At 32.1% G+C, this 116,445-nt stretch overlaps 6 protein-coding genes, 2 long non-coding RNA genes and 1 pseudogene across 13 annotated transcripts; 5 read left to right on the forward strand and 4 right to left on the reverse strand.

Moving 5' to 3' along the window:
• Positions 1–3,221: 3,221 nt before the first annotated feature.
• On the reverse strand, positions 3,222–4,232 carry LOC129902105 (probable inactive poly [ADP-ribose] polymerase SRO3; annotated as a pseudogene).
• A 9,660-nt stretch (positions 4,233–13,892) lies between these two features.
• LOC129904527 (uncharacterized) lies at positions 13,893–16,194 on the forward strand. Its single transcript, XR_008770444.1, has 2 exons — positions 13,893–14,482; positions 15,933–16,194. It is a non-coding gene; the product is annotated as an uncharacterized LOC129904527 (long non-coding RNA).
• A 6,316-nt stretch (positions 16,195–22,510) lies between these two features.
• Positions 22,511–24,812, forward strand: LOC129904528 (uncharacterized). Its single transcript, XR_008770445.1, has 2 exons — positions 22,511–23,100; positions 24,551–24,812. It is a non-coding gene; the product is annotated as an uncharacterized LOC129904528 (long non-coding RNA).
• A 12,115-nt stretch (positions 24,813–36,927) lies between these two features.
• On the forward strand, positions 36,928–42,572 carry LOC129902941 (RNA-binding KH domain-containing protein RCF3-like). 2 transcript variants are annotated; one of them, XM_055978387.1, is made up of 9 exons: positions 36,928–37,087; positions 38,136–38,830; positions 39,287–39,709; positions 39,875–40,129; positions 40,353–40,682; positions 40,934–41,010; positions 41,158–41,269; positions 41,912–42,069; positions 42,238–42,572. In XM_055978387.1, exons 2-8 carry the CDS (start codon positions 38,147–38,149, stop codon positions 42,053–42,055), a joined length of 2,025 nt encoding a protein of 674 aa, XP_055834362.1. In that variant the 5' UTR covers positions 36,928–37,087; positions 38,136–38,146; the 3' UTR covers positions 42,056–42,069; positions 42,238–42,572. The 2 variants fall into 2 exon arrangements, with proteins under 2 accessions (XP_055834362.1, XP_055834363.1); XM_055978388.1 differs by having other exon boundaries at positions 38,145–38,830.
• Positions 42,573–43,361: 789 nt separating this feature from the next.
• On the reverse strand, positions 43,362–48,675 carry LOC129902760 (amino acid permease 6). Its single transcript, XM_055978145.1, has 7 exons — positions 48,271–48,675; positions 47,941–48,174; positions 47,632–47,725; positions 47,223–47,437; positions 46,965–47,110; positions 44,129–44,356; positions 43,362–43,918 (listed from the first exon to the last, which is right to left on the reverse strand). Exons 1-7 carry the CDS (start codon positions 48,371–48,373, stop codon positions 43,493–43,495), a joined length of 1,446 nt encoding a protein of 481 aa, XP_055834120.1. The 5' UTR covers positions 48,374–48,675; the 3' UTR covers positions 43,362–43,492.
• Positions 48,676–68,011: 19,336 nt separating this feature from the next.
• On the forward strand, positions 68,012–72,920 carry LOC129903836 (xylulose kinase 2). The gene is made up of 11 exons (XM_055979349.1): positions 68,012–68,389; positions 68,619–69,276; positions 69,506–69,594; positions 70,175–70,239; positions 70,857–70,912; positions 71,378–71,498; positions 71,579–71,653; positions 71,733–71,786; positions 71,933–72,027; positions 72,149–72,323; positions 72,487–72,920. Exons 1-11 carry the CDS (start codon positions 68,331–68,333, stop codon positions 72,717–72,719), a joined length of 1,680 nt encoding a protein of 559 aa, XP_055835324.1. The 5' UTR covers positions 68,012–68,330; the 3' UTR covers positions 72,720–72,920.
• Positions 72,921–73,528: 608 nt separating this feature from the next.
• LOC129902093 (xylulose kinase 2-like) lies at positions 73,529–78,152 on the forward strand. Of its 5 annotated transcripts, none has more exons than XM_055977131.1 (12): positions 73,529–73,717; positions 73,959–74,613; positions 74,719–74,807; positions 75,219–75,283; positions 75,595–75,650; positions 76,014–76,134; positions 76,212–76,286; positions 76,360–76,413; positions 76,515–76,609; positions 76,707–76,881; positions 77,155–77,399; positions 77,734–78,152. In XM_055977131.1, exons 1-11 carry the CDS (start codon positions 73,659–73,661, stop codon positions 77,382–77,384), a joined length of 1,674 nt encoding a protein of 557 aa, XP_055833106.1. In that variant the 5' UTR covers positions 73,529–73,658; the 3' UTR covers positions 77,385–77,399; positions 77,734–78,152. The 5 variants fall into 5 exon arrangements, with proteins under 5 accessions (XP_055833106.1, XP_055833107.1, XP_055833108.1 ...); XM_055977132.1 differs by having other exon boundaries at positions 77,155–77,317; positions 77,722–78,152; XM_055977133.1 differs by having other exon boundaries at positions 77,155–77,317; positions 77,734–78,151.
• Positions 78,153–78,507: 355 nt separating this feature from the next.
• On the reverse strand, positions 78,508–81,520 carry LOC129902094 (tubulin alpha chain). Its single transcript, XM_055977135.1, has 4 exons — positions 81,219–81,520; positions 79,865–80,099; positions 79,406–79,776; positions 78,508–79,318 (listed from the first exon to the last, which is right to left on the reverse strand). Exons 1-4 carry the CDS (start codon positions 81,309–81,311, stop codon positions 78,665–78,667), a joined length of 1,353 nt encoding a protein of 450 aa, XP_055833110.1. The 5' UTR covers positions 81,312–81,520; the 3' UTR covers positions 78,508–78,664.
• Positions 81,521–107,080: 25,560 nt separating this feature from the next.
• Positions 107,081–110,806, reverse strand: LOC129902533 (receptor protein-tyrosine kinase CEPR1). The gene is made up of 2 exons (XM_055977829.1): positions 108,197–110,806; positions 107,081–107,730 (listed from the first exon to the last, which is right to left on the reverse strand). Exons 1-2 carry the CDS (start codon positions 110,790–110,792, stop codon positions 107,330–107,332), a joined length of 2,997 nt encoding a protein of 998 aa, XP_055833804.1. The 5' UTR covers positions 110,793–110,806; the 3' UTR covers positions 107,081–107,329.
• Positions 110,807–116,445: the final 5,639 nt, after the last annotated feature.

Consider the following 116,445-nt stretch of genomic DNA (forward strand, 5'->3'; position numbering starts at 1 on the left):
ACTAAAAAAAAATAAGACTATGAGTCAACTAAATATAAAACGTGAAACAATTAAGTAAAATAAAACTGAAAAAATATTTTACCTCTTTCCGGGCCAAGATTGAAAACGATGAGCGGAAGACAACTTCACCACCATCCAATAGCTTGATGGAACTCCAATCTACAAAACAAAAAAAAAAAGATTTTTAAAAAAAGTTTAGACTCGAACCTTCATGGGTTCTTAGCCTAAATTTCAACTTCAATCTCCTATTTTCCGTGAAAGAAAATATAGATTGAAAGCTAGAAATTTTCACAACTTTTAGGCTGGGGACAAAAGTCCAAAATCCTAGCCAAGTTAAGAAAATTTCTAACTTTGGGGTGGTTAAAAAACCTCCTCCTTCTTCCTCTTCTTAATGAAAATATGAGCCTTTATATAGGCTCCAAAAACCCCAAGTTTTCCATGTATTTTCGATGTGGGAGTTTGGGATTTTTTTTTTTTTTTTTTTTTTTTTTTTTTTTAGAAAAAAACTAAAATTTTCAAAAATGCAAACTATAATTAAACTAACCTAACTAACATTGTATTTAGTAAAAAAAAACAAATCTTTTAAGGTAATTTTTGAATAACCACATAAATATTAATCAAATATATAGTTATATAGAAATATGTATATTATACTAAAATTTATAAAAAGATAAAAATAGTTAAGAATAATATGAAAATATATATATTTTTTATAAAAGCTAATTGTTTCAAAATGTTCAAATTCAAAGAAACTCGATAACTAATTTGCGTTGTGGATGGCCAAAATTGGGTGTCAACAGTAGGAATTGGTTTTCCTCCTTTATACGATGTTGATTTTGTCAAGGTCAATTTATTCAAATTTTAGATTGGTCATGGATGCTAACAACTGATTTTTGTTGTCATTCAATACTGAAATAGTGTCTGTGAGAGTTAGAATTAGAGAAGATAGTTTTTTCTTTGAGAATAGTTTGAGTTTGTCTTTAAGGTCAAGAAAATTTACCTCATTTTCTTCAGAGTCTAATTCAGATTTAGGTTCTGAGTCCTCTATGGCCATAAGGGCGATGTCTTCTGCTTCTTCACCGGAGTAATCTGAACCTGTTCCCCAAGCAACATACATAGCCTTACCAATTTCCTTCTCTTTAATCTTTCTTTTGCTTGCTAGCTCTCTCTTTTCTTTTTCAGCTCTTTCTTTTCTCCACTCGATTTCCCACATAGGACAATCTTTAACTTGATGATCAATTTTTCCACATTTTTAGCATCCTCCATTTTGTCTCTTTTCTTCGTTATTTTCTTTATTTGGTGTAGGTTTCTTTTCATAGTTCATACCTTTCTTGAAGAGTTTCTTGAAGTTCCTACTAATCAAGGCTATGTCCTCATCATCTAGATCAGATTCACACTTTTAGTTGCCTTGAGGGCAAGGTTATTATCTTTGCTTCCTTCTCTCCTTTTAGGGTTATCAACATTTATCTCGTAAGTCTTTAGATTCCTTACAAGCTCATCCAGCATCATGTTTGTCAGATCCTTAGCTTCTCGGATTGTAGTTACTTTTCTCTTCTATGACCTAGGCAGAGTTCGGAGTACCTTGTCAACCTATTCCTCAATAGTGTATATTTTATCCAAAGATACCAGTTCATTTACCACTGTAGTAAATCTTGTGATCATATCCTGAAGTGATTTCCCATTCTTCATCTTGAAGGCTTCATATTCTGCATAGTCTGACAATTCTGAAATTTCTAACTTGAGTAGTTCCTTTATGCGCATTAACTAGCGTGTCCTGTATTTTCTTTGCAGTGGTACATTCAGAGATGTGATTGAACTCGTCAGGTCCGAGTCCACATACAAGAATGCACTTGGCTTTAGCATTCTTTCTGAGCATCCTATAATCGTCTTCTCTATATTGAGCCTTGGGCTTTGGGATGTCATTTCCTTCAGTGTCTTTCGTCATAGGAATCAAGAGGACCATCAGTAACTATGATCCATAATTCATAGTCTTGAGCTTGAAGAAAGTCTTCCATTCGTGCCTTCTATTATGAGTAGTATTGTCCATTAAATAGAGGTGGTCTGTTGTTGTGTTGTCCTTCACCGTGTCCGAGAGGAGGTGCAGAATTTATAGTGATCTTACCTTGAGTGGTCAGATTCTTGTTAAGATAACGTTCTCTGATACTAATTTTTGCAGTTCTTACCCCCAGATTTGTCTAAAAACAAGTATATTTTATTTGTTCCTTTGCGGATTATAAGAACTACGTTATGGAAAGCAAATAAAGTAGTAACACAGTACTTTATCATGGAAAACTCCGGCTCATAAAGGGTAAAAAAACCATGACCTACACCTCTGTAGGATTTAAATTCAACTTCACTAAATACTCTGAGCCTCAACAGTTTAAGATTACAAACCTATGTAATCTAAGGAATTATAAACTCTAATTCATATGAATCAATAATCTCCCGTGACTGTTGAATCAATTTCAAGTTATGGATTCAGATTACAACTTTTGTAATCCTAGAAACTAACTCTAATCCCTAAACTTAAACACAAACCTCCCAAAGTTTATGTTCCCAAGCCTTCAAGTTGCCCAACTCGAAAACTATATTTCTACTCCAGTTAATAACTTACTGGATCTAAAAAGCGTTTAAAATACAACTCGATAAAACGCAGTACAAGCAAACTTGACTTAAGAACTATAAAGCATAGGCCTATGGATCAGGTTCTTTAATGTTGTTTCCTTGCATTGGTTGCACTTGAATCTTCAATTAGAACTCTCTCAAATATGAACTCTCTCTTACTTGAATTTGTTTTGCTTGATGCTCTCTATGTAAGTGCGCCAGGTTCTTTGTGAAAACCTTCTTTATTATAGACGCAAGACTTCTCCTTTTTTGAGTCAATATCGGTGTCCTTTTACTGCTTCCCTTTCCTTGTAGAATTGCAAGACCTCTCCTTATCTGAGTTGGAGTCGTAGTCCTTTTACTGTCTCCCTTTCCTTGTAGGAATCCTCTTATGAAAGGAAACTTTATGCAACTGGACAGGTCATAAATGTTCTCCATCCACCGCCTTAGTACTTCTGCTTCGCATGGTTGACTTTCTCCTAATCCTAGTTGGATTCGGTCTGAAAGAAACATGTTATAGCTACCTGTTCCTTTCATCTATTCCTCCTTTTGTCAATCATTAAAATCTTTCTCAATCTAACAATGTGTTATCAGCATGAGCATCACCATTCAGCCGACATGTATTTGCACTTGAGTACTGTTTGATCCTTTCTCTCACAACATTCAAAAGTAATGAAACTAATGAATAACAAAAAGGAGTTAGCGATGCTTACCTGACATATGACGATTAGATTTAAGACTGACTATACATTGGGGTAGAATGTGGGTGTTCATATTGCCACACCACACCACATACAACTTTGGATTCATCAAGTCATCAACCCCAGTATCAAAATCTGCACTTGATCGAAAAAACTGCTCAGGTCCTAACTCAACCCTTTTTAGAATTTCTCGATATAACTCAACATAAAATAATATGTTTTTCACCATTTTTATCTTTCTCGGACATCGTTTCACTATACATACACAATTAATAACAAGTACCAAAAAAGAATTACTGAACATGTGGAATGATTAAGAAAACACCAAAAATGAATCAGTTCATCAAGAGCGTACCTTATTTGAGGATAGAATAAAGGGGACAAGTATATATACCAACACCATGAGAATGAGAACCGAGTACAATGCTATGCATTTCAAATCCACGACGCATAATGCTGTCCACATTCTTGGCTGATGTCCCGTACCAAGCATACTCAACTCTAGGGTTCCCTCTAGCTCTCGTTACGTTCTCCAAATTCTCTTGAAAAACCTCAAACCTCGCCTTTTCCATTGGACCGGTTCGCATCCACTGATGAATTGCAGTGACTGTAGCACCACCCCCCGAAAGAGCCAACAGTAAACGCTTTACCTTTTGATAGACGTACTCCTCTTCTCTCATTAACCTTGTCCTAGGTCACTTTGGTGGAAGAAATTTACGTAGGCTTAGCAACAACACACTGTGATGAACTGTCTACTTCGTTTTCCTCACTTCCCCTCTTCCTCTTTCCTCTTTCAATCTTACGATTCTCCGAGGAGAGATTTTCATCAACATTTCCCTGATTTTTATGGAGATTTTCTGACTCCTCATCGACAACATCCTTGCCATTTTCCCTGATCATCGGTGTTTTTGTCATCATGTACACTTAAAATCTGTGGTGATAGAAATGAGATTTAAATTTGTATAAAAATAAATATCTCTTGTAATAGAAGAAAGAACTTGTCCGTATTTATACAAGCTAAGTGTTGATTGGTAAAGACATTCAAAGGAAATGACCGCTATGAGAGTACGCAACGGTTTGTTTTACGGGAAAATGTTTCGGTACTATAAAAATCGGCTATTTCCACTTTTACCTATTTTTGCTTTTTTCTTTTTCTATATTTCCCTAACCCCTATTATTAATAAAATTAAATTTTAATTATGACCTGCATGCTCATAGAGGATTTTGACTACTTTTTCCCCCGTTCAGTTAATAGACTATCTGCTTTTTTACCTATTCGATATATTGCATACAAAAATAATAAAAAATATATTATAATAATGAAATTACAATATATGCTATTATATAGCTATTCAAATGAAAAATATGTGTTTTTTTAATTTTAGTATGAGTGTGTTATTGAAAGATGCAACATCAATCGATGAACTGAAACAAATTGTACGAAAGCTAGATGAATAAATTTTTGAAATTAGAAAACCTTTTATAGAAGCAGAATAGTCATAAACTAAAATGGATATAAATTAAGATTTTACCATATTTAGTTTTAAACCTCTCGACATATAATTAAGATTCATGTTCTTATAATTTTAGGATAAGTTAGCAGAGTTATCATAGGGGATATAAATTAATATTTTATCATATTTAGTTCTAAACCTCTCCGCATATAATTAAGATTCATGTTTTTTTGTTATTATTTTAGGATGCAGAGTTGTCATAGACTTACGCATAGGCTTACCTAACCACGATCAGACATAATAAGGATTCATACACTATAGGCACATATAATTAGGATTCTAGTTAATAGTTAAGATGAATATGAGCTTTTTAGGATTTTTACTATAGTTATAGACGAGTATGGATTAATAAAGGATTTTTATCATAGTTAATAGTTAATATCACAAAAAAATAATGAAAACACAATTTTATCTAAAAAGGAGTCTTTTAATGAAGACAAAAAGTTCAAACAATATTACTATCAAGGACCTTCATGCTTTTAATATAGTATAGATTTTGTGTTCATTTTTCTCTTTATAAGGAAATAGTTTTTTTTGAAGTATAGATTTTTATTTTTATATCATAATGTTTCACAAATTAAGTTTGATTAAGACTTCCGCTTTTAGAAAACTTCTTCTTCAGTAAATATAAATTTGATTGCTCAATAATCAATTCATTTGAAGAACATAAATTAAAAACTAATTCATTTAAAAATCAAATCATAAAATTTTAATATAGTTAATTGATTGCTTCAACCTAAGAAAAAGTGTGAGGTAAGAGACAATTCTGAAGCAATTAGGATTAGATTTTTCAAGTATTTTTCTTCTTTATTTACTTAATTTAAATTAAATATTGGTCGCAAAGATTTTGCACTTTTACCTAATTTGTGTTCTTTTTTGTCTTTTATAAGAAATATTTCTTCGGGTCCATATTAAATGAATTTGTAATGCAATGCACATCTATTAAGAAAAAAAAATTAGGGCGTAAATTAAACATCACCTTCCACTTATAGCTTTTTAGTTATTGTCAGATTATTTTTGAAAATAGAAATAATTCAAAGTAAAATCATAAATATGAGCAATTAACTCTTTTAAAATTATCACCTATAAAATGTAAATGAAGGGGAAAAATGAAGAAAAGTTCACACATTTATCTTGAACTTTAAACAATTCACTTATTTTGAACTCTGAAAAAAAATCAAAATTTCATTTTAATATGAAAAAGAGGGAGTATTTTTGTTTGGAGTATAAATTTTTATTTTTATATCATAATATTTTATAAATTATGTTGGATTTATGACTTCCGATTTTAGAAAACTTACACTTCGTTAAATATAAATTTGATTGATTAATAATCAATTCATTTGAATAAAATAAATAAAAAATTAAGTCATTTAAAAGGAAAATCATGAAATTTTGATATAGTTAATTGATTGCTTCAACTCCAAAAAAACTGTGAGGTAAGTGACAATTCTGAAGCAATTAAGGAGTTAGATTTTCAAGTGTGCTTCTTCTTTATTTATTTAAATTTAATTAAAATATTGCTTAGTAGATATGAGTTAACTATCAGAAAACTGCATTTTATATTCTAATTCTAGTCTTATTTTATATTTGACAACTTTTAGCATGATGATTTTATAATTTTAAAAGTCTTTGAGGACAAGCTTCACTAAAAAAAACTCGAAAGAATTGATTTTTTCATTTCTTTGCCGGTGAGTCAAAAGTTGTTATAAGATTTTGATTTATTTTTTTTACAAAGAAAATAACAAAATGATCATTTATGTACTATTCAATAGCGTAATAAATATGGGCTGATCACATACTTATTGTAGGTTTCGATGTTGATATTGTGTCTACTTTATTATCATTATCATGATTATAATTTTTTTTAATAGATCAAAATTTGATTTGGTTATCGAAATTATCAACATCGTTGAGAAATTCAGAGAAACAAATCATTTTAAGTTTCTACATTTTAAACTTAAAAGTCATATTTTATATAATTCAACTTTATTAAATAAGGTGATATATCCCCTTCTCTTTTTATTATTGAATCTGAGTTGCTCTCTATTCTAATGGATCAATTTAAGAATGAGAGTTTCATCTCCTACACTATCAACAGAGGTTGTCCTATTATTAATTACCTCAGTTTTGCAAATGATACTTTCCTATGTATTTCAGGTTACCCTCTCTCTATTATTGCTATGATGAACAAATTGAATAATTATGAAGAATGCTCTAGTCAATTGATTAACAAAGTAAATCGTATTTTCTCATGGGATCTAATGCTCCCCAATATATTATTAATGACATAAGACACCTGATTGACTTCAATCACTCTATTTGGGAGTTCCTATTTATATTGGAAAAAAGAAAGTTATTTATTTTGGAGAAATTACCTTTATGATAGCTCATAAAATGCAAGATTGGCAAGGAAAGATGCTCTCTCATAATGGAAGAGCTAATCTCATTAAAGTTGTCCTCCAATCTATCCCTTTTCATATTATGTCCATCATTCAGCTTTCTAAAACTACCATGAAATAGATTGAAATGCTCATGACCAATTTCGTTTGGAGTGATCTTGTTGGCAAGAAAAATATCCACTGAATAGCTTGAAAGAGGACTAGGCTTCAGATCAATACACGACATCTGTCAAGCTTTTGGTGTCAAGATGTGATGGAACTTCAGAACTAACAACAATATTTGAAGACAGTTTCTTGAAGCAAAATATTGCTCCAAAGCTCATCCTATCTATAAAAATGGGTACCTAGCCAATCTCATATATGAAAAAGGTTGTTGGATTCAAGACAAAATAGTGAGAAATATATTCAATAAAAAGTTGCAAAAGGTAATCTTTTTTTTTGGAATAACGAGATGGGCAATGGTCCTCGACCAGGGTATCTCCTTGTGGCTTATAGATCTAAGAAGGTCAAAGTCTCTGACTTTATTCTCTTTTTTTTTGGGTAATAATAGGACATATATCTATATATAATTAAAAGGAAGAAAGTCTAGCATAGAATTATGTCAAGGCAGCATAGGATTAAGTCATGTGTTAATTTTTGGACAAATTAGTTAAGCTAGGTAATACTTAACTAAATTTTAAATTTTCTTAAAAACTTATTGTAATTTAAACCAAAAGATAAGTTTTAATTAAATTAATGTACCTGAATTTAAGTTAAAATATTAACAAAGAGGCAGCATAGGATTAATGTTACTGTGGTTATTTTCAAACTGAATATTATTGTATGTCTTTAATTTTTACAGATTTTAAAAAATAATTCGCAATTTAATAGTTATTATAATTTTTAAAATGGAAATGGTGAAATTTAAAAATATTTTTAGTTTTAAAAGAAAAAAAAGAACGTGGATTGTTAGGTTTTTTGTTCTTTTTTAATTTGATTATTTTTTAAAAAGTTAATTTGAATGTAAGATAGGATAAGCTTTAATTTTATGTACAGTTAACCAAATATAAAAACCGTAAAATTCAAATTCATTAAAATAGTAAAAAAATTAATTGACTTAAATAACTCGAACCACGTTTGAGTAACTTCCCATTTCTCATTCTCCGCTATTACATGCACACAATTGCACACCACACAAATATATATTACACTTCCAAGAAATATATGAGCACAAATTTTATGTTAGGAAGAAAAATACTAAGAAGGACCTCAGGCTATATTATATCACTTGAAGTGGGATAATTTGTTTCTTATTTAATTTGAAATGATTGTAAATAATATTTTAATAGTTCCTCATAATCAACTACTTATTGGCTTCGTCCCTTTGCCTCTTTTTTGGTTATTTGATTATTTTGTTGTTGAGGCTTCTTAATGTCTAATTTTATTTGTATTATTGTAAGTATCTGAAAAGCAATTATATAAGATCAAAATGTTGTAAAATAATTGAAATAAGTGGATATCCCTTTCTACTTTGAACAAGTGGATGCCCCTTTTTATTTTTTCCCTAACTCATTGTCTTCCTGTCTTCCTAAATTGGCTATAAATAGCCAACGTATTTACACAATTCTGTACACAGATAATTACTATCTATCTTTCTCTTTGTCTTCCTTCTTGCTTTGAGAATTTAATTTATTTCTCAAATGATTGAAGGCTTCGGAAGAGCTACTATATTTCTGCCTAAGACAACAAAGATTGTTACAGAAGATGCACTGTTCTCTTCTAAATCCCCAAGAAACTTGTTAAGTTTTAAAGATATCCGCAGAAATGAATATCATGTTGAGACACTAAATGAAATGAATATTGAATACCTTAGTATAACCAAGATTGTCTCAGGCCAGAAATATATTTTGCAAAAATTACCAACTTTGTCGGCTGACCTATATTATGCAGAAATTAGTGCAATTGAAGCACATTTGATCATAAACCAGAAGTTTACTGTTCTCAATACATTTGTACTATGGCATGATCGAATAGGTCATCCTCGATTAATAATAATGAAACGAATTTTTGAAAATTCAACTGGACATCTGTTAAAGAACCTGGAGATTTTTACGAATGATGAATTTTCATGCACTTCTTGTTATCAAGGCAAATTAATTGTCAGACCATCAACCTTGAAGGTTGGCAAAAAATGTGTTGCCTTTTTAGAACATATACATGGGGATATGTGTGGACCTATTCATCCACCTGGTGGATTGTTTAGATATTTTATGATCCTAATAGATGCATCATCAAGATGGTCTCATGTGTGCCTCTTATCGTCTCGCAACCTAGTGTTTGCGAACTTATTAGCACAAATAATAAGAATAATGACGCAATTTCTAGATTATCCAATTAAAACTATTCGCATTGATAATGCTAGAGAATTTACATCCTAAGCTTTTGATAATTAATCCTTATCAATTGGAATACAAATTGAACATTCTATTGCTCATATTCATACTCAAAATGGCATTTCAAAGTCATTTATTAAGCGCCTACAATTGATAACAAGACCTCTACTTATGAAAACAAAATTGCTGATTACTGTTTTGCGTCATAATATCTTACATGCAGTAGCATTTGTACGTCTCAGATCGATAAATTATAATAAATACTCTCTGTCACAACTAATATTTGATCATGAGTCAAATATAGTCATCTACGAATTTTTAGTTGTGCGGCATACGTGCTTGTAGCACCACCACAACATACAAAGATGGACCCTCAATGAAAGTTGGGCATATATGTTGGGTTTGACATACCCTCTATAATTTGCTACCTTGAACCGTTGGCAGAAGACTTATTTACTGCTCAATTTGTAGATTGTCGATTTGATGAAACAACTTTTCCATAATTAGGGGAAGAGAAAAAGGAACTCAAAAGAAAAATTGCGTGAAAAATTTCATCACTATCTCATTTTGATCCACGTACCTGCGCATGTGAGTAGGAGGTTCAGAAGATCATCCACTTACAGAAAATAGCAAATCAAATGCCAGATGCATTTACTTATTTGAAATGGATAACTAAGTCACATATCCTTGCAGTGAATGTGCCTATCCGGATTGATGTCCCCAAAGAGCCATCTACTAGTATCATAACTTCTGAATCTCAAACACGCTTGAAGCGTGGTAGATTATTAGGTTCAAAGGATAAAAATTCTAGAAAGAGAAGCATGAGAAATAATAAAGATGATACGACAAAAGAACCTCCTGAAGAAGATCAAGATTTGAGTAATCTTGATATTCCTGAAGAAATCAATGAACCCGAGACTCAAGTGAATGAAGAACTTTTAAAAGTTCTACTGGTGATGAGATAAATTTAGATCAATCAAAAATTACGATGGATAATTTTTTTGCATATAATATTACACTTAACCTCATGCAAGATAGTGAAAGCCTTGAGCCTAAATCCGTCGAAGAATGTCGACGTAGACGTGATTGGGCAGAATGACAAAAGGCAATTCAATCAGAATTAGACTCATTGCTAAACGTGAGGTTTTTGAACTTGTAGTCCAAACTCCTGAAGGTATAAAATCAGTTGGCTATAAATAGGTTTTTATGCGAAAACAAAATGAGATAAATAAAATTGTAAGATACAAGGCACACCTTGTTGCACAAGGATTCTCTCAATGACTTGGGGTCAACTATGAAGAAACATATTCACCTGTTATGGATGGAATAACTTTTCGATATCTCATCAGTTTAACTGTACATAAAAATCTTGAAATACATCTAATGAATGTAGTTACAATTTGCCTTTATGCTTCACTTGATAATGATATTTATATGAAAATTCCAAAAGGATTAAAATTGCCTGAAGCATGTACTAAGTCACAGGAGATGTACTCAATCAAATTGCAAAGATCATTATATGGTCTGAAATAATCAGGGCGTATGTGGTATACTTGCCTTACTGAGTACTTGATAAATGAAGGTTATATAAATGATGTCATTTGTTCATGTGTTTTTATTAAGAAAATGGAATCAAAGTTTGTTATACTCGCCATTTATGTTGATGACATAAATCTCATTGGAACCCCTGAAGAGGTCCAAAAGACGATTGAATATCTAAAGAAAAATTTGAGATGAAAGATCTTGGAAAGACAAACTTTGTCTGGATCTGCAAATTGAATATTTAGCATATGAGATTTTTGTCCACCAATCTGCCTATATTGAGAAAATTTTAAAACGATTTTATATGGACAAAGCACATCCATTAAGTACTTCAATGATTGTTCGATCACTTGAAGTGGATAAAGATCTATTTCAACCTCTAGAAGAAAATGAAGAACTTCTTGGTGTTAAAGTACCATATCTCAGTGCTATTGGTGCACTTATGTATCTTGCTAACATAACCAGACCTGATATAATATTTTCTGTTAACTTGCTAGCAAGGTATAGTTTATCCCCAACGCGAAGACATTGGAACGATATCAAATATATTTTACGATACCTATAGGGTATCATTGATATGGGTTTGTTTTATACTAACGTAGGCTGTGCAGACCTTATTGGTTATGCAGATGCAGATTATTTATTAGACCAACATAAAGCTCGATCTCAAATAAGCTATCTATTTACATACTGAAGAACTGATATATCATGGTGATCTACAAAGCAGTCTATTGTTGCAATTCATGAGGCAAGTGGAGAATGTGTGTGGTTGAGATCAATGATACAGTTCATCAAAGAAAGATGCGGCCTCGAAAATGATGTTAAAGTACCCATAGTCATATTTGAAGACAATGCCGCGTGCATAGCTCAATTGAAAGATGGCTTCACAAAAGGAGATAAAATGAAACATATTTCACCAAAATTATTATTCACACCAGAAGAATGGTGATATTGATGTACAACAAGTTCGTTTGAGTGATGATCTTGCAGATTTATTCGCAAAGGCATTACCAACATCAACTTTTGAGAAGCTAATCTATCTCCTTTTATGAAGCCATCTTTCAATTGAGGTATGCACGCGGCATTGTCTTCGAATATGACTATGGGTACTTTAACATCATTTTTGAGGCTGCATCTTTCTTTGATAAACTGTATCATTGATCTCAACCACACACATTCTCTACTTGCCTCATGAATTGCAACAATAGACTGCTTTGTAATGTGTCATCTCCAAAATATCAAATGAAGTTTTCATCAGGGGGAGTAAAATACGCGCTGTACTCTTTTTTCCTTAACCAAGGTTTTGTCCGATTAGATTTTTCTGGTAAGGTTTTTAATGAGGCAGCACTCAAGGCGTATTACCAAATATGTGTACTCTTTTTCCTTCACTAGGCTTTTTTCACTGGGCTTTTCCTAATAAGGTTTTAATGAGGCACAATATCTATGGGTGTTCAGGATAACTATATATATTTGATTTTTCACTAGAATTTCTTTTTCTTTTTCATGGACATCCAAGGGGGAGTGTTGTAAAATAATTGAAACAAGTGGATGTCCCTTTCTACTTTTTCCCTAACCCATTGTCTTCCTGTCTTCCTAAATTGGCTATAAATAGCCAACGTATTTACACAATTCTGTACATAAATAATTATTATCCTTCTTTCTCTTTCTCTTCCTTCTTGCTTTGAGAATTTAATTTATTTCATTACACAAAACAAAATATTATGTTGAAAGAAAGAAAAAACCACACAAGGTACATGACATAAAAATCCTTTTAAGTTACTTTTCTCCATGATGTGTGGTTGGAAGATTAACAGGACGGCTGTTGACACCCAATTTTGACCGACCTATGATTTATTTTTTGAATCACTATCTTAATAGATAAACATTTTTTAAAATTATGTTCTTGTATTATATATATATATATATATATATATATATATATATATATAAAGTTAATTTTTTTAGTTTTTACCAAAATAATAATAATAATAATAATAAATCATATATTTTGGATTTTCATAGATTATAATATTTTTTTATTTGTTAATATTATTAACATCATTTCTTATCGTTTGTGAAAATAACAAGCTTTGTACATTCAAATATTTTTTCACATTATTTAGTATATATTATACGTGTGTGTGTGTTTTCTTTGTAATATATTACTTAACTAAGTATATTTTACCAATTTACTTATTCATATTAATTTGTGCATATTGCATACCTATTTTAATACGACTTATATGCACATCCATATAAAGTTGTTACTTAATTAAGTTTATTATGTATTTTAATTAATATATATGTCATACATCTATTTTAGTATGCATTATATACATATGTTGCATCACGTATATATATATATATATATATATATGTCACTTAACCGAGTCCTTTTTATAATTTTACTTATTCACATTGGTATATACGTATTGCATATCTATTTTAATATATTTTGTATGCGTATGTATATAAAAGGGGTTATTACTTAAGTTTATTATATATTTCTACTTGTTTATATATGTATGTATATATATAAATATTACACATCTATTTTTGGTATGTATTATATATGGGCGTTTATATGTATATATGTATATATACGCATATATTTATATTATATGTACATGCATATTTATTTTATATATAATATTAATACTTGATAAATTTAAAATTTTACTTATTCAACATGTATTTGACAATTAATTAGATGACATTTTTTACAACTATTTATAATTATGTCCTAATCAATTTTAATATAGTCTATTTTTATACTCAATTTTAATCTCAACCGTACATTACATTTTTTGATCCATGGCCATAATTAATTCTATCATTTTTTATTATTATTACCCAAATCCTAAACCTAAACTAATTTTTCCTTTTCATTTTAGATTTTTGGGTCATCTTCTCCAAAGGAGAAGAAAAAGAACCGCCGCACCTCCTCCATCCCCAGCGAGCTGCTGTCCAGCAGCACGCTGCAACCATAATGGACAGCTGCAACAACCAACAACGACCAGCGATCTCCACCGGAAAAGACCACCAGATCCAGCAGCTCCTCAACATCGCCCTTCTCTTCTCCGACGAGCCTGACGGGCAGCAGCTCCAGCAGCCCCCTCACGCTGCTTTTCCTTCGAACAGCAGCTACGATGAGCTGCTGTCCAGCAGTACGCTCAATCAACAACAACACAAGCAGCAGCAGCCATGATATGCAGCGACAGCAACATCAACGGTTGCTTCGATGCTCCAATCAGCTGACCGAAAACTCCGGCCAGTAACGCCACCATGGTTCAAGTCCAAATCGATCGGAGACTATTTGTCAAAGACGGATCTTAAGATTCGTCCGGGTATGTTCATTTCGATCTCAAAATCTATCACTTCAAATTTTGGTTTTCTGTTAATTGATTGTTAGATCTTGATGTTTGTTTGATTCTACTGAAGTTTTTGGGTTGATTTTATTCATAAATGTCCTTCTAAATTGTGTATTGTTCAACTCTATATTAAAGACACAAAATTGGTTTGTTCATTCCTCTTTCGTCTTAATATCGCAAATTATGTGTGTGGGTTGTTGGTTCTATTCAATGATTCTGAAATCGGAAGTTAGTTTGATGATAAGTTTTTTTTTTTACTATATTGTTGTGGATTCTGTTCAAAAGCATAAAACCTTTTGTATTTTTTTGGGTTTAAAACCTCCATTTGTTGTCTAAAATATTATCCTTGAATTTGCCTAATTATTTTTGTTCATTTTAGTATGTATGTCACTGATCTAGACATTATTGAAAATTGTTGGTATTCGAATTTAAATTTTTGATTATTCACTGATGTTGGTATACTCCATGCTGATTCTAGAATTGGTGTAATTACCTTAACTGTGATTTCATCTGATTTTGTTAAAATGGTCATCATCTTGATTCAATTTGTTAAGACTTGATGCGATAATTATTTCTAAGTTTGGTTGTCTATAGTTTGTTTATTGTTCTTAATTAGTCTGAAATGTTAGTTGTTTTAATCTGTTACACTGCATTATTTATGGTGAAAGAGTAAATTTTTCTACAAAACTGTTGTATAAATACATAAATGTTGGCATGATATTTGAGATTTTTTTTTCTTTTGCTCTTTCTGACTTTTTCACCAAAATTTTGAAATTAATTCTTGATTATATTTGACCAAATGTCATGATAATTGATTTGCTAACTGAAAATCCGGATTTAGTTGTTGAAAATCTTGACAGATTCGGTGGTTGAAACATTATTGACTTTGTTGTTGAAATTTGATATCCCTTTTTGAAATTTTAGCTCTTTTATTGACTTATGGAACAAATATTTGAAAAAGAAAGGTGAGGGTACTTTGGTTGATTTTTTCTTCCTTCTTGATGGTGGATGACTATAAAATAAAAAGGGGGAAGAACAAACAAGGAAGACAAAAAGGGACACAAACAGAGAGAAAGGGAACAACACAAAACAAAAAACACAAAGAGTAGAGAAAGGAAAAGAACAAAAAATATATTCTACTTTATATTTCTTACACACCAAAAACGAAAACAAAAGATAATAAGAAAAATTTCTTACATACTTTATTATTGTTTTGCTTGTTCTCAACATCACAAGTTAGACTCTATTTGCCTATTCTTCCTAACTAAAGTATCCAGGTTAGTTTCAATCTTTCTTTATATGTTAGTTTATTATTTTAAAAATGATCTTGCTTTGTTTGTTTACTTTATCGGAGTAAAATCATATGATCATGTTATACCTCTATATATATTTGTATATTGGTTGTGTTTTCTTTATGATTTTGCAGGGCTTGAACTTCAAAGTTCAAGACACGAGTAGTGCGAAAGTTTAAAATGTCATTATTTCGTTTACATTTTTTGTATTATTTATCCACTTACCTTTTATTTTAGTTTGTAATAATCTTGTAAATTCTACACTGTATAATAATATACATTTTGGGGACTGTCTAAAGGGGGAGGGGAAATCTACGTGATGCATGTTAATTAAATCATATGTCACGGTTTAAGCTTAATATTTTCAGCATATTAATTGAAACTATACTTACATGACTTTAGCATGTTGATTTTTATAGAAATCATGTTTAAGATTTAATAAGTTTAATAGGCTACTTTAATAGATACAATACCTATATATTTGCTAATAAATATTTTTATAATATTATGTCATATAGAACTATGTTTATAGAATTGAATAATATTGCAAGCATATAAAATCAAGATTTTCACCGTAAGAAATATACATAAATCACGTCTTTAGTACTTAATGAATATTTTTAGTATTTTATAAGAGTTAATTTACGCTTACAAGATTACAAATATTTTTATCATATTGACTCATATAGAAACTACATCTATAGAATTTAATTAATGTTCCTATACATACTTTATTTGGAAACGTTGGCCAATGAAAAGATCTCTCCGTCGGTTTTTGAGGCCTCCCTATTTAAAGACGGAAATTTTAGTTTAAGTTTACATTATGTATTATATTTTTACAAGTTAAAACGGTCGATGAAGAAATTACCGTCGATTTCCAAGGCCTTCCATGTTTATAAGACGAATGCTATTTTTAGTTATTATTATTATTATTATTATTATCATAATCATCATCATTATTAGTATTTATCCCTCACTAACGCTTTATCAAGTCTTTTACAGGTATTCAGAACTGCTTTCCGAGGAAGCTATTCGAATTAAGTTCGAATAATATTTTAAATTTATTATTGAGTATATTATTGACGTTAGACAAATATTAGGTCGTTCCTTATATTATTGCTTTAATTTACTCTTATGTATATTTCATTATATATTTGTGCAATATTTTTATCTCTTCAATTTAAAAAATGAGTTCAGTTGGGATTCACAGTTTGGATTTTTGAAGGACGCTAATACCTTCTCTTCGGAATAAATCCATTGGTTTTGCAGGCATTTTAAAATAATTAATTGGTTTTTTTAATTATCCTAAAATTATGGTGACTCATTAAATTAAACTATTTTTGAACAATCGAATTGATTTTTTACGAATCACCATGACATTGCTCCTTATTTGCAAAAAAAAAATATAGGGATGTAACACTTATTATAGTTACGCATCTGAACCCACCATATAATAGAATTCTATTTTTTATAGTGTATATAGAGACACATATATTTAAAAATTATTTTAATTATTCTCTACTAATATTTTGTCAAGCGTTTGTATTCAGAAATATTTTACAAAAAATAATATTCAATAGTGTTTTTCTTTTCATATGGTAAAAGAGTTTTTTTTTTTTTTTTTTTCTATACATTTATATTATTTTCTCATATTTTTATACATATAGTTGACAATAACATACATTATTTATTTGATTCATATTCTTTTTATACATATGTTTTATATAATTTTAATACATATTTTTTACATATATATGTGTTATACTTGCAAAAATAGTAATGTTATCCCTCCCTCATTGATAAATTAAGTCTAGCCGGGTACTACATTTTGTGGATTTCAAAGGATGCCTAACACCTTCCCTTTGGAATAATGTAAACCCTTACCTAGAATCTAAACTGGTTTTTCGTAGATCGAAACGTGAATCATACAGGTCATGCATCAAATAGGTTTTCCTTATTTTCCTTAATAAATTAGGTGGCGACTCTATACAATAATCAATCCTTTTAGAGTCAATATGTTGTGCTTTATCTAACCTCGGTTAAAAATAGGGCATAACAGTTTGGCGACTCCGCTGGGGAAAATTCAGGTTTCAACCATAATAGGCTCAATTTTTCAATTGAGGGAGGTATTGTTGTTCATATTTTTCACATGTTAATATATTTTTTTTTCTCTCTTTGTTTCTTTTCGCATCCTATGAATTGTGTATGTCGTACATAAATTCTTCATATTATTATCAATCTTTTATTTTAATATTTATTTATAGACCGTAGTTGTATATTTATTAACACTCTATTGGTTATTTTATTTCTATCGAGTCATAATTGTACACTATCACACACTGAGCATGCGATTGAAGTGTCTTGCGCTTCTTCGTAATCTTTTCAAAACTCTTTAATTTTAGAGACGGTGTGTTTAGATTACAATGCATCTTCTCGCATTGCCTTGTACATTCTAAAAATACATTGGTTCAAGAGGTGAGCTCTAACTCATAGCCTCACTTTTTTTGAAATACAATCATTAATTCATAATAGCCATAAAAATACATAGGTATGTTTATGTTGGAACTACGTTTGACCTGATTCCTGCTTCAACGGGATACGTAGGCGCCACCACAGCTCGGTCATGTTCCCCATGAGCTTTCTAATATTTTACAACGAAAACTGGGGCAAAATTTTTGAAAAGTTAAAAAAAATAAAATCACAAGAAGACATTTTCCACAAGATTGAATACCAGAGTTTGTTGAAGCTGGAACAGGGACAAAATTTTTGAGGAAAATCCTCAAAAATTTCAACTAAGGCTGCACTCAGACACCTGACTAGCAAGGCATCGCTCCGAGTTTGTCTATCTCTTCATATTAACTTTTGTATATAATGTTATGTTTTGTAAATATCTTTGATTTTCTTTTCTTACATTTTTTTTAAAAAAAAAAATTATTTGATATTTTTCAAAATTTGGGTAGTTTGCTCTTTAATGTGACTCATTTTAGTTTGGCTAGTCCGCCCTTTAATGACTCATTGGATTTTCATTTTTATTTATTATTCATTCAAAATGTATATTGTTGTTCAAAACATATGTCTTATACCATGTATGCCTGAACTACGCAGACCTGATTCTTGTTTTCTTCAAAATACGTAGGCAACCCTCATTTGGGTTTGGTCCCATTTTTTTTTCTTTCCAAAAAAAATAAAATGCAAAATGAATCAAAGTCTGAACTTGATTGGTACCAACATAGTTAGGAGTGTGCATAAGGAAGAAATATTTGTTGTGATGGAGAAGATCAACTTCATGGTAATTCATAGATTCTTTTGGTACCTCTTAATTGCACCTTAGTGACACTTGAGAAAATTCTCTTGCATACATATAATTCAAGAACGACATCTACCTCATTGTTTCATGTGCATTTGTGTGGTGAGCTTTAGATTAATTCATTGCATAGCAATATTGATCTAGAACTTGGCCTAATTGTTTATTGAGGCGAAATCATGAGTAATGTTTGATTTGAAAAATGATTGTAGGCCTTCTTTGACCCGTTTGTACCTTTCAAAGCCTACCAAATGATATTAATCCTTAGCATGCCCCACTTTGAGCCTAAGCATTTTCTTTGGACAACCACATTTAGCCTATATCCTTTCTGAGTGCTTATATGCACTATCTCTCTTGGCCTAACCTTTTTGAGCGCACTGAAGTTGTGTGAATTACAAAGGAATATTCAAGGTTCACAGTTGTCAAAAAAAAAAAAAAAAAAAAAAAAAAATCAAATAAATTGAGAAGTCCTTCAAAGTTTAGAATGCAAGAATGACTTCAAAAGAAAAGAAAGTTGAAGATTTCTCAAAAAGTCCAGAGAAGCAAAATTGCAACAAAAGAAGAAAAATACTCCAAACAAATAGGAGAAACTTCAAAAGATGATAAAAAAAAAAAAAAAAGCTCAGAAAAGTTAATCTTCAAAAGAAGTCCAAAAGCAAACTGGAAAGGTACAATAATGAGGATTAAGCGGTAAAAGCATGACAAAACGTTGAAAACACAAATTCAGTGCAATGCTCAAGAAGGAATTAAGTCACTTTTATCCCAAATGACTATCCTACCCGTCCTTAAGCCTACATTACAAGCCAATAACAAGTCCTACATGATTTTATTTCAAATATTCTCACATTAGTGGAGATTTACATGAAGGCCAAGCCTATGGTATCACAATTGCATGCATGAATATCATTTCGAGCGAGAGCGTACTTCCCAAAATGTCCTAAATTATAATATTCAAATATGTGAAAATTAGGACTTTTTTTGTGGTAAGAGCACTTGAAACATGAGGGACAGATATAGTTCGAAACTTTGATTGGAAACAAGACGAACAAATTGTGTTTACACTTAGGTAATATTTGAGGTACTACTTGAAACTATAGGAATTACTTTGATGTTGATCTCGGTTAGCTGAGTAAAGACGATGAAATTCTTATGCACAATACTAATTGTTGGTCTGAAGTCAAGATGTGATTCTGTCTTGTTTACTTTTCAACATTTCTTACAAAAAAAAAACAACAACAACAACAACAAAAAAAAAACCCTCATATTTTTGCCTCAAGATACAAGCATTTTAAATTCAAATACAGGCGCCCACCTTCTAATACGGGCATTGCATTACATTTTACAGGCGCCCACCTTCTAATACGGGCATTACATTACATTTTACAGGCGCCCACCTTCTAATACGGGCATTGCATTACATTTTACAGGCGTCCACCTTCTAATACGGGTATTTCAGTACATTTTACAGGCGCCCACCTTCTAATACGGGCATTACATTACATTTTACAGGCGCCCACCTTCTAATACGGGCATTACATTACATTTTATAGGCGCCCACCTTCTAATACGGGCATTACATTTTACAGGCGCCCACCTTCTAATACGGGCATTATATTATATTTTACAGGCGCCCACCTTCTAATACGGGCATTACATTACATTTTACAGGCGCCCACCTTCTAATACGGGTATTCAGTACATTTTACAGGCGCCCACCTTCTAATACGGGCATTACATTACATTTTACAGGCGCCCACCTTCTAATACGGGTATTCAGTACATTTTACAGGCGCCCACCTTCTAATACGGGCATTACATTACATTTTACAGGCGCCCACCTTCTAATACGGGTATTCAGTACATTTTACAGGTGCCCACCTTCTAATACGGGTATTTCAGTATATTTTATAGGCGCCCACCTTCTAATACGGGTATTCATTACATTTTACAGGCGCCCACCTTCTAATACGGGTATTTCAATACATTTTATAGGCGTCCACCTTCTAATACGGGTATTTCAATACGTTTTATATGCACCCACTTTTTAATGCATGTATCCACACTCTAGCGTTTACATTTTGTTGTCCTGCCAACCAAAGATCATTTACGTCACATGCTTTCCCCACCAGTCGAATGCCCTTTACATTACATTTTTCCTCCGTTAGTCCTAAATGTTTTCTACCATTGTCACAAAAGAAAATAGTTTCATCACTACTCAACACTGGGGCAAATTTTGAATTCGATCAAAATTTGTTGTGATTGTACCATCCAGAACTAGGCCTGATTCTCGTATAACCAGAGATATATAAGCAACTTGAAACTGAAGTCTTGGTCCAATATCTTTGCAATTCCCTCTCATTTCATTGGGTCCCTCCGAGGTTATTTCATCGGTCGGACAAAATCGGCTACTCCGTCAAATTTCTTTGCTCGTCAATTCATCCCTCATTCCCAAGCAAAGAAGGGGCAAGCTGTTGACACCCAATTTTGACCGACCTATGATTTATTTTTTGAATCACTATCTTAATAGATAAACATTTTTTAAAATTATGTTCTTGTATTATATATATATATATATATATATATATATATATATATATATAAAGTTAATTTTTTTAGTTTTTACCAAAATAATAATAATAATAATAATAAATCATATATTTTGGATTTTCATAGATTATAATATTTTTTTATTTGTTAATATTATTAACATCATTTCTTATCGTTTGTGAAAATAACAAGCTTTGTACATTCAAATATTTTTTCACATTATTTAGTATATATTATACGTGTGTGTGTGTTTTCTTTGTAATATATTACTTAACTAAGTATATTTTACCAATTTACTTATTCATATTAATTTGTGCATATTGCATACCTATTTTAATACGACTTATATGCACATCCATATAAAGTTGTTACTTAATTAAGTTTATTATGTATTTTAATTAATATATATGTCATACATCTATTTTAGTATGCATTATATACATATGTTGCATCACGTATATATATATATATATATATATATGTCACTTAACCGAGTCCTTTTTATAATTTTACTTATTCACATTGGTATATACGTATTGCATATCTATTTTAATATATTTTGTATGCGTATGTATATAAAAGGGGTTATTACTTAAGTTTATTATATATTTCTACTTGTTTATATATGTATGTATATATATAAATATTACACATCTATTTTTGGTATGTATTATATATGGGCGTTTATATGTATATATGTATATATACGCATATATTTATATTATATGTACATGCATATTTATTTTATATATAATATTAATACTTGATAAATTTAAAATTTTACTTATTCAACATGTATTTGACAATTAATTAGATGACATTTTTTACAACTATTTATAATTATGTCCTAATCAATTTTAATATAGTCTATTTTTATACTCAATTTTAATCTCAACCGTACATTACATTTTTTGATCCATGGCCATAATTAATTCTATCATTTTTTATTATTATTACCCAAATCCTAAACCTAAACTAATTTTTCCTTTTCATTTTAGATTTTTGGGTCATCTTCTCCAAAGGAGAAGAAAAAGAACCGCCGCACCTCCTCCATCCCCAGCGAGCTGCTGTCCAGCAGCACGCTGCAACCATAATGGACAGCTGCAACAACCAACAACGACCAGCGATCTCCACCGGAAAAGACCACCAGATCCAGCAGCTCCTCAACATCGCCCTTCTCTTCTCCGACGAGCCTGACGGGCAGCAGCTCCAGCAGCCCCCTCACGCTGCTTTTCCTTCGAACAGCAGCTACGATGAGCTGCTGTCCAGCAGTACGCTCAATCAACAACAACACAAGCAGCAGCAGCCATGATATGCAGCGACAGCAACATCAACGGTTGCTTCGATGCTCCAATCAGCTGACCGAAAACTCCGGCCAGTAACGCCACCATGGTTCAAGTCCAAATCGATCGGAGACTATTTGTCAAAGACGGATCTTAAGATTCGTCCGGGTATGTTCATTTCGATCTCAAAATCTATCACTTCAAATTTTGGTTTTCTGTTAATTGATTGTTAGATCTTGATGTTTGTTTGATTCTACTGAAGTTTTTGGGTTGATTTTATTCATAAATGTCCTTCTAAATTGTGTATTGTTCAACTCTATATTAAAGACACAAAATTGGTTTGTTCATTCCTCTTTCGTCTTAATATCGCAAATTATGTGTGTGGGTTGTTGGTTCTATTCAATGATTCTGAAATCGGAAGTTAGTTTGATGATAAGTTTTTTTTTTTACTATATTGTTGTGGATTCTGTTCAAAAGCATAAAACCTTTTGTATTTTTTTGGGTTTAAAACCTCCATTTGTTGTCTAAAATATTATCCTTGAATTTGCCTAATTATTTTTGTTCATTTTAGTATGTATGTCACTGATCTAGACATTATTGAAAATTGTTGGTATTCGAATTTAAATTTTTGATTATTCACTGATGTTGGTATACTCCATGCTGATTCTAGAATTGGTGTAATTACCTTAACTGTGATTTCATCTGATTTTGTTAAAATGGTCATCATCTTGATTCAATTTGTTAAGACTTGATGCGATAATTATTTCTAAGTTTGGTTGTCTATAGTTTGTTTATTGTTCTTAATTAGTCTGAAATGTTAGTTGTTTTAATCTGTTACACTGCATTATTTATGGTGAAAGAGTAAATTTTTCTACAAAACTGTTGTATAAATACATAAATGTTGGCATGATATTTGAGATTTTTTTTTCTTTTGCTCTTTCTGACTTTTTCACCAAAATTTTGAAATTAATTCTTGATTATATTTGACCAAATGTCATGATAATTGATTTGCTAACTGAAAATCCGGATTTAGTTGTTGAAAATCTTGACAGATTCGGTGGTTGAAACATTATTGACTTTGTTGTTGAAATTTGATATCCCTTTTTGAAATTTTAGCTCTTTTATTGACTTATGGAACAAATATTTGAAAAAGAAAGGTGAGGGTACTTTGGTTGATTTTTTCTTCCTTCTTGATGGTGGATGACTATAAAATAAAAAGGGGGAAGAACAAACAAGGAAGACAAAAAGGGACACAAACAGAGAGAAAGGGAACAACACAAAACAAAAAACACAAAGAGTAGAGAAAGGAAAAGAACAAAAAATATATTCTACTTTATATTTCTTACACACCAAAAACGAAAACAAAAGATAATAAGAAAAATTTCTTACATACTTTATTATTGTTTTGCTTGTTCTCAACATCACAAGTTAGACTCTATTTGCCTATTCTTCCTAACTAAAGTATCCAGGTTAGTTTCAATCTTTCTTTATATGTTAGTTTATTATTTTAAAAATGATCTTGCTTTGTTTGTTTACTTTATCGGAGTAAAATCATATGATCATGTTATACCTCTATATATATTTGTATATTGGTTGTGTTTTCTTTATGATTTTGCAGGGCTTGAACTTCAAAGTTCAAGACACGAGTAGTGCGAAAGTTTAAAATGTCATTATTTCGTTTACATTTTTTGTATTATTTATCCACTTACCTTTTATTTTAGTTTGTAATAATCTTGTAAATTCTACACTGTATAATAATATACATTTTGGGGACTGTCTAAAGGGGGAGGGGAAATCTACGTGATGCATGTTAATTAAATCATATGTCACGGTTTAAGCTTAATATTTTCAGCATATTAATTGAAACTATACTTACATGACTTTAGCATGTTGATTTTTATAGAAATCATGTTTAAGATTTAATAAGTTTAATAGGCTACTTTAATAGATACAATACCTATATATTTGCTAATAAATATTTTTATAATATTATGTCATATAGAACTATGTTTATAGAATTGAATAATATTGCAAGCATATAAAATCAAGATTTTCACCGTAAGAAATATACATAAATCACGTCTTTAGTACTTAATGAATATTTTTAGTATTTTATAAGAGTTAATTTACGCTTACAAGATTACAAATATTTTTATCATATTGACTCATATAGAAACTACATCTATAGAATTTAATTAATGTTCCTATACATACTTTATTTGGAAACGTTGGCCAATGAAAAGATCTCTCCGTCGGTTTTTGAGGCCTCCCTATTTAAAGACGGAAATTTTAGTTTAAGTTTACATTATGTATTATATTTTTACAAGTTAAAACGGTCGATGAAGAAATTACCGTCGATTTCCAAGGCCTTCCATGTTTATAAGACGAATGCTATTTTTAGTTATTATTATTATTATTATTATTATCATAATCATCATCATTATTAGTATTTATCCCTCACTAACGCTTTATCAAGTCTTTTACAGGTATTCAGAACTGCTTTCCGAGGAAGCTATTCGAATTAAGTTCGAATAATATTTTAAATTTATTATTGAGTATATTATTGACGTTAGACAAATATTAGGTCGTTCCTTATATTATTGCTTTAATTTACTCTTATGTATATTTCATTATATATTTGTGCAATATTTTTATCTCTTCAATTTAAAAAATGAGTTCAGTTGGGATTCACAGTTTGGATTTTTGAAGGACGCTAATACCTTCTCTTCGGAATAAATCCATTGGTTTTGCAGGCATTTTAAAATAATTAATTGGTTTTTTTAATTATCCTAAAATTATGGTGACTCATTAAATTAAACTATTTTTGAACAATCGAATTGATTTTTTACGAATCACCATGACATTGCTCCTTATTTGCAAAAAAAAAATATAGGGATGTAACACTTATTATAGTTACGCATCTGAACCCACCATATAATAGAATTCTATTTTTTATAGTGTATATAGAGACACATATATTTAAAAATTATTTTAATTATTCTCTACTAATATTTTGTCAAGCGTTTGTATTCAGAAATATTTTACAAAAAATAATATTCAATAGTGTTTTTCTTTTCATATGGTAAAAGAGTTTTTTTTTTTTTTTTTTTTCTATACATTTATATTATTTTCTCATATTTTTATACATATAGTTGACAATAACATACATTATTTATTTGATTCATATTCTTTTTATACATATGTTTTATATAATTTTAATACATATTTTTTACATATATATGTGTTATACTTGCAAAAATAGTAATGTTATCCCTCCCTCATTGATAAATTAAGTCTAGCCGGGTACTACATTTTGTGGATTTCAAAGGATGCCTAACACCTTCCCTTTGGAATAATGTAAACCCTTACCTAGAATCTAAACTGGTTTTTCGTAGATCGAAACGTGAATCATACAGGTCATGCATCAAATAGGTTTTCCTTATTTTCCTTAATAAATTAGGTGGCGACTCTATACAATAATCAATCCTTTTAGAGTCAATATGTTGTGCTTTATCTAACCTCGGTTAAAAATAGGGCATAACAACGGCTTAACAAATTAGAGGTCTAAAGTAAAATTTCACTTATAGACGTAGAATATAAATAAATTTTATATGTATTTATTTAAATTTTATATTTTAAAATGTTTAGATGAAAATTACTATTTAATATTTTTGTCATACATGACTTCTTTAAATGTTTTTTTTAACTGAGACACTCATTATATGAATTGTTAACATAATTCTATAAGTAATAAGTCGACTAGCTTTAAATAAAGATAAGAGTTAGAATCATAGAATCTGATTCAATAATTTGATAACTTGGTATACCCCACTTTAATATGTTTGTTATAATGCTTGCTTGAAGATTTAAAAAGAAATTAAAAAAAACACAATTCACTTTGTTCAAAACTTCTAGACTATTGATTCATATTTTTGACAAATTATTACTCTAACTTATCAAAACATTAAAGAAAAATAGTGCAAAAAAGAGTTTAAAAAAGAAGAAGATAAATTATGTTAGTGTTAGCGAAGAGAATGTAAGAAGGCAAAATAATGTTTTATTTATTTATATTATTTGAATGGGGTTAAAGAGAATAAAATAATATATATACTTTTTATCATAAATAAATTTTTCATAAAAAAATACATATAATTTATTCTTGCTAAAAATTTGAGCCCCCCCCAAGGCATATGCCGTAATTTTTGAAGGTAAGAGCCGACTTGAAAGATATTATCCTTGGTTTGAGTTTCTCCTTTGATTTTTGTCAATTTTGCTAAAGTAGTAAACAAAAATTATGGTTAGTTAGCATTTGTGTATAGACTGGAGTTTTTATAAAAGAATAGTTAAATGCATAGAAGAAATCATAAATAACATTTATATTATATTTTTAATTTTTTTTGGTGCGAGATTGCATTACAGGAGGGAAAAAAGTGTTAAAAATAAGTCACTTGACAATTTTAAAATGTTGAGAAGAAATAATTAATTTTCAATTTGTTTTGAAAGAAAAAAATATTTAAATAAAGATAAAAAATATTAAGAAACTAACCTTACTCACACAACCTGCACGACCCAATTCCCTATTCTCCCACAATATACATGCACATATATCATCACATACACATTCAAGAGGGAGGAAGGAGTTGTTAGAGGAAATTATGAAAAAAACAGAGCACTCACTTTATACAAAAATATCAAGACGCATTCATATTTCTACTTCGGCTAGAAATATGATCGTGAAGGGCCTCAACCTGTATTAATCATTATATCATTTGAGCTTTGAAGTTTTAAGGGATTACTTTGTTTCTGATTCAAATTGAAAAGGTGGTAAGTGATATTTTAATTTTTCTCATATTGAGCTACTTACTACATTATTTGACTCATTTTCCTCCCTCTTTTTAGTTTGCTTATTTTTTAACTAAAATTATTGTTTTTTGGAACTAAAGGAAGAATTTATATTAATAAAATTAAGTAGCAGAGGATAAACAATAATATCTTATAAAATTATTGATCATTTTGTTGTGGATGTAATGGAGAATTTTTGGCTGGCTCACTAAAAATATTTTATGTCAATATTCATCAGAAGTTCATGATAAAATAGGAGCTGTGACTTAATTAATTAGTTAGTTAGTTAGTATTTGGTTGTTGTAAATGGTAGTTAGTTGTTAGCAATTAGTTTTGGGAAAATAGTAAAATATCTTGCATAGTAAAAGACATGTGTATATGATAGGAGCAATACTCAAAAGTGTGGACCACAAAAATAGAAAATACATTCGATGCTTTTCCAGAAAACTCTTCACAGTTAATCTCTCTTTCTTTCTCCGTCTTCTTCCTTTATCCTCCATCTTCATCTACTGATAAACTCTATTTTCTTCATGGTATCAGAGCAGTCGGCCATAGATATGGTCTAGATCGAACTGGTTGAAGCTTGAAGCTATTGGAATCGGTAAGAGAAACAATGGCAGAGGTTTTGGACAATGAGCTACCAGAAAAGCTCAGTCATAATCACCAACTATATCTGAGTGCTTCGGATACTTCCGGAGTGATGTTAATCTCTATTCAGTTGACCGAATCTGAAAACTATTCGGTTTGGAGTCGTTCAATGCGAATCGCCATACTTGGACGCTACAAGTTGGGATTCATCAATGAAACATTTAAGAAGTCTAATTTTGGTACGAACTTAGCAGATCTGTGGGAACGATGCAACGCTATAGTGTTGTCATGGATAATGAACTGTGTATCGAAGGAGTTACTAAGTGGAATCGTATATTCTTCTGATGCAAGCTCTATGTGGAACGATCTGAAGGAGCGCTTTGATAAGGTCGATGGATCGAGGATCTTCCAGCTGCACAGAGAAATTGCAACCACAACTCAAGGCACGAGTAGCATTTCTGAGTATTTTACTAAGCTGCATTTGTTGTGGGCTGAGTTTGATAGCCTAGCCCCCTTTCCTGGATGTGATTGTGAGAAATCACGTGATTTTGAGGAGTTTATGAAGAGACAAAAATTGCTGCAATTTTTAATGGGATTGAATGAATCGTATGAACAATCTCGAGGTCAGATTTTGATGTTAGTCCCACTCCCATCCATCAATCAAGCTTATTCTATGATGATTGAGCGAGAAAGTCAAAGAGTTATGGTCAATGTGACTAGGTCGTCCATGAATGGAGAAATTACAGCTCTCATGACAAATCGAGGAGGAAACTTTAATCGATTCAAGAAGAATATGGATGTACAGTGTGATTACTGCAAGTTGAAAGGTCACCTAAAAGTGGATTGCTACAAATTGCATGGTTATCCTCTAGATTACAAATTTAGAAGAAAACCAAATGGTCCCAATTCCATTCACACACGTGATGGAGATATTAGAAATAATGGCTACCAAGTGATGAGAGATGAAACTAGAGGAAGAGTATACAATGTGAAGGAAGAAGCTCCCAAATTGCCTGGGGGAATCAGAGAGAAAATGCCTGATAATGAAGCTTACAGAAGAACAGTCCTACCTCATGATTCTGAGGGTAACTACAATCAGTTAATGAAGCTGTTGGAGGATCCTTATCGATACAATCGATTGATGCAATTTCTAGACAAGGAACATCAAGGGGAAACCTCTTCAGCAAATATGGGGAAGTTGTCGAATGCAGAGTCTCCTAATATGGAAGGTAATATTCTAGCATCCAATGTGAGTATGATTGAGGAATCAGGTAATGTCTCAGCATCTTGTGTAAAAGGTAAAAGGGAAGAATGGATAATAGACAGTGGAGCTACGAATCATATGACATCTAACAAACAGATGTTACAGGAAGAACATGCTATTGTTACTGATAAACAGGTGTACCTACCTAATGGTGAGGTAGTAAGTGTAACTCATACTGGAGATTGTGAAATAATTGATGGCCACACTATAAGTAATGTGCTATACATACCTGACTTTAGATATAATCTATTATCAGTCGCCAAGATTACCAGGGAGTTGTGCTGTTCCGTCAATTTTTTTCCTGAATTTTGTATATTCCAGGACCTCTCAAGTGGGAAGGTGTTGGAGATTGGTAGAGAGAAGGAAGGACTTTATTTGTTGAAGCACAGGATAAGAAAACCACAAGACAAGCAACAACTGCTAAGAGGGTTGATTGCTACAAAGAATAACATAGACATCATGTTATGGCACAGAAGAATGGGTCATGCCTCTGTTGGTGCAATGCAGAAGCTCCTGGATATTAATCATGATGATTGCAAACAAACTTTAGACAAATGTGAATTGTGTCCTCTTGCTAAATATACTAGAATGTTTTTTCCTGTTAGTAACACTAAGTCTTCTACTGTTTTTGATTTGATACATTTGGATTTGTGGGGTCCTTTTCATGTTCAAACTATTGATGGATATAGGTTGTTTTTGACCATTGTTGATGATCATTCACGTATGACCTGGATATATTTGCTCAAACTTAAAAGTGATGTTGTAGTAGTACTTTGAAATTTTATACAGCTGATCCAAACTCAGTTCAATAAAACCATTAAAGTGTTCAGGTCAGACAATGGATCTGAGTTTGTCAATTCATAATGTATGCAGCTGCTTCTGGACAATGGGATAATGCATCAAAGAAGTTGTGTCTATACCCCTCAACAGAATGGAGTAGTTGAAAGAAAACATATATACATTTTGGAATTGGCCAGAGCAATCAGATTTCAAGGAGCTTTTTCTTTGAAGTTTTGGGGATATTGTGTTTTAGGGGCTGTTTATATGATGAATAGATTGCCCTCAGTTGCCTTGAAGGGGAGAACACCTTTTGAGGTATTTCATGGTCACAGATGTTCTCTTAATCACCTCAGAACTTTAGGTTGTCTATGCTATGCCAAGAAGCTGCCATCAGGTCATAAATTTGACCCAAGAGCTGTGCCTGCAGTACACATGGGATATTCTTCATTGACTAAAGGCTATATATTATACAGCCTGGTCACTCATTTTTTTTTCTTATCTAGAGATGTACTCTTCAAAGAAGATATTTTTCCATTTAGGACAGAGACACACACTAGTCCTATCTTTCTAAGTCCTTCTACAGATCCTTTTATATCTGAGCCACAGGCCATTCTCCCTATTGAGGTATTTTCTGACCCTGTCCCCTTGAATGATCTTTCTGTTGATGAAGTTCCTATTAGTGCAGTTCCTGCTGCCCCTGCTTCTTCCATTGATGTACCAACTATTAGAACCTCTTCCAGACAAAGAAAGCAGCCTACTTGGATGACAAATTATGTTTTCAACAATGTTGCAGCAAGAACTCCATATCCTCTTTCTCATGTGATGAGCCATGCCAATCTCTCTCCTTCTTATCAGCAGTATCTAACTGCCTTTTCTTGTATTACAGAACCAAAATCCTATCATGAAGCTTGCTCAAATCCTCATTGGATCCAAGCTATGAAAGAAGAAATTCAGGCCCTTGAAGATAATCATACTTGGAAGCTAGTTTCACTACCTCTAGGTAAGCATCCCATTGGCTGTAGATGGGTTTACAAAGTGAAATTCAGAGCTAATGGTCAAATTGAAAGATATAAAACCAGATTGGTTGCAAAAGGCTATAATCAAAGGGAGGGACTTGACTACCTAGAGACTTTTTCTCCTGTCGTGAAGATGGTCACAGTGAGGAGTGTCTTATCTATAGCTGCTGCTTCTGCCTGGCACATTCATCAAATGGGTGTGTATAATGCCTTTTTACAAGGTGATTTACATGATGAGGTGTATATGACTCTGCCTGAAGGATTTTCTAGCCAGGGGGAGTCACAAGGCTTAGTGTGTAGGCTAGTCAAATTCCTATATGGCCTTAAAAAAGCCAGCAGGCAGTGGAATGTAAAACTCACTGATGCTTTGCTGAATCTTGGCTTTCTCCAAAGTGGACTAGACCATTCACTGTTCACCAAGAGAACACTTGGCAAGATTGTGGTGATTCTAGTATATGTTGATGATATGCTGATAGCTGGCAATGACTTAATGATGATTGAGCAAACCAAAAAAAAACTACATGCCAAATTCAAAATCAAAGACCTTGAAATTCTGAAATATTTTCTGGGAATCGAATTCTGCAGATTAGTGAAGGGAATACTAATGAACCAAAGGAAGTATGCCTTGGAAATGATTGAAGAAGTGGGTCTAACTGGAGCTAAACCATCATGGACACCACTGGATATCAATATTAAGTTGACAACCACAGAAGTGGATGAAGCAGCAGGAATAACAAATGATCCAATATTGGAGGACATCAGACCATATCAGAGATTGATTGGAAGGTTACTATACTTAACATTAACCAGGCCAGATATTTGTTTTGCAGTTCAAACCTTGAGCCAATTTTTGCAGAAGCCAAAAAGATCCCATATGGAAGCAACATTGAAGATAGTGAGATACATAAAGAGAAATCCTGCCTTGGGAATATTGATGAGTAGCAGAAATGAGAAAAAACTAACAGGATATTGTGATGCGGATTGGGCATCGTGCCCAAATACATGAAGATCAGTTACAGTATATTTGATCAAACATGGTGAATCCTTGATTTCTTGGAAGTCAAAGAAGCAAACAACCATCTCAAGAAGTTCAGCAGAATCAGAATACAGGAGCATGGCTTCTACTGTTTCTGAAATAATATGGATTGTTGGATTATATAGAGAGCTAGGTGAAGAATTGGAAATGCCAGTGGAGCTCTTTTGCGACAGTAAAGCAGCATTGCAGATAGCGGCAAATCCGGTATATCATGAGAGAACGAAACATATAGAAATAGACTGCCATTTCATTAGAGAGAAGATCCAAAAGGGCCTAATTAAGCCTTTGTTTTTGGGTACGCATGAACAACAGGCAGATATAATGACGAAAGGGCTGCACAGATCACATCATGAATATCTTGTTTCCAAGCTGGGGGTACTGGATATTTTTGTACCTGCCAGCTTGAGGGGGAGTGATAAAATAGGAGTTGTGACTTAATTAATTAGTTAGTTAGTTAGTATTTGGTTCTTGTAAATGGTAGTTAGTTGTTAGCAATTAGTTTTGGAAAAATAGTAAAATATCTTGCATAGTAAAAGACATGTGTATATGATAGGAGCAATACTCAAAAGTGTGGACCACAAAAATAGAAAATACATTCGATGCTTTTTCAGAAAACTCTTCACAGTTAATCTCTCTTTCTTTCTCCGTCTTCTTCCTTTATCCTCCATCTTCATCTACTGATAAACTCTGTTTTCTTCAGTTCATCCACAAGCCAGTCAAATTTATACTTTTATTCTCTTTGAATTCATGTGATATATTCATAACTTAGTAAAATTCATACGATTTCAAATAACTTTAATTTGATAATAACTAGATATATCATTGAGATGTATTTGATTTTTCAGTTTTGATAAATATCGAAATAGATTATTTAATCATTATGAAGCTAGACAATAAAAATAAATAAACTATTTTTGAGCAAAATAAATATAATTTACCACAACTTTTTTAAAAAATTAAATATCATATTTGTAATTTGGTGTTGAATTGGTTCAAATATTTGTGATGTGCATATAGTTGCATTACTATGCTGATATCATACCTCAAAAATTGTTGATGAATTTCTATCATCAAATTTCATTAACTGAGTGCGATACTAAGATTTTAGTTATTCAAAACTTTTTAGGAAATAAATAAATTATTCTTACTTTAGTTTTGTTTTTTTAATTAAAAAAATTATTTGCTAGTTATAGCTATATATATTTCATAACTCAAATTTTAATCTACTGATTTAAAATAAGCGAATATTTTAGAGTAATATGAATATTAATTTAAGGTTAAGTGCTTAAGATAATTGTGCTAGAATTTAGCTGTTAATAATTTTACTTAAATTAAAAACACACGTTCAGAAATGAGTTTCAATACCTATTTTTGTGAAATTTAAAACACGTGCTTGAATACAAATTGTTTAGAAATACTATTTTTGTGAATCATATTTACAAAATATAGTCCTAAAAGATAATTGCACATAGTTGATATCGCATAACTAATATATTAAGTTTTATTTACAATGCTTAAAAGAAAATAAAATATGTTTTATTATAATTTAGATTTTAATAAATAAAAAAGTGATTTATAAATATTTTTAATAACATGTTAATTTGCTTTACATATAAAGAGAGAAAGACAAAGAGTTATGATAAGCACATTTTAAATTTTATAAAGAAAAACAAAAAGGAAAGGATAAAATCAGAAAAAACAAAATAGGAGAAAAAGATTATATCTCAAATAATTCATTTCATAATAGTAGGAATTTTCATGACAATTTTTTATTTGAAAATTTTCACTTTGTCGTAATTTTAGGAGTTTTTAAATTCAAAGATAGATTTCTAAGAAAGAGTTACTATTTTAACCAAACACCAAGATAAAAATTTAAAATTTGAATTTAATACTTATAGTTTATGAGATGGTTATAACTGCTCCACTTCATCTTAATTATATAAAATATTAATAAAATACCCCCCAAAAATTAACTAACCTAAATCAATTCTAAAACCTTCACCCACATATCCTTAACCTCCGGATTCTTCATTTTCCACGTGCATTATTACACGCAATAAATACCACAAGAAATCATATTCAATATGTAGTTTCTTTTAAATCAACTTATTGGTCTTATGATATATCTCAATATGGAGGATGAGACCAAAGAGCTGCATCATGTTAAAAGTATTTTTTTCATGCTTATTGCATATATTAAAATAACGATATTCATTAATAATAACAAACAACAAATTTTATAATAAAGTTAGTCAAAGGACTTTTCTATTTAAATTTAGTTTTATTCAAAATTTATAACTTAAAATAAACTATGATATTATTAAAGAAAATAGTTAACTAAGATATCGTAATAGAGAAATTGATCTATAAAAGAATTATGATGTAAGGTTTTCATTAAAATAATTTGACCGCTAAGATAAAATAAATAAAGAATACATAAAAGAAATTAAATAATAGATAATGCAACAATGATATGCAAGGAATGGAAAGAGAAATAATATTGAAAATATTTGATACAAAATTTGAGAATGTATTGAAACAATTAAAAATAAAGTATAAATCTTATGTAAGACATGAAGCTAAAATTTAAAAGTTAAGTTGTAAAAACAATTAATTAATAATTGCACTGTATATTTTTGTACCAACAACAACAACATAGTCATTGTTATTTAATAGATAGGGTTTGAGGAAGTTAAAGATTTATTAAAATTATACTTCTATCTTTATGAGATAGAAAATTTGTTTGTGATAGACCTTTGACATGATGAAAAAGTAAATTCTCACTTAAGATTTTTGCTTAGATAAAAATAAAAATCATATTTTCTTCTATTAAAAAAATATTGAAGACAGGAAAAGAATTAAAAAAACTTATTTTGAAAGATTGTCAAATATTCTCTAAATTATAGTATTCTTATTTTTTAATCATTTTATACTTTCGAATTGTTTGTATCTAATTATGATATTTGGAGTATATCGAAAAGTTATTTGATGATTTTATTTATAAATAAAATTTGTTTTCTTCAATTATTATTAGGTATATTGTATTGAAAAATAAGATAATAATTAGGTATTTTTTTGATTTAATATGATCTAACATTTTCAAAAAAATAAAATCATAATCATAAGTTTATAATATCCGCGCATCGCGCGGGTACTATACTAGTTACTTCATAAAATTTAGAGCAAGTTATTTTCGGCATGCATCGGTACATAATCGTAGGGCCTATGATGGGGCATATTGTCAAGATTATAAGGACAAATTCGCCTAATAAAACTAGTTCCTACATTATCTGCTTCAAAAGCATCTATGGCAAACACCGGTGGAACTGTCCGCCTCTCCATTCTCTTTCCTGAATACTTGCTTAATAGCTATGACCTGCAACTCCTTCATTAAGTACTTACATTCAGAAATGATATTGCTAAAACAGTGGTCATTATTAATAATCATTGAGATTGCTTTCAATTGCTTTGGAGGAATCTGTATTAATAAAGAATGGAACTTAACCAAGCTTCACCATACTCTCCTTAACCATTTCGTTCACCAGATCAAAGATATTACCACCATCCATAAGGGTAGTGAAGACTTCCCTGTATGAACTCCTAACATACATGGTAGTTCACTACGTACAAATCAGCATGGCAAGTACTGAAAACAATTAGAAACAATTCCTTCGCTGCAACCAATTTATGGCATAATAAATTTGCCTTACAGAGCTTCTTTCTTCATGTTAAGGTTACTTAAAATCAGGTTGCATACTAATGTGGATCTTGAAAAATATAAAGTTCATGAACCATCCAGATGTATATGTTGCAAGAATGATCACTTGGAAAACATTGATCACCTATTAAGACATGGAGAACTTGCTAAGTTTGTTTAGAATTTATTTTTTTACGTCACGTGATATCTTTATAAGCAGCGATAGAGCCAGTATTTTAATTTAAGGGATTTAAAATTTGAAGAAGTAAACACATGAACTTGTCTAAGGAGGTTCGACATTTATTATATATATATAAAAAAATATTTTTATTATGTATAAATAATATAATTTTTCGTCAAGAAAGTTTGGATGAACTCTTGAGCAATGAGTATAAGATAGGACAATATCAGAGGTACTTTAATGAATTGGTGGCTTAGCACTACCAAAAATTGTGAATTTTTTTACGTTAATATTTCAGGAAAACAAATATACAATTTACTATATTGGTGTTTGTTTGAATGTATTTTCGTTAAATATCCAACCAAATAATTATTTAATCAAAAATAAAATTTAATAAATCGAACCAGAGTTCACATCTTTTCCTAGAAAATTTTTATTATCTTTATTCTTTGTTAACACCTTTTTATTTATTTATTTTTCTTTATTAAAAATGCAAAAGAAGAGAAGAAAGAAGAAATAGTGTGAAAACAAAAAAAAATGACCAAAAAAAAGTAAGTAGTAATTTGGAAATAAATGCACGCGAATAAATTTGTAAAATCCATAAAAAAGAACAAAAGTGAAACCTTCCGATATTAACACCACTCTCCCTGACCTCCGCCGGATACCTAGGTTTATCTTCACCGTTACGGCGTTGCCGGCAGAGCCCTACTCCACCGTTGAAGCGGTCCGGTTATATCTCCGAGGAAGCCTGGTAAAAATGCTGAATCTCTTAATTCTCCTTTACTCTTTCGTTTTCTCTTGCAGTTTTTCTCGATTTTAATTTCACTGAGTGGTCAAACTAAATGTTCTGCTAAAATTAAAGTTATAAATCAAAAGACTTCAAATTTGTGCAGATTGTTACTAGCAAATGCATAGGTATGGAATTCCACGAAACTGATTAGTTTAGATGTTTATAACTATAGACCTTTAAATAACTTTTCACAAGTTCGTATTTTTAAGCTTCAGCTGAAATTTGATTTCTCTAGTTTGGGCTTTTGCAAACCTAGTGCATAAAATTACATCAAAAGTACATATGAAGTGCGTCGGTTCTTTGTAATATTATTAAAATAAAGAAGAAGAAGAAGAAGGGATTGACTAATCGCCCCTATATGAAAAATAGCGTATGTTTGTAAGGGTTTAGGACCTCGCCGAGCCTGAAATTTGCCAAAGGATGTGCAAATTTTCTTCTCAGTGGTGTTAAGGGTGGGCAAAATTAAATGTACACTCATAATTAGCTAAATTTAACCTCTATACACCACATAATTTTCTGGCAAAGAGTGTACACCAAACCACCTTTGCCTAAGGTGGCTCCGCCCATGTTTTAGGTGAGAAGGTATTAAAATTTACCACTTGTCTTGGTGAAGAGTAATTTGAATGCTAAATGATCACACTGAACTATGCAATGTTGCTCACCCCTAGGCTTCACACTTGGGACATTCATTTTCCCTGATTTAGGTATCACTCTTTGATAAACGTGTCTTACTGATCATACATAAGAGAATAGCGCATACAATGCTCAGAAATCACTACCACTGTGGCTCTATGGATTTTGATTGATTATATTTGCATTCATGGGTTCAGGCCTTACCAAATTGATTCTGCTAGTTGGCAATGTTCCTAAATTACCCTACCTTTTCAAAATAATTTAAAAAATCCATACCTTTCTCATACACCCTCTATAGTCTTACCATTCCATATCTTTTTCATATATCCTCTATAGTCTTATCATTCTTTCCTGAAATGAGCGTCTATTACAAAAGAAATTGCAGATATGTCTATGAAGTTGACACCTTCCAAGAGACCACATGATCAGAGCCTTGCAGAAACAAATGGCCGAAGGAAATGGCAGAAATCATCATCTTTTAGTTCCCAGAGATCACCTGTGAAAGTTCGTATATTATGCCCTGCTTCAAAAATAGATTTCCTTATCGGAGAGGATAGTAGCATTATTTCTCGGATACAAGAGGAAACTGGTGCAGAGGTTCGAGTTGAGGATAGTATTGTTGGTTGTGATGAGAGGGTGATAACTATTGTAGGTTCAGGAAAAGAAGATGAAGTGGGAACTAAACAGTTCCAGGATGATGTTGAGGGGAGTGAAACTAAGGGAAAAGACAGTTTCAATGATGAAAATGGTGATAAGGATGAGACTAAGGTGTCTCTTCCGGCAGAAAATTCTAAAACTGAAAAGGGAACTGAATCTATTCAGAAAGCTCTATTCTTGGTGTTTGATAGGATGGTTGAAGGAGGAGTACAAATGGATGGAGGAGATGAAGAGGGTAATAATTCTTCCTCATTAATTATAAGATTGCTTGTTCTCTCCAGTCAAGTGGGCTGTTTGCTAGGAAAAGGTGGTAGTGTGATAAAGCAAATGTCTTCTGAAAGTGGGTCACAGATACGAATTCTTCCCAGGGACAAACTACCTTCATGTGCATCTTCATCTGATGAATTGGTTCAGGTATATTTGTTGATATTTATTCATTCATTCCGTGCAAGTATTAGTCAACTTGATTCTCTCAGCTTTGCCATTAACTGTCATCAGTGTGATCATTTATCTGTCTGAGTTGTATTTGTAATCCTGCCTGTTTACTTGTGTGTGCTTGCACGATGTTTTGAGAGGTCTGTGGCTTAATATTGATATAACTATAGTTTCTACGTTAGGAGGTACTCTGATTAACTCTGGTGATAGAAAATGGCCCTTGTATCTATACAATTCTATTTGAGAAAGTTGCATACTCCTCTTACTTGTTGATTCACAGTGAATACTGCTTCATTGACATCTCATTTCCTGCCTCACGATTCACAGAGTTGGATCATTGTGAATATTGTCTGCTGCTTTTATGCAGTACTCTGTTAGTCAAATCTTGTCATTTTAACCAGAATTCTGGAGACATACCTAATTGTTATGTTGCAGATTTCTGGGGACCGTGATGCAGTTAAAAGAGCTCTTGAAATCGTTGCTCGACAATTACTTGAGAGTTCCTTTTGGGATCAGGATTTTCTCTCTGCTGATGCTGGTGGTCCATCTTCTCAGTCTCCTGGACGTCCTCTGTCTAACCGGGAATTGCGTCCACCGTCAACACGTCCTTACCATGGGCAGGGGCCACCTTCCTCTGTTGGATTTCGTGTTGGCGAAGTTGGTATACCTGGTCGAATAAACCCTTTTCCTGATGCTTTGACTTTCAGATTACTTTGTCCAGACGAAAAAGTTGGAGGTATAATTGGAAAGGGAGGAAGTATAATCAAAGCACTTCAGCATGAGACTGGATGTCAAATCAAAGTTCTGGAAGGGACAGGGGATTCTGAAGATCGAATTATTGTCATCTCTGGTCCAGCGGTATGATTTGAATCTTTACTCTATTTGGTTTCTTTTTCTTGGATTCCCTTTTATTGGCAGGTTCCCGGGGGGGGGGGGGACCATTCTTCTTTCCGCTTCTTAATCATGCTTCTTTGTTTTTCTATAACCTAATAATAAAAGGCTAAGGTCATTCTATTTATGCAGCACCCAGATGATAGAATATCTTTGCCGCAAGATGCTGTCCTTCGCATCCAATCCCGGATTTTTAGGGCCGCACCTGAGAACCAGGACAATGTTATGGTTGCAAAACTCTTGGTGTTCTCCAATCAAATTGGGTGTCTCTTGGGTAAAGGTGGTGGCATAATAGCTGAAATGAGGAAGTCAACTGGAGCGTATATTCGTATTGTAGGCAAGGATCAAATCCCAAAGTGTGCTGCGGAAAATGAAGAAGTCATTCAGGTATTTTTTGCTTTTTATGATTTGAGTGATGTTACTAAGAATAAAAATTTGCAATTTTTCTTTTGCATATTTAGAGGGTTTGTTGCTAGTTTGACATTTTATTATATTTTTATTTTCTCTATTTTGGATTAGTGTGATGTCTATGGCAACATTTGTTTGGTTTAAGGACAGGCCTAATTTCTAGTTCTCAACTTGCTTTTAACTTTTCTTTTTGGTTGCTCAGATAAATGGAGATGTTGAAAAAGTTCATGAAGCCCTTCTGCAGATAACTGCCAGATTACAGAATCATTACTTTCGTGATGCATTTCCTTCAAACCCTGGGTTTCTGGACCAAGTACCTCCATTCCCTTCACACATGGGAAGGAGAGAATTTTCACCTCCAAGCATGTTCTCCAACATTCGTCCACCTTTTCACAAGTTTGATGCTCTACCTCCACATGGTGGTTTCCATCCACATGATGATCGTCCTCCCTTTATGCAAAATTTCCATAGGCCAGGCGTTCCACCTCATATTTCTGATAGAATGCCATCTTCAGCACCATGGGGTTCTCAGGTAGCATTTGGTTGCAGTTAGTTCTACCATTCTAGTTTCTTGTTACTTTTATAGTAGGAGTTGGTTGATTTTTATATATAGACTGCTCCACCTTATGTACTTGTAACCACATGCTTGTTGCTTTCATAATGCAATTTAAAGTGAGCGTCAGAATTGTCTTAGAGCACGTCTTCTTTCTGCTCGAATAAAAAGTAAAGATCCAAAAAAAGTGACAAACATCTGAGATATTATTTTTCTGAACTGAATTGCAGGGACTGGGTGAAGGTGGGGGACATCTAGGCTTCCCAGACTATGCAGGAGGTCCTCGAAATATCGGCGTCTTTGGAGGGTCTGTACTTTCTAAATCATGACCAGACTCTTTCATTTTGCTTTCTTTTTCTTCTTGATGTTTTAGAGTTCATTTATGAACTGCCTTTTCTATTATACATCAATGATATATGTATGTCTCTGTTACACGTGAATTTCATTAATATAGAGGAAGTAATCCCGCTGTGATCACAAGCACTACCGTGGAAGTAGTTGTACCTCGATCTGTCATTCCTGCAATCTATGGAGAAGGTGGGGGATGTCTTCGACAAATATGTGAGGTATGACTATGTCCCTAATTAGCATTATACTTTTTTTGTGCATTCTGCCCTTTATTTCTGATTGGTCTTTACTTTAGGCCATGCCCAATAAAAAATATATATGATCTCCATCTTTATGTATGTGAAATGTATGTATTTGACAAAATATTATGGCCCTCGTTTTGTACATATTTGTACCTATTTGGTCTGAGTATTCATTTTCTTTGTTCTCAATATTTTACTTTTCTAGATGCCCTCATGTCTTTCTCTCCATGTTCTGCTCCCTTGTTTTAAAAGAAGATGGGAGCCTTAGTTGTTTGGATATACATTAGACTGATTTTTTGATTAGTTTTTCAACTGAAAAATCTTTTTCCACTCACACAACCTCAACTTTCTTTCAAATGAAATATATGTCTGAACACAACTTCAACTTCTAATTACTTTTTTTCAAGTTCAATAAACCAATTTTTCCAAGTTTCAATCAAATCCATGTTCAAACTCCTACTTAGTGTCATTTATGGCAAGTACAAATTTGTTGCGTTGTATGAAAGTATATTATACTTTTGACTCTTCGTTTGACTAATTATTTTCTAGATTTCTGATGCGAAAGTCACCATAATTGATCCCAAGCCTGACTCTTCATTTGACTAATTATTTTTCTAGATTTCTGATGCGAAAGTCACCATAAATGATCCCAAGCCTGGAGCAACAGAGACTGTGATCATTATATCTGGGACGCCTGAGCAGACGAATGCTGCTCAGAGTCTCATTCAAGCATTTGTAATGGTCGAGACTGAAGCTGCTTGATTGGTGGCAGCGAGGTAATTTTTAAATCTTGTGGACTTTAAATTGAATGACATTTGTTTTCACGAGCTGTGTGAATGGAGATCAGTTAACTGTACTCCCTTTTTCATTCTTTTGTCATTGTGAATTTGAAGGACACTTTTAACTTATATCAGAAAACTTATTTGTTATGGTGTGCTACACAGTGCTGAAGCTGGAGTTTGGTGTTGACAGCAACTGGAAGATATGGTTTAGCAGTTCGCAGGGAAGAAAACTCTTGACAAGGAAAAATGGAAGAATGCATGTTAAGAGTATCAGAAGTATTGCAAGTTGGCTTAACAGATCGGATACTGTGGTTGTAAAGTTTTCACAGAACATATTGATATGTCTTCACTTGAGATGATCATTCTAGGAAGGGGAAGGGATGGGTTTTTCGAAACATGTTTGTTTGCAGACATAGATTGCCCTTGTCATTTTGTCCAACAAATATGATGGAGCCATCCCTCATCTCAATTTAATAAAGTGTATCTTGAAGACTTCATTTTCGGATGTCTTTTTTTTTTTCTCTGCATTAAAAGGAACTATGAAAACAGTCTAATGTGAACTAATAGACAGTCGAGAAAATTTTAGAAACCTCAATTCAGCTTTTGCTTCGTCATACTTGCCCCTTGTGATTTATAATATTAAGTCTACCTCGCTTATTTTGATTTCTTCAAAACAATTCTTTTAACTTATTTATCATTAACAGACTCAGAAGCCAGGAAGTTTGCTTAGAAGCAGCCACCCTTGATTAATATACATATATATTTATTTAATTTTTTAATACAAATGCATGGTCTATTGACCCTTACATAGATACGGATTCTTCCCAGGGTATATTTGTTTATTTTTAAGTGTTAGTCAATGTGATCTGCTCAGCTTATTAACAATTTGATCATTTGTCTTTCTGACAGAGGTCAAACTTACATATATCTGTTTTCTTCATATGTGTAAGGGAGGTGTACCAGACTAGAGGGAAGAATAGATTAGGAGCTGCAGGGAAGAGGCGTGAGTAGTCTATTAATTAGTCTTATTTCTCGTCTTTTCGTACTCATCTAGGAGTAGAACCTGATTTTTCGACGCATTCATTATTCATTGTTTCATTTAGCCTGCCTTGATCAACAAATTTGTTAGTCAGTGAACTATTACGATTGAGATACATAAGCCCCGTTAAATGTAGATGTACTCTGCTCTTATAAGTAGCTAAATGACTTAGATCATTTTCTTAGTGATGAGAAATGAGTCAAAAATTAGGTTGCAGGTAGATTTTAGTGATCTAAAGCAGCTCAACTCCATGTAAAAAAGAAATATACTGTATAAATAATTATAAGAATAACATAGAGCCATATTTCAGCTTGGATTACATTTCTTATTGAAAACATTACATATTTAATAATTTGAACATTAATTCTGAAAATTAGCTTATTGCTGAGTTGAGAAAGGCTTGTAATCCTTGACATCACTGGCAAGACCCTGGATAGATCCAGCAGCTGCAACGAGTGATACGATCAAGCAAGTCCAGCTCAATATTTTCAGCCATACCCATGTGAAAGAATACTTTGGTATCTTTCTCTGTGCAATGTGCATCTCTATTGGGAAGTAAACGGTTAATGGATAGAACGATGCTGCCCCGATCAACCCCAAGAAGTCGTTGAAGAAGGGGAATATCATTGCAATCACCGATGTCACTACAACGTATGCTGTTCTCCACACCAACCTGAACAAGTTAACGTTGTAAGCACCAAAACATGGAACTTGCATCGCGTATTCTGAGGTGATGAATTTGCTGTCTGGCCATTTCTGGCTGCAACGAGACTCCACGAATCCATATAAAGGTTGGCAGAAAACCTAAGAAATGACAGATACATTTGATATTCGTTAGATAATTATGATGATGTTGTATACTCCTTTTTCTATTTATTTGTCTCTCTTTCCTATTTTGACAACTCTTTAATTTTAACTTTCCACGTGACATATTTAAGACTTCAAGATTCAAAAGTCTTATTTATTTTCTTTAAACAGGTTAATGAGAATCATGTGTTATAGAAGTTTCTTAACCTGGTACGCTCCAATAAGGTGGATGGCGATGCAGACGTTGGCGAAGTCAATTAGCCAAAAAGGTTCGTAGAAACCAAATCCAGTGAGAAAATTTCCTGGAGCATTGTTTCCAAAGGCTGCATAGCCAATGGTACCACATAGTACATAGAATAAAGTTGTGGTGGAAACTCCAGCAAGTGAGGCTCTCTTCATTACCTTGCTTTCTGGAGGTGATGATTTCAGTGTGTCCTGTAATTAAGGAGATGATTAATCAATATGTTGCTATGATTCTTTCAAAAGTAATGCATTTTTCAATGATTGACATTGATATAACAATATTTTTGAAAAGTCCGAGCAACATAGCCTATATTCAATCTTTTGAATGCATTTTACAATATTAGAATGACGGTCCACTAGAATATATAGTTACGTGTGTATTCAATTCTCACTATTTTCTTTTATTTTCCTAATTATTGGAATTTAATATATATCTTAGTTGTTTTGTCAAGTCTAACCGCAAGATTGCTTGATTTAGGAAAGGTACCAAACAATTTTGGGCTATTCTTATTACGGGAAAACTACACAAATTAGATTCATTAGGCAAAATATTTATTCAAATTGGAGTCAATCTAAACTATTTATCCTGATTGGATCCACGGTCCCAACTATTTACCCGACTCTCCCCTTGTTCTATTCACTGAACCACTGCTTCTTCATCCTTGATTCATCAAAGTATTTATATACTCTGATGGTGATATATATACTCTGATAGTATCAAATAGTAATTGAGTAAAGTCTTTTCACTGAACACTGAATGTTATATATATACTTTAATGGTATGAAGAGTAACTGACTAGTGTTTTCACTGAAACACTACTTCTTCCTCTTTGATATCATCAGAGTATATATATATTTTGATGGTGTCGACGCGAATCAGCATTTAAAAACAAAAGATATAAAACGACTTGTAAATAATTCTTCTTTTTGGATACAAGTGTTCTTTTCACTTTAATTATTAATATCATGAACATGAGAGTTGGGGCCCATTGAAATCAATTCTTGCTTGAATTACATCATATGACAAAACAACAAAAGATGTCACCATGCTAAAAATTGAGGCCATCGTTATCGGGTAATTGCACAAACAAAAAAAGATGGTTGTTATGAAACGATAAGAAGCGTAAGAGTGGGCTTTCACTTACCTTTTTTTTTATTTTATGAAAAAGGCCTAAAGAATCAAGAATCAATCACCCAAACTCGTGGTCCATCTTTTTCTGGTCCAAGAAGAATAATTATATACTCCGTCTATTTCAATTTAATTATCATATTTTTCTTTTTAATCAGTTTTAAAAAAAAATTCTTATTTTTAACAACTCTTAATTTTAACTTTCCACATAATATGTTCCAAATCACAAGATGACATGATATTTTGGTACATATTACATATATTTAATTTAAAATTACAAAATTTAAAAGTCTAATTTACTTTCTTAAATTCAAATCTCGAATTATATCATACAAATAAATTAATGGGGAGGGAGTACTATATATTCTTCATATTACTATTCTGGCTTTAACATCATATTCCGAAGAAAGAACGGGGGAAAATAGCTACATATTATGGGGTCCACTACTTTAATGTACTTAATTCTTTAATTAAAGGAAAAAAACAGTGCACGTGAGTTTTGCTGTGGCTTTCAGTTAAAGAAAAAAAAAATATAAAGATCGAATATTTTTTAACGTTATTTAAAAAAACATTTATAAATAAATCGACAATAATATATTAAGTGAAATCTGAAAAAATAAATAAATAGGTAAATTTTATTTCTATTTTGTAAACACAGAGAGACTCGTAACATAAGATATCTTTGATATTTGTGAAATGCTCATAGTATTATATATATTAAATTTAAGTAATAAAAGATGGACCATTCGAATTCCTAATGCTACAAAACCGAACATGTGGCCTAGCTGACTATGAGACTGATTACTGAAAAGTAGTAAAATATAAAATAGATTTGTACAACAAATGCAACGCTTTCATTAATTAGTGAGGCACACATTTCAACTGAGTACCTCAGACTTTTGTTTGGGTGAGAATGAATTAATAGGTGGGGTACTAGTCACTGGGGAGTCAAGATTTTGTACAAAATGGTATGAATTTTAATGGAACATATAAGGGTACCATTTAAGGTTTTGCTGCTTTTTAAATCAGAAAGTGTTTGACACAGTATAAAATGTTTTTCATGAAAAATATTATTTCGCTAAAAAAGAAGGAGCTTTTTTTTGTGTTTGATAAGTAAAACGATATTAAAAATATTTAAATGTAATATAATACCACACAATTTGGGGGTGAAAGTCGAGGGTGGTGGAGTTGGAGGCACTAAAGGGGAGATGGCAATAGGGCTTTGATAGCGTGCCGAAGAACGAGCCGGCGATTCTTCGGCAGTGGATTGGTAAAGGAAATTCACTTGAGCTAACCAGTCGTAGCTAAAGTGAGTGCAATTGATACTGCTTATGAACTCGAACCAAACAAGTAACTATTTCTTTGTAAAACTATGCTTAATTTTATATGTGGCAATTCCGCAAAAATCTTTTCGTTTTCGTTAGTTGAAGAAAGAATACGCCCAAATCGAATTCATGAAATGATAAATCATATGTTATAAATTCAATTGAACTCATTATTTTTGACTCAGATCTATACATACATATTTAAAAAAAAACTAGTATGTCCACATATATATGTTGAAGCATGCGTAGGAGGACCCATAATTGATGCAAGTTCACATGTAGACAAACATCAGCTAATCAATCTTAAAATATGAAAAATTAAGATATATAATGAAACTAAGGTTACCTGTATTTCAATGAGGACGGTGGAATAAGCATAAGCAAATGCAATATCTCCAATAGCTTGGAAACTTCTCCATACTTTTTCTGTTCCAGATACATCCACCCCTACTACCACTCCTGTTAGGCTTGTCTTCACATGGTGTCCCACACCTACATTTTTTTAACTAATTAGTGTCTTGTTATGGACCATCAAAAGTTTAAGTTCTACGTAGTAATAATAAATATAAGAATATTTTATATTGTCGATGTATATAGCTAGTACCTGCTACTTTGGCTATGGAGAGCCCAAGACCAATAGAAGCATAAGTAAAAGACATAACAGCAGCAAGAATTGATAACCATGAGAGCTTGTGAAAGTTTGGTATTTGGCTAAGAATTATTTGAATTACTGCAAATATTATCATATATGGGTAGTTCTCAATTGAGCAGCTTGCTTCATGCCCATTTTTGTGAAAACAATTTGACCTCTTCACAGCCCTGAAAATTATTACACAAAATAAATATTATATTAACAACACAGGAAATAAAATATGAGACTATGACATAAGCGTATCATTTATTTAATTACACTAGTTACGTCATTGTCATAAGATCAAATTAGTCAAAGTATTGACAAAAAGGTCGTATTATTTTCTTTTAAAATAGGACTTTTAATAATTATTTGTACTTACACCATACTAATAGATGCTGTGATAGTATATCCAATGGTAACTCCAACAAGATTAGCATATTGTGCAATTCCACAAAGTGTCACCTTCACACCTCCTGTATTTTTTATATGAAAAAAATCAAGAAAATGTCAGAATAATAGCAGGCATATGTAAATATGTACACATAGTATATGTGTATATTATGTATATCGGCTAGTGAATATAATTATTTTTGACTAAACGGTCAAATATGTACTTCTAAATCCATAATTAGCAATTATCTTTGCAATTAGTTCTATCGTTTAAGTTGTATGCACTGACAGTACGTACCCAAGTGAGAGCGGACGACGTCCATGTAAGTGTAGTTTCTCTTGCCGGAAATTGGTCCCGGAGAGCGGTAACAGTCGGCAAGAAGTCTAGAAGTGAAATATGTGATGAAAGAAAAAGCAAAGAGAACAGCAGGACCAGCCACCCATCCTAATTGAGCTATAGCCCATGCTAGTGAAAGCACTCCTGAACCGATCACAGCAGTAATAATATGTGCACTCGCAGTCAATAAAGTCCCTGCAGAGGCGAATTCAGAATTTATAGTCAGTAGAAGAGTATATATGACTTGTGCATAATTTGAAAATATCAAGTGTGAAATTAACATGTAATTACCTGTTCTTTTTTCGCGTCCATCATCATCAAAGTTTTTTTGAACGTCTCCACTTTCGAGTTCATTTGACACGTACATAGTGTTCTTCTGAAATTCAGGTGCCATATATATTCTATAAGTGTCTTCTCAAGTGTGTGTTTTTGTGAGCTATTGTTTGGAGTTTTAAGTGCAAGAATGGTTTAAGGAAAGATGGATTTATATAAGAGAAAAGAAAATAGAAGGACAATTGAGTGTCAAGAAAAGGGCAATAATAAGTGGCTTTTTTTGTTAAAAATTAAGAGTCAAAAGGAGCCAAGAGTAGTGGGAGGATTTGAAAAACTATACTACTTAAAGATTTTGATAAATCTTTTAACTAAAATACTATAGTAGGAAATTTTGGTGTAATAATATGGATTTTAGGCCAAGAAATGATGGTGCTTATTTTGCACCCTCTAATGTGCTTATATATTTATGACAATCTTGTATCACCCACCCCAACCATACCCCCAAATCCACCCACCCCCTCCAATAAGAAAAAAGGTCCCCACAAATTGCCTTTTGCATTTGGTCCTAACAATTGAAAATGAAACATTTGTGCTATACCATTCATTGGAAACTTTGAACAAACATTATTTTGCAAATATAAGAAATTAAGAAAGTGGGAGGAGAGATCCTTAGTTGACTCAATGGTCTTTTTACTTTTTAAAGTCATTTTGTATTCTTTGATGAATTGTTCGGCTTTTTTACAAATTTCGAATTGCCATGACAAAGAAGAAAACATCAATCTCCTTCCAAGTTAGTTCCTTAAAGAACATAATAGTATAAGGTTACGTTACTTCCTCAAATTTCCTTCCTAAAACTTCACCATCAACCCTACATCATATTCGAGATGATCTATCTATCTATCTATCTATCTATCTATCTATCTATCTATCTATCTATCTATATATATATATATATATATATATATATGTGTTCCTCTTTTTATGAAAATTTTAACACAAATTTAACTTACATATACTGACGGTATGAAGAATTTGATATTATTATTATTAGTGTATTTTAACTTATTATAGTTTATTTTTAGGTTATTACTCCCACTTATTATAGATAGGGGCATATCTACCTTTGGTGAGAGGGGGTTCAATTTTTTATTGGAAAATTACAATTCATAAAAGGGTTTAAATTAAGTATATAACGAAATGCCTTTAAGTTAAAATGATTAATGAAGCATCTATCTTATCGGCAATCATCTCCCATTCTCGTTGTCGAGAGACTAATAACTATAGCATGCCCTAGAAATAGGGTGTGTTGTGGTGGTTAAACTTATACCCCGAAATTCTCCCAACATAAGAGTCGGCCTATATATAGTTCTATTCTTGTTGTTGTTGTTGGAGGTACATGTCCATCATCTTTGTGCGTAACAATATACAAGAAGTAAATACTCAGTCTGTAATGTTCAATATATAACGGCCCGATACATGAAGTGATTCTATCGGCCGACCTCGTTATGAAATAATATACGAGAAATAGATGTTCAGCCGCAATGTCCACTAACACATCACTAAATTAGTGAATCTAATAATTCATGACATGACTATCTTTTACCACCATTAGTGTCTGTGAGTTACACATTTTAGGGTAAAGATGGGGAAAATTCTTCTTTGTTATGGAGTACTTACTAGAATATGGAGAAATGATTTCGTTTTTTAGCTAAACCTTTTATGCGCCAATTGTGGGGAAAAAAATAATGGCCCTCCAAGATGGACTCTCTTTTTCTTGGACAAAAGGTAGTTTTTGGTGCATGCACAGCACAACTAGATAAAGATAAAACCTATAATTTTGGGAATTTTCATTTTTGAGTGGCACACTCCAACTTATCTTAAATTAGCACTAAAAAGGAATATTAAACACGTTTACAAGAATTTGGAACAAAAGAATACATGGACAAACCTTTCAAAAAGTTAGTTTATGAACAGGACCTGACTAAGAGTTTTAGATTCCTTTAATAATTAATTAGTTCAATAGTTCAATTGATTGGTGTTTTGACCACCAAAAAGGGAAATTTTCTACCTTGAATGGTCTCTACTCTATGTTTAACTTCCACTTCTACATCTAAGATAATTAATTTACAAATGTTTCATTATTTTATTTTCACTAAGCAGAATATACGAATTATAATCTTGTCTTTTCTTATATTTATCTTTGTAAAAGTAAAGTGAGAAGTTTAACTTGAGACTCAAATTAATATGCCAGTTAGACAAGTTATAAGACACCACAAATTAGGTATTCTTTGATACTCTTATAATCATTTTATTCCAAATGATTGATTACTTTGAAGAATGCTAACTTTTAAGTCCAAATATTCGAAAATTAAGAATATTAGGAAAGCCAATGGAATGCTTAGTGAAGGGGCTTGAAGGTTGAGACTAAAATTTTGTAAATAAAAACTATTACTTTGATGCTAAAGTAGTTAGCAAGTTCAACATTTCCACTCATTTGGTTTGATAAATTGTCAAAATAGAGTAAAAAGTTACTACCTCCGGTTGATATTATTCGTGCTATGACAATCTGAATTTATTTTGAGATATTAAAAAAATAAGATAAAGTCATCATTTTTACTGATCGAACTCTTAGGATTAAGTCGAGCAAATGTTTAACAAGGATGTAAATGATAGTTTAGATAAATTTTCTTATGACTAAAGTTATTAAATATATATAAAACTTTCAAACAAAAATATGAACGAATTCAGAATTTGGAAGCTCCACTACACGCCACACTACTATATGTAACATTTTAAAAAGTGGGTTTTATATACATAGAGGAAAGCTATATTTAATTAATTAATTATTATTATTTATCAACAAGATTCTACAAAAGAAAAGTCATGTCTACTTAGTGTAGTTAAGATTTTAGTTAGAAGAGAGGTCTAAATTTAGATAGCTTCAACTTTATAATATTTTTTAACAAAGAATTCGGTATGCTAAGATAATATATTTTAAAAAACGAACTCAATAGGATTCAAACTTGCCTCCCCATGATGGAAAACATGAACTTCAACCGCTGACACCATGATCTTCATTGTTTCTCTCATTGCATGCATGGTTAAAATTTATACTAATCCTTATCCATATATATGGATATTCACGTATAAATATAGAGTTCAATCGTAATGTCACCCTAAGTTTTTGTATAGATCCGCCCATAAATATATGGATCGAAGATAGTGATAAATATATATCGCTATTGTCATGATCTTGATCCGTCGTGATTGACACTCACACTAATCCTCCGGTTGGAGAATCGATACAACACCCAAAACACAACATGCTTAACGAAACAAAAGCATTTAAAGATGCGGAAGCAGTTTTAAATAATGAAATAAGAATTGAGTTCCCATAACTCAGAAAGTTAAACAATTCAACCAAAATATGTGGAAATTTACCCCTAAAATCCGAAAGTCATTGTACCAAAACTCTTAATAAATCACAAGTTTAAGAAAGGGGATACAATCCCGAAAGTCATAGAAATAAGGTGTCTACAAATTCGGGTCCGAAAAGGAGGGACCAAGACAAAGAAGAACTCATGGTAGTTGTCACGCCCCGGAAGGGTACCCTAGATGTAACCGGCACCCGAAGGCCATTTATGACCCCCGAGCGAACCACCTGGTCCAGTCACACATTCATTCAATCACATTCTCTTAGCGGAAACTCAATTAATGAATTACTATTCGCAATAGGAGGGCCGAAGGCCAAACATTTATAAACTCGATAAACACATAAAATAAGATTCCTCAAAATAATCGTTCAACCTCCCCACACTCCAGTCTATGAAGCCTCTATCTAAGTCCAAGAGGTGCCAATGACAAGTCCATGGCTACCAACAATCAAAATAAAAGAAAGGACAACAAAACTGTACAAGAAGACTCAACATCCTCTGGGAACTAGGAGGACTCACCAACTAGCTGGGAGCGTATGTGGATCTTCAACGGAGCGCCGGTTGATGACCGCTAGTACCTGTCTCTGCATCATGAAATGATGCAAGCCAAATGGCGTCAGTACATGGAATGTACGGGTATGTAAAATGGCCGAATACAACGAACATCAAGGAAGAATTTATCAACTCGGAAGCTCAACTCAAGAGGAATAACAACTCAATCAAATGTCCTAAGTCTAAACAAGAATATGATTTAGGCGGGACCAATCACATACAATTCAACTCAATCTGACTCAGAGTACTATCAAGACCTATTGGGAGTTTCTCTTATCCGACAACCATCACTTATGAGCCAGTGAAGGTACAACAAAATGGCGTTGTTGCCGCGCCCGTTCATACTTTGCCAGGGTATGAACGAATCAAACACTCATGGATCCAATCCAACCAAGTCCTATAATGTCAGGACAAATCTCTCGGGGAAGCATCCGACTTTAACGGTTCAATCCCCCCTACGTTTGGCAACATAGGTATTGGGTTCGAGTATGGACTATACTCTTGTCCAATTCGGTGCTCAATACTCCTCCCAAGACTCAATGCTCATAAAACTCCATCCAATCAACTCAATCAAATCATGTCGACAAGTCTCATTACAACCTTGTCAACTCATCAACTCTATCACAATCAATCTCAATCACATCTCCAAAAGAAATTTAAATGCACACATGTAGCATCATCTAGATATGATCAATCATTTCTTTCATCTATTTGAGAAATCTCTGAGGCTTATCACAATTTCAAGACTTTAAATTGACATTCCATATTGAGCAACATTTTCAAGAAAGTAACATCCTTTATCATAATCTATATAGTTAAGAAGATAAATAAAACATATTTCACAACTCATTTCTTCATCAACTCATACTCACATAAGGGCTCATTTTTGGAACCTCTTAGCTCAACAACATTGACACATATAGAATCAAATAAATAGGAAACAAAACTCATTCAACCATAACCCATACTAAAGAACTTCATTTTTTTTTGAACATTTAATCTCAAACAAGAATAGGGCACATAGGTGGACTCAACCTATGTTTTTGGATAGCCTTACATACCTTAGTGAAGACTTGAAGAAAACCTTGTGGTTGGGTCTTTAATGGGAAACTCAAACCTTAAAGCTCTTGGAACTCTTCTTGTTGGAGAAGGATTTGGAGAGGAAGAAGAAAAGAGAGAGAGAGAGAGAAGAGGTTTCTAGGGCTTTTAGAGAGAGAGTGGGGGCTGAAGAAATGATCCCAAAATAGTCTAGGGTGATACATATATAATTTGGGGCAATTCCCAAATTGTCCCTTCTCAAAAGTTCTGAAAAATAGGCAAAAATGCACCTGGCGCGATAGTGGCGCGTCGCGCCATTGCAGCGCCAGGCTGAAATACGCCTAAAACCTGCACACCTCGTAGTGGCGCACCGCGCCAGAGACCAAACTACTGAGGCATGTTTCTGGCGCGATAGTGGCGCGTCGCGCCCTTACAGCGCCAAGGCCATTGTTCTGAGTTCTGGGAATTTGGCCTGAAAAACCCTGCAAAAATTTTAGTGGCGCGCCGCGCCAAAGTCCAAACTACTAAGGCATGTTTCTGGCACGATAGTGGCGCGTCGCGCCACTGTGGCGCCAAGCCCAGTTTTCCAGCAATTGCAACCCAGGCTTGAAAATCTCTGCTATGCTAGTTCATCTTAGGATCGTCATATCTTTCGACTCCGAACTCCAAAAGTTTCATTCTTGGTGGCGTTGGAAAGAAGACTCAACGACTTTTGATTTGATGGGTCATGGGCCACCCAGATTGTCGTCTTTCAAAAGATAGGGTCGTTAGAAGTTGACCCCTTATGCGAACTCCCACCCAAACTTAGCCACGACGAATCTTTTGGATTTAATTTGATCCTAGGGGTCCTTCATGACCCCGCCTCACCTCTAACGCTGCTCAAATTCTCAAAGACTCATTTCGACTCATGCATACGCTCCTCAATGCTCGAGTTCGACCCTACCCGTATACAAGAAGGGTTTGAATTTTAGGGGAAAATTTTTTAGGGGTGTTACAGTAGCGTGAAAGAACTGGCTCACCCTTGAATTCTACCACTCAAAGGTCGTCTACGCGAGGTGTCTCAACAGCCGCCTGAAGATGCCCTGTACTCAACAAAGAAAGAGCAAGTGCAATATTAGTACACTAAACATTGGTGTACTGTTAGGATCACGCGGTAATTCCAGTAAATGAGATATGAACAAGTAGCTACAACACAGTAAACACGCATGTATAGAATATCATTTGTCATCTCATAAACAGTACATATACATATACATGGGTTAACAGTCTCAATTTCAATACACATTCAAGAATGGTTCGCTCATGGAACCTACACTTCAAATATTAGTGTGTCGCAACGTGACACCCAATCCAATATTGTGTCCGAATATGACATTCGATCCAAGTACGTGTCGAAACGTGACACTCAGTCCAATCAAACACAACGCAATCACCATTACAATGCATAGTCTTAACAATCATTAATACTAAGAACATGTTCATTGCATGCCATTGACATTAGACAGTAATTTCATGTGGCTCATTTTATCCTTCCCAATTCACATACATATATGCATACAAATGAAGTAGTTAACGAGCACATTTGACACACACTAAAAGACAAAATCATCACCTACCTCGAAATCAAGTTTTGAGAACTCTAAAAAGCTACAATATTTCCTTTTCGAAGTCTTTCGGCTTGTTCTTGGTCTAAAAATAACAACAATTACAAGGAATAAACAAATAATGGCCCACAATACTTGTTTTATATCCAAAATCCTAAACTTGGTCACTTTCATGATTCTATCACCCACCTACGGCTATTTTCCATCATTAAATTCAAGTCAAGAACCCTCTCTTAAGTTATCCCTTATGGATTCTAGGTACTAACAATCAAAATATGAGTTAGAGAAATGATTGGCTTACCTTAGCACAAAATTTGGTGGAAAACTGCAAGAATTCGCCCTAGGTCGTTTCTGGTCTCTTAAGAACGAAGTGAGATGATTAAAAACGATTTTGAGACTTTTTTCCGTTTTAATTTGTGACTATCCCTCCACAGTGGGACCATCCCGTTACAGTGGCCCCACCCTAGGGGGGGAATAATCCCGCTATGGCGGAATGTATGGAGACAGAAAGTTAGTTATTGAGTCCCAAGCTCCCATTTTACAACACACTCTCAACCCATGACGTTTTAGAATCAATACTTCAGGCCAAGTTCAATTTCGAGAGTTTTACTCGCCCGAATACGATTTCGTAAAGTCGTACAGGCTTCTATCGTCTTGGCTATCAACTCCAATGATGAAACTAACAATTCAATCCCCCATCCATTATCGGATTACCCTAGACCTCACCTGACTCAAATTTCGTCTACGTTCGGCCTAGGCTCAATGTTTCCAATAGCCTGTTTGGATTGACTTATTTTTAAGCAGCTTATAAGTTGAAAACTGCTTATAAGTTTTAAAAAAAACAGTAGGTGCAGGCTAACTTTTTTTTTTTTTGACTTATAAGTTGTTTTCAACTTATAAACTGCTTAAAATAAGTTCATCCAAATAAACCCAACTATTTATTGGGGCTTATTTTAAGTACAAAATGACTTTAAGTTGGCCAACCAAAATCTCAAAAAAAGTTGAAAAAAGCTTATAAGCCAATCCAAACGGCCTCCAAGTCACTACCCAAAAATTTTCTGACCCGATTTTCTTCCTATTGGCTTATCCATAACGACAGGAACATGTCGTTACAACTATCTATTACATCATTAGTTAGCTTCCACACGACCTTGACTAACAACATACTCTGATGCGGTCAACCCTGTAGATCCTTTTACGTGTAAATAACTAGCAAGAACGATAAATGTATCAAATTCAAAATATTACTATATATTATGAAAATAGGTTAAATAATTAGTAAAAAAACAAAATAAAAAATTGATTTTCCATATATTAGACAGATGATTCTATCAATAATATAATGACCTCAACTTTATCACATAATAATAATGAAGAAAAAAAGAAGATTCTTTGAAGACATTATACATCACAGGCAAGTAAGTGACAACATACAGTCAATTATAAACGCGTTTAAAAATAGAAACAAAATCTTGAAAAAGATTAGAACGTTTATGCAGACTCTTGTCATTTATCATAATGCCAAAGGGTGATGTAGAAATTAAATCATACTATTCCGTTGTAGGGACGAGCTACAACATAGAATTGAGCTTATTAACTTGGCAATTTATTTAAAAATAATTATATATATATAAATATATAATAAGATTGCACTCATTATGACCCTAATGTTGGAGAATTCGTTACATGTACTACAATAAACAATATTCATACAAAATTACAACCACAATCTTGATCTTCCTTCGCGGTGACTTTAATACGTAGGTGGTAATTAAGTATTATTTCAGAGAAAAAAGGCTGCATTATTTTTTTCCCAAGAAAATAACACCCTCAACCCTTCTTAATTAAACAGCATATTTTTTTCTTGATAAAAGCCTTTACCAAAATGTGTCCTAATTAAAAGAAGAAGAAGATTTTCCAAAATTCTAACATGGACCACAAAATTAATTGATAAAGCGTTTTATAATTACAATAATTTATTTTTAACCAAATTATAATTCTTATCATAATAAATTACGTGCATCTCAATTAGAAGTAGAAAAATTCATTTTCTCTATAGTTTATTCGTGAAAGATAACTTTGTCATTTTGTGAACACAAAAGGCAATTTGATAATGGAGATTGCATAACATAAAGTGGAATTTCTAGTCCATTAAAACTGGGATATTTATGAAAGGGTTAGAATCAATTCCTCATTACCATATTTGGAACTATGAATGATTATGTATCAGATTAATTATGAGATTAACTTTTGACTCTAAAATATGCCCCTTATCTGGACGTTTTTTTTCCCCTTGACCAGGTAACTCTGAAACATAATGAGTTTTTGAATGCACAGAATATGTAAAATTGTAAATATTATCCTATCTAATCATGAGTCATAACCTTTTATCCCACGTTGTCAAATGATACCTTCGACCATTAAAAGCAAAGTAGAAATTGAGTATCAAATTAAGGATAAAAATAGTAGTGGTATAAAAAAAATGGCAGTGAAAATGCGATGCTAAAATATGTGAAAATTATCACTTTTATACAACCACAAAAGATAATATTATTCATAGTAGTCGATCTCCTTTTTTTTTTGACACTTTTTTATTTTTTAGTATGTTCAATAAAAAATGCCATTTTTTATAACTTATAACTTAGCCTTAAAATATCTCCTTTTAAACTTAATTTTTTTTTATAGTCACAGAAATGTCTAAGGTTTATTTTTGTCACCACCCAATACACCGGGCCGTAGGGACACCTAATCTAACACCTTAGTAGGTGAACCCTTAATCCCCAAATAGATAACACGCCGAAGTTTAACGAAAATACCAACACAATAGTCTACAAGGGAAAGAAGACATCATATATTAAATTAAAACTCTAAGGTTAATTACACAACAATATTCTAACACTATCAAAGGATACTAGTCTAAACATGTACAAGAACTTCTAAAGTTACAGTATATAAATAAAATAATGACACAGCTCCCACCAATAGGAAGGAAAAATAGAAGATGTTGGAGAGTCACCTTCGTCTTCACCTATGAAACATCATTGACCTTGCAACTAAACTATGTCAAGTGTCATAGCAAGAGTAGTATCAATACAAACAACACGTACTAGTAGGGATCATCGGTCAACCCGATACACACCGCATAATCTAAATAAATCAACAAGAAGAAAATATGATGCACTTAAGGAAATACCCTACCAAACATTTATGCACAAACTCTTACCATTCTCATTAACCTCCCAATCTTCTTCAAGACTTAACATTTATCCCTTCTAGTGGGTCTGCTGCAAACTCTAATACAGATCAAGGGCCTAGTCATTCTAACACATAGCGGAGTTTCTGAAATACGGTTACCACTGACTCTGCCTAACAAATCTACTACCTTTCCTCAAGTTTTTACACCAGCACCTGGCCTTAGAATATTTGATATCTCACTTGCAAGAGGGCAACATTTAGGTGGTCTAAGGATCCTCTCCATCCTATAGCCTACCTGCGCGCCAAACAGTTGTAAAAGGATTAAAGTATGATCCTTGACTTCTTAAAGAAAAAACAACGGAGACGAGCCTGAAATTCGTGGTTTGTAGCCTTCATTGCGCTAGAATTCTCTTCCTCCCTTCTCCCCAAGCCTATAGCAGCTTTTTGAGGGTTTCTAGGGTGACCCTCGTCTATTTAGGCACTTAAGGGAAGAAGGAGAAAATAAGAATTCTCGTCTTTTTAATTTTATCCCGACGATCTTGCTATGGCGGGTCCCGTCCCGCAATGACAGCCTTAGCTCGGACAGTGTTCAGTAAAATGAGCATACCGTTTATTCCAAACTCCAAATGAGTCAAGTTTGGTGGCGTTCGAAAGAAGACTCATAGACCTTTGATTTGATAGGTTATGGACCACCTAATTCATTATAATATGAGAGCTATAGTCGTTTGAAGTTGAACTTAGTTGAAACTTAAGTCTGAAGCTATTGGAAAGACACCTTCAACTTAACTTTGTGATATGGGCATTGTATGACCTTAATCCACAACCAATGCACTCGCATACCAAGGAATTGATCATAATCTTATGACCAATGAAATTCATATACATTTACAGCAGATATTTTTAGTAACAACGTAATAGGTAGTTATAGTTTTAGATTATAAATTTCAAAAGTCCTTCTTTTTTTCTTAAACTTTGTTCCTGTTAAATTAGGTCTTGGGCTCACACCACTAAAGTTAGCTCAAAGGGAGGAGCATTGTCCAAGCCTTATAAAAAGTTCACCCATCATATTAACCACTAATGTGAGACTTTTTATCATTTTTTAACAGTTTCAAATTAAATGGTGTCATAAAAATTGAGACAAAGAGATTAATTAAAAGCGGACTAACTAGGCTCATGTTAAGTGGTTATAGATTTCTAGGTTGAAACTTGAAAATTTAAATTTTAAAGTAGTGATTTTTGAAATTTGAAGTTATATTTGGACATACATTTTACTTGGAAAAAAATTAAAGTTATGTGAGTGAAAGTCCCAAAAACTGGTTTGAAAAGATATTTTTTAAAAGCTTGAAAATATTTGAAGATCAAAATTTCAAAATTTGATTAAATTTCATGATCAAAATAAATTTTAATGATAAAATTTTAAAATTTACACTCAAAATCTATGATTAGGTGCTAACTAAGATTCTTGTTATACTTGCTACCCCTTAATTAGTTAATTATCTCAAGTTGTTCTCATGCAAGTGTGTATTTTATATTTCCTTTACCGCACTCTTAATTGTTAAAGATCAAGTGGTTCCTTTACCGCATGTGTGTATATATATGATTCGTACTTGGTGAGATGATTAAATTGTTAGTGTAAAGAAATTTAACACTACATAAATTAAATTATTTAACTATTATATTCCCATATGTTCGTTGTTACTCTTTTTTGACTTTTTCAACTGTTCGTTGTGTATTTTCCAAGTTCCGAAAAGGTTGTAACCCATTATTCAATAACTGCCATGATGACAATTCACAAGTCAATATAGGACTTTGATGAATTTAGGACTTTGATGAATTTTAGTGCTAGTCTCTGTCCTTTTTTTTTTGATGAATTTTAGTGCTAGTTTCTGTCCTTTTTTTCCCGCATCATGTTTGAAATCCGTAGAGCTATAACTAAATTTTAGGAGTTACACTTCTATTCAAAGCTCAAATCCAAAATCTTTGATTTAAAATAAAAGTCTCATGATGCTAATCTCTATCTTAATTCTCTTAAGCAGCATTTTGTACAGTTTCACTGTGCGACTCTCTCTCAAGTTGAAAAACATCTCCTTCCATATCAAAATACTTAACATATTTTTTATTTATACATTTTTTAAGAAAATATTTAGTAAGAGGACATTGTATTATTTTACTTATATTTATATTTTAAGATATATTAATTCATTTTTATTAAATATTAAAAAAATTACCTAAGTACATAATTTATTTTATCATATTCTCTAAAAAAAATAATCATTTGAAAAAATTATAAAAATCTTTACTATTTCTTATTCTTTGATACATCACTGTATACGATGTATCGATCGGATACATCACTTTATGTGATATATCAGGACGTCAGATACGTCACTTTACGCGATGTATCGGTCGAATACATTATTTACTTGATGTATCCGACGTCGGATACATCACTTTATGCGATGAATCGATCGGAAGTGATGTATCCGAATTCCACCAAAAAAAAAGAATTTCGAATAATTTTTAAAAGAGTAGAAATAGAATATAATTGGAAAGAATTAGGGATTTAGGTAAAATTTACTAAAACATTTACTTTATTTATATGCTAGAATTAAGGTGTTGGTAGTTTGAAGAACTATTGCTATTAAGGTAAATGTGAAAACAATAATTGATTTTGTCTTTAAACTTTCTTAAAAAATATATATATATTTAGATAAATATTTTTAGTAAGAGTATTTTGAGACGAAGAGTAATAATAGAAATCGGCAATACTCTACTATATTATTATTATTATTATTATTTAGAAACAATTTATATATACAACCTCTAGAACAAAATGGTCTTCAGTAGTTGTCCCCAACTTGGAAAATAACAAAATATTTCTCTCACTATTGACTTAGAGAGGGAAGCAGGGAGCATGTAACAAATATAACTTGGGTCGAAGCACCTTAAGTAAGATTGTTCGATGTATGGAGAGGTATCGTAGACCTAATGTAGACATCAAAACTATACCTAACTTCGACCTTATATATAAGTGAAAAAAGAAATTAAAACACGCTAGAGCATAAAAAAATTAGAAGTCCAGTAATTCTAAACCGACTAGCTCTAAATTCTAATATGCGATTGGAAATGAATTGCCAATGAAGGAGAATAAGAGAAATGGTGATGTTGCCGTCGAAAGAAACAACGGCACAAGGGCAATCCATTAACAATATTTGAAGTATAGTGAAACATATGAATAATATGATGAAGAAAAGAAACGTTCAAACAATCTATCTTTTCTTTATAAAAAATAAAAATGTGGTAACCATTTGTAATCTTCAAGAGACAAGACAAAAATTCTTAAATGGGGTCGTTCAAGTGGTCTTTCCATAGTCCAAAATGCTCCATAAATTGACTTCATGATAAGTGACAGGTAGGGGTCACGGGTTCTTGAGCCCCCAACTCCCCACACTCCACTATTACAATGCACGCCTTTCATGACCAGGCCATGACTTTTGTTTTTTAATGCCCAAATATATGGATTATCGTTTAAATTTTATTTAGATATTTGAATTATTGATATATTTCGATCGAGTACTTAAATATATGGTAAAGAATTTTTATTAGATATTTTTTAGTACAATTTTGAAGAGATTTTGATTTTACTATGTATTTTCAGATGTTTATTATGTAGATAAATTAACCACTTAAAATATAATATTTTTTTAATTATATGCATTGCTTCAATAAGCCATAATTAATGTGCATAATTAAAAATGATGACATATTTTATGTGACTATGTATGTTCCAATATATCAAAACGTTAAGGTACTCCATTGAAACATGTTATACTTCGAGTGTCTAAATAAAATTTACTGACAAGTTTAAGGAGTTGTCAATTGTTCAGACTTTTCTTATATATATATATATATATAATTGTGGTGTTAGGATCAGTTTACCCGTACCCAACCCGGTTAAATGTATTGATACTTACACTACAACAAAAATAGCATTTAACGGTAATACATATGTATATTAGTAAAAAAGTTTTTATCGATATTAGCTAATTATCATTAGATTCAAAATCACTATATGCTTTAATAGCATTAATAAAAAGTGCTAAAATGTAATTGCCATTAGCAATCGCCTCTATAAAATACATTTAACGATAATTAAGCTATTATTATTATCAATTAATTGCCGTTAAAAAAAATAGTGTAGTATTACTAGCTCCCATCAAGACAATTATTAGATAACTTTGTTAATTAAGGCTTGAACAATTATAAAGAAATCAACTTGGTCATGGATAACTATCTAATGGTTGAAAAGCTAAATTTGAACTAACATACAAGTTCGAACCTTGGGATGAATTCACCAGACTCCTAGCTAGCTAATACACTTAATTTGGAGTAATAAAATAAAACTAAGGGTGTGTTCGGTAGTGAAAACATATATTTTTCAATGATTTTATGTCCAATTGAACAAAAATTTTGAAAATTATATTTTTTAATTTTTCGTTAAAAATAACAAGTTTCGCATTTCACATTGATTGTGCCATCCACATCCTTCAAGACTCCTCGCCATCACCTCCATTTCATAGCCCTCATTCCCACCGCCTCATATCATAATACTTATCTAGATTATTTATAAATATTTTATGATAATATTTTTACTTACTCATCGAATACACACAAAAAAAAATAATAAGAAACCTACTTTTTCCATTTTATTTTCCATGCAAAATAATTTCGGTAAACAATTTCGTTCGTACCGAAGTACACACCCTAGTTCCATTAATTATCTGCACTAGTACAAATATCTTCCATAGATTCTTGTCTCTCAAGACTTTTTTTCCAGAAAATATCCCCTTTTTTTCTCTATAAATTCTGCCCAAGTCTTTTAAGCTAGCTTTTGGTTTCAAGTTTTCAAATATTTTTGGCAAATAATTTTTGGATGAAGTTTTATCATGCATTTGACTATAAATTTTTTTTAAAAATATTTGACTATTTTAAAAAATATTATTTTATATCCGTAAGTTCTAAAAATTATTTAAAATATCCATAAATTTGTGTTATCATTTTATAATGAACATGTTTCGTTAAAAAAAATCTTATAAGATAATTGATAACAATCAACAACAACAAAATAACAATATGAGCAAGACTCAAGAATAATACATTAATCGAATTAAAAATAAATTATTATTTTTTCTAAATCTTATCACTCAAACTATTCTTTTTTGGAGAAGGTAATAACAAACTATTCTTTTATAAATTCTTCTCACATTCTACGAACAATCTCTTTCCGACAATAAATAATAATTGTTTTTATAAAATATAAAAGTTTGGGATAATTTTTAAATTTTTAAAACTTCCCAAGTTCCTAAGTTCTAGTTTTTTCTAGAACTTAAGAACTTGGAATATTTGCCAAATATATTTGCCAAGTAATAATAAATTATATGACCAAATACTAGTTCTCAATTTTTTTTTAAAAAAAAATCAAAAACTATTTTAAGCTAAACGATTTAATTAAGAAGAACAAGATTCTTTTGTGGTTTAGCCACAACTTATTGTCGGACAATATAATTTGGTAAACATTTAGAGCCCGTTTGGATTGGCTTTAAGTTGGTCAAAACCAACTTAAAGCCCTTTTTTAGCTTTTGGACGTGTTTGCCTAATGCTGACTTTAAGCCATAAAGTTCTTAAAGTCAGTCAAAAATGAAAAGTTAGGATTTCTAACTTTTTTTTTTCAAAGTGCTTAAAGTCATTTTCTTTGACCATGGAAATTACTTTTATATCCCTTGTATTTTAACTAAATTCTCAAACTACTTTTTTTTATTCTTTTAACCCTAAAATTCACATCATAAGCACTTTTATCCAAACACTCAACTGCTTATTTATAAAAATAACTTTCAGCACTTCAAAGTTCTAAAAGCACTTCATACATAAAAGTTACTTTTTTTAAGCCAATCCAAACGGGCTCTTAATCAGTACTGTCCAATCTAGTACTAGTAAAACACAAAGGACTTGTCAAAGGAATACGGTAGGATGTCTTGTCCATTCTTTTTGAAGGACTTTTCACACTTAGCGTTGTAAAAATCATCTTATATTCGAAATTTATTAATTCGAATAATTTGATTTGCATTGTGTACTAAAATTTATTAAATAAAGAATTAATCCCTTGAGTCTCTATTCGAAGTTACTTCATTCGCAACGTTCATCTTACTAAAATGAAGAAATCTTATTTATTTTATTACGTTCTTCTAGCTAGCTAGAATAATGAACTACTCATACTACAAGGATGAAGGGGCAATTAAAAAAAGGTTATAAACTTCCCAAATGAATAATATCTGCTAATTAAAGTGAAATTGGCTGGAACTAATTAGAAAACAATTGGTGATTAGGATTTTAAATTCTAGCCACTTAGCTTCTTTTCATTTATCATTGTGTGATTACATCACTAGAGCTTGATTTTTTGAAAAAGAATTTATTCAACATGATCTTTGCAGCCAATATCGACTTTTGAGTTCAAAAAAAAGTTGTTAAGAGTAAAGTCCTATTTATAAACCCTTCAATAATCGAAGCTTTGTTTGATTAACCTACTTAATCCCTTTGACTAGAGTGCCCCTAAATTCTTAGATAATCTAGAACCATGATGACACTAAAAAAAGCATAATTATAGTATAACGCGTTTGAATCGTCCCATATTGTAATTGTTAACCTATTTGATCTTTTCTAATCCATATAACTATTATGGTTTTTGCTTCAAATTTAATATTGCAGTTATTTCATTTACTTTGATTATCTCCAATATTTATAATATCAGCTCTTTACTTTCCATAAAAGTATGTCTTTCACGTATGAAACCTCCCTCAACCTTTTTTATCCCCGTTGAGGACCACTAAATGTTCAATAATTGACGATGGGTGGTTGAAAGAATTAAAGAATAATAACATCTGTTCACATTTTAGCAAAATAGGTGCAAGACAATTTGGCTACAAAATTTCAAAGTCGTTCTTATATGTCAAAGATAATAAAGATAAACACACACGAGATGCCGCATAATAACGACTATTTATGTACTTGCTTTGATTGTACTACATCTTCAACATTATTTATACTGTTATGTCTCTATCTTTGGTGCATAAAAAATAAAGAAAGTTTAATTTTTTTCTGGAAATTGATGCGTCTGCTCAACAAATTGCCTTTTGTATTTGAAAAGCCTTCGTCCTTAAGAAAAAAAATATTCTATTTGTTAGCCTATTTTCCACTTCCCTATGGAAAATTTGTGCTTATCAATAAAGACTATTTCATTCAATTGCAATATCAATTTACTATCGGGATTCTTACGTTGTATTGTTGTTTACCAAAATAATAACATCTAAATGTATGTATCTATATGTTAACGTATATTTTATACATAACTAGTGTATATTTTTTTATATTTGACTAGTGGTTATGATTATTTTCGATGAACGATCCCGGAAAATTATTTGCTGTCGTTTTCACAGTTAAAGTTGGACCTTGATTCCTCCATACGTGAACAGTATACTATTATATATTGGGTCTTTGTTTAATCTAAAAAGTAAAAACAATTAAATTGGGTTCTTTAGCTTGCTAGCCTCAAGATAAAAGTAGTGAGCCTGTGTTTTCCATTCCAATTTCTCTTCTTTTACAAACATATTAACTTAAATGGAGAAGGAAACTGATCAAATCTTCACCAATAAGGTGAAAGTTCAAACAGACGACCAGCTAAGCTATTAAGATTTCTCACAAACATATTGACAATGGTCATGAGGTCACTATTTAAATTGCAGTTTCACTAAGTTAAGTTGATGATATTCATTAATGACTATTAAGTTTGACTTTGCATACTTCATATCAATATGTGAAAAACAACACCCTTAATTATATTCTTGTTGGGGAAAACATGCCCGTGTAATCCCACAAATGAATATGGTTATAAAATTTTAAAGTCGCGCGTGTAAAAAATGATGACGTAACGCACACGAGATACCACATTGTACGCGACTATGACATACATTGGATTCTATAACATTTCAAAGATGATATCTTTGGAGTGTAAAACTGAAGGAAGAAAAAATAGAATCAAATAAGCATTTTGATACATGGACCATCCAAATAACTTTCCTTTTGTAATTGAAAAAGAAGCCTCAATAAAGAAGTTATATTCCAATTGTTAGCCCAACAATATCTATCTTTTTTTCCCTCCCCTATTGATAATTTGGTCTACTGCTTATCAATAAAGAATATTTCATCGTGGACAAAGAAAAAAAGATATTTCGAAACCAAGTTACACATTCAGCCAGTCGGTTAAAACAATTACATCCTCTAGCTAGATATATATATATAAAAAAAATACACTTTCATATAAATAAAATGTATATTTTATGTATTCATATATAAATATAAAATATATATATATATACACATTTGTTTGCTATTATTTATGTTATTTTCCCATATGCATTTCAGTTACAATTTGCCAGTCGTTTATATAGATTAAGCCCATCTCTATGTATGTTTGATGGGTTTGCGATTTTTGGGTCTTTAGTTGTTCTTAAGCGATTGGATTGGGCCTCATATGACAGTAACGAACATAATCTGATCTTCTAGGCCCATTCTTGAAATTATATCATGGAATTCTCAGTCATATGGCCTTTTACGGTTGTCTCAGTATGAAGGTGAGATTTTGGTTATGGATAGTTTCAAGAGTGGTAAAGGTAGGTCGAAGAAGTATTAGGGATAAGTGATTAGACATGACATGATGCAATTTCAGACTACCGAGGACATGACTTTAGATATGAGGTTATGAAGGACGCATGTTAGGATAGGAGTTTAGTTAGTTGAGTATTGTCTCGCTTATTACTCTTTACTATTAGTCGTATTATTAGTAGTATTACTCTTGTAGATTCTTTGTCCTTAGAGTTTGGTTATTATTTGTGATTTTTGTATACTTTAATTATCGTTGTAGCTTGTTATGACTATTGTTTGGTATGATTTGTCACGTTGTCTGTAGTATTTTTCCATGACTGTTTCATTTACGTTTTTTCTCCCTATTCTAAAATTGAATTATTATTTTTTAGCCGAGGTCTATCGGAAACAACCTCTCATCTCTAAGTAGTGAAGTAAAGTCTATGTACATTCTACCCTCTTTAGACCTTACTTTGTAGAATTACACTGGGTTTACACTATAACAAAAACAACTTTTAACGTCAATAAATATGCACATTAATAAAGAGTGTTAAAATATTTACTGACATTAGTTAAATGTCATTGGATCCAATATCGCTATAGGCTTTAGCGATATTTACAAAGAAAGTTAATTGCCTCTAAAAACATATTTAGCGGCAATTAAGTTATTGCTATTAATTAATAACCATTAAAAATCATGTTTGGTGTAGCGTTATTGTTGTTGATAGAGAAATTCGTGAAGAAGATTTGATAGATTTGGAAAAAGTATGATAAAACCTTTATTATAAGATAGAAAAATTTGAAATTCTACAACTATTTTAATTATTCAATTCGAGACTATTCCAAATTGAATAAAAGGAAACGAATCCTCATAACAAAGGAAAATTAATGTCCTGCATAAACGAAATGTATGATTTACCAAAAATAGGTATATTTATACTATGTAGCATGGGACATTATCTATTTTCTTATTTTCTTTCGTATCAAATAAGAAAAGAATAAAAAATAATTTTAAAATAAACGAAATTCATAATATTTATCTTTTATGAATGGTTATCCGTCTTTATCGTTTGTCTAGTCTTTTGACAAATCTAGTATATATCTATATCAAGTTTATTATGAAAAAAAAATAATCATAAACTCAGAGAAAAAAGTACTCTTAGTCCTTCTAGAAAGTCACAAATCATATGTTATATATGTGTATCATAGAAAACATACTTATTTGATTATAACTCCAATAATTAGAAATTGCAATTAAACTTTAATACTTGTTAGTAAATTTAATCCTGCACCAGTTTGATTCAAGTGCTGATCCATATTCAACCGGGTCCACCCGTTTACACCCGCTAATAATATTTCAGTTCGGAGAAGGAAACATAGTACAAAAAATCCAAATACACAAATTGATAAGTTTTCCTAGTTAAATCCAAAAAATCTATATCTTTATCCAAATCAAATTCTCCTAATTAAAAATTATAATCCTTCAAATCAGAATCTTCACCTCGTACTATAAATCCCAAATTTCTTTATCGGATTTGTATAGCTTTTATACTCTGTTTTAATGGCGGATTCATCACTCCCACAAGATGCTCTTTTTCTTGGCTTTGACAGTTCTACTCAGTAAGTAATGGTTTATTCTGATTTCTTGAATCATTAATATTTAAAGAATCTTTAATAGTCCTATCAATTGATCAATGCAATATGTTTTTTTTCATACTTATTTATTCATAATGGATTCGATCAATTTGATTAATACTTGTAATGGGTTAGGTTTATTATCAACTGGACATTTGGGATTTCATGAAAAGTTATTTAATTGAGGTGTGTATAATTTTTTGTGGATTATCAGGTCACTGAAGGCTACTGTGCTTGATGCCAATCTGAATATTGTGGCTGCAGAATTGATTAATTTCGATTCTGAGTTATCCCATTACAAAACTGAAGGTGGTGTTTATCGCGACACGTTAGTAAATGGCAGAATTGTTTCACCCACATTGATGTGGGTTGAGGCATTTGAATTGATTCTCCAGAGACTTGAAAAATCATCAAAATTGGATTTTGGGAAGATTGCTGCTGTTTCAGGTAGTGGACAGCAGCATGGTAGTGTGTTTTGGAAGAAAGGGAGTGCTGCGATGTTATCATCTCTAGATTCTAAGAGATCGTTGGTAGAGCAGCTAAATGATGCTTTTTCGACCAAAGAATCTCCGATATGGATGGACAGCAGCACGACGGAACAATGCAAGGTGATAGAGAAAGCCGTTGGAGGGGCAATGGAGTTGTCTAGACTTACTGGTTCTCGTGCATACGAGAGGTTTACTGGTCCACAGATCTGTAGGTTGTTTGAGACACAACCAGAAGTTTATCATAATACCGAAAGGATCTCCCTTGTTAGCTCTTTCATGGCATCTCTGCTTATTGGGGGCTATGCCAGCATTGATCACACGGATGGTGCAGGGATGAATTTAATGGACATTAAGCAGAGAGCGTGGTCCGAAATCATTTTGAAGGTATTCTGGTTTGTAATAAGAATGGAACACAGCACCTCTCGCACCCAAAGCGAGAATCATAATACTAGACCAAATGTCTTCCCGTTATATTTAGTATTTTTATTAGCAGTTCTTGGTGAATGTTAATGTGGTAGTGAAGAAATTAGTGTTTATCTATTCTTCTTTGTTAGATATTGGTTGAATCTTAATCTCGTTGGTTGGCTAATTTGTGCCTTAATTGATTCTCCAGGCCACAGCTCCTGATTTGGAGGAAAAACTTGGAAAATTAGCTCCTGCACATGCTGTTGCTGGATCTATTGCTGCCTATTTTGTGGAGAGGTAGATCATTATATGTTTTCCTTGCTTTCAACTCAGTTTCATCAGAATAAATTTAAAGCTTTTTTTTTCTCTTTTCGTTCTGACCAATATTCTTGAGCTAAATCAGTGGGTGTTCATGGCACCTTACCTAGAAATTCACTGGTGATGATCAAATTGATGTTTGGATCTTCAGAGAGGGTCTAGTAGAAACTAATCACCCATTCAATCAGGGGTCGACCAAGTCCAATTAGCTATGGATTCGTCCAAACCCAGTAATTTTGTTATGTTAAAACATACGCTAAATTATTTTAAAAATAAGAATTTGGTCCCTGTAAATCAAATGGGCCATGATAGAATCCCGACCTAGAACCCATAAGGTTCAGATCCTAGATCCACCTCTGCATTCAATACAATGTCTCTATTGTCCTCTTCTCTATTTTTGCTGGTGAAGTGGTTAGAGAGGCACTCTGATTTGAAGTGATTAGCTGGGTTCTCTATGTTACAATCCAAACCTCTTTGCTCTTTTTTTGGGGGGTTTGTATAGATACTTCTCCTTATATTTACTATCTGTGAGTTAAATCTTCCATAAACCATCTTTCAGGTATCACTTCAACAAAGACTGTTTGATCATTCAATGGTCTGGAGACAATCCCAACAGCTTGGCAGGTGGGAGGATTTTACTGAAATTCTATGTGTATTTTCTGTTGGATACTTCTCTCAAACTTCTTGCTTGTTACTTGTTAGTGGTCATTGTTTAAGGATGTTCATTTGTATAGTTTACTGCAAAAAATGCACACTGTCAGATGGTTTTGATTCTCATACTGCATATCTCAAACTTATGAAGGCCCAGTTCAATTATATTTTGTGCCCAATTCGACATCCTAACTTTTCTCTGTCAAAGTTGATGGGGATGAGGCTGAGTCTCGAATTACTCAAGTATGGACATAAATTAGAATGCTCTAATGTATTACAATTCAGTTCTGGCCATCAACTAGTTTTTAGGCGTTATATATTGTTTAATTATCTTAGAGCTTATGATGTAATGTCGCAAACATTCACTCACGAGTGGGTTTTGATGTATGATATATTGATAATCCTTGAGACATAATCTCACATGTGAGGAGTTCCAAAAAAGTTGTTGCACTTCTCTGTTTTAGAACTAATTTTTTTGTGTGATTTGCCATTCTTCCTTTGCACAGTACTGCTTTTCATGTATATCAACCTAGGAGTTGTATTAGCTCATAGTATACTATGTCCTGATTACTTGGCTTTCTGACATGTAGGGTTGACTTTAAATACTCCAGGAGATCTGGCAATTAGTCTTGGCACTAGTGATACAGTAAGTTGGATTTTTTTCATTTGCTTTGGTTGTTATTAGTACCATAATATCGGCTCTTTTTGTTTCTTTATGATATAATAGTTCAACTTTTGATAATTGTTATGCAAATAGAAGTAAGTTGGGTTTTTTTTCCATTTATTTTGATTGTTATTAGTATCATAATATCGGATCTTCTTGTTCTTTATAATGTAATAGTTTCAACTGATAATTGTTGTGGAATTTGACCAAACAAAATAAAACCACTCACAAATTGGAAATCGCCACATAAAGGCATTCCAGACCAAACAATGCCTGGCGACAGAAGACTTTATCATACTTTCTTCTGGCTAAAGGACTAAAATCTTGACGTATGTATTTAGTGCTTCTGTCACAACACCCTGGACTTACTGCTGCTCTCTTACATTATGCCAAAGTGTTTTACATATTCTTGATATGGAGGCAAAATGATGGTCTTTCTTTTAAAAGGTTTTCGGAATAACAAAGGATCATAATCCAAGCATGGAAGGGCATGTTTTCCCTAATCCCGTCGATACTGAAAGCTACATGGTAATGTTGTGCTATAAGAATGGATCACTAGCTCGTGAAGGTAACATATTTATTTCAGCAGAGTAGAAAAGGATTAGTACCTAAAGTCATTTTTTTGAGCATGAACTATATCCTTGGCAGATATACGCAATCACTATGCTGAAAAGTCTTGGGATGTTTTCAACAAATATCTGCAGCAAACTCCTCCACTTAATGGTTAGTAAAATGGTTAAACAATAATGTGCATATATACTATTTCTTCTGGGATTTGAAATGATTCTGATATCTGCTGCAGGTGGTAGATTAGGATTTTACTATAAGGATTTCGAGATACTGCCACCCCTCCCAGGTAAGCTCACTAGTTTGTCAGCATTTGACTTTAAAAAGTTGATCTTTATATGTTAGTGTGTATCTTGGTCTCATGCATCTGGCTACTTATTTTCATCAAAACCATTATCCTGGTAATTCTAAGTAATAAATAACTGGTTCACGCAGTTGGTTTCCACCGCTATATCCTTGAGAATTTCACGGGAGATTCTCATGATGGAATAAAAGAGCAGGAAGTGCAAGAATTTGATCCCCCTTCTGAGGTTAGAGTTAAAACAGTGCTCATGTGAAGATGCCTGTTTTATTGCACGTTTTGTGCATAGTTATCAAGTGAGCGTTCAAGCAGAAGTAACTTACATTTATTAATCTCAAATTTATCTGCAGGTTCGAGCCATTGTAGAGGGACAATTTCTTTCGAAGAGAGCTCATGCTGAAAGATTTGGAATGCCTTCTCCTCCAAAGCGAATAATTGCAACTGGAGGTGCTTCTGCTAATAATTCCATTCTAAGCTTGATAGCTTCCATCTTTGGATGTGATGTTTACACAGTTCAACAGCCAGGTTAGTTAATCTCCCGGTCGTTTCCTTTCACCTAAATACCTCATCGGTCAACTGCTTATCCAGTAGGTCACTCTCCCTAACTAAGAATGACTACTGCTGCGACAACCTAATCAAGAATGATGTGGATGGATTATCACTCTTAAATCTTGTTTACTACTTGCAGACTCGGCTTCCCTTGGTGCTGCTTTGAGGGCTGCTCATGGTTGGTTATGCAACAAGAAGGGTTGTTTTGTGCCGATTTCATCCATGTACATGGACAAGATGGACCAGACATCACTTAACTGCAAGCTCGCAGCAACAGCAGGAGATCAGAAGCTTGTCGCCAAGTATGCCGTGTTGATGAAGAAGAGAATTGAAATTGAGAATCGCCTCGTTGAAAAGCTGGGACGTTTGTGATCTTGAGATTATTCTATGTGGCCGGCTCCAAATAATTTGAGAGAAGTGAAGATGTCAGATTATTTGACTTTATTTATCCTTGAGCCTGATGATAACTTTCTTTGAATTCATTCTTTCTTTTTTCAGTTGGAATAAGCTTATACTCTCTGTAAACAAATTCGATAAGTCTATCACATGATTGAATGTTTGAATTCATGATGATATGCGCCTAAGTTTTACTAGTGATGTCATATAACATATAAAATCAACAAGAGGCTAGTAAGATAGCCGGTGTAACTAGAATTACATAACTGTTTTTATGCATGATTTGCTCTCTAGCAAGAGATTCTCAAATGCAACATGTCATGATCAAGTGGTGGGGTTCATTTGGTATGACGAACTTGTTTCGCCAAACTCTGAAAATCTACTCATTTCGAAATAATTTATATTTGATTAATCAATTTAAAAAATATTTTATTTTTATAGTGCATCTATTATTTCCTAAAAGCTTGGCGAAACACTTTAACTCAAAAAATATATATTTTAAATAAGCATTTCGGCGTCATTAAAACTTAACCAAACAGGCTGTAACTCATGAAAAGTTGATTTGTTGGATTTAGAGAATCCATCATTGGAAGTGCAACAATTAGAAAAGCAAAAAGAAAAAGATGTGTCTTTTAAGTATTTGTCTCGTATCTCCTAATTAAAATTAAAATATATGTCCATCACATGTGACAATTGATTAAATTTTATTTGTGAAAGTTAATTATCAGAAGGACAAATTACTTACCTTTCAAAAATAACTTTTCCACCACCAATAATTTATTAGATAATTTCATTTGTCTTTAGATTCATTCTCTTGAAATTCAGATTCTTTTAGATATTGTGATTTTCTTGTTAAAAATCTTATCTTCACCCTTCCAACCAAGTTGCTTAAATTTGTCATCTAAGTTTTCTTATATGGAGGACTGCTCCCTCCCTCAGGACTCATTGTTCCTAGGTTTTGATTGTTCCACTCAGTAAGTTATTTCATATCTCCAACTGCAAATTAGATAGCACGGTTAATCAAAATTTCTGTTTTTTTTTCCCAACTTGATTTCATCCGTAATCATAAAAGCAATATGCTTAAGCCCTTTTGCTTGCTTCTGCTTTTGCTTGTTCTTGAACTGGGTACTCCTACAAAGTGTTCAAGAATCAAGAAAACTGATTATAAAAACTGGATCTTTAACTGAAGAACTTTTATGGGTCTTGATTTCTTAGGTCACTGAAGGCAACTGTGTTAGATGCTAATCTTAACATAGTTATATCAGAACTTGTGAACTATGATTCTGAGTTGCCTCACTACAATACCAAAGGTGGAGTCTTTAGAGACCAATTTGTTAATGGTAGAATTGTATCACCAACATTGATGTGGGTGGAAGCACTAGACCTAATTCTCCACAGACTTGAAAAGTCAAATTTGGACTTTGGAAAAATTGTTGCTGTTTCTGGTAGTGCTCAGCAACATGGTAGTGTTTATTGGAAGAATGGAAGTTTTGAAATACTATCATCATTGGATCCTAAAAAACCTCTTGTGGATCAATTTCTTGATGCTTTTTCAATCGAAAAATCGCCCATATGGATGGACTGCAGCACCACAGAACAATGCAAAGCTATTGAGATAGCTGTAGGTGGTGGTCTGGAGCTGGCCAGACTTACGGGTTCTCGTGCACATGAAAGATATGTTGGTCCTCAAATTCGAAAGATTTTTGAAACACAGCCTGAAATTTATCAGAATACAGAGAGGGTATCCTTAATTAGTTCTTTTATGGCATCTTTACTCATTCGGGGTTATGCTTGCATTGATCATACTGATGGAGCAGGAATGAATCTCATGGACATTGAGCACAGAACTTGGTCCAAGATAGCTCTGGAGGTTGTTTCTTGTGCTTGGAATCTAGTGTAATCATGGTACTGTAGTTAAATTTTAATAGCTTATTAAGTGTTGCAATTGATTGTTTCAAAATTGTGTTTGTTCTAGGCTACTGCGCCTGGTTTAGAGGAGAAACTTGGAAATTTAGCTCCTGCTTATGCTGTTGCTGGTTCTATTGCTTCCTATTATGTTGAGAGGTTAGCAAAAATCAACATGCTATTTACAGATTTATGTTTCCCTTTTACAATAGCTTTTCCATTCTGCTCTTTGCTTCTCTTCATCATCTTTTATATCTGATTCTATAAAGCTATCTTGTTTATTCTCAAGAGTAATGTTTCTTTCATTATGAGTATTCTGTCCTTCATTTTAGCTGATTAGCATCCTATCGAAGTTATGCTGATACAAAATATAACACATAAATAGTTGTCATCTCGTGTATCGCTGTAAATATTTTCTGCCTTCAATTCTGAGGCATTTGCTGGAATCGGCATATAATGTCCTGACGATGACGAATATTGTACTATCTATGATGCATTCACTCATTGTGATGCCAATTTATGCTTCATACTTCTGTTAGTTTGTGTTTCCTCTGATAGAAACAGCTGCAGGTACCACTTCAACAAAAATTGTGTAGTCGTTCAATGGTCTGGAGACAACCCCAACAGCTTAGCAGGTATATTCCTTGTTTTTCCGGTTTTCCATGATGAACATGAACTTACATTATTCTTTTTTGAGAATTGATGTTTTATCTACTTAGGCAGCTATTGTTTGCACCACTAGAGATTCTAGTGCGTAGATGAATCATTTTATTTCCATATTCGATTGCAAGTTGTAATCAACCTGCTTTAGATTCTCTGAGGTTGTCTACATACCCGAACTGGTTTGGGACAGAGACATGGAAGCAGTTGTTATTGTAACCATCAACAAGAATCCAATTTTCATCCATCGGCATACTACTACTAACTGAACCTTCGGATCCTGTAGGTTTGACCCTTAACGCTTATGGAGATCTGGCAATCAGTCTTGGCACAAGTGACACTGTAAGAGACTGAAAGTTTGCTGTCTTGCATACATACATTGCATTGCCTCTTTTCTAAGAAAAAGAGCTTTGCACTTATAATATGTTAAACTGAACGCCATCAAACAAATGCTGTTGTAAAAGTTTGTGTACTTACTCCATAGATATATATTTAATTCAAAGTGACAACAAACTTTAGCGTCAAAGATATGCATAAAGACACCATATGTGCAGAAGAGCCAATTTCTATTTGTTACCCCACCCCCACCCCCTCCTTATCTATTGTACTGTTCCGAAGGTTGAACTATATTTGAGATAAGGAAAAATCAACATTTATCTGCGCTCGTTGTAACATGATTTATATGGAATCGTGCTGATTATCCAGGTCTTTGGTATTGCCACTGACCATATACCTAGCTTAGATGGGCATGTATTTCCTAATCCAGTAGATACCACATGCTTCATGGTAATGTTGGTCTACAAGAATGGGTCTTTGACTCGTGAAGGTACTCTGCTTGTATCTGATTTACAAACTGTTAGGATGTCTGTGAAGTTTGGGTACATCTTATTGAAACCCTTGTAGATATACGTGATCGCTATGCGGATGGATCTTGGGATGTTTTCAATATGTTTTTACAGCAAACTCCACCTTTGAATGGTTAGTGAAATTTGATTCAATCTCTTAAACTGTAGCTTCTTTATAAACGTTGTACACTTGTTACTTGCAAAAGGTGGAAAGATTGGTTTTTATTACAAAGAGCATGAAATACTTCCTCCTCTTCCAGGTCAGTGCACTCCTAAAATAAAACTTAACTGAAAAAGACCAGTTGATTTATTTTCCATATCATGAGAAGATTATAATAGAACTCACAAGCTTGGTCTCCAGTTGGTTTCCACCGCTACATTCTTGATAATTTCACGGGTGACTCCCTGGATGGAGTAACAGAACATGAAGTAGAGGAGTTTGATCCGCCTTCAGAGGTAAGTGGCCTTGGACTGGAGAACTTATCTGAATCATATAAGACTTTAATTAGTATCTAGAGACACAAACACAAATGGAGATAAATGATATTTACAGGTTCGAGCTTTAATTGAGGGGCAGTTACTATCCATGCGAGCTCATGCTGAGAGACTTGGAATGCCTTCTCCACCCAAAAAGATTATTGCAACTGGAGGAGCATCTGCAAATGATCATATCCTGAGAATGATTGCTTCTATTTTTGGGTGCAACGTCTATACTGTCCAAAAACCAGGTAGACAAACTCATTCATATTGTTCTGCTGACAGTTCTCTTGAACATACTCTTTCATTGTGCTATACTGTTGATAAGTCACTTTCTTTCTTTGTTGAAAAATATTGGAATCAAGAATAAGAGTGACTTTCTGCTATAAGAACTATTAGTTGAGTGATCACATAAAAAATCAACACCTTTACTGTTAGAGCGAGGGAATTTGGCCATACTCTTGTAAGAAGATTTTCAAGATGTTGAGAAAATGATGAAGAGTTGCTTTTGCTTCCTTCAACAGATTCAGCTTCCCTCGGTGCTGCCTTGAGAGCCGCTCACGGTTGGTTATGCAACCAGAAGGGGAAATTTGTGCCCATATCTGATATGTATCTCAAGAAATTGGAGGAGACATCTCTAAGCTGCAAGCTTGCGGTGCCTACTGCAGATCAAGACGTTGTTGACAGGTATACATTGTTAATAAAGAAGAGATTGGAGATTGAAAATCGTCTCATCCAAAGATTGGGACGTTAGTAAATTTTCACTCAGGTCATATACTGCATCCTGGTTTATGTTTTTTGTACAGGACTTCAGAATTGCCATAGTTTTTTTTTTACGGAGAAACAGTCATATTTACTCTTCTACTTTGAGAAGTAGTTTAAATATACCATCCGTTTGAGTTTTCAACTATAATTACTCCTATTGTTTCACATTTGATCAAATATGCCTGAGTCTAACGGGAGGAGACATGGAGTGCCAGCAACACAAATAAATATAGCTGGTTTATTTACAAATCCAATGCTCACACTCTAGTTCCTGAAGCCTAGACTCAAGCTCTTATTTTCCATCCAAATCCTTTCCCTAATTCCAGTTTTATTTCCAGATGCAGAGATGCAATCAATACTTGAAGCAGAATAACTCACAAAGATCATCGACAGCTAAATGAATTATATCTGGAAAAAGGAAGCAGAAGCAATGTGTATACAAAGGAGATATTTTTCCCATAATCCCATACCTAAAAGAACAAAGACGAGCTATTTGTATTTGGTGTGCATCCGCAAGAGCTGAATAGGTCATTGTATTTGGTGTGCATCCATGTTCCCTCATAACTTTGATTAATCCACAAGCTTTCTTCCAACCTACCCACCTCACCTCAGACAATCATCGGAATATATGTGATCATATCAGGACGAACATCAATCAAATCCATCTCTCTAATCAACCCAATTGCATCATCCATATCGCCCTTGTCACAGAACAATCGAATATACACTCTGTTTAAAGCCTTCTCCGTACCGGGCCAATTTTTAATATTCACAACTAATGCGTCATGAATTCTACGGCTGATGTTGATGAAAAAATTAGCTTATTGGCTGGATTAGTTTTGAAGACTAGTTTCATCAACAATAGATTAGTTCCAGCAAACTTAAATTGGCTTTTTCCCATTAGCAGACGATAGGGGACTGAACTATTAACTAGACAACTCCTGTAAAACATCTCCGTCCAATAGCAGTTAAGATAAAGAGTAAAAAGAATGCAATATTTACTTGTGTTTCAATGGGAATATTGGAGTCTGTTGAACCACAAAGGAAGCTATGGAGAAAATGGAACATTGTTTGGAAATATAGAAAGAAAAAGAAAACAAAAGGCAAAGCAGTTTAATTAAACAAGCATGTTTAACTTTTCATAGCAGAAGAATTCATTTCATCATATAAGACACCATTGAAATACAAAATAGCAGTGACGATTCTAAGTGCAGCAATTGAAGAACACCCAAAGGAAAATACGATCCAACATACAAAACCATAATGTGTTTAGAATTCCTCATGCTCCTCATCCTCTCCTTCGTCCAATTCAGCACCGACCTCCTCGTAATCCTTCTCCAGAGCAGCCAGATCTTCACGTGCTTCACTGAACTCACCTTCCTCCATACCCTCACCGACATACCAGTGTACAAAAGCACGCTTGGCATACATCAGATCGAACTTGTGATCAATGCGTGAGAAGACCTCAGCAACACTGGTTGAGTTGGATATCATACATACAGCCCTCTGCACCTTGGCAAGATCACCTCCAGGAACAACTGTTGGTGGCTGATAGTTGATACCGCACTTGAATCCAGTAGGGCACCAGTCAACAAATTGGATAGTGCGCTTAGTCTTGATGGTAGCCACAGCAGCATTCACATCCTTTGGCACAACATCACCACGGAACATAAGGCAGCAAGCCATGTACTTGCCGTGACGAGGATCACACTTGACCATCATGGAAGATGGCTCAAAAGCACTGTTGGTGATCTCTGCGACTGACAGCTGCTCATGGTAAGCTTTCTCAGCTGAAATAACAGGAGCATAGGATGAAAGCATAAAATGAATCCTGGGGTAGGGAACAAGGTTGGTCTGGAATTCGTTCACATCAACATTCAGGGCTCCATCAAACCTTAAAGAAGCAGTCAGTGAAGATATAACCTGCATAGATTGCACAAAAATTATTACCCCAACTAAAGAAACTTTGAAGTGAAACGTATTGCATATGAATGATATAACAACTGATACCTGTGAAATAAGGCGGTTCAGATTGGTGTATGTGGGGCGCTCAATGTCCAATGAGCGCCTGCAAATGTCATAGATAGCCTCATTGTCAAGAAGAATTGCGACATCAGTGTGCTCAAGAAGAGAGTGAGTTGACAGGACACTGTTGTAAGGTTCAACCACAGAGGTTGAGACCTGTGGTGATGGATAAATGGTGAAACCAAGTTTTGATTTCTTTCCATAGTCCACAGAGAGACGCTCCAGCAGAAGTGACCCAAGACCTGAACCAGTTCCACCACCAACAGCATTGAAAACCAGGAAACCTTGAAGACCAGTACAGTTATCGGCAAGCTTCCTGATACGATCTAAGCAGAGATCAACTATCTCCTTCCCAACTGCAAACAAGACAAAAAGACAAATATAAGAACTTGATCAAGCTCAACAAATCCAAATAAAGTGCTGCAATAAGGTACAAAGATTTACTTGTATAATGACCGCGGGCAAAGTTGTTGGCTGCATCTTCTTTGCCACTGATGAGCTGCTCAGGGTGAAAGAGCTGCCTGTATGTTCCTGTCCTGACTTCGTCAATGACAGTAGGCTCAAGATCCACAAAGACAGCACGGGGAACGTGCTTTCCTGCTCCAGTTTCACTGAAGAAGGTGTTGAATGCATCATCACCTCCTCCAACTGTCTTGTCACCTGGCATTTGGCCATCAGGCTTTTGGGAGAAATAACAATAACAAGATTGTCAGCAGTGTATCTAAAACAGGTTCTTCGAAACAGATACAAACTCTAATGGATAACATGTTTATCATATACTCAAATAATTTGAGATACTCTCATACAATCTCACAAAATCTACCAATTAAATACATTAGCTAAAATTTCAAAGAATAACTGCACTAACTACCATTCATTCGCAATAAATCCTACATCTATGTTCAGTTTTTGCGCATCACTAATACATCAATAATTTCTAAGGTGTTAATATCATTCAAGATGATCCACCTAAAACAGGTAGACAGACAGACCAACACATAATATTTTCTATTATACAAGATCTATACAATGCTATGGACATTCATCCAGTTTACTTGAAAATAACATGAATCTATCTAGAATAGATTTGAATTTCGGATCATTTTGACATCATATTATCCAAACAGATCCATGTGTAAAAAAGTTCCACATTTGAAGAAAATCAAAATTTGACGTTACTCAAAACAGATTTATGCATCAAATAGATCATCTATCAATTAAAAAATGTACGGATTCAAATGTTTCTGACATCAATCGAATATAATTTTCTATTACTCAAACACATGTGCATTCAAATCATTTTGATATCACCATTATTCAAACAGATCTACATAATAACATCTGCATTTGAAGAGAGACTTATGCAGCACATTGATCTACCTAAATGTATGCGGATTCAAATGTTTTTTTACATCAACATGACTAAACATAAACAATTCAAACAGATCTATACCAAAACGTTTCGCATTTGAAGAGATCAACGCACAACATTTTGTATCATTCAAACAGATTCAAGCAGCACATAGATCTGCGTATAAAATGCAAATTCAAATAAATTTCACATCAAAGGAACGTATAATTCGAACAGATTACAAAAAAAATCGCAATTGAAGAGATCAACGCACATCATTTTATATCATTCAAACAGATTCAAGCAGCACATAGATGTGTATAGAATGCAAATTCAAATAAATTTCACATCAAAGGAACGTAAATTCAAAAAATTCAAACGGATCTATACAAAAACAATTCAAAATTTAAGTTTAAAAAAATAAAGAGATGGTGAAAAAACACATACCTGAATGCCATGCTCGAGGCAGTAAAGTTCCCAGCATGCATTTCCGACCTGAATACCGGCCTGACCAATGTGGATCGATATGCACTCTCTCATTTTCGCTGTTTTTTTTCAGAAACCTTCAAATTTCAAATTCAAAACGAAAGAAAGGACGTTTATCAAGACGCCTCTTCCGACGAATTTCAGATCTGGTGCATTCGTCCTGCTGAGAAGCCCTTTTTATACCGTGAACAACTCCCAGGAAAGAAAAAAATCTTGCGGTTGAGAACCATGGTTAGTTAAACTTAACCGCGGTTATAATTGGTTGCCAGCTAACATGCCATTATTGGACTGTAGTTATCACCATCCTCCGGTCTAGATTAACCATGGTTAAGTTCGGTCAATTAATTTAACTTTATTTTATTTGTATACTATTTCTTTTTGTTTGATATAATTACAAAGAAAATTCATATGTGGGAAACAAGCTATGCAAGCACGTGACACATTTTCAACTTATTGAGAATATGACAACAAAAAGGAGGTTATGAAAATCGCAAATTAGATTAAAAGGTTAGCAAATAGTTGATCGGTGTGTCCCTTATGGCTAGATAGACTTAGTGATAGTTTGGTGCACTATACTTATTTTCTATTCAAATCAATAATAGTAATAACTTTTTTTATAGTTGTTGTCCTTTAATTTTTACAATTTCATGTACTTCGATTATCACATTATTGTTATTTTCGGAATGTTTGTTATGTCTTTTTTACTTTCGTAAGAACGAAATAGAAGTAACACTTCATGAATTATATTGTAGTGGAAAGAAGGGCAAAAATGTCAGAAGAAGAAAAAGCAATGGATAATAGTGCGTCGTTTTCACGTCTTCTACACTGCTGTCGGTTAGCAAGTGGAAGCACATGCTATGTTAAAACGGCAGGTCACCTTTCTGACAAATGGGATCATTGAAACTTCACAAGGAATTTTGTATTGTTCAGTCCTTTTAGTTACGATGAAAGGAAAATGGATCCTCAAGGTTCTGCATTCGATTCAATTTAGTCCCTTCAGAAATTTTATCCTTTTTCCCAAATTTAACTTTTCATATGTAAGATTTTGCATTGAGACATGTTTCAAATTTTAATTTTCATGATTTTCTATAATTGCATAAGTTATTTAAAATTGTATAAATTCGTAAGTATGAAATCTACATAATTACGTATGAAAATTGTTGATTATTAACCATGATTTCTAAAAAAATATTTCAATTCCTATATAAGAACTTATAAGGTTTGAGATATAATTACAAGTTGAAAGATCTTTTTCTTATTTAATGAAAAAGTACTTTCTCTCTATCAATTTATTTGTCTTGCTTTTATTTTTAGTCTATTTCAAATTTTCTTTTTTAGCAAACTCTATTTGTATATTGGTATATTTGACATATTTTTAATTTAAAATTATAAGATTTTATTAAAAAAAAATACTTCATTTAACTCCGTATCATATCAAAATAAGACAAATGAATTAAAGAAAAAATAACATCACACATCTATTTAAGAATTTATATTACAGCTTATAAATGGATTTTTGTGCAATTACTACTTATAAATTATTAATTACGGGCTTTAATAAATTGTTATAATCCAATTATTTAAATTAATTATTTTAATATATTAAACTTTTTCAGTTTTAATAAGAAAAAGAAAGTAAAAAAGTGCGCATTAATTATGTATAATGATACTCACTACAATCAAGAAATTACTTTTCCTTTTTCAACTGACACCCCCACCCCCCACATCTCTAATGTACAACAACCTCCGCCAATTTCTCTCTAATTCTTCTTTCTTCATTTTATTTCAACGATAATCAAACAATCTGTTAAACCCTTTGTCTTCGAGAAGAATTCCACAACCTCAACAATTTTCAAATACGCAATTTTGAGTTTCACTTATAAAGGAGTTCTGTAAGATGAAGAAAGCACAAAAAGTTGATCACATAACTCGAAAAAGTCCCCGATTTACAGAAGAAGAAGCTGAGGTAGATATTGAGCTGTCAAGTTTTAATATATTAATTCAAACACTAGTAAAAAAAATTATATCACGCGTGAAGAAAAATATCACCACCACGATGAAGAAATTAACCCCTTTGAAGAAGGAACAAAGCCCAGTAAAAAGAAAAAAAACATGACAAAAGAGGAAAAAGGAAAGGAGAAGATGGTGGAATCCTCTTCAGATGAATGTTTAGACTCAGATTTCGATTTTGTTAGTGAAAAACAACCCAAAAGGCGAAAGTCAGTTTTCAAGGGTGACCCTCAAAATCCTTCAAAAAAAGACTTAGTTCAAATCTCAAAGGGGATTCAAAAATTCCCAAGCCAAAAAAGGTCAAGACTGTTGTAAAGGTATTATTTAAAAAATTATTCTTTTTACAGATTTAGTTAATTTTTGTATTAATACCATGTTATCGAAGTTAATTTGAAAGTACTATGTATTTGATATAACCTAATTTTTTAGTCGAAACTTATCTAATGCCATAAAAATAATATTTTATTTGAATATACATGTGTTAAATGCATATAAAACAAGTTTGATTTTGGAATAAATTTTGTAGTGCTAAAATATGGTATGCACTGTGTTATGTGTATATATAAAATTGCATTAAAATAGTATGCATCTGCAAATAGTATTTTTTTTGAACTTAATTTGAAAGTACTATGAATTTGATATAATCTAATTTTTAGTCGAAACTTAAGTTATGCCATAAAAATAGTTTTTTATTTGAATATACATGTGTTAAATGGCATATATAGGTTTTATTTTGGTATGAATTTTGTAGTGCTAAAATTTGATATGCACCGTGTTATGTGTATATATAAAATGGCATTAAAATGTTATGAAACTGATTTGCATCTGCATCATTTATTTGTATTGAATCATTGTGAATGATTGTGAAGTCAGTTAAAGCCAAAATAAATGATGGCGCAATCAGTGAAAGCAAGGTAACAGGGATCGTTGCCAACAGATTTGGTGGACCACAATTATCAAGAGAGCAGGCCCTCCACACCACCAATTTTTCTATGCCAAGCCCAAGACGATCAGTTTTCAGATGGAAGATGTTCGCAATTGTTACTTTTGTTTTTTAGTTTTACTAGTCCTTTTCATCTTTGGATAGTATATTTTTGATATAAACAAATAATCAAATGGCAAACTTTCTTTTCTTGGATTAGTACATTTGCCTTCATTCGAATTATGATTTTGATGTTAAACAATCAACTGTTACATATATTTTTTTAGTTATATGTCAATGATTACTTCAATATATAAATTTCTCTTCAAAATATTTAATTATCCATCAAAATATTTCGTGTGACACCCAAATTTTATAAAAATAAGTTAAAGTTTTATTAAAATTTATTTTTCATCCAGGTTTCATAAAATATGACAAATCAGCTATATTATATGATACAATAATCAAAGTTTTATTAGATTTCAGTTTTCCTACGAATTTCATACAATATTTTAGTACAGTTTTTATATAGGATACCTTATTTTATTAGAATTCACTTTTCATTCATATTTCATACAATATTATAGATCAGTTATATTATAGGATATAATATTCAATTTTTTTTATTAGAATTCAATTTTCATACAATATTCCAGTACAGTTCTTTTGTAGGATACCATATTCATTCATTGTTTCATTTAAGTGTCTTATTTTATTAACCCTAATAATTTGCCAACTCGTATGTCAATGTGATACCTATAATAGATATTTTATTAGAATTTTTTTTTTCATTTAGATTTCGTAAAATATTATAAATTAATTATATTATAAGATGCAATATTCAAAGTTTTATTAGAGTTCAGTTTTCATACAAATTTCATACAATGTAGTTACTTGTTATGTTATCACTGAGTATTTTTTAACTCGTATGCCAGTGTGATACTAACAATAAATTTTTTGATACTTACATATTATTATACTTACATTTCAAACTATTTAAGTCCAACAATCAATAAATAATACGATATAAATGAGACTAATCAGATTTCATACACAAAATAAAGTTAACATGACATATTGTTATAAATTCATTACCAAACGAGCATAAAAAACATAGAAACAACTGTTTGTCAAATTAAAAAAAAATAATCTAAACTTTATAATTCTTAACTAACTTTCAGGAACATAATTCCCACACGTCTTCCTGTTATGACCCTCTCGATGACATATGCTCCAGGTGACCTTAGTCTTCTTATATTTAACATCACCAATTTCCTTCCAACGTACTGTAGTTGGCCGCCCTATCTTTATTTGGTCCAAATACACACGTACACCCACATCATTATGTATCATTATTGGTGGACACCTCTCGCTCACGAGATACTTAATCTCCAATCCATTTACAAATGTGTTCACCCCTAACTGTGAAGATATTGCATTAACAAGGCCATCATATAGAGTACTAGCCTCATATATAATACCCTCCATTTGAAACCCAACATATTTATCCATATACAAAATATATACATAACCTATACAAATCGCGTACAAACTAACATCACATGTTAGATAAAATTAAAAAAATATTACATTATATATAAATTTTATACATAATTTATGCATAATTTATACAACACGGATACCACTAATTCACTATATACAAAATTTATATTTTATTTAGACATAACCCATACCATTAATTCAATGTATTTAAAATTTATACATAATTTATACAGTACGCATACCAATCAACAACACATAATTAGTAAAACAAAAAAAATTCTCAAATTTAATAACAAATTCATACAAATATTACTATCACCAAAAAAGCATCGACCATGCACATTTCCAAACTAAAAAAACAAAACAAAAAAAAATACTTTTATACAATTGATATACAAAAAATATTAAATATTTATAATACAAAATCACATCATATCAAATTTACACAACTCATACATACAACTCATTATTTAATGAGATTTAATACACTATTCATACAATATTTAATATAGAAAAATATTAAATATTTATAATACAAAATTGCATCATACCAAATTTATACAAATCATACATACAACTCATTATTTAATCAGATTTAATACATTATTCGTATAACTTGTATTCACAAAAATTTATTAAAAAATCTTTACAATTAGACTGAACCCATATTTTCAACATTTTGAATGAAGAATTTTTTTTGGCTACTACTAACTTTATGCAGAAATTGTCATTTCATTATTAACTCTTATGTCTAATGAATTTGTACAAAACTCATGATACGTTAAAATGAGTTTAACATTATAACTAATGAAAATCAAGAGTATACATTCAACAAAAATAAATGAACTTTTTCATCACAATTTTTTTTTTAATGAAAAGAGAAATCAAATCACTGAATAACCTACATGAACAATCTCATCTTCCACTATGTTGAATAAGTATTGATAAAAATCTTTCACTTTCCATGATAAATTCAATGAAATTTCTTTTAAAATGATGAAAATCGTTGAATGAAGGGGAGAGAGAAACGTTGAAGACAAACATTCAAATAAAATTTTTAATTTTGAAAAATATATCTTACTAGATTTTTCAACTAATTGAGAAAATAAAGAAATTTAATTTCAACATCAATAATTAGAGTCCTAATTGAATGCTAAATTTGTAGTACCGTTAATATATTTATTACCATTTTCGTTTCTTTATTACATTTTTATTTATTTCTCTTTTTTAATACTTTAATTAATGCATAATATTTTCAAATTTGTTATAACTTGAAAGTTTTTTATTGCTACAACCTAAAAATTATAAACTACTGTCACAACTAGAAATTTTTTATATTAAATATGACAGTTAATTTTTTTTCACTAAATTAAAATAGAAGGAATAATATTTTGGATGAATTGGGACGGCAAATGTCTTCGAGCAAGTTGAAGGCCCATTTAGAAATGCAGTAACATATTATAGTCCAAACATATATAATGGCAGCGACATATAACCTCAAATATTACTTTGTAATTGTTATGGAATTCTAAATTTAACGGGTAAAACTTCATGACTATTTTTTTATTATATGTGGCTATTTGTGAGTATAATCCCGAAATATTTTTTTTTGTTTTTCATTCGGTGTTCAGAGTCCGCATTGGAGCCCCAACTAAATCTGGATCGTACACTGCAGAACCCATTCGTGGGTAGCGCTCCTAATAGAATTTTCTCCATACTCATAACTCAAATCTGAGATGTCTGATTAAGAGTGAAATAATCTCACCATTATATCATAATTCATATTGATTTTATCCCGCAAGATTACTTGCACTACAAATAGAAATGGAAGTTTCAGCCCATGAGATTCTTTTAGACTAAAGTTGGGATGGGCTACTTCCCAAGAATGCAGGCTCCAGGAAAATATACTCTCTTTACTTATTGAATTTTAATTTGGCACATCTATTAAAAAAATAATGATTGATATAGTGAGTTTATCATTTTATTCATATTAATTGATAGAATCTTAAATATAATTATTCACTACACTTTTCAAAGATATTAACTCAATATTAATAAATTGAGGATATAATCGAAAGAAAAAAATTGTCTTTCCTTAATTTGTCAAAAATGACAAATAAAAAGGGAAATCAAATTTAAAAACATTTGACAAATAAATAGAAATAGAGGAAGTACTTAATTAGACCAATGCATATGTTCGATAATGAGTGTGCGACATGTATTTTTTTTTTTTTATCAACATGACATTTATTTTGAAACTAAGAAAATATTTAAAATTATTTTTATGTAATTTAGCAAAATATAATGGGTGAAAAGTGGAGCTTCAGGAGTGGCGAGGGGTGAGGATTGGGGACGTTGGATTTTTAGAAAGGAAACAATGAACTTGACATTTTACTTATGAAATTTGGTTTTACTACTTTTATTAGAAAATTCATTTTTCTCATTTTTTAAAAAGATTATTTTTTCTAAAGAAAATATTTTTCAAGAATTTTGATCCGCCAAACAACAAAAAAAATTAAAAATAATTTCCCCTACCAAACACACACTCAACCATGATTAAATATACAATATTGCCTCAATTTGTCACAACACACAAGCAAGATAAATTAGCACAGTTTAGAACGAATAGATAAATATCCACTTTCAACGTTTGTCATCAAATAGTTCATTATTTTAAAAGGTATTACCATATTTAATCACTCTTTTGACATGAAAAAAAATTTGGACAACTAACTAAAAGAACCTGTTCGAGTATCAAAACCCCAAAAAAGATATGTGAGGTTAAAATATTTATAAGTTTAAAATCAAAAAATTAATTCAGGGAGTTCAAAAATTTACCGGAAATTTAAAAATCATAAAACGATTTATGAAACTTAAACCTTTAGAAGTTAAGAACCATGAATCAACTATTAATGGAATAAGTTTTTTCCTACCTTTTAGGGGTAATATTTATCCAAATTTTATTTTCACATTAAAATATAGTTATTTACCTAGTACTTTTCAAACAGTGATTAAATGTCATCCCATCTAATTTTTTTCCTAGAAATGCATGGACTGAGTTTGACCTCTTTGAATAAGTTCTTTCCATTCCATAAAAATTACTATTGAATTGTGTGAATTGCATCGTCTAAAAAAAATTAATTGTGAAAAGGTAACACCATCTATTTATTTAAGTTAATTAAGATCTTAGTTAAATACTTTTTCTTTCACAGATTTCAGGTTTGAACTCTAAATATGAAGAAAATCTTGCTGGAAGCACCACCCACGAATGAGCCCTGCAATGTGCGATTCAAATTTAGTTGATGCTCCAATGTGGAATCTAGACTCCGAGTGGAAAAAAATAAATTGCTCTTCCTTCCAAATCATCATAAGCTCTGCAAAAGATATCACCCAAACACATTTCTAGTGAACTTTTGAAAGAAGAGTTTCGCCTCCAATACCTGCCTATAAATTATTCACTTTTTTTGAATTTTTTTTTAACTTTATTAGAAAATTAATATTTGACCATCAAAATTCTAAATACAATTTTTTGAAATTTGGAAAACACCTCAAAATCTGTTAATAGTTTTTGACCGTTGCATTTATTTTTATTTTTTCAAATTTTGTCCTAATTTTTTTTATTTTTATAGAAACGACAGCATTTATAATAACTACCCCGTTGTCTCATTAACAATTAGTATTGGTCATGGACTACCTACAAAGCAAGAGTTTTTAGATATTTGGGCATATATATCATATTTCATGTTATTAGAAAAAAATACATTCAAACAACCAAATATTCTTTGCAAAATGTATAGGCAAACACAATTTCATTTTTAACTTCAACTTAAAAATATTTCAAATATAATGAAAAATATTTGGTTTCTATGGCCAAACACCTACTAAGTTGTTGTGTTTTATATCCCACTCAATGTCTGATACCCACATTAAGGTCCGACTAAATCCATATCGTACCACAAAGTCTGACATTGAAGAGTAAAGCTCTACCTAACAAAGGCGATTATATTTAGGAGACTCAAACTCAAGACTTCTAATAAAAAAAATAAAAAATACTTACCATTCCATGATAACTCTGACCAATTCCTACAAAGCTGTTTGTTGGTTCTAGTAGCAGTAATGCTAAGATTTATTATCATGATACAAAAGGGTCCTTATAAGTTTGATTCCTACAAGCAAGAATTTCGGGGAACAAAGAGGTGGTCCTAAGTCAAAGTGATATTGTTGAAAGTGTGTATATAACTACTCTACCAGAGTTGACCAATATGCAAGCAGCTGTAACATTAGACATATCCCTATCATCCTCTGGGTAAAAAAGTGGGAAAAAAACTAGACTGTCAACTGACCATAGTAAAAAGAGCAGGACAAATTGTCATGTTACAGAAGCTGGATTCAGTAACTTCACAAGGAAATGTCTTGTTATAATATCATGTCTCAACTTTTGAAGGCAATAACTTATTTGAATACTTACGGCCCGAGAATGCAAAGCAAACCACTGACTGAAAGTATTAGGTGGAGCAGCTTTCAAAAGGGTGAAAAACTTTATAAAAAATTCTTCTTCAATTTTTCCAAAAACTGAATCAATTCTCTCCAATAGAGTTTGCTCTTTTCCTACTTTGGTGCCTCATGGATGGGAAGTGATGGATGTTTACAAGTAGGTTGTACCTCACATGAGAAAGATGCAATTGTAAATAATCACTTCTAGGCAAGTAGGCAACAAGTTGGTATAGCTACCACAGTTATCAAAAAAATTATTCTTTTGATAACCAGTCGCCTTCAGCAAATATAAACATGGCTTAACATATGAAAATGGAAAGTACAACAAGTCTTTTCTTATCTTCATAGTGTTATAACAAAAGGACAGAAAACCAAGCCCTAACCGGGTAATATACGTGTAAAAATGCAATCCGCTGAATGAGTAACTTCAACAAGTTGTGAAGAAGAATTGTATTTGATATATACTCAGCAGAACACAAAGTGAAGTACGCAGCAACGCTAGTGAACTGTGACTACCAATCTCAGCAAGGGTAGACAAAGATTGTTTTATGCAAGTTTGCAAAGATGATAATCAAGGGGTCAAGAATATTTGGAAGCAAAATCAGAAACTCAGGAATGCAATTCATCTGGATCTACAAACAGAAGTAATGTTCTCTGTAATAGCCTAACAGGTAGTCGAAATATAACTGAAACATTGCCTATTTCAAACTAAAAAGCAATCCTTTAATAGTTCAAATGGAGGTCTTAGATAATGGCTCTTCTTACAACAACAACAACAACAACATCATACCCAATGTAGTCCCACAAAGTGAGGTCTAGGAGGTTAGAGTGTACCTATACCTTACCCATTCCTCAAAGGTAGAGGTTGTTTTCGATAGACCCTCTGCTAAAAAAAACATTTCAAAGCAGTCCAGAAAAAGAAGTAACGAAACTGAAAGCATAACAAAGCAAAATACTACAATAATCGAAGTAGAAGAAACAACAGATTCTTATTGAAGTAGGGAAAAGATGATTTAAGCATTACAACAATTATTAGGGTGGAAGTCCATGCATAGGCCAATATTACCCTCATAAGTACCAAATACATTAAGCTGAAATAACTTTCATGAAGTTGAATTGTGCATAAAAGGGAAATGAGGACATCCATATTTTTCTTCCACTGAATAACCAATAAGGAAATGGTGAGTTCTAAACAGAACAGTACTAACAAACATAAAGGCAAAAGGTGCACTACAAGGTGAAACAGAATCATATAAATAACAAGGTTCACAACAACATCATGATCTTTAAGAAATAAAGATCAAAGAGATCCTTTCTGATTGCTACTTGTCAAAAAGATTATACAATTGCAGAAAGATGTAAAGTAATATTCCTGAATTAGTACAACAATAACTACACCTCAATTCAAAACTAGTTGGGGTTATCTATAGGAATCATCCGTATCTGTTCTCCATCTCACAAGTGAGGTGGAGAGGAATGTACGCAGATCTCGCCTCAGAAACATTGAGTAAATATCTTGATCTCAAATTAATCCAAACAGACAGTAATACATGCTAAAAAACATAATCTGTAGATGTCTCAGCTAAACCCCAAAATATGGTGGAAAAAGCAAACATACCCCTACCCCATACTTACCAAAACAAATTTAGCGGAAAAAAGACTAGAAATCTAGGTGACAAAATCGGGAAAATGAACAAGAAAACACCAATCCTTGTCAAATAATGTAAATATATATTCCGGTCCTAACCTCATCTGTTTTTTTTAAATCTTTTAGCACAGTAGGTTCTTCATTACTAATGCATGACTATAAATCTATAATAAATGACCAATGTTTAGCTTCTTCTTCTAAGTCCAGTTAAATGTGTTAAAAGAATAACAAAGAAAACACCAACCCAAAAACAAAACAAAAAGAAGGGTACTCCAATATGGTATAACAGTTCTTTTTCTCTCCATTAGCGAAAAAAATAAAATAAAACACTATATATAAAGAAAAATAAAAACAGAAAATAACTTGATATAAAAAAAATGCCTGGCTCCATCCTGTTTGCCTTTTAACCACGCAAAATGACAAGTTTTTTTTTTCACATTGAGACACCTACATTGTCCTCCTCCATCAACACCACCACCACGTTCAATCTGTGACAGCTCAGAAATAACCTTGGATTTATTACCTCTTTCTTCATGAACATAAGGGCAGATTCGCCATTACACATCATCATCATCCTCTTCTTCTTCTTCCTTCTCACAATGCCAGTAACACAATAGAAAAACTTGTTCCCAGAAAACCCCATTTTCAGCTCAACAAAAACAATGCCCAAAACCAACAAGAAAATAAAATAAAATCTTGAAACCAAAACAGAATGAAAACAGAGAACTAAAAAAGAGTCTTTTTCAGCTTTCTTTAAACCAACACTCCCAACAACACCATACAACTAGTAATAGTACTAGTACTAGTATATTCTGTAACTGTTCTGATTTTCTGAAGGTCTATAGAGAGAGAGAGAGAAAAAAAAAAATCATCAGAAAAAAGAAAGAGTGTTTAATTTCTTGATTGGTTATGTCAAAAAAAAGAAAAATTATTTGTGGGGGTGGGGGGGGGGGGGCGGGGTATTGGGATTTGGGAGATGTGTTTGGGCCGAATTATTTGGATTTGGAATTTTTATGGGTAGAGGCCGGTGAAAGGCCATTTTCAACTTTCTCTTTGTTCCTTCTTCTGGTAAGACTTTCTTATTTGTCGTCTTCTTTTACTTTTTAACTTCTCTAAATTTAGTTAATTATTCTTTTTTAATTTATGTAGTATGTCCAAATGTATAAAACAGAAAGTAATATTGAAACAACAACTTAGTTCATTGTTATTTTAGAGACGGAGTCAAAAATTTTAGTTTATGAATTTTTATAGATATAGAGATTGAGGTAAAACTGATCGGTTTAGCTTCGTGACTGAACCCATCACCTAGGGGCTAGGGGTCTGGTGGATAGGTAGAACCCTCCACCTTAAATATAAAAAGCATTTTCCCCTTATGCCCCTATGAATGAATATCATAAGACTAGTGAGTTTTGAATATCAAATAACTTATATAACAATAATAATATATTTAATAAAAAATTTTAAGTGAAATCTGAAAAGTGTAGTGTGTACTCCTACTTTATTAGGGTAAAGAAAATGTTTTCGATAGACTTTTGATTTAAATAAAACATATCAAAGGAAATACAGTCGGTATTACTAATAACATCAACAAATAATACGATAATTGATGTAAAAATACCAGATAATAATAAAATTGAAGTATAAAAGAATAGGAGAGAAAATAAAGAAAAAAAAAAAAAAATACCACATATAAGGCAAACTAAATAGTGCACGACTATATCAATTAATTTTCTATCATACTTTTCGACTTTCATATTATTTTATCTAGGATAATGTGTATGATAAGTTACAAATATACCGTGTCTTATCTAATCATTCATCTTCAATACTTCTACGTCTTCATTATATCCATCACGGTCAACTTCTCATATTTCATCATTGAGGTATTTGAACATATCTTTTTAACGTATTTGAATCATTTCATTCTCGTTTCTGTAGTTTAGTTTGACAAGGCTGATATAAAAGTCAAAAAAGGCATTAACCTAAGCTGCATAAACTTTGACAAAATAGAAAAGAAATGTTTAGTTAGTAGTCCAATATTATAATGGTATAAAGAAAACAAGAATCATAAATGATGGAGCGTTAATGTAGCAAGTTTGTCCAGGCACTGTCTGTCGTGTACTTTTGGTTTTGGTGAAGAATAATTGGTCAATTTCAGCTTTCATTTTGACATTTCAATTTAAACCTTTCATTCATTACGAGACTAATAGTACGTAGTCCCCAACAGCTTTTTTCTGTTCAGTAAATGTTGTATACAAAATTAGGAGTACTATATACATACGATACCTATCGATGTAAACAATTCAACATTAAATCACTATAAATAGTTTCCCTACTAATCCTGCAACCCTACACTTGTTTACTTCTTTTGGTTGTTATACCAAATATTGTTACTATCTTCTTGCCCCAGAGTTATTTGAGACGTTTGTTAAGAGCAAAGCTTTTCTTAGCACTAACTCAAGATGAATGAGATTCTTTCATATTTAATTTATTTTGAGGTTTTGAGTTACAATCACGAGAAAATGGAAACTTATGGTAAGGAACGTTTCCCCCCCCCCCTTTTTAATTAGGGGTTCTAGAATTTATGTAAATGGTATACATCTCTATTTTATTCTCGGGAAATTTTAGAATTTTAATACTTAGCTTTCAATTTGCTTCTGACCAACAATAACAATAATAAACAATCACTGAAATCTCACTAAGTAGTGTTTGAAGAAGATAAAGTATATGCAGACCTTACAATTACCTAATGAATGTAGAAAGCCATGTTTTCAAAAGACCCTCAACTCAAGTGCACCAAACCTAAGTAAAAGAAGAAGAAAACAATGAAAAAAACATAACAATTAATAAAAATATATATTGTAAAGTCTACCTGAACGAAACAATAAGACCACATGACAAGAGCTAAAAGGATACGATGATTTGCTTTTGACCATCAAATGAAGAGATAATATCTCTGATGGTCCCTCAACTATGAACTATTCTCTTAGAAAGTCAGTCAACTATGAGTTTCATTTCCTTTTTTAGAGGACAATATTTATATCTATAGTTATAATATCTAAGGGAATGTTAAGTCTTCTTCTTTAGTGAGAAGAGTATTGCCTAAAGCAATGTGAGTGTGTCTATATGAGAATCGATTATAAACTCCTTTTTTGGTGTAGATCCCTTTCCTTATGAATTAGTTCCCCAGTATAAGGAATGAGTGCTCCTAATGTCTTTTCTCTCTTTCAGTCGAGCGAGTCATGTGCGTTCAAGTTAAAGCTAAAGAGAAGATAGTAACTCGACCTTAGGTAGAGGTTTTCAAACCATTGACTAGACAGAGGGTGAGGCAAGAGGCCCCGCAAACGCAATTCAATAGGGAAGTGCGCCATATCACCCTTCTATTAATCAAGATTGTGACGAAGTGAATCAAAAATATTGTGCAGTAAACTGCTGCTGCGAGGCAGAGATTGCTACACTTCTTGTTCCTTTTCCTTTCGATTTTTTAGCGCTTTAAACATTTATTTTTAATACAAGGATTCACGACTTCATGTGGAAGAAGGGAAGATAAGAGAGTGAGAGAAGTAGTTCATCATCCAATCATCAATCCTCCTCCGCACCCCCAATTGTTTGATTGGTGAGACAAGAGATAATAATTTTGAATAAAATATAAAATTATTTTATTATGCATTTTATTATGAATATTAATTTTTTCCCCAAAATACATCAATCCTCTTGTGTCTCTGTCCCTTCCCAACCAACACAAATGAACATTACATTGCATTTATAGATTTCTACCTAAACAGAAAAAAGAGATTTTTTTTGAGGAATTATTTTTTATTAATTGCATAGAAGAAAACTTTTTAGTTTTGAGGTGTAAGAAACTATTTTCGTGAAAAATATTTTCTAGAAAAATAAATAAATTATTTATTTATTGCTGTCGGACAAGAGGGACCTTCTTAAAAATAAAGCCAAAAAGGACTATACAGTTTAGATGGAAAAGAAGGAAGACAGAACCCCTGCGCCAATACACCATAAAAAAATGACGTCCATGATTTGAAAGTCTACCATAAACAAATATATGGAAACTAGATGGGATATATATATATATATAACACTTCTGTTTTTTCTGACTCTTTTTAAAAAATTCACATTTATTTTGTCAACATAAATTAAGTATGTGTCACATATTCATAATGCCCATAAAATGTGTTCCATCCATTTCAATTGATTTATTTTATTTTAATTTATTATAAACTTTTAAAAAATAAAGAAATTTTTTCATTATAAACTAAAGATATGTTAAATGTATCAAAATATCATTTAATTTCGTGATCTTAAATGTGTCATTAAAAAAGTTCAAATTAAAAAGTTGTCAAAAGAGAAAAGAGACATTCTTTTTTTTTAAATAGATTAAACAAAAAAAAACAAATTATAACAGATGAAACAATTATTAATTACAACACTCTAAATTAAAACACACTCCCTACCTAAAAATTCTTATAATTATATTATAATCTTGTTTCCAGTTGGCCCCGTAACAAGACTGGTCTGGTCATATATATATATATATAATGTCAGTTTTTTGTCTTTCATTTGACGTCTAATTGTGAGGCCAAATATTTTCTTACATCTTTCTCAGCTTTTCTATCTATGTAGATTATTCAAGACTTTGGTTTTTCAACACAATACATAGGAAATTTCTAATTTTAGATGTCAGTTATACTCCTTAGTGATTTCGTCTCATTTTACTTAATCCATATATTTAAAATACTGAGCTTCTCCCAATTTTAGAAAAAACAATAACTAAAAATAAATTTTTATTTTACTCGTCTAACTTGGTAAATTAAGAGAATTTTATTAATTTTTCTGTTTCAATTTGTTTGTTTTACTTTCCTTTTTAATCCATTATATTCTAAAAACAATGTCTTTTTCTTTATTTTTCTTAAACTTCGCATGATATCAAGTCAAAACGGAACAAACAAATTTAAATTTAAGGAGTATATTTTTGCTTTCTACTCTTAATAATATATAATTACATAAAGTAATATTAATCAAATTTAGAGTTCTAAAATATCATTAATAAAATTAAGTTTAGTAAAATACATATAGGTCATCTAATATGAAACAAAGAAAATAGTTAAATTTAGTGGTAAATAGGCATGTTAAGGTACTCCCTTCTCTCTCATTTTAACTATTATTTTAAAAAAAAATTATACTCATTAACAAAAAGAATAAATACATCATATAATTTATTAAGTTATGAGATTTAATAGAAGAAGGTTGATCATATCCTCTTAAATATTAGGATTCAAGGCATAAAAATATACTTAAATTATGGTGAAATTATCAACTACACATTTAAATTATACAATAGGACTATGACCCTTTTGATTTATATTTTTTTTTTCATATTATTTACTTTCTTCACTAGTTACCAATTAAAGAAAATAAGTTAAACTACAATACGCAACACACACTTATTCTAAACAAAAAATAATAATTAATATTTTTTTCATTTGATTCTTTCAAATCCAAATGATCGTATCTTCATCCGCTCTAATCTCAATTTACCTAATCATAATCTTCCCGACAATAGTTATTTAATTTGATGATTATATTAAGCTTGATTGGTATCTTCTATTTCAGTAAACATACCACCTTGTCTATTCTTTTATGTACTGATCAAGACGTGGCAACTTGATATATTAAAATCAAATTATTATAAAATATATATACCTCAAAGTTTAAATTAATAAAATTCCAGCCACCGTCACTAAACATGACATTCCTTTAATAAGTTTTATAAATACTAATGAACATGACTCTCAGACAAAATGTTCGTCACGAAACATGCAATCCAGAAAACATATCATGTGACAATTATCGTTTTGGATTGAATTTTTCATCATACATGAATTAAGAGAATATTTTGTTTGCAAGAAGCCAAGCAATAATCATTAAAAAAAGTAATTAATCAGCTAAACATTTTGTCTTAGGAAAAAGGAATCATTATCCGTTTCGTTTAATCATTTGATGGATTTTATATATATGAAATATCTAGATTCCTTAAAATTAGAATTGCATAAAGTATTATATTAGTTCAATTTTATTTTTCTATAACCATACATGGATTTTGATTTCCATAACAAAAAAGAATAATCAAATGTGAGAAAGATCAAGAATGAAAATGAAAAAGAAAAACAAACAACAAGAAGAATTGTGAGCTTAGTAACCTTTTATTAATTAATCAAAACCTTAAGTTCTATACATTGATGAGAGCGTAAAAAAAATATTTATAAAACCAAGACAATTATAAAGTATTTACAAATTAAATTGGTCTTCATATAATATTAAACTGATAAAAATGGCAAGTAATTATAGTGTGATAACTTATACTGATAAAAATGGCTAGTTATTATAACATGATAAATTTTGTGTCAAATCAAAACAATACAACCAAAACACACATGCCTTAAATATAAATTCATTTTGAGGTAAAACGAGCGGGGTGGAAAAAAGGAAACCAATTCCCCTCCCCCCACCTCCGGAGTCCGTATTGGAGTCTCGACTAAATTCAGTTCGATCACTGCAGGGCCAATTTAGGGGTGATGCTTCCAACAAGATTTTTTCCGTACCCGGTGTTCGAACCCAAAATCATTGATTAAGAGTGAAACAATTCTACTACTACACCACAACCACCCAACATCTTATTAATTAGTAAATAATGTTGAGCCTAGTAGCCTTTTAGTAGTATTTTATACACAGAGAAATAAGTAGCACTAGTGTAGTAGGTTCAACCTTTTTTTGTAGTAGTAGTAGTAAAGCTGTTACTAATAGGTGCAGTTAAAATGTAGTAGTAGTAGTACTAAATTGAAGAGGCAATCAATATTACCATCAATAGACATACGGCAGTAAAGGATAAGTAGATGAGGATAATTAAGTGAACAATTCTACTGTACAAGAATGTTTAATGTCATTTACTTGATAGCTGCCAAGAGTGACAGCCAGGTTAAACCTATTATTCTTATTTTAAATTTCATTCGGTGTCTGATATCTGCTTTGAGATTTCATTAATTAAAATTCATGCTGAAAAATTCTACTTTGAGAGTAAATCGCTAACTCCTTGTTAAAAGTCAATTTCATTACCAATTGAGCGCGTGAATTGTGATCACAATAGCTCGATTTTACCAATAAATTTTAAACACTATCATATGCTACTGTTTTCGCTCTTATTTATTTATCAAGTTTGCTAAAATATTATTTTAAAGTATTTATCATTCTAAAAATTATTGAATGTACCCTTACTCTTCTAATAAATGTTCTAGAAAAGGGTAAAAAGTTTGAGAGATCAATGTATAAATAAGGTGCTTTAGTCAAATACTCTTTCCATGTTAAATTGTCTGCCGTGTTTCTTTGTTACACATAAACATTAATTAGAAGATTTGTAGTTTCACAAACAATACTAAGAATAATTTTATCTCAAACTTCTACAATTACGAATAATTTAAAATAACAAATTTAAAAAATCACGATTGATAATTTGAAAGAGTAATCTTTTTAGTGATGTATTCCGGCTCCATGCAACGTAATTATCGATCCCTAATATATTTTGATCGAGCTAGTAACAAGCCAAGTAATTCGAGCTAGTAACAAGCCAAGTAATCATACCTAATTACAACGGCAACATAATGGATTATTAATGCCCCGGCAAAGAGAATATTCTACCTTCTCTTGTTTATATTATGTATATATATATATGACAAACAATTAATTAGTGTTAATTAAAACCTATTTAGCAAGGATTCGTTTGTTTAATGCTTTTTTTTAATCTAATCATCGGTGCTTTGTGTCGATTTGCAAATGGCTGGTCTTCCACGAAACTATTTTTCGTTAAACATGAGTTAATGTTATTGCAGCAAATTAAAGATCTTCTAAACTTTCACAACAGAGACACCTTAAGCACAAACAAACGTATAATTTATTTGTACAATTTTTTTTTTAAAGAATATCTTGTATTATATACTCCCTCTTACCCAAAATAAATGATTTTTGAGGCGTGACAGCTAGTTAATAACATTAATTAAATGGTAATGTGTCAATATTACCTTTACGTTGTTTTCCAAACTCTATTTAAAGCTAGAGATAGTTGAAAAACAAATTAAAGAGAGATAATTTTGAAAGAAAAAAAATTAATGCACTTCTAGACTTTAAAAAAATTAGTCATATTGAACCATAAAAAAAGTATTAGAAATTCATTGAAGGAAGTATAATATAGATTGTCATTTTAACTAGTAATAACAACATAAAATAAAATAAATTATGAAACATAATATAATTTCCACGTTCAAGACACGATAATTTCACAAAGAACCATTTTTAAATTCTGCAATTGAAAACTAACCGAGGGCAATGACTATGTTTCAATAAAAGTCGAAAAGTGTTTAGCCCACGCTATTAGATCGTTCAAGAATGGACATTTGGATAACTCACCATGTCTACCCAATGTCGAATAGCTCAATACTCTCTCTATTCATTATTAATTGAATTCCTAAGGTAATGTATGTTGGGGGAAGGAAGTACTACAACTAAAGTTTGATATGATAATAAATAATAAAAATAAATTGGACACGAGAATTTTACATGGAAACCCCTCAAACAGATAGAGGGGAAAAACCACGGGGTAAAAGGATCTTACTATGATAATATGGGAGTACACTGCTCTCAAATACAAGGACAAAACAACAATTAACATTTCTCTCTTGCAAAAGAAAAAACTCAGTAACACTCAAGACTACAATATTTTTCTTCTGTATAACTATCTTTGTATTCTTACTCTTTTGGATTGTATTTTGTAGGATCATCTAAATGAGGGCAAGAGGCCCTCTATTTATAGGAAACTAGAAACGCGTAAAATCCGCGTATTGCACCTCTCTTTTTGACTATGCGTTCAAAACGCGTTTTGTTCCCTTTTTGACTATGCGTCTTGTTTCCTTTTTTGACTACGCATTCAAAACGCGTTTTGTAGTATTTGACTATCTTACATTCTCCCACTTGAAGATTTAATTGAGAATCAATTAAGTCTTCACACCATCCTTTTTACCCAATTACTGCAATGTTACATTTCTGCAAGGCCAACAGAAGATCGACACCATATAAACTTGTTACTTTTGATCGGCTTTATAAACATATCTGCTAGTTTGTCATTAGTGTGAATTTTTTGAATATCCATATTGCCTTCTTCCACCTTCTCACGAACAAAGTGATACTGAACTCGTATGTGCTTTGTCCTTAAATGAAATGTCGGATTCTTTGCAAGATGCAAAACGCTCTGACTGTCACAAAACAGAGCAACTTTCTTTTGTTTGTGCCCGAGCTCCTCCAGTAACATCTGCATTCATATTGCCTCTTTGCTAGCTTGTGTAGCTGCTACATATTCTACTTCCGTCGTAGATGTAGCCACGATAGATTGCAGTTTTGAAACTCAGCTTACAGCTTCTCTAGCAAGAGTAAACACATAACCTATGGTGGACTTGCTTTTATCAAAATCACCGGCATAATCTGAATCAACATAACCTTTAACATTAAAGTCTAATCCTCCATAACACATTGCAATATTTGAGGTACCCTTGACATATCTCAGGATATTCTTAACAGTATTCCAATGCTCCGTACCAGGATTAGCTATGTATCGACTAAGCACTCCCAATGCTTGTGCAATGTCAGGTCTTGTACATACCATGACGAACATTAAACTTCCTATTGCTAATGCATACGGTACTCGAGATATCTCTATCCTCTCTGCTTCATTGCTAGGACTCATTTTTGAGGATAACTTGAAATTAATAGAAAGTTGGGTAGAAATTGACTTACAGTCTTGCATCTTGAAGCGTCACAAGATTTTCTTGAAGTAGTTCTTTTGAGAAAGCCAAACCTTCCTATTATTTCTGTCTTGGTGAATTTGCACCTCTAGAATCTTGTTTAATGGTCCCAAGTCCTTCATTTCAAACTCCCTAGCCAACTGTGCCTTTAAATTTGTGAGACGATCTTTGTTGGGGCCTACTAACTATGTGTCATTAACATACAAAGGTCTATTGTATCCAAGGCTTATAATGAAGGAATCAAATCTCTTATACCAATATTTCGGCGCCTGTTTGAGACCGTATAGAGATTTGTTCAACCTGCAAACCAAGTTCTCTTTTTCCTGTTCTTCAAAATCTTCTGGTTGGAGCATGTAAATTTCTTCTTAAAGCTCTCCATGGAGAAATGCAGTTTTGACATCTAACTACTTCAAGTATAAGTCAAATGTGGCACACATCTCCAAGACGACTTGAATTGTTGTGAGTCGAACCACCGGAGAAAATATCTCATTAAAGTCTATACCTTCTTTCTGAGAGAATTCTTTCACCACCAATCTTGTACTTCTCCACTTGATCATTACCATTGCGTTTGATCTTGTAGACCCATTTATTTCTAATGACCTTCCTTTCTTGTGGTAATTGAACAAGATCCCATGTTTTATTTTTATGAAGAGTTTCAATTTCTTCTTGCATTGCCGCCATCCACAGAGATGATTCTTAGCCTTTCATAGCCTCGTAAAAAGTTAAAGGCTCTCCATCCTCTGTTAATAGACAGTATGCAACATTGCCCTCCATAGAATAGTCTGAGTGCCAAGCTGGTTCTCTTCTCTCCCTAGTTGACCGTCGAACTTGTGGAATTTTGATCTCAGCTTACTTTTGTTCTTCGTGTGCTTTAGTGCTGCCTTAGAACAAACTAGAGCTTCTTCTATTTCTTCAACTTCAACTGTAGTAGTCTCTGATTTTTCTTTTGAAGTGTTACCTTCTTTTGCTTGTATCTTGTTTTCAACAAACACAATATCCCTGCTGATTACCACCTTGCGGGCAGTGGGATCCCACAAGCGATACCCCTTGACTCCATTAGCATACCCTAAGAAAATGCATTTCCTGAATTTTGGATCCAACTTCGATTTTTCTTGGGTGTTGTACATAACATAAGTAGGACTTCCGAATATATGTAAGCAAAAATAATCAGCTATTTTCTTAGTCCCATTGAATTTCTTAACGTCAAACTTTCTTGTACTTGACATTATTATTTGCTTCACACCCTTCTAGATTGTTTCTGAATAATTTTACGAATAATCGTGATAAACTGTACCATCACCGAAATTTACTATTCACGTAAATAGTACTTTTCATCAAATTTTACTATTTACCAAAATTTACATTCACAAATAGTACCTTCGCATAAAACAGATAGAATAACCGAGGGCTCTGATACCACTGTTGGGGGGGGGGGGAGGAAGCACTACAACTAAAGTTTGATATGATAATAAATAATAAAAATAAATTGGACACGAGAATTTTATGTGAAAACCCCTCAAACAGATAGAGGGGAAAAACCACGGGGTAGAAGGATCTTACTATGGTAATATGAGAGTACACTGCTCTCAAATATAAGGAGAAAACAACAATTAACACTTCTCTCTTGTAAAAGGAACAACTCACTAAAGAGGACACACAAGACTACAATATTTTTCTTGGTGTATAACTCTCTTTGTAATCTTACTCTTTTGGATTGTATTTTGTAGGATCATCTAAATGAGGGCACGATACCCTCTATTTATAGAAAACTAAAAAACGCGTAAAATTCACGTATTGCACCTCTCTTTTTGATTACGCGTTCAAAACGCGTTTTGTTTCCTTTTTTGACTACGCGTTCAAAACACATTTGTAGTATTTGACTATCTTGCAATGCACATATTAAGAAAAATATTTAAGGATAAAATTTGAACCCTATTTTTCTCTATTACCCTTTTGTTTATTCAATCTTATAAAGATGATTAAATATGAAATTATAAATACAGATAGTCCTTTATTGGAGTATAACTTTGTAAGTAGTGTAATTTAACTCCTAGAAAATTATAAAACTTCATTAATGGAACAGGTAAATATGAAAAAAAATTCAAACATTTATCTTAAACTTTGAACAATTCAACTAATTTGAATAATAATAAAATTCTAAAAATTCAATTAATATAAAACAAAAGAGTATCAAAATTGGTCTCTCCCTAAAGTTATATCATAAAAATCTTTTAAGATCATATGATGAGACTCCAACACACATCGGATATCAATGTGAGACATATTGGACTGAGCATTATTTGCATTTTGGGTGGTGGAAATCTTTCACTCCTTTTTTTTTTTAAAAAAAATTAAATCATTTTGTGATGGAAATTAAAGGAAATGGTTAAAGAAAAAGATAAGTAGCATAGTGGATATTTATCTTTTGCAGAGTTACTTCATCCGTGTCAAATAAATTGTCATAATTCGTTTTTCGAAAGCAAATATATGTGAATTTTGATATAAGAAAAATTGTACTCTAATCTAATTTCTTATAAAAAATATTAAATTGAGTAGATTTAACTTAGCTTCAACATTTAATTAAATTGACTTTCGAAAGTTACACATTAATAATGGACAAAATTATATATTTGAAATTTGAAATTTAAAATTCAAAATTCAGATATATCTATCACTTCATTATTGTGGGAACACAAATAGTGGAATTGAAAACTGAAGGGAAGTGGTGAATGCAAATGCAATTCCCCAAAAGTGAAATTAGTGAGGTATTTAATTTTGTCTAGTTTCACACGTTAACATATTTATGTCTTGTGAATCTCTAGACACATTTATGTTTGCATACTCTCCATTAATTGCCCTAAACTATGCTTTTAATTTGCGTTTGGCCTTCAATATAAAGTCATGACTTTAAATTAGTGTTTGGTTATGTAATTTGAAAATATGATTTGAATTTCTCCAAGAAAAACATGATCTGAGAATACAAATCGTGATTGCAAAAAAATAATAATCAAGTGTAAAACTTAACTCATAAATTTATATTCTTAAATATGAATCACTCTGATTTCAAATCATAATTTCATATCGCATGTTCAAACGGGGATTTAGCATGCCCGGTTTGATTTTCAGTTTTCCATGGATAAAATTCACAAATATCCTTCTTTTAGCTACATATATATGCAATTGAAAAAAATAGTTATTATTATGAATGTTTTAATTGTGAAATTTTAAGTTCTGTTTAGTAAGCCCCGTAAATCATTTGGGCCACACTCGAACTTGTCGGCCCATTATTTCATAGTGACTGACCTTTTACGGAAAGGGCGAATCACCTATATATGCACGAAATTAGATTTATATTTATGAAATATAGTAAGAGATTTTTACTTTGAGTAACATGACTTGAACCATCAATGTATCGATTGATGGTGAAGGTGCTCAATCATAAAGAAAACCTCATTTATTGGTGATTTTCGTTTACCAAACATAATATGAGCTTTTTTCAAAAGTATGTATAAAAATTTGCTCAGAAATTCGTGTACAAAAACTATATAAATATGTTATGTATAAAAATTCGCTCACAATTTTTGTGTATGAAAATTATATAAAATTAATATTACACTACAATTGTATAAGATTAATATGAAAAATGTACGTCTTACTCAAAGTCGAAATGATCAAAAGACATTCATCCTCAAAATCAACTCGAAATATCAAAGTATTTCCTGAGATTCTTGGTGATCAAATACAACACAAGAAGGTCAACATCCTACGTTTCAAAAAAACATGATACTTCAATCCTGAAATCACGAAAACAATTTAAGAAAGAAGATTATAACCTTGATAAATAAATTCTGTTGTGATGCAATTTATTTTCAGAAAATTTGTTGCAAACAGTCTATTTTGAGTTTGAATCCATTATTGCCATTTTTTAAGTCCATTATTATCATTTCAAGCAGTAAAATAATGGCATCTGTACATACGTGCACCCTCGCCTTAGGATATTCATTCAAGAAAAAGGACGTGAAATAGGAAAGTAGTGAAAGTTATCATTATTACCCTTTTTATTTTATTCTTTTTTATATAAAAAAAAATTGGGATTATAAAGTTATCAGTTATAGGTATAGTTCCATGGAAGAGGAAGTATTCCATTGAAGAATCATTTGAACCTTTTAATTTGTTTTATGCATTCTCCACCATGCCTAAAAGTAAACCTTTTTCCATCGAATTTGCATTTTTTTGAGCACTTTAAAAAACATATTCTTTCATATTGAGGACCGACCCTACCACTTAACCAACAATTTGCACACGTGTGATGACGAAAAATATATATTTACAAAATTAGATCACTTATAAGATAATTTTAAAGATAAATATTATTAATATGAAATTCAAGATATTTGACTAATATATTAAATACCTCATATTTTGTTTTATTGATTCTTCATTCGGTATTTGTATTAGAGTTTCACTGTTTCGGACTTGCACATTATAAGACCTATTATTTGAAGTAATGATTCACAAAATTTATTCCACACTCAAACTTTGAACTTGAAACATTTAATTAAAGGCAAAGAAATTACAAATATTTCACCACAGTCTATGTTCAATATTTTTAACATCTCAAGTTGATATATCTTTAGTTGATTTATTTCATGTCTTAAAAAAGTCGCCTAGTTATTGTTCCTAGTGTATAGGGGTAATCAAAAGTTGTTAAATGACTTTAAAAGAATCCTATTTCCCACTGAAAAGAATAATAATACTAATATATACATTTTGCAAGTGCAGATTCGTGGAACACCATCACCTTAATTAACTTTGTCCTTAAAATATATTTCAACAAAAATAGTATAATTCAACTTAACAAAAACAGGGCTAGAGATTATTTTTATTTATATATATATATATATTTTGTTCTTTTCATTAGTGTACCTTTGCTATAATGGAGACAAAGATGATTCTCATCAATCAATCATTATCATTTTCCTTTTTGATGGAATATATATTAATATATGAGGTGAATAGGTCCCTCCATGAACAAAAAATATTGATATATTTTAAAGTTTGGAATCAGAAACCCCACTTTCATGCACAAAAGAAAAAGCCTTTGAATCAGCACCTTCTCTTCCTTTTGAGTGTAACCTCTTTTATTGGACAATCTCATAAAAAAAAGAGAAGAAAAAAACAAAATTTCTTAAAGGAATGACTATTATTTCCATCTTGTGGGTCAATATACAACATCTCCCCACCCCAAATATCCAGACGTGTCAACTAAAGCATGAACAACATAATATAATGATTTAATATCACATAAATCGAGAATTGTAATGAATTTAATTTTGACATCTCTAAAATCTAACGAGACAAAAGAACTACATCTCCACGATCGATGTAGGATATCCAACAAGAACTCCATAATACAAATATTCTATGCGTTACAATAAAGCTGTTGTATATCATAAAATTCCCAAATACTTACAACAGGCCAAAAATAATAAGTGCAAAGTAACACTAATTGGAGAATCTATATACTAATAGAGTACCATTTATTAGAAAACATAAAGAGTGATTCTCTTGGGGGTGTAATATCTCAGTACTCATATATTTTATATACCTTTATACTAATTTGATATACTAATATTCACAATTCATATATGCTCTTTGGTGTCTTATTGATCACTTCTTTTGTGTCATTCTTCTTATTTGACATGTTGCAACAATTGAATTTGCAAGGATCTGCCTCGATTAGCAGCTGAACGACTTCGTTCATGGTAGGACGAAGTGTTGGTGTACTATACGTACAACGTATAGCTATACGTAGAACCTTAATCATGTCCTCCTTGAAAGAATCTGAGACTTTTTTATCCAACACTTCAAATGCACCTTCTTTAGTCTCCACTTTTGTTGATACCCAATAAACAATGTTCTTGTTGTCTCCAAATTCTGGCTCCACTGGCTTCTTTCCAGTAATCAATTCCATTAGTACAACTCCAAAACTATACACATCACACTTTGTTGTTGCCTTTGAAGAATATGCATACTCTGTTCCACCAAAATTGAGTATCATTAGGCCAATATAAACACTCTTCACTTGAGTTCAATCAAGAAACTTGAGCATATGGGATGTTATTTACACATAAAAAGCCATAACTAAGAATGAAAAAGGGCCAAATATACTCTTCTAATATTTTTTTTTTTATTGTTTAAAGGTGTCGTATGTTATACTTTTTGGCTGAATTTACCCTTACCGTTAGGCGAAGTTCTAAATTTGCCACTATTTTAAACGACCAATTTAGAGTAACATTAGGCCAATATGAACACTTCAACTATGGGATGTTATTTGCACATAAAAGGTTTAATTCAATCTAAAATTGAATTCCATTACTTGAGCATATGTGATGTTATTTGCACATAAAAAAACGAAGAAGATAATACTCAATCAAGATTGTGATATGTATAACTCTTAAGCTCAAAGATTAAAGTAACACATGAATTGAAAAAATTATACCTGGTGCCAAGTAACCATAAGTTCCTGCGATGACCGTGGTGCTGGAATCCTTGCCTCCTCTAGCTTGCAACACTTTGGCGATGCCAAAATCGGCCACTTTTGGCTGATAATCAATATCCAGGAGGATGTTGGTGGATTTGATATCTCTGTGAATAATTGGTGGCATAAGATCATGGTGAAGATAGGCCAATCCTTGTGCTATACCGAGTGCAATTTGATGACGAATAGGCCAATCCAACACGAATTTCCCACCATGAAGAGCATGCCAAAGGTTACCATTAAGCATGTATTCATAAACCAACAAGCTACAATCCAAACTTGAGAAATAACAGTACAATTTCACAATGTTTTTGTGCCTTATGTTACCAAGAGTCTCAACTTCTGTCTTAAGTTCCTTATCCAAAACCAATTGATCCTCAGAAACAGAATGCTTATGTTTGTGACTCCACAGCTTCTTTGCAGCAACTACTCCTCCGTTGCTCAACTCGATCTTATAGACAGCTCCAGACCCTCCATATCCAACAATGTTCTTCTCAACCATAGCTTCAAAGATTTCACGTTGATCAAAACTCAATCGATGGAAGCTCTTAACATCATAGGAGAAAAATGATGATGACAATGAATGATCATCCTGTTCCATCACCGCCTTTTTGTTACCAAACCATCGTTTGAGAAACAAGACTACTCCGACAATAACTATCCCCACCGATGTCCCAATAACCCAAACAATGTTGTTTCTCTTCTTATGGTTATAACTATGTGAACATGTTTGAAAACTTGTGTCTGATGTGTTCAGAGAGGTAGGGACACAAAGTCCCGGGTTGCCTGAAAAACTTTCCAAAACACCCCCCTTTATGAACAAAAGAGGTATAGGACCGGAAAGTAAGTTGCTTGACAAGTTCATGGAATTTGGTAACAATTCACCAAGGCTTTCAGGGATCTTTCCTATCAAAAGATTGCTAGACAGGTCAAGATAATTCAGAGATTTAAGCGAAGAAAGTGACTCGGGGATGGAAGAATTGAATTTGTTACCTTGCAAGAGTAACAAATTGAGGCTTTTTAAGTAACCAACTTGAGAAGGAATTGGACCATACAAGAGGTTATTGCTAAGATCAAGCTTCACAAGATTAGAAGATCCAGAGATTTCATAAGGAAGCAAACCTGAAAGCTTGTTACTTTGCATAAACAATTCTGATAAATTCTTAGCACTTCCAATTGTTGTTGGAATTGGACCACTGAAATGGTTATAGCTCAAATCAATAATTGAAACATGTGGAAGAGTAAAAAGCTCCTGTGGTATTCTTCCCTCCAACTGATTGTAATTCACTCGAAAGCGAAGAACAGACTGACATTTCACATAGCCATCAGGCAGTTCACCTGAGAACATGTTTTGAAGTAAAAGAATATAACTCAATTTACCTCCACTACACAGAAAAGGCGGTAGCTTTCCAGAAAATTGATTCTCTGACAAGTCCAATGCCAACAAAGCTGATGAAAGGCCAAAGTTTTGTGGTACTTGTCCTGTAAAGAGATTGTCATAAAGAGACAGGATGGTTAAGGTTGTTGAATTAGCAAGTTCTGCTGGAAACTCTCCTGAAAGCGCGTTATGGTAAAGCTGCAACACTTCCAGCTTAGGAAGGCGGCTTATAGACTCTGGAATTTTCCCTGTGAAATTGTTGGCTGACATATCTAAGTCCACAAGTTGTGTCAGGTTCCCAAGCTCCGCGGGGATTTCACCATCCAGTAAGTTGTAAAAAAGCTCAAGGAGTTTCAAATTCTTTAGCTTCCCGAATTCTTTAGGCACCTTACCAACAAGGCGATTTCCGCTCAATTCAAGATCAACAAGAGATGTCATGTTACTTATTGATACTGGAATTGTCCCATGCATATTGCAGGCTGTCAAAATCATCCACTTTAGTTTTGTAAGCCTGGAAATGTCTTCTGGCAATCGCCACGGATTGAAATGACGATTTTCGTTGAAATTCAGGATGACTAAGTTGGTGAGATTAATAATTGACAAAGGAAAATCCCCTGTCAATAGATTACTTGAAAGATCAAGTAGTTTCAAAGATAACAACGGTGACAAGTCAGGAATTTGTCCTGTAAGTGATGTTTTAGTCATGTTCAATTCTTCCAAAAAAGAACAATTAGTGATGTACCTAGGAAAACCACCTTGGAAATTGTTGTGACCAAGATGAAGACTTTTCAATCTTGGCAAATAACTACACACATCACTAGGAAATTGGCCTGATAAAGACCAACTTGACACATTAATTTTGATAACATTCCCCTGTTCATCACAGCCAATTCCTTTATATTGACAAATTGGTTTTCCAATATCCCAATTAGACAAAGAATTCCCTGTGACAAACTTCTTCATTAGTGCAAAGAACTGAGATTGGTCACCTTGAACAAAAGTGGACAAGGTAAGAAAAAATAACACAAGGGTGATAATTTTCTGAATAGTCATTGTATTAAATTGCCTTTTTTTTTCTTTGCCCCTAGAGAGGAAGGAGATTAAAGTGGTTATTTTTTTGGTTGTGGTAGAGGAGATTGTGGTGAAGAAATATATAAATGGGAAGATTGATAGGAACATTTTGGTGCTTGATGTACTGAAAGTGAGAGATAGAAAAGAAAGAAGCTTTATGTTTATACCCCCACTTGCAACACCCAAAGAGAATAACATCTACATAATATAAACCCCTTTATACTCATCAAGAGCTGTCCAACTATTTATTTATATATAATAATTTGTCTTAGTAGGATTCGAAAATAGAACAAACGGATCATTATGTTTTGCATGGATTTACTGATCAAGATTTGTCAATTTGATCATATTCTCAAATATCAGTCTTTAATAATTACTGGCATATGCAAAATTTTATATAAACAGTATCGACTTATTATCCTGACTAAATTTGTATTTAGCTATGTAAGGAGATTTTAAGGTTTTCTTCTAGTACTAAACTGATATTTATTTTTTAATATTTTCAAGTTCGTGTATTTTTCTTAGATCATATATTTATATTAGGAAACTCGTTCAATATGCATAAATATTTAATTGGGTGTTCAATAATTAAAATGAATTATGACCTCGATTTTAACTTGTAAGTCTCACTTTATTAGCTAATGGTGTTTTCGACGGATCATTTTATTCATTCCTATTAATGGTAGTATTATGTTATAGAAGGAAACTTGCGTAATTTTTGTTTGTACTATATTATCTCGTTTTTTTTTTGCTTGTTTTCTTGGATAAGTGTATTTATCTTGTCAACCTCCATTTAAGCATGTTATATTAAAAGTTTATTATCTGCATATGTTGCATATAATTGATGTTTATTTTTAAATGATTGAGGTGGTCCATCCCTAAGTGATGCCATTTTCATCATCTTTAGAATATCTAACAATATGTTTCGACACGATTTTAAATCATGATTTGAAATCGATAATTTAAAATTATATTATTTTGAAGTTGAAATTTTATTTGGACATGTAATTTGGATATTTTGAGATGTATTATTTTTCCACAATTTTTGAGAACTATCAAAACTTCTCCAACTTTTATATAATCTTACTAAACGAACAAATAATAGTAGTTCATAAACAAGATATCAGAATATCTTTGCAATATCTCCTTTTTTAACTAAATATATATTTGTGATTACATGATATATTACAAACTTTCAAATACACATAATTTTATACAGATCAACTAGTCAACAATAGTCTAATTAGATATTCTTTAATATAATCCTTCCCTATGAGCCTTTTTAACAAAATATAAAGTACTTATAAGTCAACTTAGAATTTAAAATCCTACTTTAAAAAAAAATTCAAATCATAATTTAAAATTAAAATTAAAATTTTATTCACATTTTATAAATAAATACTGAGGTTGGGATAAGGAGAAAAGGAAGTACCATTGGGCCTCTTGGGAAACCCTTAGCTTACCATATGAGGAGGGAGGTATTGGTGTAAAAAACTTGGAAGATATATGTCTGGCAATGCAATACAAACATTGGTGGTTGTTCAGAACTAAGAGATCTTTATGGGGGGATTTCTTGAGAGCTAAATACTGCCAAAGAGCTCACCCTGTCACAAAAAAGTGGCACACAGGTCAATCTCTCATGTGGAAGAACATGATGAAGAACAAAGGTGACATAGAACCTCACATTAAGTGGACCTTATGTTCAGGAAACTGCAGTTTCTGGTGGGATGATTGGCTGGGTATTGGCCCTCTAGCCAATCACTATGAATATATTCCAAGATTCAACAACTCCACTGTCTCCATGTTCTTGACAAATGGAAAATGGAATGAAGAGAAAATCAGACAACAGGCCCCTCAACACATGATACACACAATTCTCAATACTAAAATCATGTACCAACAAAACACATTAGATCAAGCTCAATGGAAGCTGCAATCACATGGAAATTTCACTTGTAAATCAGCTTGGGAAAATGTGAGAAAGAAAAAAAACAAGACATTGATAGATAGCATGACATGGCATACTAACATCCCTTTCAAGGCTTCATTCTTGCTTTGGAGAGCATTGAGACACAAACTGCCAACCAATGATAAACTGATTTCTTTTGGGAGAGAAACTGCAGAGTGCTCATGCTGCTACAGGCCTGGTTTGGACAACATAGAACACATATTTGTCTCTGGAAGCTTTGCTAAACACATCTGGACATATTTCTCCAACTGGGGGGGAATCAGGCAGGACCACAACTCCATTAGAGACATCTTGATGAAATGGTGGAACTACAAACCAAACAATGCTGTACATAAACTCATGTTGCAAGCCCTCCCTATATTTATTTGCTGGAATGTCTGGAAGAACAGGTGTGCAAGTAAATATGGAGGAAAGAAATCTAGTACTACTAGGGTGAAGTTCAATATAATCAAAGAAATATACATGCTTATTACCACAGTTTTTCCATATATCCAATGGCCACCAGCTTGGAAAGATCTAATTATTTGGATAGAAAACTGTAAGCATGACATAAAAGTAACCCAGGTTAAATGGCTCAAACCCCCCCCCCCCCCCTAACATAGTTAAACTTAACACTGATGGGAGTGCCATAGGCAACCCAGGAAAGATAGGAGCAGGAGGAATAGTAAGGGATCATAAGGGTAATTTGATATATGCTTTTGCCTCTCCTTTGGGAGTTGGAACAAATAATCAAGCGGAAGTGCAGGCAGCCAGTTTTGGCATTAATTGGTGCATTCAACATGGTTATAATAGAGTAATATTGGAAGTAGATTCGGAACTTGTGATCAAGTGGCTGAATCTGGACATCAAACCACCCTGGAACATTCAAAACTACGTTAATGAACTCCAACAACTGGTCCAACTGCTAGAATACTTCCAATGCAAACATGTTTTTCGGGAAGCAAATTTTCCAGCTGATACATTATCTAAGTACAGCCATACACTTGATAATACACAACACTTCTACAACCTTCAACAACTTCCACAGGAAACCAAGGGCTACATAAAACTAGACAAGATAGGAATGGCAAGCTTCAGGAGAAGAAGATTAAAAAGGATAAAACAACCTTCTTGAACATGTTTATCTCTAATTTTACCAACTTGGCTACGATTGGTGGTGCTGCAATTTTCCTTGGACCTACTTGGTACGAAATGTCTAAAAAAAAAAGCAAAGATGAAAAGAATTTCCCCAACCCATGTGAGATAGAAGGTTCGTATACTTGTTCTTGAATAGGACTAGTGTAGGCTACTTTCTTGTATTCTCATGGAAGGGGAGAGTCTCCCTCATTTATGCTTTCTTAGTTGATTTGTACCGAGAGGAGTCCTCTCACAGGTTTAATGCTTTCTAGTTATAGTTAGTATCTTTTTGTATCGGGGATGAGTTAGCCGACCTTAAGAGGTTAGCCGACTTATGAACCACCATAGGATCGGAGGTAAGGTTTATGCCCCCCTCCTTGTATTTTATTTTGATTATTTATGGTAAGGCTTGGGGGTGGTGCTCAACCCCTGACTGTGCACGAGAGGTGGGAGCCTCGTGTAAGGTCTGTTCCCCAAAAAAAAAAAAAAAAAAAAAAAAAAAAAAAAAAAAAAAAAAAAAAAACCCCAAATCCTTTAATCAAACACCTACTAAAAGATCTCCTTTAATAGTGCATTTTGGCTATGAGACAAAATCCATTGGCAAAATACGAATTTTGGTACCACTCAAGTACAAGAGTGGACAGTGTAAATCAATTTGTAATCTTGTCCCTTTGCTCCACCTAAACATACCATCCAGAAAAAATAAAATAAAATGAAATACACATGTACTTTATGATATTTCTTATTTTAAATAGAGCCTTTATTTTAAATAGACTCCTTCAAAATAGATATTTTTTTAATTTGTCCATAGAAGCTCCACTTTTTTGTTGTCTCGATGATTCAAAAATCATAATATTAAGGTTGGAGGTAGGGTGTATGTTCGGCCGAAACTGATAATTTTAGTTCAAATTTTATATTTGCAGCAAAAAAATTTCTGGTACATATATACAAAAGTACAAAAATTAAATTTACAATATAAAGGTTAAATTTTAGCTTTATCTTTGCTGAATTTGTGGATTACACAAGATTTTTTATAAATGGTATGAGGTATCAACGTTTGAAGTGAACAAATGAATAAATCATTATAATGGCAAATTGTATCACGAATACAATTGATACAACTGATTTGTATCAATGAATAATTGTATCAAAAACTATTGTATTTAGCTACATATTATGAGGAGAGAGGATAGATACATATTGTATTCGTTGTATCAAATTGTATCACGAATACAATTGATATCGAATACAAATACAATTGATACAAAATATAAATATAGTTGTTTGGATACAATTGATATAAAATACAAATTTCTCACCTATATTTGATTGAATACAATTGATACAAAATACATTTGATAGAGAGGATGAATACATATTGTATTCGTTGTATCAAGTTTTATCACAAATACAATTGATACAAATGATTTGTATCATATTGAATATACTTGTATCAATTGCAGTAATGAATTTGTATCGATGAATATAATTGGCAGAATTCAAATTATCATAATACAATTGATACAGAATACAAATACAGTTGATATAGAATACAAATACAATTGTCATATTATGTGGAATGTTTTTGGGCGGCAAGTTATGTTGTTTGGGATGGAAAGAGAGAGAAGAGAGAAAAATTTGTTATAAAACTTTATTTATAACTACGAATTGTAATTATTTTAAACTACAGTTATCTATTATAAATATATATTACATTTTATTATATTATGTAACTTTTCCATTAATGAATGATCTCGACTTTGAGTTCTAAATCAAGAACACCTAGTAACTAAGGAGAATTTTTTTATTTAATAAGTTCTATCGTTACATATATTAAAACTAATATAAACAATGAATTTCGAGTAACTAAGGAGAATTTTTTTATTTAATAAGTTCTATCGTTACATATATTAAAACTAATATAAACAATGAATTTCGAATATCAAATAGTGAATTTCGAATATCAAATATATCAAATGCATACTGACAAAGCTCAGCAAAGTTGGGATAAGCTTGAATCAGTCCTGCCTATATGTAATTATCTGGATATCTCATAATGCATGGAAAGGACCACATGGAATATTTGACAATTTATAGGGTGTGTTCGGATGAAGGAAACTATTTTGTATGAAAAATATTTTACAGGAAAATAAGTAAGGGTTTTAATCTATTTTGTTTTTGTGTTCATTATATAAGTAAAAATTATTATTCTAAAAATATGTGTATATGGTTTAAACAAATTTTATGGCAGGTGGGGGTTGAGGATATCGATAAAGATGAGGTATGTTTGAAGATGAGAAAGACACAATCAATTTAGAAAAATTATTTTTTTTCTTTTTCAGGTTGTGTTTCTCATTTTTAAAGAAATCTATTTTTTTAGAGAAAATATTTTCTATTTTTTTTTCCTTTCAAAAATATATTTTCCTATGTACTGAACACACCTCTTTCCCTTTCAGTTATTCTTGTTTGCCTGTTATTTTAACTTTCTCGCAGATTATTACTTCTACTAGTAAAGAATATTGTATACATCTTTCAAATTAGTCTTTGACCATAGAAATAATGTGATTCTTTTCTTCCTCGCATTAATTAAAAAAATGCAAAAAAATTTACCAAGGTTTTTGCGAAAATAGTATTAATTAAAATATTGAATTTCCAATGAAAATTACGTCTGAAACA

Source organism: Solanum dulcamara, chromosome 9 (genome assembly GCF_947179165.1).
Source record: "Solanum dulcamara chromosome 9, daSolDulc1.2, whole genome shotgun sequence".
Taxonomy (NCBI): domain Eukaryota; kingdom Viridiplantae; phylum Streptophyta; class Magnoliopsida; order Solanales; family Solanaceae; genus Solanum; species Solanum dulcamara.

Bases quoted from the DNA above. Each gene is read 5' to 3' on its own strand.
- LOC129902094 (XM_055977135.1), bottom strand. From the start codon at position 81,311: ATGAGAGAGTGCATATCGATCCACATTGGTCAGGCCGGTATTCAGGTC. The intron at 79,777-79,864 runs GTAAATCTTTGT...TCTTGTTTGCAG, and splicing joins TGCCCGCGGTCATTATACAA to TTGGGAAGGAGATAGTTGAT. The intron at 79,319-79,405 runs GTATCAGTTGTT...CAATCTATGCAG, and splicing joins TGAACCGCCTTATTTCACAG to GTTATATCTTCACTGACTGC.
- LOC129902093 (XM_055977131.1), top strand. From the start codon at position 73,659: ATGGAGGACTGCTCCCTCCCTCAGGACTCATTGTTCCTAGGTTTTGAT. The intron at 76,135-76,211 runs GTACTCTGCTTG...AAACCCTTGTAG, and splicing joins TGGGTCTTTGACTCGTGAAG to ATATACGTGATCGCTATGCG. The intron at 76,287-76,359 runs GTTAGTGAAATT...TACTTGCAAAAG, and splicing joins GCAAACTCCACCTTTGAATG to GTGGAAAGATTGGTTTTTAT.
- LOC129902533 (XM_055977829.1), bottom strand. From the start codon at position 110,792: ATGTTCCTATCAATCTTCCCATTTATATATTTCTTCACCACAATCTCC. The intron at 107,731-108,196 runs GTATAATTTTTT...TTGGTGGAACAG, and splicing joins TTATGGTTACTTGGCACCAG to AGTATGCATATTCTTCAAAG.
- LOC129903836 (XM_055979349.1), top strand. From the start codon at position 68,331: ATGGCGGATTCATCACTCCCACAAGATGCTCTTTTTCTTGGCTTTGAC. The intron at 69,277-69,505 runs GTATTCTGGTTT...TTGATTCTCCAG, and splicing joins GGTCCGAAATCATTTTGAAG to GCCACAGCTCCTGATTTGGA. The intron at 71,787-71,932 runs GTAAGCTCACTA...TGGTTCACGCAG, and splicing joins GATACTGCCACCCCTCCCAG to TTGGTTTCCACCGCTATATC.
- LOC129902941 (XM_055978387.1), top strand. From the start codon at position 38,147: ATGTCTATGAAGTTGACACCTTCCAAGAGACCACATGATCAGAGCCTT. The intron at 40,130-40,352 runs GTATTTTTTGCT...TTGGTTGCTCAG, and splicing joins AAAATGAAGAAGTCATTCAG to ATAAATGGAGATGTTGAAAA. The intron at 40,683-40,933 runs GTAGCATTTGGT...ACTGAATTGCAG, and splicing joins CAGCACCATGGGGTTCTCAG to GGACTGGGTGAAGGTGGGGG.
- LOC129902760 (XM_055978145.1), bottom strand. From the start codon at position 48,373: ATGGCACCTGAATTTCAGAAGAACACTATGTACGTGTCAAATGAACTC. The intron at 47,111-47,222 runs GTACTAGCTATA...AAAAAAATGTAG, and splicing joins CTCCATAGCCAAAGTAGCAG to GTGTGGGACACCATGTGAAG. The intron at 43,919-44,128 runs GTTAAGAAACTT...GTCATTTCTTAG, and splicing joins ACCTTATTGGAGCGTACCAG to GTTTTCTGCCAACCTTTATA.